The 119,860-nt window shown below is 41.7% G+C and overlaps 1 protein-coding gene, 1 non-coding gene and 1 pseudogene across 7 annotated transcripts; 2 read left to right on the top strand and 1 right to left on the bottom strand.

Annotated features, from left to right (window-relative positions):
* Nucleotides 1-35,373: 35,373 nt before the first annotated feature.
* Nucleotides 35,374-100,532, bottom strand: Papola (poly(A) polymerase alpha). 5 transcript variants are annotated; one of them, XR_001230024.4, is made up of 23 exons: nucleotides 100,329-100,530; nucleotides 84,107-84,280; nucleotides 83,657-83,723; nucleotides 78,319-78,400; nucleotides 76,138-76,247; nucleotides 75,590-75,643; nucleotides 72,739-72,850; nucleotides 71,994-72,083; nucleotides 71,765-71,903; nucleotides 70,158-70,230; nucleotides 68,720-68,840; nucleotides 67,731-67,815; nucleotides 62,290-62,343; nucleotides 61,704-61,823; nucleotides 60,371-60,480; nucleotides 56,386-56,507; nucleotides 51,001-51,143; nucleotides 48,501-48,601; nucleotides 48,046-48,266; nucleotides 43,915-43,977; nucleotides 42,124-42,198; nucleotides 39,759-40,020; nucleotides 35,374-36,589 (listed from the first exon to the last, which is right to left on the bottom strand). XR_001230024.4 is itself a non-coding variant. In XM_013362234.4 (22 exons), exons 1-22 carry the CDS (start codon nucleotides 100,334-100,336, stop codon nucleotides 39,925-39,927), a joined length of 2,217 nt encoding a protein of 738 aa, XP_013217688.1. In that variant the 5' UTR covers nucleotides 100,337-100,531; the 3' UTR covers nucleotides 37,797-39,924. The 5 variants fall into 5 exon arrangements, 4 of the variants coding, with proteins under 4 accessions (XP_013217688.1, XP_005333955.1, XP_040130766.1 ...); XM_013362234.4 differs by lacking the exon at nucleotides 35,374-36,589 and having other exon boundaries at nucleotides 37,797-40,020; nucleotides 48,501-48,598; nucleotides 100,329-100,531; XM_005333898.4 differs by lacking the exon at nucleotides 35,374-36,589 and having other exon boundaries at nucleotides 37,797-40,020.
* A 1-nt stretch (nucleotide 100,533) lies between these two features.
* On the top strand, nucleotides 100,534-119,643 carry LOC120886303 (exosome complex component CSL4 pseudogene; annotated as a pseudogene). The gene is made up of 2 exons (XR_005729185.2): nucleotides 100,534-100,968; nucleotides 101,591-119,643. The product of XR_005729185.2 is annotated as an exosome complex component CSL4 pseudogene (transcript).
* LOC144378228 (U6 spliceosomal RNA) lies at nucleotides 111,602-111,705 on the top strand. Its single transcript, XR_013439936.1, has one exon. It is a non-coding gene; the product is annotated as a U6 spliceosomal RNA (small nuclear RNA).
* Nucleotides 119,644-119,860: the final 217 nt, after the last annotated feature.

Raw genomic sequence — 119,860 nt, 5'->3', positions numbered from 1 at the left:
TGGAGCACAGGGATGCCTGGTTGCAGAAAGGCCTTCGGGACCCGACAGATCGCTGCCAGCGTCCCACAGCTTGCAGGAGAGTTGTTCTTAGGAAATAAATGGCCCAAGAAATTTAATGTGGCGCTTGTCTTGGGAACTCGGGAACATCAGTGAACTCTCCCTCCTGGAGAGGCTGTGACCGGGGCTGTCTTCGGGTTCTTCCCTTTCTTCTTTCTCCCCCGACCCTCCGGGGTCTACACCCAGACCAAACAGCCACGTCTCAGCCCAGGGCAGCTTCCTTCTCTCCATGCCCCCGTGACACGTGAGGCCGCACCTCTGCCCTGGCCACACCACGTGCCCACATCCCACCCCGCAGCACCTCACTTTCCAGGGAGAGCCTCTGTCTTTCAGCGCCCACCTTTTGACCCAGAGAAATACCCCTGTCCACCTCCCACAGCGCCCCGAGTCACAGGTTTTTCTGGGCTGTGCAGAAGTCAGGACCAAGGAGGAAGCTGGGAGGGAGGCAGAGAAGGAAGGGAAGGCCATATTTAATTGTCCCCCAAGATAAACAGCATCAAAGTCAAGCAAGGTTTCAAAGTCCGGACCATCAGCTGGCTCTTGGCCGCCCGTCAGCCATCCAAGAGCCAGGGGGCTGGCCCATGGCAGGCCGCTCTGGCACGAGGACTCTCCACTCTCGCAGAAAGTCACTCCAACAATTAGGCTTGGTCCCTTTGTTTCCCCTCCCCTTCTTCTCTCTCCCTCTCTCTCTCTCTCTCTCTCTCTCTCTCTCTCTCTCTCTCTCTCTCTCTCTCTCTCTGCTTCCTGCAAATGCCATGTCCCACTGTGCGGGGTACTGCAGCCACCTCCCTGTCAGGCCGTTTCGCAGTAGTACTGCGGCGCCGTGGAGAGGAGCTAATTGGATTTGTTGTCACCTCCTGAAGCTGCCAGGAGCTCACGTCTGCTCTGGTTACAGATGAAGACATCACGGTGACAGGCTCAGAGACAGCTCAGCTGGCATCCCAAGGCCACTAATAGAGCCATGTTGATTTAATGTCCGAGCGGAGAGGTGCAGACAAGCTGTTCAAGTTTTCCCTTCCAAACAAAGCAGGGATACACCATCCGTCATCTGTGGATCAGTAAATAAGCATCCGTGTGCCTCCAGGAGCGCTTAGCCATTGCCACCAAAGAATGACAAACTATTTTAAACGGGAGATGGGACTCTGAAACGGAGCATCTCTCTGGTTTATGCTGCCCTCAGGGAGCCCAGCTAATTCCACCAAACGTAAATTTTACTTAACTATGTAATTATGAATGAATCCTATTAGCCTGAGCGTGGCTGGCTCGCCAAAGGTGGGCCCCGTGCACGAGGTCCTGGGTACGGGTGTGCAGAGGCACCGGCAAAGTGAGGAAAACCATGTACTTTTGGTGAACTCATTCATCCCATCAGTAGACACTTACTGAGCACCTACTATGCGCAAGGCACTAGGTGATGAGATATGGGCTTGCATAGGAGAGACTCATGATGAGGTGCAGATCCAGTGCCAGCCCAGGGCAGTGAGTGCTGTGAAGGGGATAAAGCAGGGACCAGGGGCACCCTGTTCATGGTGACAGGCTCCCAGTAGAAGCATCCAAGCCCAGGGTCTGCCTGCAGAGCAGTAGGGGGTGCGGACACCAACCCCACCACACGGACCCTCTTTACCGTGTGCAGTGGGGTCTATGATGGGGGACACCTGGGCAGCCACTCCCTTTGCTCCTCAGTCTGGTCCATTGAACCAGGGATGGACAGTGTCTTCCCTCTAGTCCGCTAATGGCCCATGGACCCCCTTGGGCTTACAGATGGCTGAGGGATGCCAGGAGGTGCCCTCATAGGGAGGACAGGAGATATAGTCCATGAGGTCTGGGGGCACAGGGAGTGGGTGAGCCCCGCACCCTGTGGGACCCGGGTCGAGAGCTCCGCCTGCCCGTGCAGCTCACCACCACCCTCTTCCCCACAGCTCTGCACATTCACACCACACCCTCCCAGGAACTCTCCTCTCAGACCCGGCACGTGCCACACGACTGCCCGCTGGCACCCACTCGTCCCCGTGAGGGGCCCAGGCAGAGTGGGTGATGGCCAGTGCTTCCCATCAGCTGGACCTCACGCTCGGGCCCAGAGACCAACTGCCCATCCCTAGCCCCTTCCCCATCCCTGCCCAGGCCCCAGGCTGCCCCCCAGAGCCCACATGCCACCTCCTTGTGCCCTGGTCCTTAACAGCCCATCGGCAGCAGAGTCAGAAGGAACCCACAGGGCCAGGGAAGGACACTTCACCACAGAGGAAGACCATCAGGGAAGGCCTGCAGCCCCAGCCCAGGGCCGACGCTGCCAACAGACAGACGGGTGGGGCCCTGCATCCTGAACTGTCCCCCACGCGCCCTGGCCACCCCTAGGGACAGAGAAGTGGGCAGAATTCCACACACCTCAGAAAGAAGACAGACTGACCTCAGGTACGGCGGAAAGGGAGCCAGGGGTCACCCGCACACCGCGGGAGGACACCAGTGCATCCCAACACGGCAGGGAGGTCTGGCTAGAGCCCCCACACCAGGAACAAGAGAAGGGGCGAGGCAGAGGCCAAGTCCAGTAGAGGGCCTGACCACAGGGTGAGTCGGGGCATCTCAGCTCCCCGGAGGGAAGACGGCTCCTCGCCATCCGACAGCCCCCGGCAGCTCATAAAACAAGAGCCAAACACAGGGAGCGGATCATGGAAGGACGGAAGGGAACTCGCTCAGACCTGGGGAGCGGCCAGGGCGTGGCGGTAAGGGGGCTGGGGACATTGCTCAGGTGGAAATTGATGACATACGGAAAAGCCTGAGCAAGTGAGTGGACCCAGAGGAAGCACAGAGGTCGAGGCCAGCAGGGGTGAGGGACCCCAGAGAACTGGCCGGGTCCCTGACGTGACAAGGCCAAGGAGTAGCTTGCCCTTAAATAGAGGACTTCCCCAGCAGGTCAAAACCATGTGACAACTGCGTTCCAGAAAAACGGACAGCCGTCAGCACCGAGACGCCACCTGGTTGGAGTATAGGATTCCAGCGCTCAAAATGAATCCGTGGAGGTCCAGACCGAAAAAGCCAATCACCCACAAGAAAATCTGCCGTTGGCCCAAGACGTCCCTGCAGCCATGTTCAGTGACCGTGAGCACCCGGGAAACAGCTCCAGAGTCCCAGAGCAAGAAGGTGTGACCAAAAGCACTGAACCCCAGAAGGTGCCACCCGGGTACAATGGCAGCAGAAGATGTTCTCAAACATGAAGCCAACCCAGGAACACAGCACCCAGGCCCTGAGGATGTCACTGGAATCAGTAAGTTCCAATGACGAACCACCGGAAGAAGAGAAGACACAGGGCTGGGATTGGGACCATTTGGTATGGACCTAAAATTCAACTGCTGTGGAGTTAACATTGGAGAAGCGACTTATATCATCAAGTACTCAGATCTGGGGGGTGAGGGCAGCAGGAGGCGGGAGCCAGCCTCAGGGCCAGGAGTCCACTGGTAGCAGCTCCATCCACAAAGGGCTTCCGGGAAGCAGGAGAGGCGAGACATGGCGCCCTTCCTCTGAGCTCAGGAAGCCCACCTCAGAGAAGGGAACAGAACAAAAGAGCTATCCACCCGGGAGACAGAGCGCTCAGGGAAGACAACCCAGCAGATGAGAGATGTCAACAAAATTTTGGAAGATGGGCAGTTAATGGATCAGTGGTAATTGACTTGGCAGAGCAGACAGCTAAAGCTTAATTGATTTCAAGGGGTGCTGAGGAGGGTGGGCAACAGGAAGCAAGCCAGTGCTCCCCCTCCCCCAACCACAGAAAGGCTGAGGAGCCAGGACCAAGGACATCAGGAGGCTGGAGGTCAGATTGGGGCTGAAGATGGGGATCGGTGGAAAGGTGGCAGGAGGAGCCAAAGACCACCGGCTGCGAAGACCCACCCACCTGGCCTGCCTGGGACTGGGACTGCTGGGGAAGCAGGACTTGAGGTGTTAGAATCAGGGCAGTAGCACCAGGACGAGCTGGTCACCTATCACCAGGGCCTCTCCCGACCCCAGTTCTGTACTCCTATGACTTACACCTCCTGTCCCAGCTGAAGATGGCAACAGAGTTTACTCAAAGTCAAGAGTGTATTCTACAACCCCAGCACAGGGGACACCCTGCCACAGACAAAGGGTCAGGGAGTCTGCACAGAGAACACGGGGGAGCGCCCCCCCTGCCTCCTGGGGCTCAGGACACCTCACCCACCCGCCCCACCACCCCAGCCCCAGTAGGAGATGGGGAGGTCCTCCTCGGAGGAAGCAATTTGGGAGAGGACTCCTGAGACAAACAATTAGTTATAGGTACTGACATTTAGGGGACCCCAAGGCAATGACCACCAAGTCACCCTACAATGAGAAACATCAGTCCGCAAGCCCTGCTCACAGACGAAAAGTCTCCTACTCGGGGTTTCAGTGTCTTGCTGTTAAATATGGTGGGCAGCCCAGGCTCGCCAGACTCCACCGTCAGAATTGGAGAGAAGCCTTTCAAAGAAAAGCAGAAAAGAAGCCTGGATTTAGATGAGGTCCTTTTTCCTTCAGGTGCACAAAGGAGAAGAGCCACTACCCGCCTGGGAGCCACCAGGAACTAGATGGTGGTCCCTTCACATAGCAGGGGAGCATGGTGACATCTCCCGCACTCGGGGAGGGTTTCAGTCCAGAGGCTCAGCCGGGCCCCTCCCCTGCGCCAGGCCCCCGCTAGCACTGGACAGGGTCTGATCAGTAAGAGCAGAGCTCTGGGTCAGACCGTCCCCAGACCCCACGTCCGTCCCCACGGGCAGTGGGACCCCGGGAAGCGGGTGGAGGGGCTCCCACTTCACTGATAATTCTCTGGTGAGAGGAATTTTGAAAAGATGACAAAAGCAGAGGACAAGAATGACCGTGGTCACCTTGAATAACAAGAGCCTGAGGAAGACAAAGTAATGGTGGAAAGTATCGGTGACAAGAAGGCCTGTGTCTGTCAGTGTTCCTGCAGGACTCTCACCTCTCTTCAGCTCCCAGCACCTCTGCGGAACGCGCATCCTTCCCACCACGTAAGGCTCTTGCTTCCCGCTGGACTCCCAGAGCCTCCCCACTAGTCTCCCTGCCATGGAGACACCTGGACCTCGGGATTTTCTTCCACTGACACCACTGGCTCTATCCAGAGACCAGAGCCCATTCCCAAGTGGACTACACACAGCTGGAAATCTGAGACAGGGCAGAGACAGAAGATGGCCAACCCCACCCTGACCAGGGTCCCCACACCTTCCAGCTCACCACAGCGGCCTCTCTCTGAGGTCCTAGCACAGACGCTCAAGAAGAAAGAGCCCCTTAAAGTACTGGAGCAGAGGGTGGACCAGATCCTCTTCCCTCCTGACGGGACAGCCAGGGGCTCCCTGCGCCCAGGAGGGAGGAGCAGGAAGAGGGGGTGGCCTCCTGGGGGCGCTGGCCTCACCCACGGGTGAGATGTCTTAGACATCTCCTTGCCTTCTAGGTGACACAATAGAAGAATGTCATTGTTCTTCTTGGGGACTCAGTTTCCAGCTGTGGTCAGCTCCCAGGCAACATGGCTTCTGTTCCCAGCCATCTCCCTCCCCTTCTCCTGGCTCCTGAAGGCGCCTCTGTAGACGAGCTGCTCACCCCAGTGCGTAGCGAGATTTGGGGTGGTGGCCCCGGGGCAGGAGGGCTCACAGTGCTTGGCTTCCGCTGAGGCCCAAGGCCCCGTGTTCCTTTCCACTGGCAGCCAGAGCCCCCGTGGTGACCGGGATCCAAGAGTGAGCGTCCCAGGAGAGCCCCACGGAAGCTCTCTCCCCTGTCAGCGCAGGCTCAGAAGGAATGTCCTTTCCACCAGAGTCACAAGCCACCCACATTCAAGGGGAGGGGACACAGACCCTGTGACATGTGAGGAGCATCAGGATCACACTGTGAGAAGAGCACGGGCACGAAGATGTACCTCTGGTCAGTTTGAGAGTGGACGCTGCCCCACCACGGCAAGGAGTCTGGGCTTCATTCACAGGTGGCAGTGTGCGTTGGAGGTGACATGGCTTCAGGGACAGTGTGTGGCTGGGTAGGGGGTGGGCGGGGGCGAGTAGAAGCAAGCAGGAGGGTGCGGTCTGGCTGGGGGTGGGCTGCCCTGGCGCAGCGGTGGTGGGGAGCGCCAGGAGATGCTCATTTGGGCTCAGGAGCACTTACAATGGCCACCTCTGAAACAGGCCCAGGTGGGGCCTGCAGGGCATGCTCGGGGCTCTGGACTTTGTCCTGGGGCTGCGGGCACCCTCTGAGTGCTTCAAAGCAAAGAAGTCACAGGACCAGGACTGTGTTTTAAGGGAAACCCTCAAAAAATACCGAATTCAGGACAAGATTCGCCATCTGACCTGCACAGTAACGGCCCCCGAGGCCACAGTAACCAGGTACTGCCTCAGCAAGCGCAGTAAGTTCACCAAAAGCAAGGTACCGTGCACTTTTGCGTAAGCCCTAAGCCAGGCATGGGGTTTTTTTTGTTGTTGTTTTTTTTCTTAATTCACAGAGCTTTGGGGACTTATCACCTGGCTGCCTCTCTGGGAAATGAATTTCATGTCTGCCTCACCAGCAACCACTCCCTTTGTATCAGTCAGCATAAGTGTGGTGTGGGAGTAACAAAGAGTTCCCACAGTGAACGACGGCAAACACAGCTCTGGCACACACTTCACGGTGACTTCATTAGCTGCAGCTCTGCTCCAGGTGACTTCTTCATATTTGGGTCCAGGCTGAAGGCGCAGCCTCTGTTTGAGACCGTGTCTCCTGGAGGCAGAGGGAGAAGAGGAAGAGAGCTGCCAGCCACCTGGGACGTCACCTGATCTCAGACGCGGAGCACACCACAATGGCTCACCTGCCATTGGCAGAGCAAGTCCTGCACCAAGCTCAGGGTCAGTGGCCCTGCCAGTCATGCAGCAGGGGAGGAGAGGTGTGGTCCTCCCACAGGGGAGGAGATGGAACCTCCGAGCAATGACGCCATCTATACCCACTTCGTCCAGGAACCCCCTTGCCACTGGTTTTAGACCAGGGATTTGCATGTGATCCAGCCAGGCCAACCGAGTGCATGAAACTCAGTTCTAACCCTTCTGCTTGGGCTAAAGGGAGAGAGAAGCTTGAATACCCACTGGTGCTTCTGAGAGGGTGGATGTGAGCCTGAAATCTCCAGCAGCTGTCTTGGCACCAGGAGGAAGCAGAGCCCTCCCAGAGACAGCAAGCCCAAAGCCAAGCCCTCAAGACATCCCTTGGCCCCTTTAGCCAGTGATGGCAGAAATCAAATCCCTTGGTCCTTCGATCTATTTGCTTACAAGAATCTGCTCAAGCCATTTGAGTGGTGTTCTGTCTCTGGCCACCCAGAGAGTCCTGACGAACACCATGATGAACAGACGGAATGCCCCAGGGATGCTTCGCCTCCTCCACTAGGCAGACGCTCTCAGGATAAAAACCCATGGCACCTGCTTCCAAGCACCCTGCGTGTCCGACGCTCCTTCTGGGGGACAGCCATTCACCAAGCACCTACTGTGTGCCGGGCCTTGGGCTGGGTGCCTTTACACGCACAACGCCATACCCTGAGGGAAATGTTATTGCCAAGATTCAGAAAGGCGAAGCTCTGTCCAGCGTCACACGGAAGTTAGTCCCGGCTGGAACCAGAGCCCACGTTTGCAGGGTTGTTCAAAGGATTATGTCCTCGGGCTTCCGTACCATCTCCTAGGTTTTAAGTGCCTTCAAGGACAGGAAGGTGGGAACACATCATCTACTGGTGACCAGGGCTAACATGAAGGGCAGCTGGGCAGGTCTGGGATGCGTCCACCACAGGTGAGCTCTCTGCCTTGGCCAGTGGCCCTGTTGCTCCACCTGGTTGCCCGGCCCAACTGGACCTCAAAAGCAGGCACTGAAACCCGTGTTCTCCCAATTCCACCACCTCTAAATCCAACCTTGTCCCTGTGCAGCCTCTCCTCTCCTCCCACAGGCCTTCCAGGCTGAAGCCTCCTTCCACCCAGATTCTAAGCCTGTGCCAAGACCCCAGACCACTGTGCCTGTGCCGCCCAGAGTCCTCTGCCTGCCTCGAACTCCCTATCCCCTGCACCCCACCCTCCTATCCAGAGATTATTAAATATAACCCCCATTTGCAGGAAATATGCAAAAACTGTTTATCTTTGGAAACTAAAATATATGAAACTGAGTCATCAGGCAAATTATATGCACCAGTAAGTGATAAATGTTCGGGGCCAGCAATCCTGAAATAGCCAGGAAAGCCGTTCTGCTGCCTCTCCGTTCTGCCTACAGAGCACTTTTGTGCAAAGTTCAAAGCTGGCAGGAGGACAAAGTCGAGGCCCAGAGAGGCTCCCACTTCAGTCCTGCTGGGGGCTCCAGGGCGAGGAAACCCCACAGGCCCCTGTCCTCGCGCCATCGTCTCTCATCTGCAGGGCTCTGGATATGGCCCCAGGACCCCTACAGTTTGGCAGCTTAGGATTCCAAGTCCAATAAATGCCCCTCCTTCCCAATATCTCAGCACACGAGCATCTATCTCCTCCTTCAATATGGCCCCTCTTTTGCTCTGGCCCAAAAAAGGGGCACAGGATAGCCAATAGCCCAAGATCCTGTCCCCCTGAGAGGACACAGCTCCGGAAGCTCCCCTTGCAGACGGAGTTCTCTCTCTCCCTTTCTTATTCCTTCCCTCCCAATGCATACACCCAGCACCTCCTCCCCCGGCCACATGGCTTCTGACCATGTGGGAGTCCTACAAATAAAACACAAAGACCCTGCACCAGACCTGCACTGTCAGGAAGCAGGTAGCTTTCTCCACCCGTAACTTGCGAGGCCTCCATTCGAGGCCCCTGTCGGCCCACGATGGATCTTCTCTTTCTGAACGATTTCTCAGGGGAGCCCAGGTGCAAATGCTCACTCATTCACTCAACAAACTCCAGTGCAGCACTGACTGACAGCCTGGTTTGGGGCTGCTGGAGAAATTGAGGCAAGGTCCCACCATGAGCTGCTGGTAGTCCAGGGCCTGAAGCAGCACCTGGATAAGGTACCTGCTCAGCTGTGGGTCCACATATGCAAACCTCTCTCCTGAGCTGGGCAAGAGCTCTATTCCATGACCTTTATTAGTTTCCCTTCTGGATGGAGACAGCATAACTTTTAATTCAGAATAATGATGAGAACCAAATTCCAATTCAGATGCCCCACCTTCTTTCCCGTGCCCCGGTCTCCTCACCTGAGAATGTGAATAATAGACAACAGCCTTCTAGGGATGCTGTAGCTATTGAGGTCAGGCATGTGTTTGGTATTCAGTGAGTGGTTAATACATGCTGGGGTTGTCTTGAGAGTCCTCCCCGAGACACCCCTCCCACCAGGGCTGACCGTGGGACAGCAGCTTGGGAGTGGCTTCAGTTTCACTTCCCAGGTCAGGGCCCACCCCATGCCGCCCTCCAGCCCCACTCCTGAGTCTGGCTGTCAGCTCTATTCCCCAGGTTGCTCTCCAAGTCTGGAGCGGTGTTCACTCCTCCCCAGCTTCAGAGCAGCTTTGGGGTCCCAAGCAAGAGCACGGGAGCCTGCAGCCTTCCTACGGTGCCCATCTCCTGTAAAAGCAGCTAGCCATTCTGCATGTGCAGACTCAGCCAGACGCCCTGGGCGGCAAGCAACAGAAACACCAACCGGCCACTTTTGCACATTAAAATGTTTGTTTGCCTTTTCTTCAGAAGCAGGGGAGGGAGGGAGGGGTGAGGTTCTCATATACCCTTTCAAGAGCACAACCCCAGTGACCTAATTTCCTTGCACTAGGCCTCACCTCCTAAAGGCTCACCATCTCTTTTGCTTCCCAGCAACAAGAGGTGAGCAGCTCCTTCTCCATGAGCTCCCACCATGAGGTACTACATTGCCACAGGCCCAAAGGCAACAGGATCCATCAATCATGAAACTTTAGAAACCATAAGCCAAAATAAACCTTCCCTCCTTATAAGTTGAGTATCTCAGGTACTTTGTCACAGTATTGGAAAGCTGACTAACACACATATGCAAACTTCTGTGACTGCTATTTTCAATTAGCATATGCTTTCAAGGAACTCTCTGTATTGACTTTGCAACTTTTCCGTAAATTTAAAATTATTTCCAAATAAAAAAAATTATTAAAAAAAAAGAAAAGAAAAAAAGAAACACCATCTGGCAAGATGGAAACCATGGGGGTTTCTGTGACCTCTTTCACACAAGCCCCTGAGGTGGGGCAAGCCTCAGACCAGCCCCAGCAGCAAGGACAAAGGGAACCTGAGACTCACCACCTCTCACTCCTCAGAGCTGGAGGTGGAGCCTGCCCTGAGCCTTGGCAGCTCACCCTCTGCAGGTGGGGAGGGTGGGGAGTGTCTGCCATGCCTGGTACACAGAGCTTCCAGTGAAACCTCGCTTAGGAGAGCCCAGTCCTGACCTCGGCACTTCTCACCAGAGGCACAGGCTCAAATCAATCAAAAAAAGTAGCGACCACTGGTGGCCCATCATCCCAGGCCTCTGTCCCTCATGGAAAAGGGCAGCCGAGGATTATTGGCAAAGGTGTGGTGCATGGAGGGAGCCCAGGCACTAGGGAGGGCAGGTCGCCTGGTTGGACCAGGCCCTCCAGGACCTCCCCGCCCTCCTCACACCCCATCTGCTTCTGCTCTGATCCATGCCCACAGCACCCTCTTGACCCGAGTTCCTGCCTGCAGTAGGCCCCTCTGAGACCCCTCTGAGACCCACCCTTGCCAGGCCTTGCTGGAATCCTGACCCCGGTCAGAGGACAGGGGTCAACGTGGTGTGCTGGGGCCCCATGGCGGGGTAGGAACGCACAGCCCAGCCTTAGCCTCAGGAAACCCGATCCTCATCCCTGGGGTGAGCCACAGCAGCTGTCACTAAGGCCCCTACTCTGCAACCAGCACCCAGCGGACAATCTGGGAGGCTCCAGGACTGGGCACCCCATAAGGACCCAGGACCTAACTGGTCACCATGGTTACGGTAGCTTCCCAGGGCAAATGTAGACTGCACTTGGGGTGGGCTCCCCAGACCCGGGGCCCCTGCACAAGCACTGTGGTGAGCATGGGGGCAGGGGCAGAGCAGGGAGGTCTGTCCTGGCCTTAGGCCTTCTGGGGACAGGTGCACATTTGCACCTCACAAGGCTGCAGTGAGCACACTGTGGCTGGCTGGCTTTCTATGACTCCTCCAGAAGTAGCCCCCCATGTAGGGGCAGACCTCGAGGACCCCCACTCCCAGGAAAGACTCCAGCTGGCCAGCCTAAGATGGCACCCGATCCTGGGAGGGGGCACGTGGTGTTACCAGGACTCTGGGTGGGGGGGGCTGGAGTTGAAGGCCTGGCCCAGGAGACAGCCAGCAGCTGCAGCTGCCCAGTCCCCGTGGTGACCGGCTACTGTCCTTCCTGTGACAGCACCCCCTCCACCCACAAAACACCTCAGTTCCTGCCATTCTCTGTTGTCAGATAAGACAGAGTCACTTTCTGTTGCTTGCCACCGAAATAATCTGAGTGACGGCAGAGGGCCTCAGCCACACCTCCCTTACAGGCTTGTGCTTGAGGCCCTGCGGCCAAGTGACTGCCAAGTCAGCCCAGGGAAAGGACTGGCAGCCTGAGAGAGCGGGCCCCTGGGCATCGCCCCCGTCCTCTTTCTGACAACCCTCCTGGTGCTTCCTAGACCCGTGGGACTCCACCCTTCCCGTGACCTGGGCTCTGGCTTCACGGAGTTCCCTTGCCCAGCGACAGACCCCGCTGGAGAAAGCAAAGGCCACGTGCTCCCCGCAAGCCAGGCATGAGACGGCGGCCGGCGGGGAGACATGCCCACTCCCACCTGGGCACGTCTGAGGCCCAGGCCGTGGGGCTGCGGGGCCTCAGCTCTGCCAGCTCCCTGCGAGCCAGGGATGTGGCCCCCAGATGGAGTGCGGGAGGAGAAGCCGGGCAAGGCTCCGGGCATGTTTGCGGCTCCCTTTGCTGGAGGAGCGATCCCGCTCGCGGTAGTACATCAACTCTTGGCAAAGTTGGGTTTTCCATGCTTTGCTGAACTCCTGAACACAGATGTCCCATTTGTGTTTCATTAGTGCATCAGCCGCTCTGCGGCTTTCGACCTCTGCACCAGGCAATAATTACCTGGCTCAGGCCCATCCCCGTACCAGCTGGCCGGGGACTCGCTCTGCCCGACCAGGGCTGTGTCTGCTGTCAGCCCTTTCCAGGCAACTGGACAGCTCCATCGTCACCAGGGTGTCTCAGCAGGCCTGCGTTGGCGTGGGGGGTGAGACGGGGCTGTGTTAGCGCAGGCGGGTGACATGGGGCTGAGTTAGCTCCGTGAATGAGGGGGCTGCAGTAGCATGGGGGTGGCCTATGTGATGGGGGCTGGGCTGCATGAGATGGGGAGATTTTGCAGCCCAGCTACCCGTGGGCAGGCCAAGCCAGAAGGAAGGGGAGAAGCGAGGGGACAAGGGGCCGAGCTAGAGGAGAGGGAAAGAAAGAGGAGGAGGAGTCCACAGAGGGGGACACAGAGGGGGACGCAGAGCCAGAGGAGGCCAAGCAGGCCCTAGAGCAGCAGCCTCATGTCCACGCTGCTCACACTCAGGGGGCCTGCAGGCTTAGCCTGGATCCCACTCCATGCGGTTTGGCTTCAGCCATGGGTCAGGTGGCCTCAGCCTGTGGCAGAGGATGCACAGGGAGGCCCTGACAGGAGTCTGCAGCCTCACCAGCAGACCAAGCTCTTTAAACTGCTCTTTTTTTTTTTTTTTAAAGTGAACATATACAAATGTATTTATATCAATAAATCCAGTTTCTGGGGGTTGGGGCGAGGCTCAGTGGTGGAAATCGTGTTTTGCATGAATGAGATCCAGACAAGAGTGCTGGGGCTCAGGACACCCGTCCTTTCCACCTCCACCCCCACCCCCACCCCCCTGCATCCGCAGGCTCCGCTCCTGTTGCTTACAGAAAGCCAGGAGGGTCCCACGCAGGGGGCTGCCCGGGCCCTGAGGCACACGGACACTGTGGCCCCCACGCCCTGTGGCTGAGGGTGGGTCAAAGGGGAGGTGCCACCCAAGCTTCCGGCCTTTTCACTGCCCAGGCCCCAGCAACTAGAAGGTGCAATTTTGCAAGAGGGTGCCCTAATTCTACAAGCTCCAGGATCCCCCGAATTGGATCTGGCCCTGACATCAATGTTTGGCTTAAAACTTGCATCGGCACCGGGGATGGCCTGCGTTTGTTCAGATCAAGAGACACCCTGTGTCCTGACCAGGAAGACATGGCCTGTGGGAGGACCCATGGGGAGAAGACGCAGGGGGCCGAGGTGGGGAGGGGGCAGGAGGAGGGCCCACCTTTACCAGGTGCCTGCCGTGTGCCGTGCCAGGCCATGACCTCATTTCATTTTTCAATAATCTGAGGAAAAACTGCTCTCTTGTTTTGAAGATAAGAAGGATTCAAAGAAGTACCTGTCCCTGGAGTGGAGTCGGGTTCACATTCAGGTCCACAGGCTTCCTGGGCCTCGCGTCCTGCTCAGGGTGGGCTCTGTGTACGCAGGAACCCCCGGGCTGGCGGTGTTGGTGCCGATGGTGTCTTTGGACGGTTCAAGTCACTGTTTTTTCACTTGAAAGCAAATTTCATTCAGTAGAAAACAAACTTCAGACTTTGAATTTGGGGTGCTCTCTGAGGCTGGTGATATCGGCTTGATCCCCTCCTTGAAGGTGGGCAATGGCAGAGAGCCGCAGCATCTAGTCAGCCGGCGATCATGAGGGGACACTGCCCACACCACAGCAGGCTAAGAGGCGAAGCTGGGACCCTCCATTGCGAGGTGCAGGGACATCCTAGGGTGTCTGTGATTCACAATGGACTTACTGCACGTGATGTCGTAAGTGGAGGAGCACCTGGGAAGCATTCTGTGGATTTAGTTGAACATTTCTCAAATTAAATAAATTTGGAAATTAACTGAGTGGTACCCTTCCCTACTTATTTACATTTGAAATGTCTTTGGTCGTCTCTTTAAACTGCTCTTTTTTTTAAGTGAACATATACAAATGTATTTATATCAATAAATCCAGTTTCTGGGGGTTGGGGCGGGGCTCAGTGGTGGAAATCATGTTTTGCATGAATGAGGCCCTGCATTTGATTCCCAGCACTGAAAAAATACAATAAATAAATACATAAATAAGGTTTCCTATACGATCTTGCAGACTTAAGCTTGCAGGTTCTTCATCCACAAATCCTCTCTTTAGGGGGCTTTCAAGACCAAACCACCACTGTCAAGGAGAGAGCTGACACAGCTCGGATGACATCTCCACTGTTTTTGCACCAACTCTTGTAGGTTAGCAGCCACTTCCTGAAGCTTTGCTGGTAAGTGTTGGTCAGTCCCTGGGAAATCAGAGAGGAACTGGAGGGCAGCCCTACAGCCACAAGACGAGTGGGATGTGTGGTGGGGCGGTTAGACTGAAATGCCCCCCACTGTCCAGAAGCGGGGTCCTCCTAGCACACAGGCCACAGGCACCTTGTTGAGCTGGGACAGCCCTGGCCACCCAAGAGAGATGCCCAGGAGGATGGAGACAAAGGGTTCAACCCTGGACAGCGTTGGCATCACACCTTGGAGGGAAGTCGGCGGGCTGCCTGCCATGGTCAAGGGGTCGTGGTCAGGGGCTCACAAGGCAAGCCTTTGCGACTCCTGCTCATGCAGCACATTCCAGAAGCTGCCTTTCCCCCATCTCTAGAGGAAACATGGGCTGAGGCCTCCGTTCAGGGAAGGACAGGGGCCTGCGGGGGGTGGGGGGCCGTTGCAGCAGTGCGACAGCTCAGAGGGCTGGTGGTCCTCCAGGAGGGTCCTCGGGAGGCACACTCACTCTGGGCACAGGATGGAAAAGGGGCCAAATGCAGGACAAATTAAGATTTCAAAGAAAAAAAAATGGGATGAGCCCACAGTGCACACAGGATTCACCCTTCAGGGAAAGATGGGCCTCGCTGATTTTCCCCTTGCCTTGGGGTCCGTTATGGCTTGGTGTCATGTCACTGATCCTGTATTTTCTAAAAATGTGGCTATTTTGTTCATCATGGGTTTTTTCTATCCATTTTGAGTTTTAAGCGATGTCACTGAAATACTGTTCTCTTGATGACTGATGTCTCCGGCACCCCCCCCCCCACCGGGCCTCCGTCTCCTCACCCAAGTCTCCGCTCGGGAGGCTTCTCCTTCCTGTCTGCGCCGACCCCCTGGCCTCTGCCCCCAACCTCTGCAGGGCCCTCAGAACTCGTCCTCCTACTTTCTCACAAGCCTTCCTGCACCTGCCTCCAAGCTCAGCGCTCATCTCCCAAGGCCTGAAACTGACATGGCTCTTGGCGGAGGACCCCACAGTAGCCGAAACAGGAATACACACGAGGGTCCCTGCTGCTCACACCAGGCTGGTCTGCCCGTCCCTGCCACCACGGAGGAGCCACACCAGCCCAGAGGGGACAGAAAGGCTCAGGTCCTAAGAACTGAGGGGCTAAAAACCAGTGGCCACTACACAGAGCGTGAGCTCAGGGGTGAACTGGGGAGGAAGGTCACCTGCACAGCTCCCGTCCCCTGGGTGGTGACTGCCTGCTCCTCTGCTTGGCCTCTAAGAAGGCGTGGTAGACTCTGGGCAGGAGGCTGCAGGGCTCCAGGGGTGGTTGGAGGATGAAGGGGTGGAGGAAACCCTTCTTGCCTCTGCCCCTGCAGCTCCACAGACCCCCATGAGCTGAGGTCAGCCGGGGAGACAGGTCTCAGGTCACTGAGTGGTTGTCTACAGTTAGCGTTTGAAGTTTCCACCATAAACTAACAATGACGATAATGCATCAGCTTCCTTAACCCAAGGCACTGGGAAAAGAACAAGTTAAAAATCTTGTTTTCTTGTGAATGTAGGAAAAAGACCTGAGGGCCCGGCTCTGGGTCAGAGCCAGGGGTCCCAAGCCAGGCCCACAGGGCCAGCCAACAGTGCCCCCGAGGGAGGGGCAGGTCCGGCCGGGGCTAGTGAGATGCCCGTGCCCGGCCTGATGCCTGGTGCAGAGGGAAGTGGAGACTCAGCTTCTCAGGTGACAGGCCCTGGTTGTCCAAGGTGGACAGGAGACTCAGATGGAACCGTGAACCATTGTGCTCACACAGATTTGCCTCTTGCAACCTGCTGCAACCTCCCTGTCTCTCCCGGGCCTCCCGTGGAGAAGGGGAAGCAAAGCCCAAGACAGGAAGAAGCCTCCAGGGCCCGGGGCAGGTCAGACCCGGCTCTCACCAGGCGCTGTCCCCCTGCCCTGGCCCACTCCGGGCTTTACCATCCCAGTGGTAGAAGACCCACGCCAGAAGAAGAGCCAATGGAACCAAGAGGAGCAAGTGCCCAAGGACAATTTCTAGGAAAACCTAAGTTGTGCTTTTGAATCCAAATTTGGTAAGAGACATGGGGGAGGGACACACTGTCCACCTGAAGATCAAAGTTTGGAGTCAAATGTTTCACCTATGGCTTTGCTATGTGGGTTTGCCTGGCAAGGTTTTAAAGCCGGCTTGACCTCTGTTTTCTCCTCTGTAAAATGGGATCGTGTAAATAATTTGCCTTTTTCTGCATAACATCTTGTACATTGTGATCTCAGAACGTGTCGCCTTGGACAAGCAAGGAGACGCCCCAGCGTGTTACCATAACCACTCTTCTGCACAGTGAATCAAACGGAAATAAACCAAGCATCCAGCATCCAGAGCTGAGCAGTCTGCAGGCCTGGGCTTCTGAATCTCTGAACTTTCAGAGACATTTTCTGAAGTGAAGAACATAACACAGAAACCTGAGAAGTGATGGAGAAGACGCCCGGTGGTTCCAGTTCTATGCAGAGGTGGAAGGTGCTGGACCCTGTGCTCCCTGCGCGGGCTCCAGGCAGATCAGGCTCTCCTCCGTCGGTAGTCGTGTCCCCGACACCCTGGGACATGTGGGGGTTCAGAGCTGCCAGCAGGCCAGTGAGGGGGCAGAGGCCCTCCTCCCCACTGCTGGCTCCCTGGGCCAGGACTTCTGCAAAATGGGAATCGTGAGGTAGGACGCTGTAACAAGGGTCCAGAAAACGTATGGAAACCTGGAGGAATTCTCAGAGGCTCATCATTTGCCCAAGATCACACCGTGTCCAGGCTCAGCCCAGACCCGGGCCTCGGGTGGCCAGTGTGGCGTCTGTCCCTAGGGTTGCTCTCTCTGTGGACTGACCCCATCGCAGTTCGATGTACTAGGAGGACAGTTTTGGTGAGAGTTTTCGCTGCGTTTCAATTGTTTGAATCTTTTTTAATGGGAAGTTTCACCTGGAATCATCGAAGCTCTCAGGCTCCCTTGAGATGTCGTGACCTCTGCTCCTGCTGGGCCTGACCCACGTGGCAATCCACGCTGCCCTCTGGACAGGCCACACGTCTCAGTCCCACCCCAGCTTACACAGGGCCTCGTCACCTGTTCCTCCCCTAGCTGGCCTTGTGGGCACTTGGCCATGGGACCTGCGGCCTTCAGGAGGGGGCCTCGCAGCCTGAAGACGGCCTTCCCTAGGCCCCAGCAGGCAGATGCCACAGCACCCCCTCGAATCAGGTCCTCGGGGACGAGCAGCTGGGGACGTGATCTGTGCAGAAGGTGAACACAGACAATGTGTCGAGCTCGGCCACAGTGGCTTGGCAGAGATGCGCACCGTCCCCGGAGCCTCAGGAAGGAGCAAGCTACGAGAGGAGAACGTGGAGCCACTCAGAGAAGCCGAAGCTGAGCCATGCAACGTTCCTGCTGGATTATCCGTGGAGGACCGTAGGGTGTGGACGCCTGGACAAAGGGAGGGCAAACACCTCTCCTGTTTCTGCCTGACCCCCCAAAGGGCACCTGTCACCCCTTAGGTACCTGCCACACATGTGCTCTTGAGGACCAGAGGAAGTGACCCTGGCACAGGGGGTCAGGTCACCAGCTGTTTGGTCTTCAGAGCAAAATCAGGTTCCTAGGAGCCCCATGTACCCCGATATCAGGGATGACGGGTCCAGTCTTGCAGAGGGCTCCGTGGCCACAGCCCACGGACAACGGGATGGTTCTGGAAGCAGACCTGCGAGATCCTGCTTTTGGAAGGCAGACTGATGGGTGGTGTTTTAGTCAGGACTCTGGTGCCTGTGACAAGGACAGCCGTGTGCCTCCATAAATGATGGAGTCAGGCGCAGTGCTGCTCCAGGCGTGGCTGGATCCAGGCGGGCAGCCGGCCTCAGGGGACCTGGTCACCCTCCACCCTCTCACTCTGCTTCCTGGATGTCAGCTGCGCTCTGAGGCAGACCCTCCTGAGTGGTGGAGAGACGGTCACCACACGCTCCCGGCTCACCTCCTGGGGACCCCAGGACAAAGGAGACACAAATCGCTGCCCACTTTCCAAGGTCGACTCTTGCTGGACCAGCTCTGGCCCACACCCCATGCCCACAGTAACTGATCATATCGATCCGGGGGTGTGATGCTGGGACTGGCCACCAGTGTACTGGGCCCACCCGTGGCACTCGGGCCAAATGAGCTACCAGCTCAGGAGGGCTTTCCACAGGAAATGAGCACACTGTCTCCAGGAGTGGGAGGGGTGGGTGGGGTGGGTGAGGCTGGGAGGGCAACACACAGGGCAGGCTCTCCCAGATCCCTGGGGCACTCGGTGGGGCCCTGAAAGACAACCAGAGGTGGCCAGGCCTCACGCTGGACCTCAGGACCCAGGGCCCCAACTAACCCGAGGCAATGGGACTGTTTGCATTCTGGTCACTTGGTAAGGACCTCGTGAGAGCAGCAGGAGCCTGCAGCTTAGAGAGTCAGTGCCCATGGCCCAGGAGCTCAGGGGGTCTTGAACCAGAAGTGCAAAAGAACACATCCCGGGCACTCGGAGTGTCGCCCTCAGGGAGGAAATGGATCCCATTCCCCTTGCCAGTGACTGGCACAGGCATTGGTATGTGATTGAGTTCCAGTCAATGAACAGGGAAGGGAGTTGAAACGGGAAGAGGCTGGACTTTTAGAAAAGGTTGGCCTGGTTTGTTTAAAAAAAAAAAAAAAAAAAAAAAAAAGGAAAAGGTGGGGTGGGGAGCAAGGTAAATTTATTTGAAGAAATTGTTCATTTCTACATGTGGACTTCATTATGTCTGGATAGCATGCCTGAGCAGAGGCACCCACTTTGCCACCATGAGGGGAGACAGCCTGTGGATGAACTGATATGCTTACACTGGCCAGGGAGAGCCAAGTAATCAGTGTATTTAAAGATGTTGCAGAGACACTGAATTAGCCAACCTGAGGCTGCCCCCCCCCCACCGCCGGGGAAATCCCATCACATGACACACTGTTCCTACTTTCTAAGCTAGTCGAGCTGAGGTTCCTGCTGCCTGCAGCTGTAAGCCGTTGGCCCCACACCAGGACCCAAGGAGGCCCAGGGCAGCATAGCTCTGTGTGGCTGGGGACCTTGACCATCGGATGTGCATTCACTGGTCAGTTTCTGCTGTGAGAAACTGCTTTCCCCATCATCCCCACCACGAAGGGAAAATTGATGACTTTAAAGAAGTCTTGCTTTAAAATGGCCAGAGACTGACATCTCCTTTTCACAGTCAAAAAAGAAAGCTCCCCTCTGAAGTGTCCATCAACAGGGGGTCATTAAATTCCTTCAGCTACGGCCATCTGATGGCTGCGTGCACAGCCCCTGGATTGATGGACAAATAATGCCGGCTGATGGAGAGACGCTTGGTGGGCACCGCTAAATGGAAAACGAAAAAAATAAACAAAACTAAGCGCTGAGCAGGATCCCAGTTCCACATCTATCTCCTGCTGCCTTCCAACCAAAGAATCACACGCACACACACACACACACACATGCATATGCACACACACACCTACACACACACACATGCATACGCACACATACACACACACATACACACACACACACACACACACACACACACACACACACACACACACACGTAGAAAAAGACTGGAAGGAAGTTCATAGGAAGCCGGGTGAAAAGTCAGTAGTAAAAGCTCCGGGTGGCAGAGTTGGGATGAAGTTTAGCTTCAACGCTGTCCTTCATATTTTCTATAATGAACACGCGCTGTGATCACAACCCCCCAAACGAGAGCAAAGACTGAACAGAAGCACTTGACACCACACTCCGGGGGACACGGGGGAGGAAAGGGAAAGCGCCTACATGGCCCTCAAGGTCCCAGCAGGTCCACAGGGTGGTCAGCCCAGGTGATCCTAGCAAGGAAAAGCCAGAGGGGCACAAAACCCTGGACCAGGCCTTCCCTCTCCCTCTGCGTCCAGTCGACTCTGTCAACTCCACCTCCCAGCAAGTGTCTAGGGTTCTGTCGCTGAGACCAAGAACAAGCAAAGCCCCCGGAAGTGACCAGGTATCCAAGCCCACCTGCACAGGCCGGCTCCTTGGGAGGCACCACACTCAGGGAGTCTGGCATGTGGGAGGTTAATTCTCTTATCAAAACTGTACAAAATCCTAATTTTGCAGAGTGGCAATTTGGGGGAAAAAAAACCTCAGCTATGGGAGAATGTTGGTTATGCAGCACTAGACATTCAGTTCCCAGGGGATCAATTATAAAAACACTCATTCAGCTATTTCTATTCAAATGAACACCTGAAGAGGAGGCCTCAATGGTTTTAAAAGTGTGTGGATATTACTGGATAAATGTTAGTCCAATAAAAGAGATCATCATCCGCTATTTGTGTACATTTAAGTTGACACTAAAAAGATCTTTGTGGAGGATCTGCGGCGGCTGCTTTTCCACATGCATCTTTTTATCTCCTGTTCCCTTAACACTTTAGCAACTGAAGAAAGCGGACCAAATGTGGCTGGTCACGGTTGGGGTGTTTGTGGGTTTTACTCCCATCTTCTTCCTCCTCCTGGATGAAGCAGACCTGGGCGCTTCCAGTGGCTATGAGAGCCACACCTGAAGTGGGCAGCCAGGGTCCCGGCACTGATGAATATGTAATGTCCTGCTTGGGGACTAGTCACAGACTCCTAATAAGAATGCACGAATCTGTGTTTGAAAACAGACATTTGCATTTGCCCTCTGGTCACAGTACACGGACCATTCTTATTCAAAAATTTATTTTTCTTCTTTTTTTGAGGTCTGGAAATATTTCAGACCTCTGCTCCCCATCAATACACGTGTGCACACACGCACACACACACACACACACACACACACACAAACACACACCTTTCTATATTCTCTTTAAACAGAAATTAGGAGAAGGAAGCCCAGATCTCAGGGAGCCCTTTTCCTGTAGCAGCTGGGACCTGGGCCGGATGGGCAGCTCCAGGAGAATCCCCACCCAAATCTCCCAGCAACAGAGCCCTGTTCGCATCCAGGAGGTTGCTGGGTGAATGAAAGACAACATTTGAAGAAGGGGAGCAAATGTCGCTTACCTGCCCCTGTGACCAGAGTCAGGATGGGGCCCACGTGGCAGCTGCAGGAATCCCCGGGGCCCAGGACTGAGGGCTGTCCTCCGGTGGTTGGTGTTTCCCACCTGGCAACAGGAAAGATGACCAGGGGCTGTAGTGTTACAACAGCACCCAGAGGGTACTTTCCAAAACAGCTTCTAGAGGGGCCTTTTCATCTGTAGCTCCCGAGCCTTTGAATTGCTATCTGTGTCTAAAGGGGCCAGGCCCCTGCCCAGAGTCCCCACCCTCCCACAGGCCCAGGCACTGGCCCAAATCCATGTGCGCCCCTTTGAGGGCCTCCCTGGTCCTCCCTGGGCCCGGCCTACGGTCAGCGATCAGCGACACCAGGCCTGCCCCAGCTCCCGCCTGGGTGGTCACTGAGGTTAAATGCAGTTCCCACAAACACCCCTAGTTTTGAGCATTTCCCATAAATGAAGGCATGCGGAGAGCCACTTGCTCTCCTAGTGAAAACGGTGGCTCAGTATTATCTTTATCTAGGGACAGGCGACCATCATTGGGCTGTGGGCAGGCAGGGGGACAGTGGGACAGAAGGTGGCAGAGGGACCCAACAGGGGTCCCCTGCGGCCCTAGCCACTGAGCTGGGCAGGCTCCTTTGTAGTCGGCCCAGGGCCCAGCAAGGAGCCCCCACTCCAGGGCTAACAGTGACACCTGCAGTCCAACCTAACACACGTCACTCTGTAGGCCCACCACTTCCAGCAGGGGCCGGGGGTCACCCAGCCGCTGCCCCGCTGTAGCCAAATGGGCCAGGCAGGCTGCCAGTGGTCCCCAGGGATAGAGACGAGGACACCCCCTTGTCTGGGAGTGCTGCTGGAGCCAGAGAGGCAGAGACTCAACTGCCCCCCTGTGAAAAGTGTGCAGATCCACGGTCTGGAGCCTCCGGGACAGAGTGCCAGCACCAGAGCCCCTACCTGCTCAGCCACCAGCTTGGCAAAGCCACGGTCCGGTCGGGAAGCAGCAGGGACCAGGATGCCAGATGCCACAGCAGCAGCCACCACCGACCACCCGCTGAGATCCTATTGTTTTCCACCTCCCCCAGGCCCTGTACACCACTTAGCAAGGTGAGACCACCTAGGTCAGCGACTCATCTTACAGTCCAGGAGACAGGATCACAGAGGGGAGGCAGCTTGGTCAAGGTCGCCCTCGGCAATGGCAAGGCTGGTCCCCAGTGCTCAGGACTGCCATGGGCCCCTCACTCTTGACCAGGAGACCTGCCCTTCCCGGGAGAATACATGACACTTCTCCATAGAGCCTCTCCTTGACACCACCCCCACTCGGTGCAAAGACACACAGCGCCCAATGGCGCCCGCCCACACGCACACACACAGGCAGGATGGTGCACCCCAGGAAGACACGGCCAAAGCAGAGCTCCTTTCACTCCTCGGCACCCGGCTCTGGTGCTGGAGCCTGGGCTGCACTCACTTGCAAATGCCTGCGAGCCAGGACACAAGGAAAATGAACCGATGCAAAGATTTCTTTATAACTTTTCTCAATATTCTGCTGATTGCTAGCTCAGTAGCAGATGTGGTATGCTTAATGATGCATAGACAAGAAGCAGCCCCTAATCCCTAAATGAACTTCTCATCTCTAAATATATACAGGGGAAGCTATATAAACTCGTTTCAGTCCCTCTGCTCTTTCAGCTCTTGGGATCCAGAGGGAGAAGGGGGTGCCTAGGGTGCCTAGGATCCCCGGCAGGGGTAAGGGGCAGTGGCTGAAGGGACAGCCAGGTGGAGCCCACCTTCCTGTCCATTTCCCCCCGAGGATCTGAAGGACTTCCTCCCGGGACAGACTCCAGCAACAAAATCCTACAGCTGCCATCTCTCTCCCTGTTTGCTGGTTTCCCTTACAATGGCCTTGACGCTCCCTAATGTTGGCCTTTCTTCCTAATCTCAGTCTCTGCAAAAACGTGCCGTGGAAGATGTGGCACATTTTTCAGTTTTTGATAAAGAGGGTTAAGAGTGCAGTGGCTCTGGGCTGTCCGCACTCGGTAGCCACTGCGTACAGTGCCTAGGGCCCAGCAGGACAGACATGACCTCCAAGGGCAGGTGCACATCAGAGGCAGAAACACTGCCCAACAGGAACGTAGTGGGGACCCTGGACCCTCCTGTCTGTACTGCCCCCTCCCAGAGTACCAAGAGGGTAGAAGGAACAGCAGGTGCTGAGGAGCCAGGAGGCAGGTCTGGGGTGATGGAGGCCTGGCACAGAGAGTGTGACCTCCATCCTGCAGGGAGTGAAGGGGACCCTCACCTGTCCCCGCAGGTGGCTGCTGACACAGAGAGGTTCCTGCTGCCATACTGAGGGTGCGTTTAGGTTCAAGATTCAAGTCCCTGAGATCCCAAGACGCTTCAAGTAAATGTTCAGCCCAGACGGCCTATGAATCTTGAAGGAACCCCCAAAGAAGCACAAAGAGACACAATGAGAGTGAGATCTTCACCCCCAGCAGTTGAAGGAGAGCTCATGCATATGCACGAGGGCCCACTCAAAGGCCTTCCATTAGCCGGGCTGTGGCCGGGCTGGGGAATCTACATTCCACCTTAGGTTGCACACAGCTGGGTTCAGGCTGGCACCAGTGCTAATATGCAAATGAGGCCATATCTGTATTCATCAGGACTCTGGGAAGCCAGAAGGGCCGGGATCCTTCTCTTCCAGAGCCAGCAAAGACAGGTGGGTGGGGTGTGCCAGGGGGTCTGGCTGGTAGGCCAGGGCTGGGTGAAGAGGCCACTGGGCAGCAGGAGAGGCCAAGTCTTTGCCAAATCAGTTTCGGGAGAAACATTCTAAACAGGGGAAACTTGGCCCCCAAAAGGGGCTTGGGGCTGTAGGTTCTTCCAGGAATCTAGCTTAATGGCCTCATTTTACTGATGGAAAAACTGAGGCCAAAAGTAGAAATCCGAGAGCCACACCCCACACTTGTAGTTTCTTGTTCATATGTAAACATGGTTGTTTGATTTTTGTTCACTACAGGTGCAGACAGATCCAGGAGATCCTTAGATGGCCATTCACACCCAAGCCCTGAGAGCTGGGGCCACTCTGCATGGGGAACGTACCCAAAGGAGCCTGTGGCATAGCCCTACCTTCCAGATGTGTGCAAAGACCAGCTCCTGCTCCACACTCCACAAACAGCATGACACCACAGGGAATGAGAAACCAAAGGACGCCACAGCACGCATTGGAGGGCAGCATCACGGGAAGCGAACCCCACAAACCAAGCTGGAGCAGGGAATCAAGTACGGGGCCATTCCCTCAGAGACGCAGAGACAGCCGCCTCTGTAGGCCTGCACCTTCTTTGGTTCCACTCGGAGACCTGTTCCTGGATCCCCTCCCCGGATCCCCTTCTTTAGGGTTTTGGAGGCTGTTTCTCAGGCTGGACGCAGTTCCAGTGCATCAAAGTGTATGGCTCTTGAGAAGTCAGTTGAGGGCTGCGGTGGGGCTCAGTGCTGGAGCGCTTCTGTAGCATCGCAAGGCCCTGGGGTTCCATGCCCAGAAATGTGTACACATACACACACACACACATACACACACACACACACAGTCAACTGAGGCCAAAAAGCAACTCTCCTTCCACCCCATCCTAATTAGCAAATTGATCAGCAATGCACTATCTACACTAGACCTTTGCAACCTTCAAGCTAGACCCCTCTTATCTGAACTAGGTTCCTAATTTGTAAAATACAGTTAACAAGGCCCAGTTGGGGGAAGACTAACTGGGATCATGTGAGTGAGGACATTTAGCCTCTTACCATATACATGAAGCTAGCTGAAGTTAAAGGCATGTAGAGTAAACTGCTGTAAACTATGAAAACATGAATAAACTCAGGGCACCTGAGAGCCCTGGAGCTCCCAGCCGTGTACCCGAAGAGGGAATATTTGACCTTGGAACATGGGCTGTGTGACATTGCTTCCCAGAGCCGCTGGCCCTTCCATTGAATGCTCCATTCAGATTCGGGGCTGGTTCCAGAAGGAGAGACTCCTGCAAGTCAGACTTCTAGATAAATGTGCTCTCGCCTGGGGCCTAGCCTGTCTGTCCCCCTTCCTGTGTCTTCCTTTCGCCCTTTCAAATGCCAGCTCCATTTGTACCCATCATAGGAGTTACTCTCAAGTCGGCCTGCGCTCGGAAGGACAAACTGTTAAAGCTGAACGTGAATTTGGCACTGCTCTCCCTTGAATTCTCTTAGCAACCAGCTGAAGAAATCAGAATTGGGGCAGTAATACCATATTCGTTTTTTTATCAAAATGAATTACAGGCCAAGATTGGTTTCTTGAAATCCCATGAGCTACAGCTTCATCTCCTGGCCCAGCCTAATGCTGTATGTGCTCTGGCCTCACTCACAGGTGTGCCCCGCATCTCTGCTTTTTTTTATCCACAGCACTGGCTTGTAAAGCGAGGCATTGGAAGACTGGGTAAGCAGCAATGAGTCCTAACAGAGGGGAGGGGCTTTGTCAGTGACCACTGAGATCAATAAGGACCTAGCTCCCAGCTACATCCCCATTAGCTGAACTCTGTGTCATAGTTTATGGATAACAATAAGAATTGGCACATCAGCGTCTCTTCCCAGCAAAGTGGGACAGACCACAGGCAGGTAGCTCCTGTCTCAAGGCCTCTTGGTATTCAATCAGCAATACCTGAGTCCTCCCTTCCTGTGTGCTCAGATCGGGTCAGAGGGTTCGAATCCTGGTTCCACTGCTCCCTAGCTGGTGCCCTTGGACAAATCCCTGACTTTCTCTGAATTCTTCAGCGCCAGGTAATGCCACACCCTCTCAGGGATGTTAGAGAACTGAGACAGCAACTCAGAAAGTGTTGAGCTGGGCCTCAGGCTGTCAGTGCCCTCCTCCTCTCGACCACCCTCCAACAGTCCTAGCAGAGCAACTGGCTCCCAGGCCTGGAAGGTGCGGGGCTTAGCAAGTGTTGAACTTCTCTGGGCCTCAGCTTCACCAGCTCCAAGATGGGAAACAGCTGTTTCAAAGGACTGATGGGGGATGCAATGAGACGGTCTATGAACAGCATTAGGCACCTGTCTGGTACTTGAGTCTCAAAGTGCACTGATATCCTGCGGTGGGTCGGGAGTTCCTGGGGCAGGGCTTGGTCCTTTCTTCACTCTGTGAACTCACTGCCAAGCGTCTACCACACCCCCTGCCCTATGGCTATAGCTGCAAGACACAGCTGAGGCTTTCCAAGCGCTGTTTGGCAAGTGCTAGGAGATGTAGTCGCAGAGTGCTCTGAGACTGGGGGACTCTGACATCAGACCCCTCAGAGGAGATGAAATGCAAATGGCACCAGTGGGTTGAGGGATAGGTATTGAGGAGCTGGGCAAGGGCTTCCAAGCACACCCAGAACACACCATGGCCCACAGGCGGCGGGTGGCCCACTTACTCATTCATTCACCCCAGCAGAACTCAGCCAGGTACCAGGACCCAAGGGTGCTGAAGGAGCGAACGGCATACCTGCTGTTCCTGCTGTCCCCCTCCCTCCCTGTGGCTCCAGCTTCCTGGGAAGAGTTGTCCACTCCCTCAAGCACATCCTAACCAGCTCAGGGGTGGCCTGAGGAGCCAGGGGCCGCAGTGCTGCCATCTCACTGGACACAACTGGCCAGCCTGCCAAGGAAAGCAGTGCCAGCCTGGGGACCCAGAGCACAGGCTGGGGTCCCAAACACTGCTGCAGAGTGTTTTAGGCTAGGTCACTTAGCAGGAGGGGAAAGGGCACCCACCCCTGCTCTGCTGGTTCTGAGGATGCGGGGAGCCAGGAGGATACAGGCCATACTCCCCTTGCCTCTTTCTAGCAAAACTGTCCCAAATTTGTGCTTGTTTCTTCTCTTCCCCTGCTCCTGCCTTGCCCCCAAAACTCTGCTCCCAGCTGAGTCACTGGTGCCAGCCTGTGGTTCAGAGCCACCCCTTCTGCCTTCCATGAGGCTGTAAGCAGAACTAGCAGTCAGGAGTGGCTACTTCCCTGAAGCCTGCAGGTTGTCTTCTAGAGGCTTCCACTTGGGCCACAAGGGGTCAGGAGAAGGGACAGGGGGCACCTATTGGTGGAATGACAGCCTCTCAGACAAGGGGAGGGCAGATGCCTCTCACTTGGCCTCCAAGTGAGAGGCGTCTGTGCTCAAGTTTGTGAGCACAGAGCAGAATCCAGCTTAGTCTTCTGAATGGTGGGTGGGGGACTGGGGATCACAGCCTAAAGATGGGAGGGGGCTAGGGCTGAGAGGTGGTGGCAAGACCATGTAGGGGGGTGACTACGCAATGAAAATATGAAGAGGTTTCTGGTCTTACTGAAATAAAGACTTGTACCCACTCCTCCCAGTGGTGTTGAGCCCCCACAGTGGCGGCTGTCAGGCTGGGAGGCTCTCTGTGGGAGGACTCTGCAGAGACATGGCCCCACAGGTGTCAAAATAGAAAGGGCACACTGCTCACAGCCTCTTCTGGCTCTAGGGACACACCAAAACCAAATGCACTTGTGCATCAGGGATCTGGGCCCATGGCAGCCAGGACTAAAGGGCTATTAGCACAGTGCAGGGGTCCCAGCCAGGTGGCCAGGTAAGTGGGAGGGGGGGTAGAAGGGCAGAGGAATAGAGCACAGGCCCACACTTGGGCAAGCGTGTTGGCACGCTGGAGGGACCCCTGCTCCAGGATCTATGGCATCCACCCTCAAGGACTGAAAGGAGCTCTGGGAACACTTGGTTCAAAGCTGGCACTCATGGTTGGCTTATTCCACATTAGAGAGCAGGGTGCTTTGTCTCCAAACATCCAGATCACAGGGAGGTTGGGAAGGCAGGAGAAACCCAGAGCGGAACCTGTCACTGCTGAGTGATAAGTGATGTGCACAAGCCAGGGGCACGGTGAAGGGCCTGCGAGCGAGGGAGTGATCAGAAAACCCTAGCATGTGGGGTGGGGAAGGTTGGGGTCCCACACACTAGCCAGGGAAGCCAGTGCTGGAAGCCCCTGGGTAAGCAACAGGGAGTCCTGACTTAAGGGGGGCTTTGCACACATCCTGCTCAGAACGCCTGAGGCTGGATGGAGCAGGATCAGGGAAAAGCTGGAGTGACTGAGCCGCGTCTGGTCGCTTCCCTTTTCTCTGCTGGTTTGTAACACCATGAAGAGCTTGGACCAGGTCTTGGTCAGGGTGACCCTTACAACCCTTCAGGGTCGAGCTGTGACCTCTCTCTGGTCAACCTCCCTATCACTGCTGTCACTTCCAACTACCCCTCGCACTATTCTGGCCGCTACTTTGCACTCGGTCCTTACATGTTCCCATGTGCCTTCGTGGGCACCCAGCACACCACCTGGAGTGCTGTCCCCAGCTCCTCCAATGCCTCTGCTGTTTCAGAACCATCACCAAATTATCGCCGACTTCAGGCATTTTCAAGGCCACTGGGAAGCTGCGAGCTCCCTCAGCATCTCCAGGTTGCTACTATCACACTGTGCCACGACCCCAGCTCCCGGCTGCCTGTTCCTCTGCCATCTCCCAGCTCCCTGCTGCTTCAGGAAAGGTCATCCCTCTCTCTGGGAACCCTGGGCTTACACAAGGTGCTATTGCCAGTGTGGCTCCCCACTGGTAGCCAGGCCTCATTATGACTGCATGTCCTCGAAAGCAGCTTCTCACAACAGGGAGTCTGGATAGGTCCAACTCATGGCTGGACCCACTGCTTCTTAGTGACCAGTCATCACAGCACCTGAGTGTGATGGGCTCAGAGTGCCCAGATGCTGAGCACAGCAGACCCTCGGTCCACCAAAGCACCATGTTCATGTTTTCCTCGGCGGCACGAGCGCATGGCAGATCAATGACCATTTGTTGAATGAATGACCCCTCAAGGGAAGCAGAACTGGGCCTGCTAGGATTACTAGGCTTCCAGAATGTTGTTTCTTGTGAGCAGCTCCAATTTCAATCTAAGCAGTTGCTGCAGTGAGCCTCCATGACGGGCCTCCCCACATCCATCCAGGGACCCCACCATGCAGCCTGCCCTCCTCTCCACACCTCCCGGGCCAGACAGCTCTACCATCTTTCTCAAGGCCCCAGCGGCCCTCCAGAGGACAGGCTGTCAGCTTAGGAGGCCCACCAGGATGTTCTGGAGGTACTCACTTTTCCTGCTCCACAAACATGACAATTTCTGGGGAAATGATTGATATAAAAATGACTTAGTACAACCTCAGCTATGTATTTTTTTAAAAAGGGGTATGAAAGAAATAGAAATGATTTTCATTTTCTTCTATTTATATTGCTATTTTTCAAGCACTAAAACGAGTCTGTTTCTACTATAACCAGAAAAAAAAATCAATAAATTTAAGGTAGTTTCGTATTTGTTTAAAACAATTCAAATAATGATTTACAAAATAGCTTTCACCCACAATCCACATCTTAATATCTACAACTTAAGTGGAATTTTATAATATAATGGATGAAGCCCTCCCCCCAAAATTCATTTTTAGATACTTTGATTTTTAAACATGAAGTATGGTTTTCATTCAATTCCTAAAGCATTTCTGCTTTAATTTCTTGTTTTTAGGGGGCTGGGGTTGTGGCTCAGTGGTAGAGCACATGTGAGGCCCTGGGTTTGATCCTCAGCACCACATGAAAATAAATAAATAAAATAAAGGTATTATGTCCAACTACAACTAAAAAAATAAATATTTTAAAAATTTCTTGTTTCTAATGAAAACTTATCAAAACCAATACCTTCAGCAGGTGCAGTGGTGACACTCGTAATACCAACAGCTCAGGAGGCAGAGGCAGGAGGATCACAAAGCCAGCCTTAGCAACTTAGCAAGTTCCTAAGCAACTTGGACCCTGTCTCTAATAAAATACAAAAAGAGACTGAGGATGTGGCTCAGCGGTTAAGTGTCCCTGTATTCAATTCCTAGTACCAAAAAAACAAACAAAAAAACCCAATATCTTCCCATGTGAAACAGAGGCAAAGCCCACCCCACCCCCCCAGCAGAGCAGACTTAAGGCTTTTTTGTTCTATTTCTATATGCTCTACTCTTGAGCAGGTTATTTTTTTTTTTTTTTTGTACCAGGGATTGTATTTAGGGGCACTGGACCACTGAGCCACAGATTCCCCAGTCCTATTTTGTATTTTATTTAGAGGCAGGGTCTCACTGAGTTGCTTAGTGCCTCGCAGTTGCTGAGGCTGGCTTTGAACTCGCGATCCCCTCTTCTCAGCCTCCCCAGCTACTTGGGATTACAAGCATGCACCACCACCCCCAGCCAAACTTTTGGCATTTTTGAAGGCATTATTTAGTCTGTTTTAATTGGCTTAAAACATGCTAGCAAGTACTCTACCTCTGAGCAACAACCCCAGCCCTAAAACTACATTTTTAAAAAATCCACATCTTTGGCAAATCTACTGCTAGTTGAATTGGGTGTAAGGTCAGTTCACTCCAAACCAGCAAAGGCCTGAACCTTCCAGGACTAATAATACAGTACTCAAAGTCTCGCCAAGTGCAGCTGCCCAAAGCCATTCACCATGTTTTTGCAAGCCTCTCCCCCTCAGCTCTAGCAACCACCTATAAGGGCTTACGACAGGAAGGCTGCATTTCAGCTGCTGCAAAACTGTGAGCACACACAAAGAACTACCCTGGCCTTCACAATGACAGCATCCAGAGAGACATGAAGGTGCACCACCAGTGGAAACCACAAGGTCATAGTTCAGCATGAAATTTTATTAGAATGAAACAGAACTTGACTAAAATCTAATTTAGTGTGAGACCTTGGGCAAGATACTTTGCCAAACTAAACCTGCTTCCTCATCTGTAAATGGAGACAGCATTTATGACATCAATTAGACCTACTGCTAGACACCCAGAGTGGGCTTACTCATCCGAAGTGGTGCACTGCAGGTGTCTTGGCAGTAAGGCAGAGGAGGGGTTAGCATGCTTCCATCCCATCTTAATTTTTAAAAAGAAAATAAAAGAGGGCTTTGCCTGACCCACTACTCTTGTTCTGCCCAAATTTCACAGTAGGAAGGTAGCTCTGAGAATTAGCAGGGGTGGCTGCCAGATGTTCCTTTGAGGTGAGCAATTTGCCTCTTCTGCCTACTCCTGACAAGTTCAGACTAGGTTTATTCTAACACTTAAAAAAGAAAGATCTAATTCTCTAAACACATTGTCTACTTTCTAATCCACATAATGTCTCAGCAAGAGAGCTTTGTATAGAGTAGGAAAGTGTTGAACAACTTACGTATGGTCACTAGGCCCTGAGTGGGGGGAGGGGACCCGTCCTTTCTGAAGGCCAGGGCTTTTTCTTCAATCTGCTGGACTAGACCTTCTTACCACTAATCAACCGCTACACCCACTGGCAGTGGCTTCAGAAGCCAAAGCTCAAGACTTCATGAAAACTGGAATACAATTAGCTAACATTATCCAATATTCAAATGATAAATCAAAAGAAATTATCCAACAGTATTACAACATAGCCATAACATAGAACAATGAAATTTCTCTTTCCAGTTGCACTACATGCCACCCTACACCCCACGGCTGGCTCATCTGTGGCTCCTTCTCCTCTCTCCCTCTCCCTCCATCTTTCTTCACTGACATCCTGCAGGAGTCCCCCACATTATCACACCTTCTGCTCCTTGGTTGTCTTTTCTCTTCACTTCCACTATTATCTAGAAAACTTCAAGTGGGCAATCTCTCTCCAACTACAGATACAAAACTTCCACAACTAGTTGGCAACAGTCTTTGGCTGAGTGTTTACAAATAAGACCATCAGGTTGTCCTGTCCGACAAACTTCTCAAGCTCAAATCGCCACTGGTCATTTTGGCTAACTCAACTGAGAAAGAAAACTTTCACACCAGTGAGCATTGCAGGGTAAACACAAAGAGCATCATGTAATAGTGGAATAGAGCTACCTCAAAGCTCCTTGCTTGCATTTGGTCCATACAATAAAGGAATGAACCTTAAAGAAGGTGAAAACGGCACTACCCGAAGAGCTGAACGCAGCTCTGACTTGGAGACATTCTTTCCACTACACAGTCGTTGGCTCAAAATTTTAATTCAGTCAACATGTTAAGATGGATGCTTGATGGGCAACATTACTGAACACTGTTTCTACCATGTGGCAAACCTGACAGGGATGATAGTGTGTCTCATAGAATTCAATTCTTACACCAGAAACTAGCCCCCCCCCCACCCCGCACAATGCCATTTGCACCAGTAGTGAGCATTGGCTGTTCCTGGGACCAAGCTTAGACATCTCATTTTCTCCCAACAGGCACCGTTTCTGGCATGCCTCATATACCAAGGCCAGACTGCTCCTGCCATTTTGTGAATTAAAGAATTTTGCTGAATTGTATGGTTCAGCCACTGTAGCACACACCTGTGATCCCAGTGACTCATGAGGCTGAGGCAGGAGGATTGCAAGCCTGGGCAACTTAGCTGACACATTCTCTACCAAAAAAAAAAAAAAAAAGAGCTGAAGATGTAGCTCAGGAGTAGAGCGCCCCTGGGCTACACTCCCAGTACACAAAGGAAGAGGGGAATAACAACCAAAAAGAATTAACTTTCATTGTAATCTAACTTACCCCATGTCAGCAACTAGAAGTGTCCAGGCAGACAGAACCTGAAAACATCTGATGAATAAACATGTTCCTTTCTCTAAGATTTTGGCCTCAACTTACCACCCCTCTTCAGCTGCATTACCCTTCTAAAACCTTCTATATTGGTAGTTCAAAATTTTAAGCCATTTAAAACCCTTGTGAGATGAAATAAGATTTTTACATTTTCGTGTTTCTAACCTTTTGAGGTATCAGCAGCCAAATCCAAAGTGCTTCACAAAAATACAAAGTCAAAATGGAGCTTTAAAAACAGGGGCATCCTTGCCGACTCACCTTCCTTCCACCTGTCCCAAATGGGTAGATATTATGGTTTGTAGTCTGTGGTGAGAACATTCCATTTTGAAAGCCAATTCTGGAAAAGCGTGGCTGAGGAAATGCTCCTGTGCCAAGGACACCTTCCTCTGGAGAGCTTGGAGGACCAGTGCCAGGCCTCAGAGTGCACACCCTCCCTGCAGCAGTCAGTCCCGAGTGCCCCAGGGTATTGCACGGTCCACAGCCAGGGCTTGCTGTAGCCAACACCTACTCTCGAGCCTGGCAGATTTGACTCCTTAAGGTTTTAAGGCAGCTACTGTCTAAAATAAATGTTGGCTCCCTACAAAAACTGTAGTCATATTTTCAAAATAAAACTTTTAACTTTACTAAGCCAAATTAGGACGAATTATGAGTGCTTATAAGAATTTGCAAAAGTAATTATTTTACAGTTGGGAAGTATGTGTCATATTTGCAAATATATTTGTTCTGAGCATCTCGTGAACTTAGGATAAAAATGAGAATTTGAAGCGAGCTCAAATTAAAGGGAGATGTAGTCATCTAATAGTGCAGTGAAGCTTCTAATAGTCTTGGCACAGTGTCCCGGCACGGCCGGTTCTCGGCTGGGGGCGGCTTTCTTGGCTGTGAAGGCAGATCATGCCCTCTGTCACTCACGGGGAGTAGTTCTGCCCAACTGTCTCTTCTCGACAACTTTATCATCAATCTCTTTATTAACAGCTCCACTGCAGTCACAAAACGCAAACAAGGACCAATTCTCATGCCAGATTTCTGGAAATCACACAGCACCAGGCACTACACAGTGTGAAAGTTTGTGAAGAGGGTGTTGTGCCAAGAGACAGACAGCATCCACACGGAGTAAGCACACAGTTGGGACATTTTACATTATTATGTTAAAATACATATACCTACTTCTTTATGCCTAAAATCAGAGAACCCAAATGCCCAGCCTTTTGAATATGGAGATGTCAGAGGGGCACAGCAGTGGCAGAGATCACTTTACTCTCTGGAAATAACTTTTGTTATTCTGTACTTACAATTTTACAAAAAATTGTATTAGACTTCTTCCAAAAATTTCAAGCTTTAACTATTTTAGGACTACATGACATTATTAGAAAACACACAAGACTGAGATAAATGTCTGTAATGAGTGTTAAGAAACCCAAAAAATTGAAATGTTTGAATTATTCAAGATACATATTTTCAGCAAGAAATCTGTTGGATCAAAAATAACGTCTTATAAATTAATTAAAGGAAATGTTTCTAAAGGCGTGTGAAATATTTTTAAGAGACTGATTTATATAAAATCAGGTCATAATCACACAATATGAACCAAAACCCATCCATGCTAAATTAAAACCAGGCATATTATGGAAAGTTCAAAGTATTGGGAGGAACAGTACTTGGCCTAGGTTAGACTTCATCACTTTTACTGTTGGTTACATAAAGTCAGGATTTATCCATAATACTTTCCCTGTGTTGCTTTTGTATTTCAACCTATTATCTTAAAAAGAGACATGTATCAAGGGTACATTAAGCAGGGTGTGGGTGGTACATGTGTGTAATCCCAAAAACTTGGGGGTCCGAGGCAGGAGGATTGCAAAGTTCAAAGTCAGCTTCAGCAATTTAGGGGGGCCCTGTCTCAATAAAAAGGGGGAGCTGGGATTATGGCTCAATGGTAGAGTGCTTGCCTGGCATATGTGAGGCACTAGGTTTGACCCTCAGCATCACATAAATATTGGGTCCATATACAACTAAATAAATAAAAGGGCTGGGATATAGCTCATTGAACCTGGATGAACTGGATTCAATGTATTGCTCCATGACTATAAGTAAAACATGTGCTGAGGCCTCTTGATATGATGAATATACACTGTTCCAGAATTGCAATTTGCTGAGGCTGTGTGGACTGGGATACCTGTGTTCAGGAGGAAAGGCCCATTGCTAGGACCATTGTTGTGGTAGTGGCAAGATCTGGCTGCTAGACACACTGTCCATTCCATGACAACAAATGAAACCAGCACAACCTTGGTCTTTCCCTAGCCAACTTTGGGACCAGTGAAGTGTGTGCAGGGTTTAGCATAATCCATTCTCACCATTAAAAAATAAAACACACAAGACATTAGGGTAGGTTGCACAGAGCATTGTTCAGTATATACAATGTTTTGGGGGGCTGGGATTGTGTCTCAGTGGTAGAGCGCTTGCATAGCACTGGTGAGGCCCTGGGTTCAGTCCTCAGAACCACATTAAAAAAAAACCAAATAAACAAATAAATGAAATAAAGGCTGAATTCTTAAAAAACAAACAAACAAACAAAAAAACAAATAAAAAAACCCTGGGCTGGGGATGTGGCTCAAGCGGTAGCGCGCTCGCCTGGCATGCATTCGGACCGGGTTCGATCCTTAGCACCACATACAAAGATGTTGTGTCCGCTGAAAACTAAAAAATAAATATAAATAAATAAATAAATCGTTTAAAAACAAAACACAAAAACACCCCCCCCCCCGTGTTTTGATTAAAGCACACACACACACACTGTACTTGTCTTTATTTGAATACATTTCTCATCCTACTGGTGAGATGGGATTCAAAGACACCCAAATCAGAGGGAAAGTGATAAAAACAGCCGTATTTACATTAAAAATGAGTATTTTGAAAGTTAATGTTTTAAATGGTAGATGGTTAAACTCCATAAATACTGTATCCTTTGTACATATGATTTTTAGCTACATAAAAATATAAAGTGTAAGGAAGGCTAATCAGAGAAAAAAGGGTAATAATTACAGTGATGACCTTCCACCCATCTGTGAATTTCTGAACTGTAAACTTGAGCGTGGCCTTAATTCTACCTTTTCAACAAAGACGTGTAAATTGGGAGGGGATGAGTAAAAAAAAAAAAAAAAAGAACTTTAAAATTCCATGCCTTTCAACAAAATACTTTTGTGGTTTCCTCAGCTGCTAGGACATTCCCAGAATACTGAGACAAAAGCATGTCTCTGAAAAGCAGAGGCAGAAAAGATTTCCCAAGTATGTGAAATCACTTCTAGAATGAAGTACAGTCATTTCTGAAACACATGGGTCAGAAATATTTATGCCACCTTTCTTACCTGGTGCCAATAAAGCTATATGGAATGTAACAAAAATTTTTAAATGGGTAAAAATAGAGAAAGGATGAATTGATCTTACAAACATTAGAAACACAGAATTAAACAGTCCACTTCTCTCCGGTAACAGAAGGTCATGTTTATTACAGAACGTACGTAATACTTCATTTACCAAGTTCAGCATCCATTTGTGATTTTTGGCTTGAAGAAAAGCTAACAGAAGAGGAATAATGTGGAGAACTAAAAAACAAAACAAAACATACAATTCAGGCTAAAAGTTAACTAATTTTTCTTAAACTAATTTTCCTTATTCTTCATTTTTTATTAGACTTAAAATGGGCAAAAGATCCAAAGGATTATTCAACGCCTTTCTAGAAAACAGTTTATCTTCCTACTTAAATGCTTCAAAGTGCACTAATGCTATTTCCAAGGCTTAGTCTACAAATTTGTGTATATTAATTCATATATCAAATACTACATGGAACTGCTGATCATTTATTGCTATCTTGAATGCTGCTGGAATTAATATTACACTGAGCTTTAAAACATTTTTTTATGTACAGAAAAAAAGAAGTGTTAATTAGAAAAATAAAAACTATTCCAGAGTTTTACCCAGAGTCACAAAACACACAACTTTCAATAGTCATTTTACTAATTCAACAAGATGCATGAAATACAAAATGGCAGTAAAGCTGACAAAATTCAGAAAGAATAACATTCAGTCCCATGGTTAGTTCTATCAAGGCAAAAGAAGTATAGCAAGCTTAGTTCTAGAAGTGTCAAAATGGAGGCAAAGATAATTTTTACAATGTTTTCCCTCTTGCTGAATAAGCCCAAAAGTTGAATTTTACTTTAATAAAAAATAATCCCACACTGCAGTCATACATATATTGAAAGCATTAGAAATCTGAATCTTAAGAATGCAATGTACACAGCAGTGTGTCCCTCAGAATAATGGATTTTACATTAAGAGATCCATCTCTTCAATCAAAACACTGAAGACAACCATACCCAAGAGCTGGCCATCACAAACACAGGGCAGCTCCCTCCTGATGCATCAGTTACATCTGCAATATCAAGTAATTGGGGGTTTGAGAAAAGCAGTATCTGATTTGGACTTAGTAAAATAAGAAACACATCCTGGCTGGCTGTAGTCTATAATTCTAAATTTACTGAAAAAACAACAGTGCCACCTTCTGACATCAGAGATGAAGTGCTCTGAAGAGGCAGCAGAGAGGACACTGTCCACCTGCACAGAATAAACACACAGATGACCTATGGTGTCTACAGAGTGACTATTTTAGGACAGGGCAGCCGAAAGGGAATTATTAGTAACTACATTCATGCTTTCCCCTGTAAAGATCAATTATATGGAAAAAGAAAAAAAAAAACACCAAATAGCTGATTATGACATAAAAAAACAAAGAGTCAAAAGAAATCAGCCAACTTTGGGATTGTGCTGTTTTTTTTTTTTTAATTTTATTGTGTTTTCAATGGAGAAATACATCATCTGTTTACAAAATAGCTCTTGAAAAATACAAGGAGTACAGATACTATAAAACAAAGCAAACTCCAGTCATGAGACACTACATATATCATGCGAAAGCAACAGTCTGATCTCCAGGTTATGAAAACTAGAATTAAAAAGTCACTACACAGAAAAGGTCCAAGTTTCCAGCCTGGCAAAACTTGGATGCAGTTACATGAAACATTTAATAAACTGAATTTTTTTTCCCCCAATGTGTAAACAAAATGACAAGACTAAATCTGTGCCTGGCAATATCAATCTAACTCTGAAGCTACACAAAACACAGACACCTTGTAACACTTCACCTGTTAGTTGACCATCTTTTTCCCTTAGGTGGTGGGAGGAAGGGCCAGGTGACTGTGAAGAGCAGAGATGTGGGAAGTGGAAATGTTGTCTACTAGACATTATAAAGTCATGGTGAAAGGAAAGCCTCAATTAATGCATAGCCTAAGGGCAAAGACTACACTCCAACTTTGGAAAATTAATTTAGAAGGACAAGGGAAGAGTTTAAGTAATTGCGATTTAACATGAAAAATGCACATGTGATAAGATGGACACGACGGAGGATTCATGAAACATGCTCATCAGAAACATCTGTTAGACTGCTCTGTCCAGATAAGAAATCGGAAGCTTATCAACATCCGGCATCCCTCATTCTTCATAAAGATGGATGTTCTGCTGCTCAATTATGAGAAACTATTCTTTAAAGGAAATTTCTAATCTTTTGATAGAATAAATGAAAATAAAAAAGGAGTACAGGGCTGACTGACTAGATGTCAAGTGCTTGCTAGAAATGATTTTCAAAATGTTTCTGTATGTAAAATTTACTGACAAATTTTGATAAACCAGTTAAAAATAAAAATCAGTTAAAAATCTTGAAGAAAATGCCTTTTTGCCCACATGTTTAAAATTGAAAATCAATTTACTATAGACAGGAACAAGAGAGTTCTGTGGAGTGTACAAAATTCCTCTTATTTAGAGATCGAACAGCCATCCAAGATAGATATCATGTTTCACAGGCGTTACTTTTAGTCAACCTAAAGTTTTAGCCATGGGACCAAAATTTATTGTTCTGTGCCATGTAGCCACAGGGTCACTGGTTTCACGTCATGGCTTAAGAAAATACTGGCATTTTGGTTTTTGTGAATTAAGCCCTACTTTGTGCATACAAGCAAAAGGAAAAATAGAAAAGAGGGAAGGCTTAAAAAGCTTTTTAAATTTGTTTTGAAGACAACAGATTGAAGGCAAAAGAATACAGAGCTTCAGAGTAAGCTCAAAGAAATGTATTTATTGGCTGATCGCTGATTTGTATGCACTATAAAACAATTCTATAAATAAAACCAATATATCATTTCTTAATCATAACCCCATCAAAACCAAGTATTTCCTCATTATTCTTTCAATGTCAAATGTATGCCCTAGAGTTGACATTTCATTGTTAGGGTCACAGCTACCTCACAGGGACTGAACTGGATGTCCTCCTGTTCTTTCTCTGAAGTATGATGATACACCACTGCACAATGGTATCCAATGTGAAGATTAATGTTAAAGGAAATTCTTCAGGAAAAAACGAAAATCCATCAAGCTGAAAAATCTAAAATTAGTTCTACTTTCTAATAAAAAATACATAAAAGTGCATCATCAGAATAAGGAATTATGCCAGTTTGTATTGCAAATTTTCCAAACAATGCATCAAACATAAACCCAATCCAGATGTCAATTATGAATACAAATATAGCTTGAGGTTTTTTTTTTGTTGTTTTTTGTTTTCTTCTTTTTTTTTTTTCTTTTCTTATTTAAAGGCAGTAATTTTTTTTGGAAATAGTTAATGCAACTGTTGCTAACACAATAATAATAGTACTCCTGGCTTCACATACTAACCTGGACTTCGGATCAAGTGCTGATTAGCCCAGTAAGGGAGGTCATCAAAAAAACCTAAATCCATTTTCAGTCATGTCTAGTCTTGTACCCTCCATTCTCCTTTTTTAGCATTTGAAGACAACAGGTTGAGTTGGCAGATATTGTTTATGGACCCCTGAGGTTGTTTTTACCGATTCAATCTCAGTTTTATTGAATTCTTGATAACAGGAATAGGATTTGCAGGGAGAGCAGGGATATCAGAAAGGTCTGTACTTGATGTTTTCTGAGAATGAAAGCAAAGAACACATCATTGTTCAATGTACTACAATTTAGCAATGAGATGTACTTTCCACTGCTTTACTTCCTAAGAAATGATGGAACCTTATCATAAGAAAGCATTAAAAATGTAATGCTCAGAAGTGCTGTCAAAATGCAATACAAATAAACACAACTATTATTATCACATTATTCTATACTCAGGAATTTTCAAATAAGAATATTTAAAAAAAAATTTTATCGATACATAGGAAACTCAAGTAAATTTCAAATGAAATTCTTAAAAGCATATTCCTCTAAAAAACCACCTACTATATAATTATAAGGTAATGTTAGACTGCATTTATTTGTAACACCCATAGCAGTAATATTAACTGGTGCTGGAGCACCCCCATGTGGGAGAATACTTAAAGTTCACCTTACACACAGAAGCCAGCATTCATCCATAAACTTACTATTTTCTGACACTGTACATTAAAAAATGAAATGCATACAAATGAGCAAAACTTTATCTGAAATTTTATAAGTCTTTTCTTATTACTTTAAACAGATTAAATCACAAGCCTTTAACATTTGAGAATAGACCAATTATTAAATGTTTTATTCTGAAAAATTCTAAAACATACACAAAAGTAGAGAGCACTACATAATAAACCCTGATGTATTCATTATCCAGCTTATCCAGTGTCAAAGAAAACCAATCTACCATCCTCCCACTGTTAGTCCCTATTCTGAAGCAAATCTTAGAAATCCTATCTGTAAATTTTTCAAGATTTACCTCGAAAGAATAAAAAGACTCATTAGTTAGATATCACCACCTTACCAGAAATAAGTATATCCCTAATATCAAAAAATAGAAGAATGTGTTTCTTTTTTAAAGTCAACATCATGTGTTTTCTAAGTGCTTTTCCTTTTATTGGCTTTAAAAATTTTTCACTAGAAAAAAAATTCTACTCAGAATAATACTTTAAAATGGCTCCTAATTCTATAGAAATGAACTCAATAAGACAAACTATGAAAATATTTCCAGAGAAAGTATCACAGCAAACCAAAAGGCATGTAATCACAATCAATGTATAGTTTGAGCTCGATAAACAAGTCTATGTATCAATATTAAGTATACCTTCTCAGGTTGTTTTTATTTACCTCTCCCAAAAGTTTTTAGATAACAATAAAATTTCAAAACTAAACATAATATGTAGTATATGTGTCTTTAAAGACTCTGGAAATTAACATCCTATAAAAGTACATTTTTAAATGATCACATTAAAACAACTGAACCACAGAACAAAGCATCATCATGTATCAGTACAGCAACATCCCTTGGCAACAGCTGTCCTGTTACCTTGTAGAAGTTATTTAGTTTAGTATCTACTTAAAGAAATCTTAACTTTGTGTCAGAGTTTGACCTATCTGGGATTGATTCAATTTCAAGGAATTCAAGAAAATAGTTATTTCCCAAGCAAAACGAAGGTTTGCAAATCAATGAAAAAAGACCCCAGATGCCTACATACGTAAAGAACTGTCACAAGGAAAAGTAATGGCAAAATTGAAAAAATAATTCTAAAGAAATACAGATTAAATATCAAGTAATTGAAAATCAGTACTGAACACAGAAACAAGTTTTAAAATTATTAGTCTTACAAAAAAAATTTGTTTTTTAGTTCTTTTCTGACTTAAATTTCACTCTTTGACCTTTACACAAACCTATGAATATGACCAGTGAAGATTCAAGTGATTTATAAGATTCAGAGCTATAGTATCTCCCCCCTACCCCCACCCAAATGAGATGGGATTTACCTCTTGCTCTGTTGCCCAGGCTGGTCTCAACCTGAGGGCTCAAGCCATTCTCCCACCTCAGCCTCCTGAGAAGCTAGGACTACAGGTGCATGCCACTGTGCCCAGCTAGTTATTCTGGCAGCACAAAAGCTCTGTTCCATCACATCCAGTGTCCTGTCTTTAAACTACAATAAACACACCCACAGGCTTGCAAGTAATTATTTTCACAAAGATAATTTTAATAGTCTAATATGAATGCCCACTTTAATTCAATAAACCAACTAATCTTAAGAACATGAACAAAATTCTCCTTGCTTGTTGTACTTAGTACCTGAGAGGCCAACAGAGAAGACGCTGTCTGAATAGTTTCTGATTGAGTTGTACTTGTCTCTGTATCAAGTTGTTCCTGTGAGACAAAGAGGATGGGGAGGGGGGAAAAGAGACTTAACAAAGAATAAAAGAACATAACTGGGTTTGGTGGCTAATAAAGAAGACAAACTGGAAAACAGGAGGGATCAAGAGAGAGATGTGACTATATTATAAAATCATTTATTAAGTCTTGTTATAGGTTATTTCACCATTTCAAATGTTCATAAATTTCTATTTGCCTACTTAAATCTTCTGAGGCATGGTTAAGGTATCTCCTGACTTCAAATAGCTCCAACCCAGACAATTTTAAGCAAGCAATAATTGAAGACAGTGGCCTATTAAGAAATGTTGCCCAGGCAATAATTAACAGAATATAAACCCAAAGAAAGCTCTTAGCTATATGCAAAAAAATAAAAATAAAAAATAAAGAAATTTTAAAAATTCATTATTATTAAATTGTTCTACACCTTTAATTAAAAGTAGAAAATATGTCTCTAAATGAGAACTGATTCTACTGAAAGGCAAGGCAAACTATTCGATACTTTTTCAAAGCAGTGCACAAAAGAAAATAATACATGTGTGCACATATAAATGAAAATAAACTTAAATTTTTAAAAAACATGCATGCAAATATAAAACCATGAAATATCAGTTTTCTCCCAAGAATTTGAGAAAGAAAAATAGGATGTAAGATTAACAATGGAGAATACACAGCCTTTCTGGGCACAACTTGGCAATGTGTATTCGGAGTTAAAAATCAAAACATACTATTTGCCATAATAATAAATCTTACACTAGTTTATCCTAAATAAATGGGAATGGGTGGCAGGTATTTATTTAATTTTAGTCAATGCTACAGCAAGAAAGTTTAACTTTTTTTTTTTTAATGGAAACAAGTGCTAATGACAGGAAACTAGTTGAATAAAATAAGGCAATAAATAGCCTTCCATGCAGTCATAACGATAATTTTATAGATTTTTAGTAACATAATGACATGAATATGTTTTCTTGATTTACAAAGTGAATTAAAATTAGAAAGCAAAAGGCATTGGTATATGCTTACATGAGGGCACATGCAAAATCTAGAAAGATGCCAAAAGAACACTTGTTAAATATCGATCATGGGAATCTGAATGGGAATTTGGGGAAAGGAGGAAACTTTCTAATTTTTCTATAACAAATAGGAATGACATTAATAGCCTTCAGAATTTTTCAACTTCTGAAGAAATAACATTCAAAGTCTTTAATGTTTGGAAAAAAACAAACTCTCCACCCTACTTATTTCATCAAAGTCTCATGTACCCCAGGTTCTAGCCAAAATCTTCTGTCAAAAACAAGTCCTCTGTACTACATTCTTAAACCAACAGTGAGATGGCCTACTAATGGAAGACAGCCCCAAATCCTATACATCACCCAAGGACCATTTCAAATTCTTCTATAAAGCCTTTTACTATCTCTGGGGTCCAAAATCAGTACCTTCCTCCCCTTGACCCTTTGCCCCCGGCCCTCAATTACTTTAATTTTCTTTAATAATATAATTACTTACATCTACCTGCATGTCTCACTCACCACTATATTCCCTTCAGCTTTAGGCATTAATTAACATTAAAAAGGAACAAATACTTTACTAAAAACAATACTGGGAAAAAAAAAAAAAACTAGCACAAAATATAATACATTATTCTACAGACATTTCTATCACATCTTCTGTACTCTTAATTGTGTATGTATTCTAAAGGCTAAATTAATATACCTTTGTTTCTGTTTTATCATGTCCACTCAAAGCAAGACAGTTAGCATCTTCGCTTGTTTCATCCTGTTTTTAAAAAAAAAAGCTTTATTCTCTAAAATGAAAAAAATTTAGATTATTTGCCAATCAATGCTTCAATTTATTATTTTTCCAAAACTATAAAATAATCAACCTATAAGATCAGCTATAGCCTTAAAATAGATTGAGGACTCTCTATGAAAAGGATTCTTTGAGATTAATTAATTTAATGTGGCCTCAGTAGTAAACACTAATTTTTTAAAAGCATGAGGAAAACTGTTTTTGCAGATAATCACCATCTAAAGTACATTCCCCAAACCACTAAGTTTCTAAAATATTTTTTGTAAGGAAAGAAAAAGCTAGTTAATCAAACAAGTTTAAGAAGTTGGAGTACTGTCCTTCCAGCTGGAGGAAACTCACACATGTGTGATCACATAAAACATTGATGAAATCCTGAATAACACCACATCAACTTTCCTTGAAAGGACGATTAACATCACAAAGAATGCAAAGTTTTTACATCACAGTTTTAAAAAAAAGACATAGAAGCCACAGGCTAAATTATAGATTAAAACAGATTTAATACAAAAAAATCACTAATTTTAATAAAAACATCAGTTGCGTTCTGCAAATAATTTTAAAAATACAGATTTATGTCACAAACTCTGCAAACATGAACACTGAATATGTGACACTATAAAATTAATAACATTAGTGATAAATGTACTGTAGTATGTTTTTTGAAGTATTTAATTTTTAGATACACACTGAAATATTTCAGGCTGAAAAAATATGCCTAGAGTTTGCTTCAAAACAAAGGAGAAGGGAGTGAGATTGTACCCACATACCAAAAAGGCTGGCTGGGAGTTGAATGCTGAAGATAGGTGATGCAAATAGTAAAGCTCATTATACTTTTGTACGTGTTTGAAATGTCCCCCAACAAAAGAAGTTTTTATAATATAGACAGCCTAATTTATCCATACAATCCAGAAGAAAGAGCAAACTTTTCTTCTAATTTTACTTTACATTATCATTTCTATGTACTGAAAAAACTTCAGGATATGATACTTTTTCAATTGCAGCACCATGAGATTTTGGGCTCAATTCTAATCCTGCCTCTGACTAAAATTAGCTTTATATCTGGAAAAGCCAATGAGCCTCAAGTTCCTCTGCTAGGAAATGCAATAAGCTTATGAAATAAACTAAGATCATTTCTTTACCTTAAAATTCTATATTTGTTAATCAACTCCATGGAGATACTATAAGCAAAATCCTAAGAAACTTATGTAACAAAAATATTACATGGGGGAAAAGAAAGGGGAGAATCTATATTTTAAAGGCTAACTTAAGGGGCTGGTGTTGTAGCTCAGTTGTAGAGTACTTGCCTAGCATGTAAGAGGCAGTGGGTTCGATCCTCAGCCCCACAATAAAGGTATTGTGTCCACCTACAACTAAAAAAGCTATTTTAAAAAAAAATTTTAAGAAATAAAGGATAACTTAAAAAACATCAAATAATTTTAACACAGGAATCTTATTTAGTTCCATATTTAACAGAGACTATTAAAAAAATCAAGTTGATCAAAGACAATGAACAGTCACTAGATAGATATTTGATGATATTAATGATCTATTAGTTTTGGAAGAGTGAGTCATTTTGTTTATGCATTCTTTTATAAATGCATAACATAAAAAAATTCTATTAAATGATACCTGTCAGACTTTTGTTTCTAAATAATTCAAGGACATAGGGGGAAATGCAAATGTCTAGCAGAAATGAGGGTACAGAGATTGGCTAAGCATTCATTATAACTGTAACTATGTAATAAGTATATTAAGTGAGCGTTACTTTCATATATATTTTAAATTTTCCATACTAAATTTAAAATTTTTATATTCCTACAGCTTCTCTACACTTTACAGGAAACATGATCATTATTCTACCAATAGAAGTCCTAACAAAATTACAAACATTGTGCCGGTATACATTTATTTACTAACAGCTCCTTGGGTGCCACTTATAACATTAAGGAAACCAAATGTTTAGTCTAGAGTTACACTTATCTTTTACTAGAGTATAAAGAAACTTGCATTCTGAAATGCTCTGACAACTCCAAACAGCATGAATAGGCAGAATGTGTAATTTACACCAAACTAGTACATGAAATCCTGAAGAACACAACCATCAACTTTCCTCTTAGGTTGTTTCACAACACAATCATGTGGTAGAGAGGCTTCTAATAAGATTCCTAGGCCTGATTCCTTCAATGGTTCTCATTCAAAGTTATCTGGAAGAGGCCTTAAAATCTTTACTTAAGGGGCTGGGGCTGTAGCTCAATGGAAAAGTGCTTGCCTATCATGTGTAAGGCACTGGGTTTGATCCTCAGTACAACATGAAAAAAAAATATAAACAAATAAAGGCATTCTGTCCATTTGCAACTACAATTTTTTAAAATCTCTAATTAAAAAACAAAACAAAGATGTGTGTTGTATAAAAGAATTTAAAAAAAAGTAATTTAATAATAAAAATCATTGTCTTACTAGTGACAAAATGCACAATATTCATTTTTAGTTGATCATTTGTCTTAACATGTCTATTTCAAGACAAGGGTCAATTAGAAACAATTAAATTTTCACTATTACCAATCAAAACACAAAGGAAACCATGAGAAACTCAGATTCTTTTTTTCCATTCTAAAAATCCTTTCAATTAAAAAACATTTGATACATACACATACACATACACACACACACACACACACACACACACACACATTGATATTTTATCCTATCATCTCCAGGACAATGGTGACTGCCTCACTAATATGAAAAGATGAGAGTAGCTCAAGAGAGATGAAATTATTTAACAAGACAACTTCTATTGTCTTGTTACAATAGAAGGGGCTAAGGGTGGAGCTCAGTGGTAAAGAGCTTGCTTAGCATAACTAATGGCCTGGGTTTAGTCCCCACCAATGCAAAAAATAAAAAATAAAAAATGGAAATAAAAGACTGTTGGGGCAGGCCCCCAAATGGCTGTAGTTAGGCTCCCAGGCAGACACTTTCAAAAGGCTTTGTTAATGTCTTGGTGTGTAGTCAGGGCTGGGAACTAGCTATGTTATGGTTAGTCAAGGCCAGAAACACTGTGATTTCATGGATAGACATTAACTTCCGAACATGTATCTCCCTACCCACGTGTAAGCTGTTGGTAGTGTACCTTCTGTGTCTTGCATATTAAAAAAAGCCTATGGAAATGGGCTAGAAAGGGCCTAAAATGGAACTGGCTGAGAACTGGAGACGAAGCTGGGAGCCAGCTAATGGCTGTGGCCACCACTGAATAAAACATGTCTACTGTCTTAACTGTCTTCTTTCACCTGTTGAACCCTGAATCTGTTTCTTGAGTCAGAGCCCCTGCACAACAAAGACCAAATGAATATGCACATTTGAGAATGCAATAAAGTAAGCCAACTACAGTTGTTATTTTTAAAAGAGGAAAAAAATTAATGTTAAAAAGCTTCCTGAAGGTTGTAGGAAGTAATCATTCAAGGCTGCAAAACTAATGTGACTTTGCAACTTTGCTCTATTATTAAATAAGAAGCACCTGAGGACTGGTGGTGTAAGCTAAAGCATGCAGAAGGTTCAAATTCCATACAACTGCCCCAAGAGGCCATGAAGAAATGAGTACAAATAAGAGAGAATAATAAATGAAGATAACATGTAATTCTGTATTACAAACTACAAACATGCTTAAAAAGTTTCATGGACTGGGTAATTATAGCTCAGTGGTAGAGGGCTTGCCTGTCATTAGTGAAGAGAGGCCCTGAATGCAATTCAAAACACAGGGCTCTCCTTACCCCAACTCCTGCCCCAAAGTCCAGGCTTAAACAGAAGAGATAGTTACTAATGAGAAGGAAAAGGTGTAGAGAAATTGTAGCACTAAACCACTACAGACACACCAAACGCTTTTTCAAAGCTTCAGAACTCATTTTTGGCTAACAAATGTTTTTTTTCCACTGCATTTAAAAACAGGCAACCTTGTGTTGCCACAGCTAACATGTACATGTCGGCATGTGTGTGGATTTAGGGGTGTAGGTGTGTGTGAGAACAGATAGACAGATATACCTCTTCTGTTTTGGTTTTCTTGGGACTCTCTTCCTTATGAGGTGATGATGTCCTCTTGACTCCTACTATAGGGTTAGGTATTTTTGTTGTTGCATTTCCTGAAGGTCTAGGTGGTGGGTTTACCAGACGTGTTGAGGAAACAACTCTGGAGACCGTAGGCTTTGGTGGTGGAGAAATGGCTGGTTGTGTGGCAGTTTGAGGAATGCTTTCACTTGATGTACCTAAACAGTAAATACGTGAATACATATAAATTAAAATAATAACATCAACATCAAGTTCAGAAAAAGCTTTTATCTCTCAGAATTTGATTTCATAAATAACTTTACCTACAAATAATAAAACAATATTAAAACCTGAATTCAAACGATTTAATCAACAAACTCATTTTTCTAAAATGAAGACTAAAACTAATTATAATGTAAAAGTTCTCAAACTTATCAAATCAATCTCCTTACCCCCTGAGCTTTCACTGGAATTTACTTGTGGCGTAGAAACTTCAGTAGCCTGTATGTTGGTCACAGATGCTGCTGTCACAGCTGGAGCAGGACTGTTTCTGCTAAACAAACAAACAAAAAAATTGAATATTAAATACTCTATAAAGCAATACTGACCAACAGACTTTTGTGAAACAACAGAAATGTTCTTTTATTTATGCTATTTAATACTGCTGCCACTACAAACATGTGGCCATTCTAACCTTCAAATATAATCAGTGAAAACTGAGTACTTAATGTTATTTCTCTAATATTAAATATTAGTTAAATTTAACGCCACATAAAGATAGTAACTACCACAGTGGATGAAATAGTTCTAAAAGATCTGTTCTTACTTAAGTGATGTGGATGCATCAGGTGCTATTAAAAAAGAATAGGAAAATGGTCTGATAAACAGAAATAAATTTCTGCACATAAAATCTAAGGGTATACAAAACCCTAAAAGCCCATCCAGTGGCCAAGTTAGCAACAAAGACTCTCAAGTAACAAGAGGATATTTTAATATTTTACTTTAGAAATAAGTGATTTTAAACCCTCCTTTGTGCCTCCTCAAAATTCTCTCTGGTGTTTCCTGTTTTCACAGGCCAGTCTTGGCAAATGACCTATTTCTGAACTCGCAACCAAAGCCATCAACGATAAGGAATTAACCAAAATTTCAAGTATAAATATGAGACATACCTGCTTCTATTATAACCCCTCTTCTTTCCTATTCAATGAGATTATATTCATTGTCTCATTATTTATCAAAGCCCAATCCATTCTTCTATATTCTGGACCCCAGTACCTCTTAAAGTAAAGGAAACTCACCACTTCTTTATTCTCCTATATACACTTTTCTGTCTCTAGTAATTATCATAAGGACATTTAAATAAGCTAAAGTTTTTACTCTCTCCTGAAAGAAAAGTAAAAGCAAAAAATGCTCTGGTTACCTACTCTCCTTTGGCCATAGCTCACACCCTGAAGCTGAGTAATTATGGAGCCATGAGGACAAGGTGGGCAACACTTGGAGCACTTTTTTGGGGAGGGGTTTCTGGTATTTACATGGAACCATAGAGCAGTCCACTTTTTTAAGCTATGGAGCTTACAGTGGTGTGTGATGGCACACACCTATAATCCCACAGCTACTCTGGAGGCTGAGGCAGGAGGATCCCAAGCTCAGGACAGCCTAGGCAATTTAGCAAGACCCTATCTCAAAATAAAATTTTAAGAAAGGGCTGGGGGATGTGGTTCAGCAGTATAACACTTGCCTAGCATTCCCAAGGCCTTGGGTTTGATTCTCAGCACTGAAGAAACAAAAAAATTTTGGTGTTTGTGAGGATATGTAAGTAAATGGAATTAACAGAAAAGGTAAAACACTTCCAGAGAGATAAAGGACTGAAAATGGAGCCCTGAAGGGGATATTAAATGACTAAAAATTTTATTTTCAGACCTGGGGAGTGTTACCTAGGATGTTCAAAAGTCCTGAAGTTCAATCCCCAGTATTACCTACCAAAAATAAATTTTTACTTTCAGAAGGAATTTAATATTACTTTAAGAAACTAAACTGCAAGACCGAATTTGTGAATTCATGTACTTGCACTAAACTCAAATTACAAAGATTCTTATTTTAAATATTTGCTTCTTCACCCCTCACCAAAAAAAAATTTAAATAATGTAAGTATGAAAGTTAATGCTCTAACAAAATGAAATTTGTTTTATAACTCCAAAATTTATAAGACATGTTCAGGGTTGAAGTCTTTGGATTATATATGATTAGCTTAAGCTTTAAAAAACATGCATGCCAAGTCAAAATGCAAAAAAACTCCATGAACTCATCTGTGCATAGGCATTTTCTATTTCACCTTTTTTCAGAAATCTTCCCCAAACTGCACCTCTGCCAATGACTGCATATTAATTGACACTCCAACTTGTAAGGTTTCAAGTTTGACAACTTATTAAACATAAATGGCTTTACTGTGTGCTAATTTTCACTACCACAGATATGTTCTTCTTTCAAAATATTTTAACCGTTTTAAAAGTAGCTCTTCTTAAAAAGGTTTTTCTATCTGAAACCACTCTATGCTAGACCTTTACCCTCTTCAGAAGTTCACAAATGGATTCACAGATAAGCTCTCCTGTTCCAAATAAGCAGCTCTAGGATAGAAAGGTAGTATCCCTTTTGTCTATTCTTCTTAGCACACCATATAGCATCCTCTATCAGTAGCTGTCTAAATTTATAAATCTAGAAGGATGAAGGTGCTATATTCATTCATAAATCAAAGACATACCAGTTCCAAAAATGAAATACAAATATACGCTAGGTCAAAACTAAAAACTGTCTCACAACTAGGGAGTTAAATTGCTATTTTTTAAAAATTAGGGAGTAAACATTAACAGATTACTTTAATGCCACAAGAGAATACATTTTAATGTGTTCAGCAAACGGCTAATCTTTCCATTTCTACTTCCCTTGTTTCCTTACCCCTGAGAGCTGCCAGAACTGTTCAATGGACTGGTCTTCATAGCACTAGTAGGTGAAGGCACAGACATGCTGTTATCACTGTCCATAGACAAGTCAAGGCTGCTGTCATTCAGAGCTGATAATTTGACACCTTCTGTTGAATGCTGCAATCAACAAAATATTTAATTAAATATATCTTTATTTCACCCAGATCTTTGAAACATGAAAACTCTTAACTGACATACTTTCTACTAAAAAGCATAAAGCAGCTAAGTCTGTAGAACTCTTAAGTGTCGTGCCGAATATAAAAGGCAAAGATATGGAACTTATATATGCTTGATTGAACTATAGTTCCATGTGATAAAAGAGGAGAAAGGAATGCTACATTTAGCATGTATACTAAGACCTAATGCAACTTAAATCACTATAATATGAAAATACATCAATTTTGAATCAGGGGACTATAAATGAGGAAACACACATGAAGAAAAAATGTCTTAATAAATATGATATTAGCAACGACTATCTGGCTAGTGGATTTAAAGTGATTTTTCTTTTTTGCAGTACTGGAGATTTAATTGAGGATAAGCAAGGGCGATACCCCTAGCCCTTCTACTTTATTTTGATACAGGATCTCACTAAGGTGCCCAGGTTGGCCTTTAACTATTCGATCATACCGCCTCAACCTCCAGGATAGCCAAAGTTACAGGCAAATGCCAGGCTGGCTAAAAAGGGTGGGTTAAAATAATTTTTAAAAAGTGTGTTTATATGTATATAAAATATCTATAGGTATAGATATAAAATATTTTTAGTTTTAGATGGACACAATACCTTCATTTTTTTTTTCTGTTTTGTTTTTTGTGGTGCTAAGGATTGAACCCAAGGCCTTGTGCGTGCTAGGCAAGCATTCTACCAACTGAGCTATATACCCAGCCCGTTATTATTTAGTGTTTATTTTTATGTGGTGCTGAGGATCAAACCCAGTGCCTCTCAAATGTGAGGCAAGCGCAGTTCCTCTGAGCCACAATCCCAGCCAATATTATTTAGTTTTTTTATGTGGTACTGGAGAATGAACCCAGTGCCTCACATGTGGGGACAAGTACTCTACCACTAAGCTACAAGCCCAGCCCCGGTTTTTTGTTTTTTAAGATAGGGTTTCACACTCAAAAGAGCCTCCTGCTTCAGCCTCTCAGTAGTTGAGACCATGGGCATAAATACAACCTCACATGGTACAATTTATTGATTTCTAATTATTCCATAATGAACATAAAAAGTACACAATTTCAAACAAAAATAAAATCCAGTATAATTTACTGTCATTCACTATTTAAAAAAAAGGAACCTTCTAAAAACAAAGAGTTCAGCTGCTGCAATTATAATTTAGATTTTGATATGGTATATTTACTTTTGTATATAAACTGTCCTGAGAAAAATAAAAGCAAAATTAATTTTCTGAAAACTAAACCCAGTAACCACATATAGAACCCCAATGTTGGTTCTGCTTCTTAAAAAAACAAATCAATCAAAATCCCTCTAAAATAGATAATGTGGGGAAAAAGCAAAACTAAAAACAGTTTTATGGGATTAAAGTTGATTCCTGAGTGGCAAAGTTTTAAGTATAGCTAACAAAGCTTATTCATTAGGCTAGTTCACTCAGCTTCATTTTTCCCCCCTTCAGATACATTAAACCTTAGTGTTCACTTATTTACAGAATTTTTTTTTTTTTAAATACAGTGCTGGGATCAAACTCAAGGCTTCATGCACACCAGGCAAGTCTCACCAGTAAGCTATACACTCTGCTCCCAAAGAAACATTCTAATGAAAATAACTTACACTGTTGACAAAAACCAAAACCAAATATATGTATGTGGGTGTGTATGCATGCTCTGCTCTTCAGTTCCCCAAATGACATGACATTCTAATCTTTGATTTATTACTAAGAAAACAACTTACATAAATAAGTAAAAATGGGTCAAATGGGGAAGACAAGATCTTATGGTAGGGAGAAGAGAGTGTAATGCCTTTTGCTTATAAAACCAATTGTGAAACAAAAATATCCAGTATTCTAAATGAGTATATTTCCATTCAAAGATACTCCCAACCTTACTCTACCAGACACGAGAAAGATTTGTTCAGTAAATAAATTATATTCAATTCCATGTAGTTACCTGCCTGACTAGGTAACCACACACATGGTAACCCACCACAGGATAATTTGTGAAAGTGAATATTTTAAGTGGGTGGTCTGACACAAAACAGTATTAAGCTACTTTTCATTTACATCAAGTGTGATGGCAAAACACCTCAAAACCAAATAATCATAAATATTCCATCAAAATTTTCTAATAAAAGATAAATAAGACAAGAGGATACTACAGAATAAATACATGTATACATGTCAGTCAGATCTAGATTTAATTCACATTTTATACAACATGAAAAGTTATGCTGTATAAAGAGACACGTTTCTTAACCACTCTATTTCTTCTATAAGAGACAATATCTAGGAGTTGCTAGAACAGTAAATACAGAAAAAGACTGGTACAGTGCTTTGTAAACAGACATTAATAAAAAGAAGCTATTAGAGTCCAATGCAACCATTAAAGAATTCAATACTCCCAGATACTTATAAAAACAAGAAAAGTACTACTTTAATAAAGGAAATTAGTAAAAATCTAAATGAATTTAAAAACAGGATGGGTTTAATCAAACTATAGTCATACAAAGAAATGTTAAGGAGCCACTAAAAAATAATTTGGGTGGATGGTCACAATATACTAAGCTCAAAACAAGGCAGATCATAAAACGGTAAGTTTCATCAAAAAAAAAACCCTGAAAAATATACATTACATGACATATATAATGAATAATATCTGTAGAAATTAACTGTTACCAGTTATTGCAAGATAAATTGTAAACACTTAACTTCATGTGTAAATAAATAAGTTGGTGATCATAATTTTCTCTGTTAAATAATTCTATAGAGAAATATTATATAAAAACATAATAAAAATAAAACATCCAAAATTCTCGTATCTATACACTAGTTGTTCCAAATATACTGTTATCATTTAACAGTAAGTTTAAAAACTAGTATGAATCTAGGATAACAGACAATCTAATTAACCCTTATTATAAATATTTTAATAAAAGGAATGGTAGGCTATTTATATTCACTTCTGAAAACAAAATATATATATTTATTCAAACATAATAATATATATATATTCAAACATAATAAATTTACATTTAAGTACAATTTAATTCATTAATTATATAATATCAGGGCTGAGTAGAGCACCTGCTATATGCATGAGGCCCCGAGTTTGATCCCCAGAACTATAAAAGAAAAAAACAATAATACAATCTCAAAGAATTAGAAGACAAATGTTCTTCCTGACAATATAAAACTAAAATTGCTTAGCAATACATGCATATTTTTGTCACTTTCTAGATTAAGTAATTCATGGTACAAATAGATTAAGAGAATATCTGCAGTGCTGGGGAGAGACAAGTAGTTTATAAAAGTAACATCAAAGGTTGGGAGTACAGTTCAGTCACAGTGTACATGCTCAGTAAGCATGGGACCCTGAGTTGATGCCCAGCACTGAGAAGAATATAAAGAAAAAGTAACATAATATTCTATTTAATTCCAGAATTTCATTTTACATTTCTTCCTCCGCGTCAAAATTTACATACCAATCCCTAGATTATAAATGATGATGGTGATGATAACAACAAGTCAATATGAGCATTTACTGTGTGGCTGGCACTAGTCTAAGCCACTTTTTATACGAATTGATTTAATCCTCATGAAGTACCAAATGAGACAGGTAAAAGTATTAACCTGATTTTAGTAATGAGAAAAGTCAGGAACAGATGCTTGTCATATAACATGCCAAAGTGTCACAGATGAGAAGCAATACAGCCTGAATTTCAACCAAGGAGTCTGTTACACATTCCTTAGGCTTAAATTCAATGAATGCCTTTTACCTTAACATGCTCTAGGTTTTTTGATTTTCTGTTTTTCTTCCCTATAAGGGATTGAAACCAAGGGTGATCAACCATGGAGCCAAGTCCCCAGCATTTTAATTTTGAGATACAGCCTTGAACGTGCGATCCTCCTGTCTCTGCCTCCCAAACTGCCGAGATCATAAGCATAACCCACTATGCCCCAGCTTAGTCTGTTTTAAGAAACAAAATATTTTAAAGTTCAAGTCTTTTGTATATTAACTATACTGTTCTCCTCCCAACTCCAGATGCAGATAAACAACTATTACCATGAATACGAAGATGGTCATCATTCTCTAACATACACTTTTGTTTTGTATTCATCTCCTAAATGTTGCTTTACAAATTCTTAAACTTGTAAACATTACATCACAGTAGCATGCTGTACAGATTCATCTGTATCCTTTTTATTAACATGTGATTCTCCATATCATTTATTTTCACTGCTGTCAAACTATAAGTGATTCCACTGTAGAAATAAGCCATCTTTTTTTTTCCTTTGGCACCCAGGATCGAACTCAAGAGCACTTAACCACTAAGCCACATTCCCAACCCTTTTTTATATTTTTATGTAAAGATAGAGTCTCGATAAGTTGTTTAGAGCCTCACAAAGTTGCTGAGGCAGATTTTGATCTCGAAATCCTGCCTCACCCTCCAAGCTGCCAGGATTATAGGTGTGCATCATCACACCTGGTAAGCCATCTATTTTTGGAAACACTTAAAAAAAAATAAAATTGTTATCACGCTTGTTATCTAAAATTCTAAAATATGTGCTCTAAGTCCAAGGAAGGAAAAAAATGGCTCCAAGTTAGTCAAAAGGAAAAATTAACCCCACAACATACTGCAAAAATTTAACCTCTGGTGGTATGATCTCCTTTATAACCAATAACTTATAATTTTTAAGTAATATACATGTACTTTTATTGTTCTACACTTACCAAAATAAAAAAATATAATTTCTTGCCTCCCATTAAATAAATAGATTGAGCAAGTGCTGCGGGAAAAAAATACAATTTCTTAGTCCACATAACTTGACTAATTTAACATGGTTCACTTTAAAAGAAAAGGAATTGAGACACTAATGTAGGACTTTAAATGGATAAGAATAAAAGACTTTATAAAAGAAGAGAATCTGGATGTATAATAATAAGAATATGCAGCATTACCACTTATCTCTCTGAAGTCTGAGGCAAGTATGTCCAAGAAAACTGATTTGAATAAGATTTCATATGAATGGAGTTGCTCCACATTAACAGACTTTTTTTTTTTTTTTTTTTTTAGCTGTCACCTATTTCAAATATGATCTATTAACTAAATCTAAATTTGAAATACTTGCAGGCTGGATGCACAAAACATTATGTTAGTAATGCTGTTGTAAGTACTTTCTAAATTTACCTTTTTCTTTTTCTGAAGCACATGATTAGGTAGTAGTTGATGGAGTTGCTTTCTTTTTACATGCATTGCAGCAATTTTCATATCCACCTCAAACATCTTGCTGTTTATTGCTTGCCTATAAACTACACAATTAGAAATTGTTACAAGAAACAGAAACATTTTTTTAAAAGTCAGATTAAACTCACTCAGGGGAAAGTATTCTAAGTAGGAATCTTTTTTTCCATCAATACTGCATATGTATAAAATTATCAGATCAAGACCTGTCCCTAATCTGACAAAATTCATTCTCTGAGAAAATTTTTTTTGTGTAAGGTAAAGACCTGTCCCTAATCTGACAAAATTCATCATCCAGGAAATTTTTTTTCTGTAAGGTACACATACTGAATAAAAGCACTAAGTATATTAAATCTTCCAGCATAGTAACTCTTTTAAGAAAACACCAGAATTGAAGAAAAAGGATTTCTCAAACCCATACCCTTTTGCTACTAGTATAATTAAAATTTTTACCCTGTGTATGTAATACATGCAACAAAATACAAGTCAAACTTATTAAACTATTTTCTTTGTTAAATGGTTCCAAGGTAAGATACTTTACAAGAATCTGCAAGATAAAATTTTAAGTAATGACATGTTTTTTATTATAAAAATAAATCAAATAACAGGTCAGATATAAAAAGAAAATTCTACAAAGAAATAAATCCAAATTATATAGGTCCCAGGGCCACAAAATAATCAAAATATTTAGTAAGTCATTTGACAAATACTGATCAAGCATCTATACTGAGACTTCACTCACAATGTTGCACACTGGAGATAACAGTAAAGAAAGGAGACCAAAAGAGAATCAGAGTCAACATGCTACAGGTGTAAGGAAAAAACAGGAAATATGTAAGATATTTTGTGCCTGATGGAGGTAAGTACTATGTAGAAAAACTGAACAAGGAACAGGACAGGATGCTGAGCCTGGAAACTTAGTAACACTGACTGAAGATTAAGAGTACCTAGTAGAATGGCATTTCAGGGAAAGCAAACATCACAAACCACATTCCCTGAGCAGGAGAACATGCATAGAATGTTCGAGGAATAACAAAAAAGACAAAAGGAAAAGAGGAGAAGTGGAACTCCATAATCCCTCCTCTGGAAATAACTCCCAACACAGAAGGCTTTCTTTCTAAAGACTGACATCAAAACTCATCTAGAAACAAACTTTAATCTTAACTCTTTATAGCTATTTGGCCTTTATTTTTGCTAATGTGAATAACAATGGTTCCCTGCAAAATGTTGTGATTACCAAGTGCTCCAGGCTGCTGGGATCTTATGCAATGATTTTATTACTTTTGTAGACCCAGACAAACGGACAAAGGATTATGAACTTATATAGGAGATGAGGTCAAAAAAGAGGAATAATGAGAAGATTGCATAATTTATGAACATCAGTTTAGGACTTAAAACTTTAATTCTGCATGACATTGGTGGCCAGGCAACATATGAATCTGTCTTAAAAATACCATTTGGGTGCTAAATGAAAATAGTAAGGTGGGCGAGGCAGAACAAAAAAGCTGAGGCAAAGGTAGTAATCCAATAGAGCAATTGCTATAGCTTGAACTAGCAGTAAGTACTAGAAAAAGCAGTAAGTAGCAGGATTCTTCATGTATTCTGAAAGAATCATCAAAAAACTAAGTAGAGGAAAAAGTGGCATCAGATGTCTCCAATGTCTTGAAAAAAAAAAAAAAGCTGGGAGGAATTAAGGAGGATGAAAATCTGTTGTGAACATGTTTATTTGTTATTAAAAAAAACATTACATTAAAAATTTTCAATAACAGAAGTATTCCCTTTTATAAACACCCAAAAGATCCTTGAAACCTAGTTGATTCATGAAGATCTTTAATAAACAGCTTAATTTGGATGCAATGTACAAAATAAATTTACTAATTCAAGCATGTGTGCATACCTTGTTTTTTCACAAACAGATTAGGTGGGTATCAAAACTTTTACTTCAGAAAAAAACACATCTGTGGCAGGAGGAGGAATAATGTCCTACAAATGACATCTTAAAACCATCTAGGGATGTTTTCATTTTGTCACAGTGATTAAGTTATATCCTTTAATGAAGGCTGTTTCACCCAGAGAACGGTAACATGGTATATCACCATTTCTAAAGATGGAAATTTACTAATTATTTGAATCAAGAAAGTGATTCAGTTTTACTTAAAAAAAAAACGTTTTTTAACACATAACTGCTTACAGCACAACCACTATGTATATCAAAAAATTAGTCACTGGGCTAATAAGCATATAGCCCAGTGGCAGAGTGCATGATTAGCATGCATAAGGCCCTGGGTTCAACCCCAGCACAAAAAAACAAAACCAAAAAACATGGAAATTTTTGCATTATTTCCAACTTTTATTTCTATCATGTTACAAATTTCAACACTGCTGAATATCAATCAGAATAACCACAAACAACACCCATGTCAGTCAGAATTCCCAGATACAGCACTGCCAGTGATTCTACATAAAGTATAATCATTTGACTTTTCTAAAATATGTCTTCTAGTGTCACTGTATTCAAGCATTTACATATTGAAATGCACACAACAGTCAACCTTTATTCACAAGCAGGTATGTTAAAAAAAAACAGTGGATGGTTGAAACCATATGTACTGAACCCCATATATACTTTGTTTTCCCACACATACATAATTAAGCCCAATAAGAGGTTAACAAAAAGAACCAATTAAAAAAAAATTATAATAACGTATTGTAATAAAAGTTATACAAATGTGGTCTACCGAAGTATCTTAATTTACCAATTTACCGTACTTGCCTTTTTCTTCTCATGAGGAATAAGAGGTCAAATATGAATGAATCAATCTTGTGATGTAGCACTAGGCTACCATGTAAAGGTTACTTGAATACAAACACTTCAATATGGCAACTGATAACCTAAGTGGCTACTACGTTGACTAACAGATGGTTAGTGTACACAACATGGATATGCTAGACAAAGAGATAATTTGCCACTTAAGCAGAAAAACGTAGGAGGGCACAAGATGTCATGCTTCTCAGCAATATGTAATCTAAAACTTGTCAACTGTTCATTTCTGGAATTTCTCATTTAATATTTATGAATCACAGCGGACCTACAGTAACAAAAGTGAAACCACAGATGAAAGGAACATAGTACAGTAGTCCCTTTATTTCTCTTTTACATTGAAATCAGTGTATGATACTGGCGTTTTAGCAAACTGCCACCAATCTCTTTCCTTCTTTAGTTAAGTAGGCAAAAAAAATTTTAATATCAAACCTAAATGTTCACAAGAGAAAACTCAAGAGTGGAGAACTGAAAATGCCACTTACTAATTTAAAACAAAGGTGGAGAGATACTTTAAAGAGAACAGAAATAGTCCTTAGGGAAGATGTACAGTTGTCCCTGTGCACATGCAACATTCCCCTAAAAAAAAAGTTATACATCTACATAATGGTCACACATCCATCGTTTTGTCTTAAGTTAAATAAAACTACCCTTTATCTGAGGATACAAGTCAAACTGAAATGTGCACATAATCACTCTATTTCCCTGCCTATGAATTAATACTTCAGCCTACACTTAACGTGAGAAAAATGTCTTCAGATTACTAGAAGTTCAGCTGCATCAATTTCTAAGGTTCAAGATGATTAAAGTAGTCAGATATAGTCAGTTTGGTAGACAAAACTAATATTCAGGTGGTTTCTAATTCCATACAGAATTGTGGAGAAATCAAATTTTAAGTAATTCCATTTAACTTTAAGGTCTATCACAAGAAAAAAAACATCAATTATATATTAGACAGTACTGAAAGTAATCCAAAACCATTAAGATCATTATGATCACTGTGACATTCTCAGGTCATTTCAAGTTATTGGCAATATCACTAATTATCATGTACATCAATAAATTTAAAATGCAAGCAACCTGAATGCTTCATTATCCAAGTAGACATACCTGTATCGGTGAAAGACTGAATGTCATAAGTAAGATCAACACTGAGATTTTCAGAGTTTTCTGTTTTTTTAAACACTAACCCAATCACCCACATTGTGCGAAATTCTTCCCTGCAAAAAAGAACGTTACTACTGTTTATCAGTATTCATGAAAATGTATTTATCACGTGGTTAACATCATGGAGAACACAAGGAAAATTTTATAACACAAACATATGAGCAAACTAAGGTCTACATTTAGAGTTCTATCCCAAACATGTCTTCTATGTTCTTTTAACTATGTAAACAATCAACTCCCAGGACAAATATACTCTCTGCATATGCACTCTACCACTGAGCTTTTTAATTTTGTAACAGGGTCTTGCTAAGTTTCCCATGCTGACCTGTGACTTGCATTCCTCCTGCCTCAGCCTCCAGAATAGCTGGAATTACAACCTACACCACTCTGCCTGACCTGTATGATGTTCTTGATAATGATGACCAAAGGCACTAGACTCAATTCTAATTAATGAGGAAGAAATAATACTGCTTTTTAGAAAAGTATACACAAATATTTTCTGAATATGAAAATTTAACATATATATTAAACTTTAAATTCATATAAAAAGGCCATAAGCAAATCTGACTACAGCATAATTAGTGAAAAAGTTGTTGACTCCGTTTCTTCTGAACAATGAACCAATGGTTTATCTGCTGAATGAAACATGCAATCTTTAAATAATTAAGACTGCATTAACCAAAAATGTGTAAAATGTTCAAAGAACTTCTTTACATGATTTCAAAAGGGAAAATAATCTATTCAATCCATCAGAATTATTATCCTATGCATAAGGCCCTGGGTTTACAGAATAATTATCCTATATTAACAATCTTAACTCATTCCTTCACCTATACTTTTTTCCCCCCTCTTCTTCTTGGTAGTAGGAATTTTTGTACCCAAGTGCACTCAACCACTGAACCAAATCCCAAGCCTTTTTTTTTTTAATTTTGAGATAGGGTCTTGCTAATTTGCTTAGAGCCTTGCTGAGGTTGGCTTGCAATACTCCTACCTAAGCCTCCCATGAATCTTACTTCTTAAAACTGATTTATTTTTTGAAAGTATCATTAATACTCCCATAATCCTCTAATTTTTAAAAAATACAGTTATAGTCTCATAATATTAGCAAGAATCAAACCAATAACTCTCCTACTCAAGAATCTTAAATGAAAATGTTAGCCCGATTTTATTTACATGTCTTCCAATGATCCAGACTCCATCACAAATCAGATACTTGTAAGGTCAAACTTCTATGAATAAAAGAGGGAAGGAGTACTTTTATATTAAGAGTGCTTACTTGTCAGGATTTTCTTTGGGTGCTGGAAATGACTGGGGATTCACATGAGCCAGTGTAATAAATTCATTCTTCTCCAAACTTCCGACCAAGATTCGAATTTTTGATTCCACCAAGCCCACCCTGAACAAATGTCACTTAGTATTAATGAAAGTTTTGGTTGACTTTGTGTAAAACAGAAACATGAAGATCACATAACTTAAAATCCATACAAAGGCAATTCAACTGAATGAATTATCCACCCACACTCAAAAGCAAAAACCCTGAGTTCTTCCCAAAAATGCTGAACTAAGGAAGAAAGAGAACTATAGCACAGTTTACCCACATCAGGAAGGTTACAAAAGATATTCCAACAAATAATTAAAGAAAAACCAGAAAGCTTAAAATATAAAATAAAAACCTTTAATAAATCAACAGTTAAAAAATGTAAATCTTATTATAAGTAATTTGCATATGGATTCTCTAATTCTTACACTTCCATCAGAAGTAGTAAAGCTCCATGTGCGAACAACTCAAACAAACTTGATGTGTTCTGGGGCTGATTCATTTTGAAGTTTATTTTTCTGTCAAGTCTAATCTTATTACTCACCATTCTAGGCGTTGTTTTTCCGTTGGTGCACTTGCTAGAAGTACAATATAATGCCTTTGAAGATAAAGACAACATGCTTTTTATTTTATTTACATATTTTGTTCTGGACACTAAAACGATAATGTAGTAAGTTTCATTACATTTATAGATCAACATCAATTTACCAAGGGGGGGGGCTACAATCTCAATATGCAAATAAAATTACAGAAGCTAACTCTACACATTTCTAAGTACAAATGAATTTAATTTTTCTGAAAAACAATAGTGATTTTTAGGAATGACGACAAAAAGAACAGCTGAATTCAATGAAGCTGAATAAACATTAAATGATAGTTTTTCACAATGATTCCAGTGAAGCGTTCAATCTATAAAAGAGCTGCTCACTGAAATGTACTACTAAAAGAAAATGTTTTAGGAGAAACAAGCAGAGTGGCTTTCACCACAAAAATAATCACTAAATACCCATAATACAAAAGTAACTTCAAAATAACAACAAATATATCAGGCTTCTTAATTAGAGTAAATGGTAGTTAATATTAAACAGAATGCATAATTTAAATCAGACTCCAAGACTTTAATATAAACTTCTGTGACAATAAAAAAAAAGACATCATTATCCTGAGAGCAACAAAAAGAAAGCTGATTTCTATCCAGAATTCAATCCCACTCTAAATAGAGAAAATATTTTATTTCAGAAAATATCATCACTAAGTCTTTTTTAATCTTTTCAAAACTATTTGTCTCTAAAGTATTCATTTTCCTCCAACTAAAGAAGTTCAGTCAAACAAGCCCTTCCCCAATACTTATTTAGTAAGCACTAGAAGATAAATTTCACAGCTAATATAAATACTGGTTATAAAAAATAAAAATGTAAACAAAAATTTCATTTCATTCTCCAAAAAAATCTAAAATCTTTTTGATGTGTTCACTCTCATTTTGTGTGGTGACTCCCACCCCTGCCCCAAAAAAACACTATCAACAAATTTCAAATAAAATGTCCACTTTCTGGACATTTTAGCAAAGGTTAAAGAAAGCCTAACAAATTTAAGCATTATTTAAACCGTACTACCATAAAACAGCCCAATAAGTTATTTTATTAATTATGCTCACAATATATTTGAAAAATACTGTAAATTTAGACTGTTCTAAATAAAACTTGCATATATCATCTATAAAGTGGGGTAACAGTACTTATCTTAGTGGCAGAAATATTGTAAATTTCAAGTAAATTAATTTGAAGTAAACTTAAAAGTAACAGGTAGGGGCTGGGGCAGAGGGGCAGAGGGCTTGCCTAGTATATGTGAGGCACTGGGTTCGATCCTTAGCAACACATAAAAATAAACAAATAAAGGCATTCTGTCAAAAAAAAAAAGTAGCAGGTAATTCAAAAGTGAGGTGTGCATATGTAAACACATAAAAATAGGTCTGTGATATAAGTATATGAAAATGTGAATGCAACTATATACAAATATAGTCCAAATACATAAACTTAATACTTCCTTTCCCATTTGTTTAGTATGATTTGGGAACAAGCCGAATACTTAGACAAAATTTTAAAAAGTCACATAAAAACATTAAAATCTGGGGGCTAGAATTGTGGCTCAGTGGTAGAGCACTTGCCTAACATGCGTGAGGAACTGGGGTTTGATCCACAGCATCACATAAAAATATTAAATAATCAAAATTAAAAGTATTATGCCCATCTATAACTAAAAAATCCACATATACATGTAAATATATATGAAAGTAAAGTTTCCCTAGCAAAAATTTAAAATAATAACTAAAATCTCTGGATTTTATGTAGAGAATACTCACACTCAAACAAAATCCTAACAACCTCAGATGACCTGATTTCTAGATTATCTAGGTTTCCATTAAAAAGATTCAACTAAGCTGTGCACAAGGTACAAACCTTCCCCAGCAACTCAGGAGGTAGGAAGATACAAAGTTTGAGGTCAGTCTGGGCAACTTAGCAAGGTCCTGAAAAACTTTAGCAAAACCCTATCTCAAAATAAAAAATAAAAAAGGCCAAGGATGTACCTCACTGGGTTCAATCCCCAGTTACCTCCTTTCTCCCCCACAAAAGAAGAAAAAGAAGAGTGAACTGATTAAAAAAAAAAAAATACGGGATGGAGGATAGATGAAGAAAGAGTTCCTTTGCCCAAGTGTAGCAACTCTGAACAGCAGACAACAAAGCATCAAAATCAGGTTTAACTTAGCTGGCTTCACCCAGCAGAGGGCCAAATCACCTAGTTTCTAAATGATATAGTACCATGTTCTCTATTTACTAAGATATAATAGATAATCCATTTGAACATAATTTTGTTGGCAATCCAATTGATCTTGATACTTCCTACCTCCTGAGTTTTTTAGATTATGACTCAATTTTAATTCTTATTGAAATAGGGGAGTCTTTTCATCTCTGTACAATGTAAAGGTAAAAGATTAACTCAAGTATTAATGATGAAGTTAAATGTTCTTTACTCAAATTTATGCAAAATTTGAATTGGTGTGAAATGTAAAAATTAATAAAAATAAGTTGCAATTATTTTACAGTCATTAGAAAAACACTCACCCAAGCAATAAACAAAATCCCAAATTCATTCTTTAAACCTACATAAAAATCTTTAAAACCTAAGTGCAAACAAAAGCAATTCTAATCTAGAATATTTCTTGATTCTGTTTCACAATCACCATGTATCAACAGTCTCAAATGCCTTCGTGACACACTTTAAAGTCAACAGCCATTACCTCTTCCCAAAATTTAGAGACATGGCTTCTAATAAAAATTTAACTATGAAAATGTATCCTGAATGTATTTAAATCTATGTGGAAAGGCCTAAGAACACTTAAATATAGTTGTTATACCACCTAACAGTTATTTACAAAAAGCATTTTGGATGGTTCCCTTGCTATTTCATCTCAATACTTAAAACAGGTGACAGTTCAGATATGAACACTGATGAAAATCTTAGTCAAAAATCCTTCAACAATTCTATCTTTAGGTATTCAGAATCAAAAGTTGTATTTCATCATCCTAAATTTTTTAAACAAATGTTAAAATCTAAATAATTTTGTACATACAACTTCATTAAAACTTACTCTGGCTTTCCTAATTGGTTTCCTTCCTTGCATCCCAGCAAACAATACACATAAGTATTCACATTTTCTTTACTGCTAGCTTACTAATTAATAGCTATGTTTAACATCTTAAAGAGGAAATATAGAAAATATTTTCTTAGAACTCTTTACAGAAAATTACTCCTTTCTCTCAAGGTAGGCATTATTTTCTTTTAGAAGATTAGCCATTTTTTTTTTTTTCCTTTGTGGTGCTGGGGATTGAACCCAGGGCATTGTCCATGCCAGGCAAGTACTCTACCAACTGAGCTACATCTCCAGCCCTAGATTGCTTTTTAAGACAAACAAAATTCCCTCTACAGTTTCTCCCTCTCATGAAGGGAAGATATATATAGAACTCTACACCTACCAAATAGCAGTATCTTCAGGATATGCTTCAAATAATACTTAACCAACTTTCAATCATAGAGAAAATAAGGATTTCAAATTCAGTCATTCAGCTAATCATCAAGGCATTTCATATAAAGATGATTTAAATTCAATCTGTGAATACCTCCAAAAGCCTAAGGATAATCATCACTGTACCTTGAAGAGGACATTTTTGGAAAAGATATAAAAATATACATGGAATTTCGTAAAGATAAAATTAACTCAGTGAACTATTTTTAATAATTAATTTTCCCAAGATATTCAGGTGAAACAAATTTTTCTGAAATAAACTTTCTGGTATTTCATCATACCTATTTAAGTCTTTGTAAATATCCTACAAAGGATTTGACTGCTTCAAGATTTTTTTTTTTTTTTGGTGGGGGGGGGACAATAGGATGGAACCCAGAGGGACTTTAGCACTGAGCATTATCATAGCAATTTTTATTCTTTGAGACAGGGTCTCATTAAGTTGCTTCGGGCCTAAGTTGCCTGGCCTCGAACTTAGGATCGACCTGCCTCAGTTCCATTAAGTCAGCAGGAATACAGGCATGCACCACTGCAATAATAATCTTTTTATCAAAAACTTTATAGGTACTATTGGGCACATAATAAAGATTAAAAAATTTAAAGAAATACTAAGCAAGCTTTTAAAAAAGCACCAAAGTTCTAGTGATGTCAATTTATTCAAATGAAATAACAATGGAAAGGTTTGTTCAATGTTGATGTTAATCTTTCTTAAAATGAAAGAAACAGCTTAAGTAGATATTTTGAAGAACTCCATCCCATCTACCTCTTATTCATATAAGTAAGTTAGATAGGAAAAGAATTTATGCTTGTAATATCAGCAATTAAGAGATGCTGATATTATCGTTGATTTAAATATCGTTGATATTATTGTCTCATATTGTAGTTTTAAAAAACTATCAGTACATACATTTATTTCATGTTCAAAGGTAGCTTCCTCAACATTAGTTAAAATACAAAACAAAAATTATCTGCCAAATGGAAAACACAATATATGGGGTGTAATAAAATAAGATTATTAAATAGTAAACTATTTACATTTTTACTAACAACATAGTGCTCGAAGAATGTAATAATTAAGCTGGTTCCATTACTGCTTTTTCATTCAAAAGATACAGAAAACACAGAGACGTCATGAAGGTCATCATTCTTTTTAATTGGGGAAATAGCAACAAGTAATCTTGTTTAGATTATTACAAAACACAATCCAACATGATCAGGAAAATTTCAAGCATTCAAAAAAAATAAGGGGACTCTGGCAAATTTTCAGCCCAGAGCAAATAAAAGTGTTAAGTCTGTGTAGTTTGTTTTAAAAAATGTTTATAAAACACAGTTTTCACCAACACAATTTAACGAAGCTTTTAACCTAAGGTATTGAGCCATTATATTCAAATCAGTACTAAAAATTATTAAACCCATTTAGATCCCAAGAAAACTAATTGTATAAAGACTTTAAAGTGGCTATTAACTGGGAGGGAACTGTTAGGATATTACTAATGTGCTCTAACTACTGAAAGCACTAAAATGGCTACATATTGGCATTTTATTAGCTAAGTCTGTGTTCTAAAGAATTTTAGTGATAAATAAGTTTCCAGAATTAGATAAAAATACTTCATTTTCTAATAGATAAGTTCAATTACACATGTTAACAGTTCCCCAATTTGCCAAAGTATATGGATTTCCTATTTGGATCAGGATTAATACATGATGACCAAACTCTTGCTGCGGCAAAACTTTAGGGGCCATTACACTGAAAAACAGATAATAAGCAGTTTACTAAAAAATGGTATGTCCTATGTGAGAGGAAGGAAAATCCAAAACTACATTAGTCTATGAAGAAAAAGTATCATATATGCTGCCATTAAACCATTACTTAAAAGAACATGTTCAACATGCCTTAAAATACATACTTGTACTTTTGAAAGAAGTTTGGAGCTTCAAAAAGTTTGGACCACTCTGCCTTACTCAGCAAAATTTCATCTGTGATAGCAAGACCTAAATTAAAAACATATTAAAATGTTTGCATGCTTCAGTCTAACAATCTAGAATTTTATATAATCTTAAACATAGCCACATGCATTCATTATAATTGTAAAACTGAAAATTTAAAAAGATTTAGTTTATAGCTCATAAGCATATTCTTACATATATACAGATTTTTCAAAAAAGTTGGCATGTTTTCTGAGAGCCAGGTTTCAAGTAAAGCACCATTATTCTAAGATGGCATGTTCATTATGACTTTCACAAAACTAAAGCACTGAGTTATGTGAGAAGAAAAGTTGTCCACATAATTTGTTCCTTACATTTCTAAAAATCAAGTTAGCTGTTCTCTCTAAAGGAATAAAAGCATCTTCCCTTGAAGGAAAGAATTTTGAATTTCTAAAGGTAAAGCTGATACACTCAGACTTTTCACTACTTCCTCAACTGCTTCCAGTCAACCAAACAATCCCATTTTAGCTACTTCTCTCAAAGGCCAGTGGGTAGTACTTTAAATTTACAGTAAAATTAGGGGTCAAAAAGGTTAAGTTCCCCTAAAATGAGCAGTTTGGTCCCAATCCTGCTGAAAGCTATTTGCCAAGAGTAAGCAGCTTCCTAAGCATCCCTCAAGTCTCACTGGACAAGCAATTTATCATTCATAATTTCACAAGGCAACAGTATAGGACAAAGTCAGCTTATAAAGGGGCAGCAAAAGATTTGGTTTTAGGTGTTATTTAATCTTCCAACATAATAAAAAATACATTACCTAAATTTAAATTTGTTAGTCATTCTGATATACACGGTAAACAAATATGAACACCAAAATCCACTTCAGTGAATGATTTCTTATAGCGAACTACTGGATCTACAATGATATGTAAATCCTTCACGTATAAAGGAGAGCATAAGGATAAACACTTACCTTGTTTAAACTCCTCAACCATGACCATCCGTGTTGAAACGGACACATTGTACGTGGAGTTCTGCTGTGGGTATGCTGGTGTAATTATAGGCATAAGATGGTACCTATCACTGGGGTTTACCTACATACAATAACAGCCAATCAGTTTCTTCAAGTACATATGCAACAGATACTTGGACTTTTTACCCCTTGTTAAACTGAACCAATGATTAAATTTTATTTCATTCACAGCTGGAGTTGAGAAAGAAAAACCATGAAAGGAGACACTGTTTTTAAGGAATTCCTTACAGAATCAGGGATTTGGTCTAAACTAATGGTTTGTTTCAATCATATGGGCATGACTATTTGGGCAAACATATTAGAAATTATGTGCCTGCTTAAGCAAAGAAAGTTCTAAATGGGAATATATTGATACTTAGTTTTTCTTTATTCAACAATAGAAATGGGGATGTGCATGCAATTACACTTTCATGAAATGTCATACTCTAAGTTATTCTGTATAAAACTAATTTTAAACAAAACGGAAACTTAAGTTTTGAATATACCCTTAATTTATAAGGAGTTTAAGGCTTCCTAACACATAGTGAAACTACAATGTCCTCGTTGATATCATTTTAAGATATGGGAATAATTTAATAACTGCTAATTTACATAATGGTAAGTGACATATTTTCACAAAGGAAACTGTAAATTCCTATCCTCCAAAATTAAATTTCTCGAGGTTTAGAAACACATAGCTTCATGTAATTCAACAGAACTTATTAAAAACAAAATTTTGGTATAATAGTAAGATAGCAAATTAATTCAGAAAAATAGAATTTCATAAACCTAGAGTCATACTGAAAACCTAAATTTCTTATCAATAAAGTTCATGTTATTAACATTTAAAATGTATAAGCAGTAATGTCATAACTCCCCAAACAAAATGGAAGCTATCTTCAGCCCAACCATGCTTTTATAATCTGAAATATCTAAAACAATTTTTACATTTACATCATTGTTATTAGAATGATATTGCTTAGAAGTTTTCTACCACATGTAAACATTAAGCAGTTTCCCTACAATAACCCCATTTTTAACAAAATATTTAGATCAAATAAAAAAAAAAAACAGGGATTTTTAGTATCCTTTTATTATTTTTTTCTTTTTTTAAGCACAAATGCCCACACAACTTTGCTTACAAAGTAGTTCTATATAAATTAAAATGTTAGTGAAATTTATATTAAAAACTATGTACAATTAAATGTAGTTTACAGGGTACATCATTATGCTTCTCACATCAGAGGACAATTATAGATGAGGTTATCTAGAAGAAAGTGTAATACGGACATGTCCACTCATACGTAAAATGCTGGGAGGTCTCCCTGAACTTTATGCAGATGACTTTTACTTGTTATTGCACAGTGTGAATTTGTAGGGGAAAAAATAATACACTAACCCTTGGGTCCCATACAGGCAAATTAAGATTGCATTCTTCAGGCTGTTTCAATAGCACTGGATTTGGCCATTCCCTGTTTAAAAAGATTGTAGCACTTGATAAGACTATTGGATATTATCATCTAAACGTATTTTGTTAAACATACAGCATTTGTGAATGTGATCCTTCTTCATTCATTTTGGTATATACAACCTTTCATTCCTTTCTGTTGATGGTAAAGACTACTTGAAATACTTCTGTAACTATAAAATTAAACCATTTGGTAGCTTTTTCAAATTGAAGTCAAATATCTTCTCTCTTAAAAGAACTGATAAAGCACCATGTAAATTAAAAAGCACCCGCAAGATATTTGATGCTTTCACCTAAATCTTGAACAGGATAAAACTTTCTGAAAGACAAAAATCCTGTCTTCATACTAGTTCCATCCAAAGAAAAATGAGAAAAAGTTACTTCCAATTATAGACAATGGGGTATGAATAATTATAACAATTAAGACAAATTTTCTCCATCTCATGACTTAAAAGTTGTTACATGAATAAATGTAGTAAAAGTCTGTGGTGTGAACACAGTGTTTCCAGGACGCAATCTTTAGTAAAATTAGCACTCAGTCCTTACAGTAGAAATTTTAAAATGGAAAACATCTGTCCCCTTCCTTAATAGCAAGGTTAGCTTCTTGAAAACATATATGTGTAGCCTTAAAAGACATTCTGACATTCTTTAATCTTATCATACCTTATTATATGTAATTAAAATGTGCTATCAAATCCCAAAATAGCAGAATGTGTATTAGAAAGTGTGACTTGATTCTAAATTATAAAGTCTCCAAAAACTCTGATTTTTACAAAATCACTAGAAAACAATAATGTCTTTTGCAATGTTGGATGGGTATGAGTTGGCAGAAACTAGGAAGATTTAAATCTGAGGGAAATCTGATTAAAACCCAACAACTCTCATCTTTGGGACCAAAGTAACTATTCTGAAATGGCAATAATCTTAATTTCTTTAAATGAAACCATTGTTGACAAATGTGAACGTCTTGAAATGAGGGGGGAAAAAAAACTCCCCAATATTAATGATCCAGATACTGCTCTTGTCCAAGCACTAATTCATTAATACATGAGCGTTAATTTGTTCACTATACATAACGTTATTCTTTACATTTTTTTTACACAATTGGCATCTTTAATATTTTGCCAAAAATAAACAGCTCAATGAAAAAAAAAATCAAATATTAATGGTGTATGAATTCAAAAACATTCAAAAAGTGAAAAGTTGTATGTAGAAGTTTTATCCAAATGTTAACATATATGCCAACCTATTAATAAATTGGATTTTAGCAAAAGCTACAGCTACAATTCAGTTTATTTGGAGGGTAGGATTATGCAAGTTAAGTACAAATAGAATATGACTTACTATCCTGGCAAAGCTAGGGAAAAGAAATGGAGTTCAAGTTTGCCATAATATTCATTGTGATATCCAAGGCTATCTAAATGACTATTTCACGAACTAAAATTTGAATCTGAAACCAGCTGCAGAAATGTCATAGAAATAAGACTAAACTTCAGTGTCTACAATCAATTTTATTTTAATATAATCTAAACACATACCATTTAGAAAATACCAAGAAAAATTTATGTACAAGAGTTGATGCTATTGCATTTGGATAAAGCTGGCAAGTTCTTGCTACTAGCATAGCCCAGGAAACACCACCGAGGAAACCTAATATATTGGAATAGATGTTGTGGCCTGTTGATAAGGGAAAAGCAAAAAAAGAAGTTAGTGTTGAACACATGTTTAAATGTTTGTAATAAGCTAGCCAACAAATTCTGAACTCACGTTTGGCCCACAGTTTGATAGCTCTCAGAGTTAACCTGAAGTTGTCAATGTTTGGTACTAGGTGTAAAATTTCATCGGTTACCCTGCAACCTGATTGATAGGAGTAAAAAAACAGAACATAAAATCATCAAAGGCTGAATGGTAACACCAATTCTTAATTTTCTGAGACTGATAACAAATTGAGCAGAAACTTTGATTTGGTACAGCCAATAAGCTTAATTCAATAAAAAGACAAAACAAGAAAGCTGAAACATTTATCTCCTACCACAAGCCTATGCTATAAGCCAAAGAAATTGAACTAATCTTCCTAATCTCAAATTGCAACTTATCATAAATTTTTTTCCCTGTCTAGATACACTGAGAAGAATTCAGTCCACTTAAGTTTCTAACAGTTGTTGTCCAAAAGTCTTATGTATAAATTTTTTAAAAAAGAATTTTTAAAAATTTAACTGATACCATTACAAAAGGATATCAGGATCATAATTAATTAGGGTCACATAGTAAAACCTAAATTTCTAGCAAAAGTACAAATCTCAGTATTTCTTAGCTTACAAGAAAATAAATAACAGAATAAGGAACTAAAGAGTAAAACTATCAGTCACTTCTCTGTAATCTATTAAGTAAAGCTCATTTGTAATCACTATGAATTAAAATGGCTATAAATGTTTCATTAAAGATTTAAAAACAACTAAATACTTGATAAGAACTCCAACTAAGCAAAAGGAGATAAGACTTTTTGACATACCATTAAGACTTCTTATGCATCTTATATCTAAATTTTTAAGCAGACTGTCATCTCGTAGGTCCAAATCTTCTGGAATAGTCTGCAGTGCTAATCTTGCAAACAAAATATCAATCTAAAATAAAAACAAAACTTACCATTCCATATCTGTCAAACTACTTTTAAAGCATTTCTGTGAAAAATAGTTCTACTTAATGCCAGCATCATCAATTAACAAACCTAACAGTAATACCCACAGAAGTGTGTAATATATTAATTTATGTTATAGGTTTTGGAGGGGTTTGCAACACTGGGGACTGAACTCTGAGGTATTCTACTACTCAGTTAAATCCCCAGTCCTTTTTATTTTGATACATGGCCTAAGTTTCCCATACTGGGAACTTAGATCCTAGTAGCTCAGCCTCATGGGGTGCTACGATTACAAACAGGCATGACTATGCCCAGCATATCATACGTATTTAACTAGATGTTAAATCATGGTAATATGAAATGCAACTTGTACAAATACCTAATTATCATTTAATTATACTTAATAAATCTGAGTTACTAGGCTTGCTAAATGCATATAATGAAGTTATTTAAAATTGTTTATTTGTATGAACTGTCACCACTGATTAAAAATTGGTGCTAAAAAGAACAAATATCTTTATAATTATCTCAAAAATACCTACCAATAAAGACTGCCTTATATGGAAGAATTCATATGTCCATATTACAGTATTATTCTGTTTTCTTCTCATTTTATTTATTTATTTACTTATTTAATTACTAGTATTTGGGATTAATCCCCAGGGAAACTATATCACTAAGCTACATCTTCAGTTCTTTTTTAAAAAATTTTGAGAAAATCTTTGGCTGGCCTGGAACTTACAATCCTCCTATCTCAGCCTCCCAAGTAGCTGAGATTAAAACTATGTGTTACTGTACCCAGTTTCAAATTTTAGTTTTGAGTAAACACACACACGCAGGCACACACACACACACACTAAGGATAACCCAGCTTAAAAGACCCAGAGTTAATTCTGAAAAGCTTAAGAAATTCAACGGAATTTTTTCTTTGGTTTACTAGAGATTGAACCCAGGGCCCAGCATATCGTATGTTTAAATAAATGTAAGACAGGTTCTGGTTAAATTGCTCAGGATGGTATTGAACTGTGATTCTAAAACCTTAGGCTTCCAAGATGATGCAATTATAGGCATGTGCCATCTCACCCAATATAGTTTGACTTTTGACTTATTTATTTTGTGTGTGTTGCTGGGGATTAAACCCAGGGCATTGTACATGCAAGGCAAACATTCTACCATCGGAGCTTAAAAAAGCCTTTAATCTGACTTTTTTAAAAGATTAAGAGTTGGCATCTTATGCAATTCTAAAAACTACCATTTTTGCAAAACCAAAGTTATCATTACTCCACTTATAAAATTTTATTATCTTCACCATTAACATTAGAGACTTTCTAGCACCATTTGCACAGTAGAAGTACCATAATAAGTAACTAAACTTGTTTCACCATCTACTGTGTTCCAATTATTTTCACCATATTTGCCAAAAAACAGCAAGAAATGTACAAAATCTTGGACAACTTGAGCTCTAAATCCTACAAGAAAATATTTCAACACATACATATCAATTTACTTTTCTCCCCATTTTTTAAATATTTAAAGGAAGTTAAGGCAAAGTACCATTTGCAGATCCACAGTTTTATTGCCTCAATGAAACTAAAACAACATAAAATTTGCATATGAAAAACTACCAAGAAATTGCTTTGTAGTAGTACCTGGTCTTAAATTTGCCCATGTTTCAGCTCCTGGGTTCACTTGGCATTTAAATGAGAATTAGCCAGCATGGTTGGGTGTGCAGGACTGTCATTCCAAGAGGCATGAGAATGGCAGAATGGCAAATTCAAGGCCAGCCTCAGCAATTCAGTGATGTCCTAAGCAATCTAGCATGGTTAGGTGTGCAGGGCTGTCATTCCAAGAGGCATGAGAATGGCAAATTCAAGGCCAGCCTCAGCAATTCAGTGATGCCCTAAGCAATCTAGCATGATCCCTGGAGATATAGCTCAGTTGGTAGAGTGCTATCTCCCATGCACAAAGCCCCAGGTTCAATCCCCACCACCACCACCCACCACCCACCACCCACCAAAAAAAAAAAAAAAAAACAACCAACATGAGACCCTGTCTCAAAAAAAGAGGAGGAGGGGGCGGGGCTGGGTTAAATCCCTGGTACCATAGATAGACAGATACATAATCTAAACATGTGAGTCACTCTTGTGTGTGTGTGTGTGTGTGTGTGTGTGTGTGTGTGTGTGTGTAAGCGTGCGCTAGGGAGTGAACAAGGGTGTTTAACCACTGAGCAACATCCCCAGCCCTTTTTATTTTTTGAGACAGGGTCTTACTAGGTGGCTTAGAGCCTCACTAAGTTGCTGAGGTTGGCTTAAAGCCTGCAATCCTCTTGCCCTGGCTTCCCCAAGCTGCTAGGATTTCAAGTGTGAGCCACCATGGCCAGCTGTCACTTCCATTAAAAAACAAACAAACAAACAAACAAAAAACTTGGCATTAATCTTCAACCAATTCACGAATGGAGCATGGCAGTACACACCTTAATACCAGCTTCTTGGGAGACTGAGGCAAAAGGATCAAAAGTTTCAGGATAGATTCAGAAACTTAAGTGAAACTCTGGCCAAAATTTAAAAATTAAAAAAGGGCTGGGCATGTAGCTCAGTGGTAGACTGCCTGAGATAATTCCCAGTACTGCAGAAAGTAAAATAATAACCACGTCAACTTTTTAACCTACACTGTCAAGTTCAATAACACCACATAGCAAGAACTGTCCATTTGCATAACACCTTACCTCTATCCCATCAAAACAGAGTTTGATAACTGGTACAAACGCCTCTTCAACAGCCTGTAAGAAAAAAAAAAACAAACAAGTTAGTCTCTAAAACTGCACTTTAGTATTTTTAAATAAATGTGAAAATTTACATGAAATTGCAAACGTAACTGTCTTAAACAATTCTTTCAATTTAATTGAAATTGCTTAAACTTAATTTAGCATGACACCTGGCACCAAGTAAGTTCTCATCAACTAGCTTTAAGACTCTCTAGGCTCCAGGGTTTAAATCCTTGATTTCTGCTATTTCATCAGATGTATGGTTGTAGTCTGATTATCTAATATTTATTTTGCTTGCCTCTATTTTCTAATGATTAAGACATCTTATACATCTTACATATATATGACTTTAGCATACTGTAAAGAATAAAATGCAAACACATTTTCAGTGCTTCAAATAGCATGGTAAATTGTAACAGCTCAATACATGATGACTCTACCATAAAATTCACTCAAATGACTAAATAAAATTTTATAACTCCTTCCTCTCACCCCAAACATTTACATACTCTTAAATCTTTAACTTCTTCTTGTAATTTCAATTTATCATAGAATGAGGTGAAAAAGTCACTTCGATCAACGTGTCTTGGTGCAACACACAATGCATCAATGTCGGCACCTAAAAAAAAAATCCCATCAACCACTAATTAGCACTACAAGAAAATTATTTTCCACCTTTTTGAGGCAGTATTTGATGGACAGTAACTGTTTAACATTATACTGGCAAGCTCTTAAAAAAAATCACTCCTTATTAAAAATTATCAGTCAAGACTGGGGTTGGGGCTCAGTAGTACAGCACTTGCCTATCATGTATGAGGCACTGAGTTCGAATCTCAGCACTACATATAAATAAATGAATAAAATGAAGGTCCATCAACATCTAAAATAATTTTAAAAGAAACATCAGTCACTAGAGGAAAAATGAGTTCTAATTTGTTTGTTTTGTTGTTCCTAAAGCATGCTGTAATATATACAGTGGGCCCAAATAAACCAGAAAACGGAGACAGAACTTTCAGGATAAAGAGAGGGAATTACTAAAATACAAAATCCAATGCCTTGATGTCATGAGTCCAACCATGTTCATTAGTTAAACAGTGACTCTCTAAACACTCTATGATAGGTGTCTACTGGCTCCCATATGAAAAAGGAGGATAACAAATCAATAATCTGAGTCATAAAAGAGAGAGGGCAAGGTAGAAGTAGGTCAACACAGCCATTTTTCTAAAAGATGAGTGTTAAGGCACTCTCTAGAGGCTATTTAGCACATTCACAAAGGAGGAAAGCGGTATATAGTACACAGGACACATCGGAAACAAATCTATTGTTACTGTGGAAAATTGGAAAAGAGAATACCACTATACAGAGAACTGGCAGATACTCTTAAAACAGAGGTCCAATATTAACGGGGATATATCCCAGACTGTGTGAGCTCTATTTTATTGGTTCTACCAGTACATAGCTAAGAAAAACTGCTCAAGTTCTTTCTCCTATTTAAGTCTCAGACTACCTATAATATGAAAATAAAAGTACTGTGAGGAATAAATAAGATAATGAATATTAAGCACTTAACTCAGTGCCTGGTAAACAGAATTCAATAAATGTCCTTAGCCATGGTAACATTTTTATTGTGTATTACACAGAGAAAATAAGAAAATATTCAGTAATTATCAATAGATATGGATACATGTTGGGGTTGTGGCTCAGTAGTAGGAACACCTGCCCAGCACATGTGAGACACTGAGTTCTAGCTTCACCACCACATAAAAATAAATAAAAGTATTGTGTCCATCTACAACTAGAAAAAAAAAAGATATAGACACGCCAGGCACAGTAGTGCATGCCTGTAATCCCAGCAACATAAAAGGCTGAGGCAAGAAGACTGCAAGTTCAAGACCAGCCTGAGCAACTTAGCAAGACACTATCTCAAAATAAAAATTTAAAAGGGCTGGGATATAGCTCAGTGGAAAAGCACCCTGGGTTCAATCCCCAGTTTAAAAAAAAAAAAAAAAGCCATGGATACATATCAGTTTGTTTAATGTTTAATGATAAACTATTTGGAGTGTTTTTACTATAGAAAAAAATAATAGCAATATTTGGAGTGACATACTATAGAAAAAAATAATAGCAATATTGGTCATGCATCTATCTAATAGACAACCAGCACTGGTGCAGTGGTTCACACTGTAATCCCAGCCTCTCAGAAGGCTGAAGCTAAAGGATCACAAGTTCAAAGCCAGCCTCAACTCTTGAGAACCTGTCTCAAAATAAAGAATAAAAAGAACTAGGGATGTAGATCAGTGGGAAAGTACCCTGGTTGAAAGTCAACCTCCAGTACAAAAAATTAAAAAATAAAATTCCTCTGTGGAAAAATGGCCTCTGTCAGCACTTTCTAATGGAGTACTAGCCATTGGCTCTATGTAGCTATTCAACATATAAAACACAGCTAATTTCAACTGGACCTGAATTTAATTTTACTTAATTTTAGTACTACATTAGTCAGAGCAGATATGAAGGTATCATTTTACATTTTTAGTCTTTAGACTCCTTTAAGACCCTTTCTTCCATGAAAACCCAAGCTTACAAGATTCACAAGTAACTGACACAAATTTTAAGAAATAAAATTTCGGTATCATAAATTTTAAGAAATAAAAAATGCCTTCTTTAAATAAAAAAACAACTATTTTTTTTACCTTTTGTATGTACTCCTAATCTGTAAGATCCAAACGTAAAAATTTTTCCTCCAACATTTTCAATTACAGATTGTGGAAGATTCTGTTGAAACAAAAAATGGTAATCAGTGAAATACAAGGGAAACGATTTTAAATGTAATTTTTAAAAAAATGTGTGGTAGTGCATGCCTAAAATCCCTGCTACCCAGGAGGCTTAAGCAGGAAGCTCATTTGAGCCTGGAAGTTTAAGGTCAGCTTTGAGTAACAGTGGAGGACTCTGTATCAAAAGCAAAACAAAAAAACTCAAGATTAGCAGGGCTGAAGTTGTGGCTCAGTGGTAGGTGCTCGCCTAGCATACATGAGGCATTGGATTCAATCCTCAGCACCACATAAATATAAAGATATTGTGTCCACCTAAAACTAAAAAATAAATATTAAAAAAAAAAGATTAAGTGCAAATGTACAGAGTAGTCAAACACACTTTTTTGTAAGTTCTTTTTTTTTTGAGTTTCTTTTTTTTTTAATTGGTTGTTCAAAACATTACAAAGCTCTTGACATATCATATTTCATACATTTGATTCAAGTGGGTTATGAACTCCCATTTTTACCCCATATACAGACTGCAGAATCACATCGGTTACACATCCATGTTTTTACATATTGCCATACTAGTGACTGTTGTATTCTGCTATCTTTCCTATCCTCTATCTTAAAAAAAAAAAAAAAAAAAAAGTCAGCCAGCCCTTCACAGATAAATCTGATTTGGGATTCAACCAGCTTTGAACAGAAAAGTATTCTTTGGTAAAGACCTATACTATTTTTGAATTTTGCCATATTTCTAAAAAACACTAATAGAGGAGATCATGTGGTCCCACAGGAGCAATGTTAGAATCAGGATTTTTATTTCATGACAAAGATTTTATATAAAACAATTCAGTAATATTAAGATATAAAAACATATTCTAATTGTTCAAAGGAAAAGATTATTATATTCAATGACTAAACCAAAAATCTAATACAACATTAGAATATAATTTTACCATTTTAAAAGTGACTTGAAAGGCAATATTGCTAAACAGTAGGTTCAGGAATTTAAAAAAAATTATGATTTCCAATAGCAGTCTGGGGATATAGTTCAGAAGTAGGGGTGATGTTTAGTTATAAAACACTGCTGGGTTCAATCACTACTACTGGGGAGGGAGGATTTTCTTTTAGTAAGTGCTAAATCAATCAGTATTTCTTTTTATTTTGTTTATTATTATTATTATTACTATTATTATTACTATTACTATTTTGGTGGTACCTAGGATTGAACCCAGGGGCACTTAACTACTGAGCCACATCCCCAGCCCTTTTTATATTTTATTTAGATAAAGGGTCCTACTGAGTTGCTTAGGGCCTCTTACTAAGTCCATGAGGCTGGCTCTAAACTCAAGATCTTCCTGCCTCAGCCTCTCAAGCCCTTGGGATTATAGGCGTGTGTCACCATGCCTAGCTTCTTGATTTTTAATTCCTTGGTAATAAAGTCTCTATTCAGAATAAGAAAGTAGGAAATGACTCCCTCACCTCTCAAAAAATATAAATAACATATTTCTAGTGTTACTTACATTCAAAAAACTTTCTAAAGGGGAATTCTAATGGTTCAGGAACATTTATTTTATAGAATGAAGCATTATACAATCCTAGAACTGAAAATAAAACCATAAAGGTCATTAAAATAAAAAGATTCATAGGCTGGGGCTGGAGCTCAGTTGCAGAACACTTGCCTAGTATGTATGAGGCACTGGGTTCAATCCTCAGCACCAGATAAAAATAAATAAAGGCATTCGGTCCATCTACAACTACCCCAAACCAAATTAAAAATAAATAAAATAAAAAGATTCAAGGAATTCTTTGTTTTTCAAGGACATTTGTAACCATCATGTTAGAAAACAGACAAGTTATATGTGAATTGATTTTTTGGGGGTGGGCAGGTTGGGTTAGTACTAGGGATTGAACCAAGGCATGCTACCACCGAGCTACATGCTACATCCCAGCCATTTTTAGTTTGAGACAGGGTTTTGTTAATTTTCCCAGGCTGGCCTTGAACTTGCCATCCTCCTCCCTCAGATCTCAAGTCTCTGGGATTACAGGCTGGTGCCACCATATCCAGCAACTGTTAATGTTTTTAAGAAGTAAAGAAAGTCTTTGTTTTGTTGTACTTAGATAATGAGAAAACTTAATTGTAATGCTGGCCTGATTAACTTGGGAGGCTAAAATAAGAGGATCAAAAGTTCAAGGCCAGTTTCACCAACCCTGTCTAAAAATTTAGTAAGACATGGTCTCAAAATTTAAAAAAGAAAGGTAAGTGGGTAGATTGACTGATTTAAAAAAAAGAAATTAAACTTGTAATTGTAGCAACTTGAAGTCAAACTTATCAATTTAGCGAGGCCCCAAGCAAACCTCTCTCTAAATAAAAAATAAAATGGGCTGGGGATGTGGCTTGGTGGTTAAACACCTGGTACTCCCCCCCCCAAAAAAAATTAAGTTAAAAAAAATCTAATTTTAAAATAAAACAAGCCAGCAAGATGTATGTAGAAATAGGCCTACAAAGAATTTAGAGAGAAACAATCTTAGAATACTGAACTTTGAACTTCTACAGTAAAGACACAAATCTTTTGGACAAACACCTCTCCAAAACAACTTCTGGCAAGGACATAACATTCTACTCTTGCACCAACCAATTCAGTAGCTACTATTGAGTACATAAATGTAGACAGTGTGATTAAGAACATGAATGCGGGGCTGGGGATGTGGCTCAAGCGGTAGCGTGCTCGCCTGGCATGCGGGTTCGATCCTCAGCACCACATACCAACAAAGATGTTGTGTCCGCCGAGAACTAAAAAATAAATATAAAATATTCTCTCTCTCCTCTCTCACTCTTTCTTAAAAAAAAATAAAAAAATATTTTAAAAAAAAAAGAACATGAATGCCTAATTTTGGTTAATTTTTATTTAAATGGTCACCTGTGGGTTAGAAACTACCTATGGCTACACTTCTAGACATTAGTATGTTTATAGCTATTATGATCACTGTAACAAGATAATTCAGGTCATAGAATTAAGCCTTTTTAAAGATTTCCAGTATTAGACATTCAAACTGAATATCACTGTTAGTTTTTTTGTACTAATATTCTCTGAGTTTCTAATACTTTCATTATGATAGTTATACAACTGAAGAATCCATGGTTAGGCTTCTAGTTAAAGCAAAAGTATTTTTACTAATATCTAATACAGTCTTCAATTGCAAAATCTTTTTTTTTTTTAAACTAAGTCTTAGAGGTATTAGATGGCAAACAAAGTAGCCATCTAAAGTAAAAATCACTGTGCAAGGTAACACACACTTGTAATCCCAGACAATATTGGAGAAGCTGAGGAAAGAGGATCCCAGTTTGAGACCAGCCTTAACCAAAAGAGAAATGGAATCTCAAACCATAAAAATGGAAAGGATTGGGGCTGGGGATGTGGCTCAAGCGGTAGCGTGCTTGCTTGGCATGCGTGCGGCCCCGGTTTGATCCTCAGCACCACATACAAACAAAGATGTTGTGTCAGCCGAAAACTAAAAAATAAATAAAAATTTCTCTCTCTCTCTCTCTCTCTCTCTCTCTCAAAAAAAAAAAAAAAAAAAAAGGAAAACATTGGGGATGTAGCTCAGGAGGCTAAGGCAGGAGGATCATAAGTTCAAAGCCAGCCTCAGCAACTTAGCAAGATGCAGTCTTAAAGTAAAACGGGGGGCTGGGGATGTGGCTCAGTGGTTAAGTGCCCCTGGATTAAAAAAAAAGACCCTCTTCTGGAAACAAAAACAATAGAATCACTAGCAATGGAAACAATATTCTGGTTTCACAATTTTCAAAAAAACCTCAAGGGGCTGGAGTTGTGGCTCAGCGGTAGAGCGCTTGCCCAGGATGAGGCCCTGGGTTTGATCCTCAGAATAATCAATCAATCAATCTATTAAAAAAAACACCTCAAGTTCCAGGTTTACTCGAGCTCCAAACACAGAGAGAGACACACACACATACGTTTAAACCAGCTGTTCCTCAGCTCAAAAAACTGCCTTTCCAAAACTCTCATTTTCTACCAGAAACTCTATTAATGAAAATCATAATTTAGAATACTCAAATTACTAACATGTTAAATTGTTTTTAACTATTATATCCATTGTTTTAAGAAAATATAAATTCAACTAAAGCCAAAATACTGAATTTTCTTCTAAGTTAACACTCTCCATCCTAATATCAAGTTTTCAGCTGTATTTAAAGCTTAAATATGCATTTTCTACTACTCCGGAAAATTATCACTTTGGGGTATATTTTTTAAATGAATCAAATGAATTCCACACGCAGCTCTAAAAATACCTTTGCTTTAACCAGAAGCCTAACCAAGGATTCCTCAGTTGTATAACTATTCATAATAAAAGCATTAGAAACTCAGAGAATATAGTACAAAAAAACCACCTCATTGTTGTAGGATTCTGTGAGAGACAACATATATTCTCAAATATAATAAGCATTTGGGCTGGGGATGCAGATCAGAAGTATAGCATTTCCCTAGCATGCAAGAGGCCCTGGGTTCAATCTCTAGCACTACAAAAAATTTTTAAAAGTATGTGGTTTTGGCTGGGGACTAAATCCAGGAACTAACACAGGCTAATATAGTAAACTTTTTTAAACCACTTCAGGGAAACATCTCTAAAGAGTATAAATTACTGAGTTCAGCTTTGAAAAGTTATAATCAAAGAGTACTTAGAGCCAGGCACAGAGGCACATCCCTCTAATACCAGTGACTTGTGAGGTTAAGGCAGGAGGATCAAATGCTCAAGGAAAGGGGCCAGGGGTGGTGCCGGGACTCAGTAGTAGAGCACTTCCCTCACATGTGTGAAGCACTGGGTCTGATTCTCAGCACCACATGTAAACAAGTGAATAAAATAAAGGTCCACTGACTAACTAAATTAAAAAAAAAAAAATCTTTTTTAAAAGTTCAAGGCCAGCCTCAACAACTTAGCAAGACCCTATCTCAAAATAACAAGGGCTAGGGATGTACTTCTGTGGTAAAGCATCCCTTGTTTCAATCCCTAGTTGTCCCCCACCCCCAGAGGGGTACTTAAAAAAATTTCTGAGTTCAATTTTTCTTGATTTTCTTGTTCAATATTTCTTCAAAATAACCAGAAACAAAATATGTGAACTTCGGTCAATAGTCTAAAATGATCTCTACGTTAAACTTTAAATTCTCAAGTAAAACCAAGTGATATAAGACAACTGAACTGCTATGTTCAGTTAGGTATACAGAACAAAATTTCTTTATATACAAAAGAAGAATCTTACCTTGCTTTCACTGATTTCTCGTATCCACTCTTTCACCAAGTTATTTAATTTTCCCAAAATTAAAATCCTGTGAATAAAACAATTGTCAAGTATCAAGCTGTTTGTGATTCTACGTCACTACAGATTAAATGAAAAGACATTTTAAATAAGTGGTTTCCTAAGTTTTATGTTTTTAAGTGATCAGAAACATATACTAGTTAGCTATAGGCACTGTTACACTAGGTAAAACATTTCTTCTGATAAATTTTGTTCTATAAAAACCAAAAGCACAAAAATCAAAACTAAGAACAGAGCTCTATGTAGAAATAATTAAAAGGTGTCTCTCCTAAGTATCACTTTTATCTGAAACAAATATATAGATAACCCTAATTAACTAAGTAGTGAAGGCCTCAAATTAATTTCAACAATAAAAATTACAAATTAAAATATGTGTGAGGTGCACACTCATACCTGCGCTGCAGCTCCTCTTCCTCTTCAAAAACCCCAAAGGGTTTCAAAGTCTCGATTAGTTTCTGTGTAAGTATGCAGTCAGTCTCCTTGGGGGCTGCTAAGCTGATAGGAGAAGTAATGCCATAGTGCTTCTGTGGCGGCTGTGTTTGTTGTGATCCCTGCGTTGTAACTGGACTAAAAATGGAATTGGATAAAATTATTGCAAAAAAATTCTACAATTTGAAACCAAGCAACATGACTAGAAAAACTACTTTAGCAAAATATATTTCTTAACATAGTTTTCTCCCCGCCACAACACCTTTTTTTTTTGTTGTTGTTCAAAAGACATTGTTTGGTGTAACAAGAGGTAACTCAAAGTAAGTGACCAAAAAGAAATTACTTTTCAGTGGCTCAAGCCTGTAATCCTAGTTACAGGTTCAGAAAGGAAGATGGCAAGTTCAAGGCCAGCCTAGGAAACTTAACCAAACTGTCTCAAAATAAAAAAAAGGGTTTGGGGATGCAGCCCAATGCTAGAGCACTTGCCTAGCTATATAGCAGGCTTTGGGTTCCATCCCTGGTATTAGGAGGAAAAAAAAAAAGAGAGAAATTATTTCTCCTGGTCTCCCAAGGAGTTTAACTTAGTCACATCCTAAGTATCTAAATAAATAAGAATTCAGACCAAATATATTATTAGACAAAATGTGATACAGAATACAATAAACTTTTGAAAGAATCTACTCACTAAAAAGGAGACAAAATCCTTTACATTGTTATTTCTAAATTACTGATAAAACTTTGAATAAGAAATATTTTGACAACATAAGACTCCCCAAATGGAACATAACATAAAGCTCACACATAGCACAGCAAACTGTACAAACAAGTACAACTTGTGAGGAGAAAACCATATTCATACTAAGCTTACTACTAATTTATTTTTTAAAAATTGTAACTGTAGGGCTGGGGCTGTGGCTCAAGCGGTAGCGCGCTCGCCTGGCATGCATGCGGCCCGGGTTCAATCCTCCAGCACCACATACAAACAAAGATGTTGTGTCCGCCAATAACTAATAAATAAATAAATATTTTTTAAAAAATTGTAGCTGTAGATGGACAGAATGCCTTTATTTTATTTGTTTATTTTTATGCAGTGCTGAGGATCTAACCCAGCCTCACACATGCTAGGCAAGCACTCTGCTGCTGGCTACAGCCCCAGCCCTTATTACTGATTTTTGGAAAAAGAATAGAGGCTCAGGAGGCTGAGACAGGAGGATTACAAGTTCAAAGTCAACCTCAGCAATTCAGCAAGGACCTAAGCAACTCAGCAAGACCCTGTCTAAATAAAAGACAAAAAAGGACTGAGGCCAGGTACAGTAGGTGCACATCTGTAATCCCAGCAGCTCAGGAGGATTTCAAGTTCAAAGTCAGCTTCCGCAAAAGTGAGAAGCTAAAGCAAGTCAGTGAGACCCTGTCTTTAAATAAAATACAAAATAGGGCTGGGAATGTGGCCCCTGAGTTCAATCCCTGGCACCAAAAAAGATTAAAAAAAAAATCTGACAATATTACACAGGTAAGTCGCATGACAAATTTACCAACAGTCATTAGGTTCTAGCCAACAATGTGACTGATTGGTATCTTTTATCTTCTAATATTAACACAGATCAAATAATGCTAGGAAGCCCATACTGCTTGTTACTAACTACCCATTGGGCTGAATGTGGTATATGTTCTAATCAACATTTTCTGTTCTCTTTATATGATGTTTCAACATTCATAAAGACTATAGTAACATTTCCTGAATAAACATAAGATTTACTGTCTTTGGCAGTAATCAATTCATGTCAGATCACTGCCTTGTACTCCTCTAAAAAAACAACTGCCTAGCTATGAAAGGCTGTGATGCTAATTCACAAATTCATGTGGGATCCACATGAACAAGCACCAAGGATTTTCTGAAAATGGAAGAAAAGTTTTATTTTCCTAACTTATGCTACTATCATTAAAGTATACATATTAACTTATACATAACTAAACTCATACTGGCATCTTGGTTACTATATATTTTCATTAATCACCAATAGTTCTCACAATTCTTCAAAACAAACCACAAAGGTAGCCCTCAAAACTGCCTGACCACGCTCTCCTCACAACACAGATACTAATAATTTCAGATAAAATATTTATATGCTTATTTTTTGAAGTTTTACTCTTTCCAGATTTACTAGGGTATAAATGGTATGCCCAAAAGGGGGAGGGAGACAATATATAAAATTTGGTGAGTTCAGAAATATGCACACACTTTTGTTTCCATCAACACCACAATCAAAATAATAAACATATCCATTGCCTCCAGTTGTCTTGTGTCCCTTTGTTTTATTTTGCTTTGTTGTGGCAGGGTACTATACATGAAATCATTGAATTTTTAAGTGCACATTATGTTACTGTTGAAGAATTTAATTGTTATAAAGTACACTTACCGAAATCCTAGCATAACTGCATTCTCTTGTGCAAATAAACTATAGTTTTCATGATCATGCTGGAATTACCAGCACTTTTATTAATGATGTGAACATAAAGGGCAGAAATGAAAATGTAAAGTTCATTCTATCCAGGAGAAATTTGATTCAAGCAAAGAAAGCTTTCAAGTCAAATTTAAGTTTCATTAGCTTCAAGCAATAAATCTGTTTTGTACAAATACCATGTTTTTTCTATATTTTTCTCCATTCTGAGGGGTTGTATTCCTTACTAGTTCAGTTTGGATCATCAACAAAACATGAATACACATTCTTTGTGGAATTAAGATTCCTTTTTATCTTTCCCATTTTTCCAAATCTTCAAACGTTTCATTGTCTCAAACACACACACACACACACAAAAACAATGTTCTGAAAGCTCCTCTCTACTTCAACTATCTTGCTATAATAGCAGAATACAGATTCACATTTATAAATTCACACAAAATTAGCACAATTTGAAAAAAATTACTGATATCTACATTAGTCTCCACACTTTAATATTTTGATGGGAAAATAAATCATATGCAAGTTAGAAATTTTCTCCCTTTAAAATGCAGTAATATCACCCAGCCTTGGTATTGTAAGAATATGACCATACCCATTTGTTCAGATTCAAAAAAATTATATCACATACCTATTTTATGAATATGTAAGTATATATACTGTAGAACATCTATATCAAGTAAGAACATGCATTAAATAAGTAAAAATAAACCCCCTCCCCCAAAAAATTAAGCTTAAAAGATAATTGTGGCTCCAATAAAGATGGTTGCTAGATACTTTGAGTGGCCTAAGGAGAAACAGTAACCATTGTTGTACTAGTAGAAGTCTCATTTCTTCCATTTATTTAATTTTTTTAAATTTTTTTATTTTTTTTGGTGGGGATTGAACCCAGGACCTTGTGATTCAAAAAATAACACATACCTAGAGGCAAGCACTCAACCAACTGAGCTATATGCCCAGCCCTCTTCCATCTAAATCTAACATTAGAAATGAGAACAGGTAGCCAGTCGCAGTGGACAGGTATACATACCCGTAGAACATCTATATCAAGTAAGGATATGCATAAAATAAGTAAAAATAAACCTAGCTCTAGTATGAGGGAGGCCCTGGGATCTATCTATTGGGGTTGGTGGGGGGAACACATACTAGATGTTAAATATAGAGTAATAAAAACAATTTCAGGAATCTTTTCATTGTTGATCTGTTTCTAACAAAGACAAAAACATACACTTAACACTGGACAACTGGGAACATAAGCCTCAGGAAAAGAAGGATTGTTTTACTTCTCTCCTGGAACCATACATTAGACCACTCCCAACCCCAAGAAGGCAAAGCTCCTCCTTCCACTTCTGCCCATGTCTATCTTTCTCTAGAAACACTTTTAGAAATATATTTAATTTTCTTCATACAGTAATCTACTTTAAAAAGAAAATTTCGGGGCTGGGATGTGGCTCAAGCGGTAGCGCGCTCGCCTAGCATGCGTGCGGCCCGGGTTCGATCCTCAGCAGCACCACATACCAACAAAGATGTTGTGTCCGCCGAGAATTAAGAAAAAATAAATAAATGTTAAAATTCTCTCTCTCTCTCTGTCCCCCTCTCTCACTCTCTCTTTAAAAAAAAAAAAAAAAAAAAAAGAAAATTTCAACAATGTATGTAAAACAACGAAAAATATCAACACATAAACCTACAATATGATGATTCACTAAAATTTCTTATTGGGGCTGGGTGCAATGTGCACACCTATAATCCCAGCTACATTCCAGGCCAGCCTGGCCAATTGATCCAGATTGTCTCAAAAACAAAAAATAATAGGCCCTGGGTTCCGTGGCACAGGCTTATAATCCCAGAGGATTGAGAGGCCAAGGCAGGAGGATCACAAATTCAAAGCTGGCCTCAGCAACCTAGCAAGGCCCTAAGCAACTTAGAGAAACCCCGTTTCTAAATAAAATATAAAATCGGGTTGGAGATGGGCTCAGTGGTTAAGTGCCTCTGGGTTCAATCCCAGGTACCAAAAATAAATTAATTAAAAATAAAAAGGGCTGGGGATATACAGCTCACTGGTACAGTACCTTTGGGTTCCATCCCAAGTATCACAAAACAATAAAAGAAAACAAGTACATACGAGCTTTTCCTGAGCATCATTTATTTTCATCTTATGAATGTGATTTGTATTTATGTCTAGGATACTGCTTAAATAAATACCTAAGAATGAAACTGGTGCCCGTCCAGCAAGTTCTATACTCTCTAAAAATCATTACATTTCCATAATAACTAAAGTTTAGTGCCCTAAATTTTTGCTGTTTTTTTTCTCTAGCCTCCTTCTAACTTTTCATCCATCTCTGTTGAAAACATCTTTGCAGTTATTAAATATGTAACTAAAGCTTCTTAAGTCTTAATCCTTCATAGAATAGAGTAAGATAAAAATACATGCATACACTTATAGGGTTTCTTTTGTTTTTTTGAGACAGGGTCTTGCTAAATTGCTTAGGCTGGTCTGCAACTTGTGGTACTCCTGCCTTAGCTCCCAAGTTGCTGGGATTATAGGCATGCACCATAGCGCCCAGCCCTACACATATCAATTTTGCCCCCTCAAAATCACATGACAGCCAAGCATTACATACACACATACACATAAAGACACAACACATGCACCCCTACCTCTTCAGGTTCAGGACATGACATATTTTTTCAGAATTTTTCCCTCCTCAGAATATGGGCTATTCTCCTTATTTGTTCTATATAAAGTTGGCCTTTAAAATATATCACCTTTTTTAGTAGTAACAACATTCTATGTAGCTAATGCATTACAACTATTCTAGTTCTTTTTTTTAAAAAAAAAGATAGAGTGAGAGAGAGGGAGAGAATTTTAATATTTATTTTTTAGTTTTTGGTGGACACAACATCTTTGTTTGTATGTGGTGCTGAGGATCGAACCCGGGCCACACGCATGCTAGGCGAGCGCGCTACCACTTGAGCCACATCCCCAGCCCTATTCTAGTTCTTATCCTTGGCTATCTTTATGCCACTCCTTTCCTCTCCCTTGCCAGAGAGGCCCAGCACATACACTTGGATTTACCTAGAATTTATTATATCTCTTTTCTACTTTTGAGTAACAAATTATGAAGCTAAAAACTCTAATGCATTTATAACACTAAAGGGCTGTAACAAAACATGAGTTTTCCAATTAATGTTGGAAAAAAGTGTTTCCTTTAGCCATATTAGGTTGTTCAAGACCTAACTCTAATAAAGATACTCTAGCTACAAAGAATTACTTGACTTTTATGTAAAGTTAGCATGACTGTTGGCTGTTTATTTTGGCTAGATATTTATTTCAAATGTTTGGGCAATCAATTTTAATTAATATGCACAAAATGAACTATCAAAAACAACCTAGGAGTCAGTTATGGTGACCCATGCCTGTAATCCTAGGGGCTTAAGAGGCTGAGGCAGGAGGATCACAAATTCAAAGACAGCCTCAGCAACTTAGCAATGACCTAAACAGCTTGGTGAGACCCTGTCTCAAAATATAAAAAGGGCTGAGGATGTGGCTCAGTGAATAAGCACCACTGGATTCAATCCCTGGTACCAAAACACACACACACACACACACACACACCACCCAAACTTGGTAATTATAAAACTAAATCAAATAGTACAAATTCCTATAATTTGTTAATTGTAATTCAGCAGCCATGCATTCAAACAAAGTGTGATCAATGTCTGAATATATTATAATGATAATATTATACATTTTAAGTCAAATCTAAATTCCTCATTATTTCAAAATACTTAAGAATTATTACCAGGCACAGTGGTGCACACCTATAATCCAAGCAACATGGGAAGCGGAGACAGGAGGATTGCAAGCTCAAGGCAAGTCTCAGCAATCTAGTGAGAACTGTCTCTTTATTAAAACAGAAAGGTTGGGGAAATTGACCCTGAGTTCAATCCCTATACCCCCCCACACACACACACAAAAGAAAAAAAAATTGTATAAGTACTAAGAGAAGATGAACAATAGTATTTTCTGTGCATAACTAAGACAAAACATAAAAGCCACACCCCAAAACAAATTGTGTTATACAATTTATGTAACAAAAAATACATCAGTAAGAAAGGTTACAGCAAATAATAGGAAAAACAGAATTGTTAAATAATTTTTTAAAAAGTGTCACTTCAAATCAGGAAAGCTAATTAAAACCAACAAACTAGAGAAAAACAAAATTTTTACCAACTAAACATTCAGGAATAACAAGAGACCATTGTAAACCTCCAATGTTAGTAATGGTGTTAACAATATGCACTCCCAATGGAAGTGAACTTGGCATATCACTTAAAAAACAATCTGGCAATATTCAAATATTAAAATGCATATGCCAATTTTAAAATTTTATGTCTAACAACCTCACCTATAGCAATTTATCTTTTAAAAACATCAGGACAAGGGCTGGGGCTGGGGTTGAGTGGTAGGCACATGCCTGGCATGTGTGAGGCATTGGGTTTGATTCTAAGCACCACATAAAAATAAATAAAATAAAATAAAGGCCTATCAACAACTAAAAAAAAAAAAAAAAATGCTAGGACAATTTGGGCACTGGGATGCGTGCCTAAAATCCAAGCAACTCCAGAGGCCAAAGGAGGAATATCACAAGTTTCCCAGGCCAGTCTCAACAATCAACCTAGTGAGAACCTATCTCAAAGGGCTGGGGATGTAGTTCAATGGTAAAACACCCCTGGATTCAATCCCTAGTAAAAGATACTGAAGGTTGTTCACTGGAGGGATCCCTGTATGCAATACAGTAAAAAAAAAAAACCAAAAAAAAAAAAAAAAAAAAACAGGAAGCCGCCTAAATACCATCAACATAAGATTAATTACAGTACATGCTTACACAATAATACTATGCCATATAAAAAGGGGGTAGTCAGCACATGCAGTAGCATGAAAAGATGCACACAAAATGTCAAGATAAAAAAAAAAGCTGCAGAAAAATTTAAACTACACTGAGATTCTATTTCACTCCAGTGAGAATGGCAAGAAACAAGTAACAATAAATGTTGAGGAGGATGTGGGAATATCATATTCGTACATTGCTGCAAATTGGTGCAATAACTCTGAAAAGAAGTACGGAGATTCCTTAGAAAACTTGGAATGGAACCACCATTTGACCCAGTTATTCCAATCCTTGGTGTATACCCAAAGGACTTAAAATCAACATACTATAGTGACAGAGTCACATCAATGTTTATAGCAGCTCAATTCAAGACTGCTAAGCTATGGAACCAACCTAGATGTCCTTTAACAGATGAATGGATAGAAACTGTGGTATATACACAAAATGGAATATTACTCAGCCCTAAAGAAGAATGAAATGATGGTGTTTGCTATTAAATGGATGGAACTGGAGGCTATCATGTTAAGTGAAATAAACAAATCCCCCACACCTCCACCTCTACCAAAAAACAACAACAACAACAACAATGGCCAAAAGTTCTTTCTGATATGTGTATATGCTAACACACAATAGGGGGTGGGTAAAAGAAGTTCAATGGGTCAGACAAAGGGGAATGAGGGGAAGGGAGAGGGGATGGGAATAAGAAAGACAATAAAATGAATAGGACATAACCTTCCTATGTTCATATATGAACAAGCACCAGTTTAACTTCACATCATGTATACTTCAAGAATGGGATCCTAATTTGAATAAGTTATACTCCATGTATGTATAACATGTCAAAATACACTCTATTGTCATGTATATCTGAAAAACACAAATAAAAGTAAATCACTTTACTGCTCCAAAACACTTAACTCAATTTCCCTACAATCATTTTCTCACTTAAGTTACTTTTAACAGAAAAGTATAGTACTCATAACTACATATGAAAGACGATGTTAAAATCAGAAATACGGGTATGTTTAAGATAGTCTCTGTTCTGGATAACAATGAGAAATTTACTCTGGGATTCAGATCCTTAAAAATAAATGCAAAATAAAAGCCTGAAAAAAAAATAAAGAAATATGGCTACACAGAGAGAAAATAGGCAGTTTAGGCTGATAACACACAAAGGACAACATCATTTCCCCAGTGGCATGTTCCCAAACATTTAATGTTTTAAGCACTTTGCCTCCCCCCAATTTATACAAAGTTCAGATTATTGATGAATGAATCTCTGTATCCTAATGTTGGCATTTGGAACAAGTTGTGGTCCATGCTATCAACAGGGTCAACTTGTCTAAAAATTTATAGCCCCTACCCAACAGAAAATAATTTTATCATTTCTATGATAAAGTTAAAATTGAAAGCTTAACTTGCTAGATAGTCTTGTTTAGAAGCAATCAGATAAACTAAAATAACTTCTCGTATATAGGTAATTTGCTGCCCAAAGGTCTGACCTTAAACATAATATGAGCATTCAGTTAAGCAAAGAAAAAGAGTTTGGATGGAGAAGGAAAGAAGTATTTCTCTAAAGTACCTTAATGTACAAAATATATCATCCTCTTTCACAAGGCATAGCAAATAATGACAGAAACTCAAGAGTCAAGCATATAACCAAGGTAATCTATTTCCTAAGAAATTCTAAGGTTGGACGCACTGGCAGATACCTGTATTACAGGTACAACTGAGGTAGGAGGACCCCAAGTTCCCCAGCTAGTCAATCTAGAAAGACCCTGTTCTCAAAATTTAAAATACAAATAAAGGCCTGGGAAGTGGCTTCACAGTAGAGGACCCCTAGCTTCAATAACAGAACAAGGGTGGAGTGGGAAAGGTGAGGATAGCTGACCACTTGTTCTATGTTAAATTGTACTAAATATGTTTAGAACACAACTGCATTTTTGAAAAATATATTAAAGGTGGTTGATCCAGCCAATATTTAGTAGGCAGCATCAGAGCATCAAACAGAGAGGTAAATTTATGCTCAATGGGAATAAAACAGGATGAAGCACAAGGTCAAACAAGGTTGATTATGTAGGCAACAGGTACTTGCTATTCAATTACTACAAAGGCCAGGTTACTATCCTCCCGTCCTAAAGGTACTTCTGAGGGCCCCACTGCCTTCTTTCTCCTAACTATCTAGGAGAAATTAAACAACAATAACCTCAGATTCTCAAAATGCAGCACTCCTGTATCAACCTGCCAAGTACACCTTGAAAATGAAGGCAATATAAAGAGAAGCTGAAAAAAAATATATTAAAATGTGTCAGAAAAGTAAAGAATATATAAAACCAAGGAAACCCACCATTCTGTATAACTAAAATGTATTAATAAAAAAATTATTAAAGCATAGTTTTATATACATTAATACTAGGAAATGCAATTTTAACATTTCAGGTGACCAAAATGACTGTGACACTATTCTTAAGCCCAAACTGTAGAAACTAATAAAATACAATGAGCTGGTTTCTGGATAAAATATAGGTTAATATGAATTTGCAAAATAATTCCGATAGAAGAAAGAAATGACATCTAACAAATCTTCACATTTTTTACTTTCCCAAATCCTTAAATTCCAGGCTGCGGATGTGAGTCACTGATCCCCACAGCCCTGGGTTCAATCCCCAGTACCACCAAAAAATAAAACGCTAAATAGGACCGAATACTTAAATTTCCACAAATAAGAATGTGGAAAACGCTGGCCTAATACCCAAAATTCCCACAGAAGCATCTACACCCAGTCACTAAAAATACTTGCCAGGTACTGTCCATAGTCCCAAGTATCTGAAAAGCTAAGGTAAAAGCTTCTCTTGAGCCCAGAAGTTCTGAGCCAGCCTGGGCAACAGTCTAGGAGCAAAGAAGAAAGATAATGGAAAAGGGAAAAAGGAAAAGGGTCGGGGCAGGGATTACCTATGAAAATCTCAGGTTCTACAGAATATATTACACTGTGTGTATGTAAGTATATAGTATGTTTTCTGTAAATAGTTTGATATTTAAATTTTTTTCTATACCAAAAAAAAACTTGAGCTTGAACATTTCTTTTTTTGAGATGGGTGTCCCTATGTTTTCAGGTTGGACTCAAGCAATCCTCCCACCTCCTGTCACCTCAGCACTAGGACTGTAAAAAGGACTTCCTTTTGCCTGAAAATGTCCAATGGATGGCTAAAAGCAGGATTAAAGACTTGGCATCTCTGCCTGCATTTTGCATTCATCTTCTTTGCTCTTAGTCACCTTGGATTCCAGGAACAAGGTCTGATAGATAAATATCTTTTGATGAGTTCAAGTTACCCACAGTTAACAGCAATTTCTTATCCAGGACAAGGCCCTGCCTGCCCAATCCTGAGATAACAACAGACAGACCTGATCAACTTCGACTGCTTTGGCAGCTGTGCAATCCCTCCAGCTATGCAGACCCCTCACCACTGCCCCTATTCCCTTTTCTATGAAACTTCAAAGTCATTTTCAGTCTCTGGAAGACACAGCTAAGGGCACCGGTCTCCTGTGTTCCTCATATGGCCATGCTGATAAAAGTTCCTTTCATGTTTTTCACCATTACCTTTTCTGTTTGGTTTTTGGGATGAGTGATCGGATTTGATTTGTTGGATTTTCAAAGTCTGGGCTCTGGCCTAGGACTCTGGTATCAGGACTACAAGTTAGCACCATAGCACCTTGGGAAAAATGGGTCTTAAAATGTAAACTGACTCCAGCTGAACTGATCAAACCTGGTTCTCAACAGAATCCACAAAAGATGGGATAAGCATGGAAACCAGAACTAATTTAAACTCCAATCTACAATTTAGCACCCTCAAAAACTTGGCCAAGGGGATACTTTCAGCCTCACTTTAATCTATTTTAAGAGGAACCAATACTTCCAGCAACACTACTGCCTTGTAAATCATAAGCCAAGATTATGCAATTATTTAAAAGCTATTGAATAGGGCACAGTGGCTCATGCCTAAATCCCAGCAACCAGGGAGGACGAGGCAGGAGGATCCCAAGTTTGAGGCCAACCTGAGCAACCAAGCATTAAGAAATTGTCTCAAAATTTAAAAGGGGCAGGGGGAGGCTGGGGTATAGCTTGGTGGTAAAGCATCCCAAGGTTCAAACCCCAGTATTACACCAAAAAAAAAAAAAAAAAAGCAGCTAGAATATTGAAAATACAGAATAAAAAACAAAAGAAATGAGAAACAGCTAAGAATCCAAATGGTCTCATTTTCTAGGAAAGTATTTTTTATAAATGTGCCTTCATGCAAATGAAGGTGGTAAATTTAAGTGAAATGGTAACATAAAGTTGACTTAGTTACCGAGGAATGGAATGTTCCAATGAACCAAAACACTTTGAAATTTATGTTATTAAATAAGAAGGCTTTCACTTTAGGAGGAAAATCAAGAAACAGGAATTGAATAAGCTCTTAAACTTACTCAATCTACCATCTTCCATCTCAATTTCTCTACTAAAAAAGCATAAACTGAAAACACTCTTAAAGATAAAAACACCCCACATTCCAAAACCATTCATTGAGTAGCAAGCAATTTACTACAAACGCTCCAAAATCTTAAAACAAAGAGTCAGAGGCTGAGGATACAGAAAAGTGGTAGTCTGCAAGGCCTTATGTTTAATCCCTAGTCCTGTCCTCACCTCCCCAAAAAACTAGTTATGATAATAAAGCTAAAACAATCCCAAACCCTGTGTAATCTGTTGCATTAACATCTAGCCTACCATTTTCAGCAAGATAAGTAAGACCCATAAAGAAAAGTATCATGTTTTCTCATATATGGAAGCTGGGAGGGGAGGGGTAGAGATGCAATGAAAGTAAAGGGGAGATCATTAGAGGAGAGGCAGATAGGGGAAGGAGGAAAGCTGGGAGATACTGGGGAGTAAAATGATAAAATTATGTTTTTATGTATGTATGAATATGCCACAATGAATTCTACCATTCTGTATAACTAATATGTAAATAACAAACCTCTGACCTACTTTGTACTCTGAATGTACCTTTTAACCAGGTATGACTTTATTACATCATGACTGTCATTTGGAAAATAATGAATTCACTGAATTCCAAATACTAACACACATTATGCAACATCAAAAAACCTACATCCATTAATACCATCACTACCTGGACACAGTGGCAAATGCCTTTAATCTCAGCAGCATGGGAGGATGAGGCAAGAGTATCCAATGGTCAAGGCTAGCCTGGGCAACTTCAAAAGACCCTCTCTCAAAATAAAAAAATAAAAAGGGCTGGGGATGTAGCTCAGCATCCTGGGTTCAATCTCCATTGGGGGGATTCATCACCAATATCATCTTTTAAGTACTGGGAAGGTGTCACATTCACAATTACAGAAACAAGCTTTCCAAAATTCCAATTTTTGCTTAAAAGCTAGTTGTTTTTACTGGCTACAAATACTGCCAGTTGTTTTCTTTTTTCTTTGGGGGCACCAGGATTGAACTCAGGAGCACTCAACCACTGAGCCACATCCTCAGCCCTATTTTGAATTTTACTTAGAGACAGGGTTCTCATTGAATTGCTTAGGGCTTCGCTTTTGCTGAGGCTGGCTTTGAACTCACCATTCTTTTGTCTCAGCCTCTAGAGCCACTGGGATTACAGGTATGAGCCACCACACCTAGCTAGCTGTTTTCTTGAAGTGACAGGGGAGGTTCAACTAATTAGCAAAAAGTTCCTGCTAAATATTCAAACTTGAATATCAACAGTTCATCACCAGTTCTGGTAAAGGAGCTCCATGGGGGAGGCAGGGGGAATAGGTTAAACTGGGTGTGGTAGCACACACCTGTAATCCCAGCAACCTGGGGGAGGCTGAGACAGGATTGCCAAATTCAAGACCAGCCTTAGCAATATAGTGAGGTCCTAAGCAACTTAGCAAGACCGTCTCAAAATAAAAAATTAAAAAGGCTGGGGATGTGGCTCAGTGGTTAAGCACACCTGGGTTCAGTCTCCAGGACCAAAAATTAAATAAACAAAACCACTAGATTAGCTTAGAAGACAAACCAAACAAGTACTCATCCTCAAAAATCACTATTCTACTTTCTATTATCAAAGCATATTAAAAAGACAACCTCATGGGCTGGAGTTGTGGCTCAGTGGTAGAGCACTTGCTTGGCATGTGTGAGGCCCTGGGTTTGATCCTCAGTACCACATATAAATAAATAAACATATAAAATAAAAGACCCATTAGTACACATATAAATAAAAGACCCTCAGTATCACATATAATTACATAAACATAGAAAATAATGTAAAAGACACTTTAAGGATGAAAATTTAATTTTTTTTCTTTGTAGAGCTAGGGAATCAAATCTAGGAGCACTCTACCATTGAGCCCCAGCCCAAATAAACTTTGTGATTTTTGGTACTGAGAATTTAATCCAGACACTGCCACCAAGCTACATACCCAGTCCTTTTTATTATTTTCTTTTAAGTTTTGAGACAGGTAGGGTCTTGCAAAATTGCCAAGGCTGGTCTTGAACTTATGATTCTTTGCCTTAACCTCTAGCGGCAAGCACCTACATGCCCAGCAAATTAACATTTTGTAATGCTTCATCAAGAACCTTCTGAACTGTGTAGTAAAAAAATATGACATGTACAATATGGAGCCACCTCTGCCTTGACTGATCCTAAGGCACTAGCATTACTTTCACATTACTCACCATTACTTTCACACTATCAGTGCAAATGCCAGAAGTAAAAGACATAGTATCTCATTATTATTAAAGATCTTAGGTACCCTCTAAAAGGATCTCAGTGACAACCTCCACTTCAGGCATGCACAAATAGCACTCAAGAAACACTGCTATAAGTATAGTTACTAACCAGAAGATCCCAGTTCTACCTTTTATGGCTACATGAAACTACCCTAATTCCCTTTCTTGTGACAGCTTCCACAATGTTTGGGAGAAAATCTCTGGTCTCCCCTTTAGCAAGACTTAAAGGTCTTTTCCAGTAATTTCAATATTCTTTGTGGCATGAATGCTTGGTCATTGATGTTGATTACTCTCCTTTATGTCCTTTTATTTAAAGTATGATAGCCACAACTCAAGTGATTTCTCTTTTACATTTATACAGGGACTATATTAATCTTCTCTATATTATTCTAGTTTTCATATACTCATTTTGCTGAAGTGAAAATTTAATAGAAACTTATACCTTCCTTCCTCAAAGAATGTTAGAAAAAAGCAAGTGCATTTAGATTTACTTGAAATTGCTCCATGAAACCATTTTCTTTAGAGTATACATTTCCTCCATCTTTATTACTGACATGATTATCAAAAAATAGGAGTCCATTTTCAAAAATAGCAATGAACTGTAAGCTAACACTAAATCATCACGACATCATTTGAACATTTATCTGAATTCCTTCTAAACTGAAAAACTGCCACAAAAAAATCTTGTTTGATCTGGGCTCCCCCCAGGGCATCTTTTTCCAATTCCATGATAATATGAATCAACAGAAACCTCACCAATTTTAAATATTTGCTAAAAAAGTATTCTAATTAGAAAAATAATCTGAGAGGTCTCTAAACAAAATATCAGGGGTGAGTGAGTGAGGCTGGGGCACAAGAGGGAGTCAGAAGATACTTTTTTCAAATAATTATGTAAAATGCGATAGATGTCATTAAAGGCATGTGTCAAAATTAAAGTCTCACCTTTAAAGACACACAAATATTTACTTAACTTTTACATATATATATATATAAATTTCTTTTTTCTAGTTATAAATTATTTGCAAAAACGAAATTGTTCCTACTTTCACAAAGTTAAACTGACTTAACACTGGGTGCCTAGAAACCATAAAATCTTTACCTTGAATTTGATTTAAACAAAACGTCAACTGTCAATGACACGCTTCATTTGGAATGCAAAGATGAAGAAAACTCAGCCTTTCGTCCCTTTTAAAAGGGGCACTCTAAACACCTCAAAACTGGAAGGAATGCAAGTCTCAAAGTGGAGGCCTCTACACTGCTGAATATAAGCAGAGTAAAGGCTCTAATCTACTTTTTGATCCCAGAAACAAGTTTCCAAACTGCATCTTGTTCTTAGGAGGAAAAAAAGAGGGAGAGAAAACTTTTTTAAAACCTCGTAGGACTACGTAAGTACCCGCTGTAGGACTAGCGGATCAGAAGGGGTCAGGGAACGAGCTCTCTAAAATAAGGGTGCAATCGGGGGCGAAGAGGAGCGTCCGTGGGCATCGAGGGCGAAGGACGCCGAAGGGAATCCCGTGACCCACCCGGACGAGACCGAGCACACGCACCCGGGGCGCCCTGTCCCGGAGCACCGGGAGGCCGCGGCGGGGCCGCAGGAGCGGGCCTGGAAGCTCAGACCCGGTCTCACCCGCGCTCACGCAGGTTTGCACAAGGGAAGCGGAAGTGGGTAACTCAGTCGCACGACAGGGGCGCCCAGAGAACGGGAAGAACGGAGGGGCCCGACAGAGGCTGACGCGCCGGCGGCGGCGAGAGCGAGGAGGCGCGAGCGCAGCGCCCACGAGGAGCGGGCCCGCCAGCCGCGCTGCCGGGCGCCGTTCCGTACCCAGCGCCGGCAGAGCAGCGGGAGCAGCCCCGGCTCTTCCGGAAGGGGAAGGCCCCCGGCCCGACGGCCGCGGCCCGGCCAGGAAGGGGTGGGAGAGGCAGGCACCGGGCGGCGGCAGCGGGCCCGGGCGGCCGTCCGCTGGCAGCGGGCAGGGCGCGGGCCCGGCTCGCGCCGCCCCTCCCCCTCCCCGACGCCCCCGAGGCCCGGCCGGCGTGAGAGAGCAAACAGAACACGAATCACTTACAACGGCATCGTCTCCTGCGCCGGCACCGCCCAGTCACTTCCCCCCCGCAACCGCCGCCGCTGCCGCCCTGGGCATGATCCACTGAGGCGGGAGGGAGGGGGGGGCCTGCCTCAGCCCTGGGTCCAACCCCACTCCCGCACCCGCTCCCGCCGCTTTAAGCGCTTCTCCTCCTTCCCCTTCGTCCTAACATGGCGCCCGAGCGCTACCACAGCAACGTTCTAGAACCGCTGACGCCGCCACGCACGCCGTGCGCGCGCCTGCGCACCAGACACCCGGCACCGCGCCGCCTCACGGGAAGCGTAGTTTGCGAAGCGACCGTGGGCCCTCAGTTCCCACCCTGATCCTCCCACGCTTCCGCGACGGGTGTCGAGGGACGGCGCGGTGTCGGAGGCTCCGGACGGCAGTCAGCCCTCAGGCGGGGATACCCTAGTGGCCGAGTGGGGGCGACGCGGTTCCGATGGCGCGGGAAGGTTCCGCTGCGACCCCCGGCCCCCGAGGCGCCGCTTCCGGTGCACCGTGCTGACCCGCCCTTCTCGCCTCCCGAGGCGCCGGCGCGTGAACCATGTGCTGCTTGGGGGCGCGGGTGGGTCGCTGCCGTGGGTTATGACAACTTTCTCAACCGCACCGTAGTTTACCGAAGGTAGGAGTCATGCTTACTTCATAGGGTAACCGAGGCTTTATGCGGTGAAGCCAGAGAGGTGCTTAGCTCGGAGCCTGGCTCGGCGCGCCACAGCGTTGCTAGGACTCGCTCTCTCCTGCGGTACTGCGTTCCGCCGACGGAGCCCCTCGTCCGTCTGGTCCACTGATGTTCCTGACGTCTGTATGCAGGCTCTCCGCAGATATTTATTGAGTGGATAAGTTTTGCTAGATCGGATTGTGATGACAGCCAGTTCTGCAACACGAGCTACTTGATAAAGCTGTCGGTAACTACTGAGATTTTAGCAAAGGCTGTTTTGAGCCGAATTTCCCCCCAGGCTGTGTTTCCAGCCCTTAATCTCTTTGTGGTGGGACCTAGAATTCGACCTTCTGCCTTGTCACCGGTAAAAGCTTGAAGAGGTGCCTGAGGCAGCCCCTGCACTCTGACGCTCTTTCCCTCTGTAAATTAGAATGGACATTCCAAAGTGTTGCACAAGTTAATAGGGGTAGGGTGGGGGTCAAATGAGTAGGGGAAAGCGTTAGCCTGACGTTTCAAAACTCTAAATATTTTTATATGCGCTTATACATCCTCAGAAGATCTGACAAAGGACTTATTTTCCTTCTAGGACTAATGATTCAGAATGCGAAAAGCACAGGCTGTAAATCTGTATGCCACGTTTGGCTGTTAACCACTTGAAATGAGGCTGTTCCATTTAATATGAGCTGTAAATGCAAAATACACACGGATTTTAGAGATTTTAGCACAAATTAATAATGTGAAATACTGTAATCAATTACTTTATATTGTTTACATGTTGAAATAATGTTTTGGTTCTGTTGCATTAAAGAAAATGTTATTAAAATTAATCTCACTTGCGGGGCTGGCATCTCCAAAAAAATCTGAGGATATGAGATTCAGAGAAATCCATAACCTATTAAGGCTTCGGTCTTAAAAGTGGTCAATGGAGTACTGGGATTGTAGCTCAGTGGTAGAGCCTAACATGTGTGAGGCCTAGGTTTGATTCCCCAGCACCACATAAAACTAAATAAACAAAAGTATTGTGTCCATCTACAACTAAAAATATATTTTAAAAAAAAAAAAAGTGGTCATTGAAGTCCTAGCCCAGGGTCCTGACTGGGGAACTGTCAAATGAGGTCTATTTGCCCCAAAAAACAAAAAGAAAAGGTAATATTGGAAAAACATGAAAGGAGCTTTACTCTTTAAAGCATAACTGTACTGAGAAAACAAAGGCCCTTAGCCCAGAGACTGAGAATGACTTTGATGTTTTATAAGGGAATAGGGGCAATGGTGAGGGGGGTCTGCATAGCTGGTGGGATTTCATAAGCTGCCAAAACAGGTGATCTTGACCAGGTCATTATCTCAGGATTGGGCAGGCAGGGCCTTGTCCCAGAGGAGAAAGTGCTGTTGCCTGGTAGGGAGCTGGTGGTAAGGTTGACTCATCACATGATCATTATCCTATCAGACCTTGTTTCTGGAATCCAAGGTGACTCAGAGCAAAGAAGATGAATGCAAAATGCAGGCAGAGATGCCAAGTCTTTAATCCAGCTTTTAACCATCCATTGGACATTTGCAGGAAAAAGTAAAGTGTCTTAAATCCTTGATACTGAAGTTGCTCATAATAATGTGTCTGAAGGTGTTGAAAGGAAAGTGAGGAACGAGAGACAGGTAAGCAAGAAATGAAAGACAGAGACCAGGCAGACATAAACAGGAGAGTTTATTTGTCAGAGCTGTCAAATAGGCCATCTCTCTATAGTGGAAAGAGGCAAAACAGGCTTGGGTTCCAGGTCTTTTATGGGGCAGGCTCAGGATCCTACTGCAGGTGGTTAGGGGTTGAATTGGTGTGAGGGAGTGGGAAAGCGAAACTTTTCCCTTAAAATGGTGACTGTCACTTAAGATGTCCTTCCAGATGCTAAGTAAGGATCTTGTAGTCCCCACTTTTTTTGTTTTTTATTGGGCCTCTTAGGAAACAGGGATGTAGGTCAATCTTCTATAACTTCTACCTGCTGGGAAGGGGTGGCATTTGAATCCCTCATTAGGGGCACGGGATGTAGGTGACCATTGTCCAAGTCATAGAATGGCTATGACTGAGTGGAAAGTTGAATTAGTCAGAAGCCAAACGGAGCGGGCAGAAGCCAAACGGAGGTGAGTCGGGGGGATTCTGGATTGGGAGTTCCCCATGGTGAGTTGGAGTGCTGGAGTGGCTAGAGGAAGACGTCTCCTGCTTTAGGACAAACCAGAGTGAGAGAGGGGTCAACATTGAAAGGGGTGGTCACCACCCAATTCACTAGCCCCAGGGCCGAAGCCTTTCTGGGACTGAGAGAAGGGAGTTGTCACCTACTATTTCCCTAGTCCCAGGCTTTGCCCATAGAGAGTCTTGTTGCCTGGCCAGGGCTTTTGTGAGCTCTGCTGAGGAGCTGAGAACCAAGACCTGAGAGTGAACTTGCCAAGCGGAAGGGATGGGAAGGTCGAGAGTCTTGGTGCTGGGCCAAGATCTAGGTTAACTTTTGTCGCTAGAGAGAATTGTCTGAGTGGTGGTGGAATGCAGTCCCCAGCGGCCCAATTTGGGTGAGGGATTGGTGGTATTCCTGTAACAAAAGCTGGTTTATAGTTTGGCTAGAGATTTTTTTGGATCCATTTTTTAATTTTAGTTTATGAGTGCTCTATGTGTTGGTTTTGATACACACACATAGACAAGACAGTACACAGAATAAATGAGTGAAGGCCTTATCACTTTTAAAACTTACTAGATTAAGAGCTGAAGGGAAATCAAGAAATGAGAGACAGGTAAGTAAGAAATGAAAGGCAGAGATCAGGCAGACATACACAGGAGAGTTTATTATTTGTCAGCGCTGACAAATAAAGGCCATCTCTCTATAGTGGAGAGGCAAAACAGGCTTGGGTTCCAGTAGTTTCATGGGGCAGGCTGAGGAATCAGAGCCCAGCTGCTGGTGGTTAGGGTTGGGTTGGTATGAGGGAGTGGTGAGCCTTTCTCAGAAATGCCCTTGGGCGGGAAAGTGAAACTTTTTCCTTAAAATGGTGGTTGTCACTTAAGATGGCCATCCAGATGCTAAGCAAGGACTTTTAAGAGCCAACTTTGTAAATTGGTTTCTGAGCCAAATGGAGTGTTAGTTAGTCCTAGGAAAAAAATGATATGACCATTAATTCATTAAAGTGATATGAGAGAAAGAGATAGGGGAGGGAGAGGGAGAAAATTTTGAAGTCATTCTGTGTTGTAGCCAAGGGAAAATTTAAATTGACTTTTTTTTTTTTTTTTTTTTTTTAAGTTTTAAGCCTTTTATCCAGCCTGCTGAGTCTGCCCTTTGTATTTCAGTGTTAGCTTCAGTGTGGCCTTGGCCAGGGACATTGCTGCCCAGGGCTTTACAATGTACTGTGCCATAGAAGCAGGGAGGAGGGTTCTGCGTCCCTTGTTTGTCTAGAAGTAGGGTCTCTGGAGAATCCAGAGCTTTAATGGCAAGTAGAAGCTGGCGGAGTGGTGGGCAAGAGGAGCCCAGGGAAGGCTAAGAGTGAGAAAGGAGAGAGCCTGCACATAAGGGGTTTCCTGCCATTTTCCTGAGCGCTTGCAAACGTTGTGAGGATTAAGGACCCAAATGAGGCCGGAGTGTAGATGAAGAAGAGTGAATGGCAGAAGGTGTGTGCTCACTGTCCTGGGCCCTCAGGCCAGAATCCCAAAGCAGCCCAAATCCCTGAGGGGAGAGCAAAGCTGATGGGAGAACTGATGGAGTCACCATCATCCATGAAAGAAAAGCGGCCCAGAACTAGTCACACACCCACCTGGGGTAAGAAGCAGGTTTATTGTCAGGAGCCTGACAAGGCTACTCTGCAAAGAGAGAGCAGCGGCAGCAAGGAGGGACAGCAGGTGTTGTGATTGGGCCAGAAAATGGAGCGGGGTTTGAGACGACGTGAATGGCCTCGTGGTGTGAGGCCATCCCAGCCAGTAGGGTCCACCTGGGAAGGGGTAATGGGAAGGCACTGGCAGATGGAATAGAGGACGGTCCTAAGGTGAGGTGAGGATCAGGGGAGCAGCAGGTGAGTCTGGATGGAAGTGTATATGAGGGGAGAAGGAAAGTGTCACCCCCAACTTTGTCAGGATGTCCCTTCCCATAGGGAAACAGGGCACTGTGGAATGACCCGAAAGGAGGGGTAAAAATTAGCCAAAAGTGCAAACAAGGCTGAGTGTCTGTGAGGGTTGTAAGGTTTGCCCTCTACCCCACAACAGAGGTCATAGAGCGAGTGGTGGCCCCAGGACTCCTTGAGGACTCAATATGTAGCCCCAGGGTCTAGGAGGAAGGAGACAGGCCCACCTGAAATGCACAGTTACCCTGGGTTCCCACGAAGTGAAGGGAGTGGTCAGGTGATGGGGACGTGGTCCTCAGTCCTCCGCAGTCAGTCTTAAGAGTTGGAAAGGGGGGGCTGGGGATGTGGCTCAAACCGTAGCGCGCTCGCCTGGCATGCGTGCGGTCCGGGTTCGATCCTCAGCACCACATACCAACAAAGATGTTGTGTCCACCGAGAACTAAAAAAAAAAAAAAAAAAAAAGAGTTGGAAAGGGAAGCCAGAAGGGCTGGGTGGCTGGGAGCCACAAGAGCTTGGGGACAGTCAACGGCCCAGTGTCCCTCCTGATGGCATTTAGGACAAGGGTCTGTAGGCTTGCAAGGCTTGGGACATGTACAAGCCCAGTGACCCAGCTGACCACATTTAAAACAGGGTCCAAGTGGTCCTGAGGGATCCTTCTGCGGGCCAGTGGAACAGGGACAGATGCTGAGGCTGGACGGACAACTTGAGCAAGCATCTGATATTTCTGCTCCCAGGCCTTCTCCTCTCTCCCGTTATACGCCCTAAAGGCCACTCCCACCACCTCAGCTTGGGGAGTTAGGGGCCCCCTCTCGAGGTGCCTTAGTTTGGCCTTAATATCGGGGAAACTCTGGGAGAAAGAGCAGTCATGAGAGTTGTCTCCCATCTGGAGTCTCGGGGTCCCGATTAGCATGTTGTAATAAAGCCTGGGTCAGGTGGTCTAGAAATGCTGAAGGGTTTTCATTCTTATCTGGGAAGATTTCCTGGAGCCTTTCACAATTGATAGCCATAGGGGCGGCCTTTCTAAGTCCTGCCAGGAGTCAGTAATGAATTGGTTTCTACTAGTTACTCCTCCAGGCGAATTGTAATCCCACTGGGGTCCTGATTGGGATCCCGTCAGTGCCGATTGGATGGGCAGCGGAGGTCTGATGTCCCCGTCAGCATAATTTCTAGGTTGCTCCCGAACTCACTGTGCTCCTCGGGCAGGAGGGTGTTAGACAAGAGCATATGGACATCAGGGAAGGTCAAATCGTGATTGGGTCAGATACTGAGACTCTTTGATATGTGTACTTGAAGTGGGACTTGAAGTATCGGACCCAAGCTCCTTTTCTATTGTGAAAGATTTGACAAAGAGAAAGGCACCTGAACCTGGATTACACTATCTACCCAGCCACCTTGAGTAGAGGACACAGAGATGCAGGCTGGGCAGCGGCAGCCCCTGAATGTGTGGTAGGAGGACAGGAGGGCAGAGGGGCCCAGGGGACAGTGGCCCATGAAAGGGTAAAGTTTCTAAGCTGGAAAGCTTGAATGTAAAAGATTAGGTATTATTAAGTTCCTCTGTTACACCCAGATTCCTGAGATAGTTAAAACAACACCCTACTGGCCATTTAGCCTAGGGCCCTGTGCAGTTGTCACAGGGCCCCGAACCAATCAGTTTGAATGTGTAACCCGCTTAGGAATGACCAATCACCCCCCGCCCGACCTGTTCCCGCCAATGAATGTGCCAATCACGTCTCAGAGTTGTTGTTCAGTTTTCCCGTGCCTCATGATGATTTGTTCTGATGTATGCAAAGCCCACTGCCCTCTCCAGAAAGTGTACTTAAGCTCTGCTTGACCTCAGCTCTGGGCTCTGGGCCACCCTCCCTTCCTGAGTGAGCCTTGAGCCTCAGCGCGCTAAATTAGGATCCTCTTCAATAAACTCCCTCCTGCTCATTGCATGAAGCTGGTCACTTGTGGTCTCTTTCTCCAACGATTCGCCGGACCCTTACAGCCCAGAGGCTTCATTAGAAAAAGAATCGTGGTATGGCAGGGGTTCATCCGCTGGGTCGGAGGAGAAGGAGTCCTGGGTAGGATCTTCTGTCCCTTTGGAAGCAGACTTAGGGGAGGTGAGAGCTCAGAGGACTTGTGCAGGAGTTGCAGAGTGAGGGCTTGGAATGCAGAGAGGAGAAGACGGAACATAGGATATCTCTTTCCATTTTCCAGAACGCTCACAATAGTTGAAAAGGCCTCTGGTAACATTGGGATCTAGAGTGCCGTTAAGTGGCCACTTAGAGTCATTGTCCAAAGGATACAGAGGCCAGGTCTGATTGCACAAGCGGATAAGTTTTGGGGGGTTTAGGTCCAGGGTGAGAGAGACCCTAAGTTAGCAAGGAGGCAGCCTGGGGGACTGTGGGAGGGAATGGATGAGGAGCTGCCTGTGGTGAGTTTAGAGGTGGGGTGTCCCCCAATCTCTAGTATCACCTAGTCAAGAGGAGGGTTACGCTCAGGGGGTTGTCACCACCGCTGGGTAAGCATTGGGGCAGGACTATGTAGAAGGGGCAGAAGCCCATGGAGATTAACCCAAGGCTGAGAGATCATCTCACCAGGATTAACTCCCAAACACACTTGGTGTTTTTTTCTCAAAACCCAGAACTCAAATAAAAGGCCAGCTATAGACCCGGTCAACAGTAGGGATCAGCCGTAGCTGTGAAAGCTGTGGCTGGGGATATCCCCGACCACACAGTAACCTTGGGAGTCCCAGGACCTGTAGGTCGTTTAGGTCAACTAGAGAACAGAGTCTTATCTTCAATAACCAGTGGTGGGTGTGGAGAGGACATTTGGCAGAATGGGGGGCCTGGTCTCCTGATGGAATCTGGATTGGGGCCCCGGGGATGCTCAGTGACCCTCGAAGAGGGCAGAGGGCACACTAGGGAACCCGATCTCAGGTTTCAGCACCAGAATGAAGGGAAAGCAAGGAACAAGAGATGGGTATGCGAGAAATGAAAGAGCTGCGCACAAGAGTTTATTTGTCAGAGTGACAAATAAAGACCATCTCTATAGTGGAGAGAGGCAAAATAGGCTTGGGTTCCAGGACTTTTATGGGGCAGGCTCAGGAATCAGAGACCAGCCGGTCCTACTGCAGGTGGTTAGGGTTGGGTTGGTGTGAGGGAGTGGTGAGCCTTTCTCAGAAAGGCCCTTGGGCCGGAAAGTGAAACTTTTCCTTAAATGGTGGCTGTCACTTAAGATGGCCATCCAGATGCTAATCAAGGTGTGCTTTATGAATTAAAGAATGGGAACTTCAGCTCATATTGTCCTTTTCCAGGCATCTCAGAAAATATTGAAAAAGAAACAGGTGGACATTAAACCTTTGTGTTTTTGGCCTATAGCTGTTCCAAATAAGCTGTTTCCGCCTTCCCTAGAATGAGGGAGATAGCAATGTAGCAGAAGTGATGAATATTTATTTAGTACCTAGAATGTGCTAGATATCATTCTACATGCCGGAGACATTTACAAAAAACTACACAAGGGGATGGAATCAAGGTAGATGTCACATGAGCTGTAACTTTTGAAATATCCTTATAGAAAAGTCAGGATTTGGGCTGGGTGGGGTGGCTCACACCTGCAGTTCTAGCAACCAGGGAGGCTGAGGCAGGAGGAAAAATGGACAGACAGGCAAGAAGGCCACGTTAACTAAAAGAAACAATTAAAAAATAGAAAAGTGCAAATAATTTTACATTTATTTGGAGAAAGAGATTTTTGAAGTAACTCAACAAGGAATGTCGTGGGGAGTAGTCAAAAGAAAGCTGAAAGTGAGAGGTTGAAGATGAGGGCCTTTCATTCAGCACCTGGTTGTTGTGTGCCTACCCTGTGCCGTGACTGTGCTGGGGGGAGTGGGTTGTTACTTTTCACTTTGAAAAATAAAATCACAGCCACAGTGGCACACACCTGTAATCCTAGACGCTCAGGAGGCTGAGGCAGGAGGATCACGAGTTCAAAGCCAGCCTCAACAACTTAGCAAGGCACCAAGCAACTCAGTGAGACCCTGTCTCTAAATAAAAATATAAAATAAGACTGGGGATGTGGCTCAGTGGTTGAGTGCCCTGAGTTCAGTCCCCTGTACCAAAATAAAATAGATTAAAAAAAAAAAATCACAGACCCACATAGCCCTTACAAAAAGGGTGAGGGAGGACAAATAATAAGTTCATAAACAGACAAGGGAATTACAGAGTGTGCTAAGAGCCATAAATAAAACATACAAAGTGACAGAATGAGGGGAGATCAACTCCAAATAGTGTGGTCAAAGAAGTCAAGGCTTTTCAGAGTAGCTGAGACCTAAAGGTACCCTAAAAGATGTAGATTTTGCCTTTTTGTGAATAGGAGAGCCATGAAAGGTTTTGTAACAGGAATGAGATTTCATTTGTATTTTTGAAAGTGTAGGAGGGAATAAATCTGAATGGCGGAAGTTTTGAAGGTATGAGTTAGTTCTTACCAGTTCAGGTGAGTGAGGGATGATGATGCTTAAATAAGGAAAAAGGGGACAGTTTGAGAGAGATTTACGAGGCACAGTTTATCCTGGAAAGGAGAAGACAAAGATGACTTAAGAGGTTCTAGGAAGGGTGACAACATGGATGCAGCTACCAGTAAATGAAATAGGAAGCAGGAGGGGAACGGGGTGAGTGCCTGAGATCCGGAGCCTAGTTTGAGTATCAATTTGGAAGTGCTGTGGGGCCTTCACAAATGGCTTTTAGGCGTTAAAATGTGCTTTGGGAGCTGAGGAGAAAAGATCTGGGCCAAAAACAGAGATTTAAGAATTCCGAAGGCAAGAATCATATGTTGGAGTCATGTTTCAGCTCTGGTAGGACCTTAAGCACACCCACCCACTACTCCAACTCAAGTTTCACACGGGAGTGGTTCACAAGGTATTCACCTGTCACATTTAGGACCCAATTAAGAATATAACTTTAGCCAAGGAAGCGAGGAGTGATGAGGCCAGTTACCAGTATATAAGAGTCACTGGACCATGACCCTTGTCTCACTTGTCCTAATGTCCCTCTGTAACAGTGGTCCACTTTATGCTTTGAATATAGCCCTTGCTTCTCTGCCACTGCAACTTATTTTTTAAGTGAACTTGTTTCTTTCTCTTCCTCTCTCCCTGCTCCTCCCTAATCTCTCCCCTTCCCTAATCTCAGGGGAAACAGGGTCACCTCTCTTTCCCATCCTAGGCAGAGTTATCTGTCTCTGCGTATACACCACCATAGGACTAATCCAAACTCTGGGGACGGCACCAGAAGATCTCAGAAATGACTGCCTCCCAAATTAACCAGTGAGTTACAGCTCTGACAGAGAATGCCTGGATTGCAGCCTTTCAATCACCTATTTAAAGCCCCCCTTCCTGCTGATGGGCAGAATCACAGACTTTGGGACAGGAGTCCCCAGTATTTCTCCTTTGCTAGTAAAGCAATAAACCTTCTCTTTCCTTTTTCTCAAAACCGAGTCCTCCTCGTGGGTTGGCATCAGAGACAAGGACTAAGCTTGCAGCAGTATCTCCAGCTGCTGGAGTGTACACTACCGTGGGCCCTTGGCTTCATTGCCAGTGTTTTCTACTGACTGCTGAGAAGATGTGTTGTACTGGTATCTTTTTGTTTTTGTTTTGAGCCCTATTTTGTATTTTTATTTAGAGACAGGGCCTCAACTGAGTTGCTTAGTGCCTCACCATTGCTGAGGCAGGCTTTGATTCTCCTGTCTCAGCCTCCCAAGCTGCTGGGATTACAGGCATGTGCCACCACACCCAGCCTACTCTTAAGTATTATTCGGGTAGCCTTTTTTTTTTTTAAGTTTTATATATATATTAGTTATAGGTGGGCACAATGTCTTTTTTATGTGGTGCTAAGCATCGAACCCAGTACCTCACCTGCACTAGGCGAGCACTCTACCACTGAGCCACAACCTCAGCCCCTATTCAGGTAGCTTTTTTTTTTTTTTTTCTGTACTAGAAATGGAACCCAGACACTTTTTTTTTTTTTTGACAGAGAGAGAGAGAGAATTTTAATATTTTATTTTTTAGTTCTCGGCTGACACAACATCTTTGTTTGTATGTGGTGCTGAGGATCGAACCCGGGCCACACACATGCCAGGCGATCGCGCTACCGCTTGAGCCACATCCCCAGCCCCAACCCAGGGACACTTTTGAGACAGAGTCTCCTGAGTTGATTCGGGCCTAACTTAGTTGCTGAGGCTAGCCTGCAACTTGCAATCCTCCTGCCTCAGGTAGCATTTTAAACAGAACAAGGTCATAAAGAGATGAATTCCAAAGCTGGTTTACAAAGTCCATAGTGTATGAAACCAAGAAAAAAAAAAATGTTGTTGAGAGCAGAACCTCCTCATATATTGGGAGCTACTTGGATTATAGCTGGTATCATTTAGGAGATAACAGTCCGAAATACTGTATGACTTGGAGATTTTTATTAATAATAAAGTTTGATGGTTCACTTGGCCAATACTTTACAAAATTAATCAGAAATTGTATTTAGAAGTTACTAAAGCAGTGCTCATAGCAGCAGAAATATACTAAAACTGGAACAATACAGAGAAGGTTAGCATGGCCCCTGTCCGAGGATAACACAAATTCACGAAGTGTTCGATATTTTTTTTTTAAAGAATTGTTTACTGATTGGCAGCCATTATGAAGTCAAACAACAACAAGTGCTGGCGAGGATGTGGGGAAAAGGGTACACTTGTACATTGCTGGTGGGACTGCAAATTGGTGCGGCCAATTTGGAAAGCAGTATGGAGATTCCTGGGAAAGCTGGGAATGGAACCACCATTTGACCCAGCTATTGCCCTTCTTGGACTATTCCCTGAAGACCTTAAAAGAGCGTATAGGGATACTGCAACATGGATGTTCATAGCAGCACAATTCACAATAGCTAGACTGTGGAACCAACTTAGATGCCCTTCAATAGATGAATGGATTAAAAAAAATGTGGCATTTATACACAATGGAGTATTACTCAGCATTAAAAAATGACAAAATCATGGAATTTCCAGGGAAATGGATGGCATTAGAGCAGATTATGCTAAGTGAAGCTAGCCAGTCCCTAAAAAACAAATGCCAAATGTCTTCTTTGATATAAGGAGAGCAACTAAAAACAGAGCAGGGAGGAAGAGCATGAGAAAAAGATTAACATTAAACAGGGATGAGAGGTGGTAGGGAAAGGGAGAGAGAAGGGAAATTGCATGGAAATGGAAGGAGACCCTCATTGTTATACAAAATTACACATAAGAGTATGTGAGGGGAAAGGGAAAAAAAATCAAGGGAGAGAAATGAATTATAGTAGATGGGGTAGAGAGAGAAGAGGGGAGGGGAATAGTATAGGATAGAAAGGGCAGCAGAATACAACAGTCACTAGTATGGCAATATGTAAAAATGTGGATGTGTAACCAATGTGATTCTGCAATCTGTATTTGGGGTAAAAATAGGAGTTCATAACCCACTTGAATCTAATGTATGAAATATGATAGTCAAGAGCTTTGTAATGTTTTGAACAACCAATAAAAAATAAAAAAATAAAAATTAAAGAATTGTTTACTAAGAATAATAGTAGAAGCACTTCCATCTAATGAGTACCATATTCTTGAGTTGTCCTTTCATTAAATTCTCATCCCCCTTTGTTAAATAAAAGTTTAAGGTCATTGTTTTAGAATAAACTCCTGTAGTAGCCTCAACAGACTAGACTAAAACCCAAAATGAAGGTGCTTGCTAAAGTTCCACCAAAAGAAACAATTATCTGACTTTCCCAGGAGTCAGGAAAGAGATGCCAAAATTACCAAGAATCCAGTTCCAGCAGTATGAAATTGAAGTTCCCTCAGCTTTCATCTTTACAAAACAAAACCCCTCAATCCTAAAGTAACCTGGTGTCAACCAATCAGTTGTCTGTTGTTCTGCCTCCTTATCCTTTAGTTAGAGTCACTCTGAAATGACCAGTCCCCTTCTTGTTCCTTGTTTTTGCTTTCTTAGGCTTTTTCTGTCTATAAAACCAACATCTAGGGCCCGAGGGGGTAACTCTGGTGGAGCACTTGCCTAATTTGGGTGAGACCCTGCGTTGCATTCCCAGCCCCTCAAAAAAGGAAAGTTGCTCAGCCTGAGGCAGGACAGAGAAATCAAAGGTAGGTGGAGAGGAGACAAAAGACAAAGATAGCATTTTTTTAAAGATATTTTTTAGGTGTCAGTGGATCTTTTATTTTATTTATTTATTTATATGCAGTGCTGAGGATCGAACCCAGAGCCTCACACATGCCAGGCAAGTGCTCTAGCCCTGAGCCACAGCTCCAGCCCCAAGAGAATTGAATTTTAGTCTGAGGTTCTGCATATCATTCAAGGCCTGTCTTTCCTCAGTCTGTCTCCCAGTACTATCACTTGCAAATTTGGGGGAAATCTATACATTCTATTTTTTTGTTACTGGAGGTTGAACCCACTCTACCACTGTTACAACCCCAGCCTTTTGATACAGGGTTTCACTAAAGCTGGCTTCAAACTAACAGTCTCCTTCCCCAGGCTCCCAAATCGCTGGGACTACAGGTGTGTGACATTGCACCTGGATGCAACTCTTAAAGTTACCCGATCTACCCACTTATGAAAATTACCTTGTGCACTGTTAATTATCCACTAAATACATTAAGTCGAGAGACAATATATAAAGAAACCTAACTTAGGAGAGTTTCCAGTGTTGTCCCCATTATCTGATTCTCAAGACCTGAGAACCACCAGACTGATGTCATCCTCACATACCTCATCATGCCCACCCCTCACTTGTTTCATTTAAAAGAGGAGGTTCCACACATAAATCAGTTGTTCCTATACACCACTGCTGAATTGACTGAAAGAGAAATTAGGAAAACTCTCCCACTCACAATAGGTTCAAAGAAAATAAAATACTTGGAAATCTAACAAAAGAGGTGAAAGACGTCTACGATGAAAACCTTTGTAGAAATAGAAAAAAAGCAGTCATAAAATTCATTTGTTAAAATAAGAGGCCCAGAATAGCCAAAGCAATCCTTAGTGAGAAAAACGAATCAGTAGGCATCACAATACCAGACTTTAAGTTAGACTACAGAGCTATAGTAGCAAGAATATTGTGGTATTGGCACCAAATGACATGAAGACCAGTGGAACAGAATAGAAGACACAGAGACACTCCCACATAAATACAGTTCTCATACTAGTCAAAGGCGTCATAAACATACATTGGAGAAAAGAAAGCCTCTTCAACAAACAAATGGCACTGGGGAAACTGGGAATCCACAGGTAGCAGAATGAACTTGAACCCTTATCTCTCACCCTGAACAAAAATCAACTCACAGTGGATCAAGGATCTAGGTGTTACACCAGAGACCCTGAGCTACTAGAAGAAAATGGAGGCCCAACTCCCCAACATGTCGGCTTAGGAACTGACTTCCTCAACAAGACTTCTAAAGTACAAGAAGGAAAATCAAGAACCAATAAATGGGATGGTATCAAACTAAGAACTCCATAGCAAAGGAAATATTCAAGAATATGAAGTGAGAGACTACAGAATGGGAGAAAATCTTTGCCACCCACACCTCAGGTAGAGCACTGATCTTCAACATCTTCTAGCAATTAGAGAAATGCAAATCAGAACTACACTAAGATTCCATCTCATTCCAGTCAGATGGCAATTATCAAGAATACAAGTAAAAATAAGCGTTGGTGAGGATGTGGGAGGGAAAGTACACCTACACTGTACACCAAAGTAATCCCCCCTGAGGACCCCCCCCCTTTTGAAGGGGTAGAGCTAGCACATGTGAAGTGCAAATTGGTGGAACTACTCTGGAAAGCAGTATGGAGATTCCTTAGAAAACTTGGAATGGAACCACCATTTGACCCAGTTATTCCACTCTTCCGTATCTACCCAAAGAACTTAAAATCCACTTACTACAATGGTGCAGCCTTATCAGCGTTTATAGAAGCTCAATTCACAATAACCAAGCTATGGAACCAACCTAGACGCCCTTTAACAGATGAAAGGCTTAAGAGATATATATATATACACACACACACACACACACACACACACACAATGGAATATTACTCAGCCATAAAGAAGAATGAAACTGACAGCATCTGCCAGTAAGTGGATGGAACTGGAGACTATCATACTAAATAAGCCAATCCCCTCAAAAATCGAAGGCCAAATTCTCTCTGATTTGTAAATGATAATACACAATAAGGGTGGTGGAGGGGAGAATAAAAGTTCATTGGAGGGCTGGGGATGTGGATCAAGAGGTAGCGCGCTCGCCTGGCATGCGTTCAGCCCGGGTTCGATCCTCAGCACCACATACAAACAAAGATGTTGTATCTGCCGAAAACTTAAAAAAATAAATAAAAAATAAAATTTAAAAAAAAAAGTTCATTGGATTAGACAAAGGGGAATGAGGGAGTGGGGATGGGAATAGGAAAGACAGTAGAATGAATCAGACAACTTTCCAGTGTTCAGCTATGAATACACAACCAGTGGAACTACACATCGTGTACAACCTCAAGAATGGGAACTTCATGTATATATGTCAAAACACATTCTACTGACATGTGTATCTAAAAGAACAAAAATTTTTAATTGTATGTGGACACTGTATCTTTATTTATTTTTTATGTGGTGCTGAGGATCAAATCCAGTGCCTCACATGTGCAAGGCAAGTGCTTTGCCACTGAGCTACAGCCCCAGCCCCTAAAAAGAACAAATTTTAAAAAGTCATATTAGGGCTGGGGCTGGGGCTCAGGGGTAGAGCACTTGCCTAGCACATGTGAGGCACTGGGTTCAATCCTCAGCACACAATAAAATAGGGGTAAGGTGTCCATCTACAACTAAAAAAAAAAAAAAAAAAAATTTCACATATTAAAAGAGCAGCCTGAGAACCCCTAGAGAGTCTCTTGAATTTCTCTTGAATGTGTGTTCCCTGCTTTCCTAGATAAATCTCTGTTGCTTCTACTGACACATGCTGAAAGTAATTTCCATTGTGTATGTTAAGAAACCCTTCTCCTGAGTTGAGATCCCCCTTCTGCAGTTCCTTTGGACCCTCTTCTGGTGGTATCTCTTCTCTACTGACAAACACGTGAGAACGCTTGTTTCTGTTTTGTTTTGGGGGGTTTTGGGAATTGAACTCAGGGGCACTCAACCACGGAGCCACATCCCCGCTCTATTTTGTATTTTATCTAGAGACAGCGTCTCACTGAGTTGCTTAACACCTCACTTTTGCTGAGGCTGACTGAGAACACTTATTTTTGAAAATGAAGTGCCTGATTCTAAAATAAGCACATAAAGCCAAGTAAAAGCTTTACATTTATTGAAATTTATCACTTAACACCTCTTCTTTTTTTTTCCTTTTGGTATTGGAGATTGAACTGAGGGGATTTTAACCACTAAACCATTTCCCCAGTCCTTTTTATTTTTATTTTGAGACAGGGTGTCTCAGTAAAGGGCCTAAATTGCTAACACTTGCCTTGAATTTCCCCCCCCCACACACAGGGGAGTACCATCGATTGAACCCAGGGCACTTAACAACTGAGCTACAGCCCTTTTTTATATTTTATTTAGAAACAAACAGTCTTGCTGAGTTGCTTAGGGCCACACTAAAATTGCTGAGGCTGGCTTTGAACTTGTGATCCTCCTGTTCAGCTTCCTGAGCTGCTGGGATTACAAGTATGTATTACCATGCCTAGCAATATTATCATTTTGATACCTGAGATTGAACCCAGGGGCTCTTTACCACTGAGCTACATCTCCAGTCCTTTTTTAAATTTTTAATTTTTTTTTAATATTTATTTTTTAGGGTTTTTTAGGTGAACACAATATCTTTATTTTTTATTTTTATGTGGTATTGAGGATTGAACCCAGTGCCCCATGCACGCCAGGCGAGCGTGCTACCGCTTGAGCCACATCCCCATCCTTAATTTTTTTTAATTTTGAGAGAGGTTCAAAATTGCCCAGGTTGTCCTTCAATTTGCAGTTCTCCTGTATCAGCCTCCCAAGTCACCATGATCACCATACCTGGCTGACTTTACTATTATTTTGAGGTAGAATATCAGCTCTTTAAAGGAATTATTAAAGCACAACTTGTACAGTATTCAAATTGCAAGGCCTTTGAACTCCCCCTCATCTCTGTAATATTCTTTCCCTATTGAATTTTTATAAACGTGCCCAAATAACTGTCAGATAAACCAAGATACAGTGTATCGTCAACGTCCAGCTACCCAACAGGCTTCCTCTTAGCTGATCAGCCTCTATGGACACCACCAAGCAACCACTATTCTGACTTTATCACTGTAGGTTAGTTATCTTTTCAACTTTATATGAATGGAATTATATATTATTCACCCGTGAATTTAACAACTTTTTTTTTTTTTTTTTTTTTGGTACTGGGGATTGAACTCAGGGGCACTCAACCACTGAGCCGCATCCCCAGCCTTGTTTTGTATTTTATTTAGAGACAGGGTCTCACTGAGTTGCTTAGCGCCCCACTGTTGCTGAGGTTGGCTTTGAACTTGCCATTCTCTTGTCTCAGCCTCCCAAGCTGCTGGAACTACAGGTGTGTGCCACTGTGCCCAACTTTTTTTTTTTTAATTTATTTGTTTTGATGGTGACACCCATGAGATATTGCATCCCTGGCGAACGTCTGTGTAATTTGGAGGAGGGCAGCCCTGCAGCGGCACCTATACCTGGCACGGCTACATCTCTTCTTCACTTCCAGGCTACGTGATGAAGAGCAGCAAGAACAGTGCGCTTCCTGTGGTATCTATGATGAGAGAAGCAGAATCCCAGTTACTTCCAGATGTGGGAACTATTGTAACCTGTAAGGTCTCATGCTTTGCCAAAGTGCACATCCTATATGTGGGCTCCACACCACTAAAGAACTCCTTCCAAGGAACTATCAGAAAGGAAGCTGTCGGAGCATCTGAAAAAGATAAGGCTGAAATTTATAAGTTTCTGCCCAGGTGACATTGTTTGGGCCAAAGTGATCTAAGTGATGCAGAGTCCAACTACCTGCTGATCACTGCCATAAATGAGCTGGGTGTGGTGGTGGCCCACAGTGAATCAGGTGTCCAGATGATTCCCACTAGTTGATGTGAGATGCAGTGTCCTAAGACCCACACTGAAGAATTCCGGAAAGTGGCCAGAGTACAGCCTGAATTTTTGCAGACCTAAGATGGTACATTTTACCCCATGGAGGGGGTAGCTATTTCTAAGAGTACGTGATGAAAATAACATCAAGATGCCATGGTCTTTATTCAGATACCTGGGGTCAGCCAGTAACCACTTCTAGAAAAATCTGCCAGTAATTTATTATAGGTGGAATGTTATTTTTATGAACCTTTTATAAATTGGATTCTTGAGGATAAAGCTTCTCTTTGGGGGAATTCCAACAAACTGTGTAACTTTAGAGATAGCCTGACAGGCCTTTTAAGTATATATATTTTTGCTGCAACAAAGAAAACATTTTTATTAAAAGGAAAAAATTATTTGTTTTTTATTCTAATTTGTTATATATGGCAGCAGAATGCATTATAATTCACATTACACATATAGAACACGACTTTTCAAATCTCTGGTTGTATACAAAGTATATTCACACTATTCGTGTCTTCATACATGTACTTAGGGTAATGATGTCCATTTCATTCTTTTTTTTTTTTTTTTAGAGAGAGAGAATTCTTTTTAATATTTATTTTTCAGTTTTCGGCAGACACAACATCTTTGTATGTGGTGCTGAGGATCGAACCCAGGTCGCACGCATGCCAGGCGAGTGCGATACCGCTTGAGCCACATCCCCAGCTCCTCCATTTCATTCTACCATCTTTTATACTCCTGGGCCCACTCCCTCTCACCCCTTAGCCCTATCTAGAGTTCATAGAATCCTCCCATGCTCCTCCTCTCAACCCACTATGAATCAGCTTCCTTATAACAGAGAAAACATTTAGCATTCAGTTTTGGGGGATTGGCTAATTTCACTTAGCATTATATTCTCCAACTCCATTCATTTACCTTCAAATGCTGTAATTTCATTCTCTTTTATTACTGAGTAATATTCCATAGTGTATATATACCACATTTCTTTATCCATTCATCTATAAAATGTCATCTAGGTTGCTTCCACAGTTTAGCTATGGTGAATTGTGCTGCTATAAACATTGATGTGGCTGCATCACTGTAGTATGCTGTTTTTAAGTCCTTTAGGTATAGACCGAGGAGTGGGATAGCTGGGTCAAATGGTGGTTCCATTCCCAGCAATCCTTAGCAAGAAGAGTGAAGCAGGTGGCATCACTATACCAGATCTTAAACTATACTCCAGAGCAATGGTAACAAAAACAGCATGGTATTGGCACCAAAATAGACCAGCAGACCATTGGTACAGAATAGAGGACTCTACCCCCACATAATTACAGTTATCTTATATTAGTCAAAGGTGCCAAAAACATACTTTGGAGAAAAGATAGCCTCTTCAACAAATGGTGCTGGGAAAACTGGAAATCCATATGCAACAAAATGAAATTAAACTCCTCTTTTTTCTTTTTTTTTTAAGGTACTGAGGATTGAACCCTGGGCCTCATGCACATCAGGCATGTGCTCTACCACTGAGCTGCGACCTCAGCAGTGTATCTAAATTCTTTTACTAACATTATGTCTGTCACATTCTTCCTGTTGTTGGAGGTAATGGTCTATTCTTTGCTCTCTTTTTGGAAGAGTGCTGGGGATTGAACATGAATACAAAGCAGGCATTCTACCACTGA

This window comes from Ictidomys tridecemlineatus, chromosome 5 (assembly GCF_052094955.1).
Source record: "Ictidomys tridecemlineatus isolate mIctTri1 chromosome 5, mIctTri1.hap1, whole genome shotgun sequence".
NCBI lineage: Eukaryota > Metazoa > Chordata > Mammalia > Rodentia > Sciuridae > Ictidomys > Ictidomys tridecemlineatus.
Note: the sequence above shows the minus strand (reverse complement) of the source record. Positions and strands in the feature narration are given on the sequence as shown.

Excerpts from the sequence above, each read along its gene's own strand:
- Papola (XM_005333898.4), bottom strand. Across the intron at positions 75,644-76,137 it reads AAGAAGTTAAAGATTTAAGA|GCTGTTGAAGAGGCGTTTGT; the intron begins GTATGTAAATGT and ends TTTTTCTTACAG. Across the intron at positions 72,084-72,738 it reads ATGCATAAGAAGTCTTAATG|GTTGCAGGGTAACCGATGAA; the intron begins GTATGTCAAAAA and ends CCTATCAATCAG.